General features: G+C 44.4%; 2 protein-coding genes and 1 pseudogene across 3 annotated transcripts in view; 1 reads left to right on the forward strand and 2 right to left on the reverse strand.

Annotated features, from left to right (window-relative positions):
- Positions 1 to 7,052: 7,052 nt before the first annotated feature.
- cfap46 (cilia and flagella associated protein 46) lies at positions 7,053 to 111,315 on the reverse strand (the record flags this gene model as incomplete). The annotated part of the gene is made up of 59 exons (XM_083658604.1): positions 7,053 to 7,084; positions 23,045 to 23,128; positions 23,555 to 23,656; positions 23,815 to 23,951; positions 24,081 to 24,162; positions 32,991 to 33,103; positions 33,587 to 33,692; positions 35,539 to 35,571; positions 36,574 to 36,634; positions 37,006 to 37,088; positions 41,004 to 41,177; positions 44,036 to 44,121; positions 45,085 to 45,191; positions 45,540 to 45,718; positions 48,694 to 48,770; positions 49,741 to 49,838; positions 53,162 to 53,335; positions 55,516 to 55,698; positions 57,230 to 57,418; positions 63,498 to 63,695; positions 66,632 to 66,770; positions 68,754 to 68,936; positions 69,291 to 69,397; positions 69,495 to 69,695; positions 70,339 to 70,476; positions 71,853 to 71,913; positions 72,010 to 72,108; positions 73,450 to 73,598; positions 75,630 to 75,791; positions 76,302 to 76,445; positions 76,701 to 76,924; positions 77,019 to 77,172; positions 77,497 to 77,680; positions 78,478 to 78,613; positions 78,977 to 79,049; positions 79,532 to 79,720; positions 79,853 to 79,964; positions 80,360 to 80,541; positions 80,864 to 80,974; positions 82,844 to 82,993; positions 85,324 to 85,588; positions 86,829 to 87,041; positions 87,247 to 87,359; positions 89,559 to 89,671; positions 90,896 to 91,020; positions 91,683 to 91,812; positions 93,614 to 93,731; positions 94,497 to 94,722; positions 96,731 to 96,921; positions 97,495 to 97,593; positions 99,027 to 99,126; positions 99,333 to 99,491; positions 101,264 to 101,355; positions 101,479 to 101,598; positions 102,873 to 103,041; positions 105,353 to 105,417; positions 106,203 to 106,334; positions 111,057 to 111,175; positions 111,267 to 111,315. The coding sequence occupies 59 exons, from the start codon at positions 111,313 to 111,315 to the stop codon at positions 7,053 to 7,055; spliced, it is 7,794 nt and encodes a 2,597-aa protein (XP_083514730.1).
- LOC310795882 (phosphatidylinositol-3-phosphatase SAC1-B pseudogene) lies at positions 30,863 to 32,626 on the reverse strand (annotated as a pseudogene). The gene has a single exon. The product of its transcript is annotated as a phosphatidylinositol-3-phosphatase SAC1-B pseudogene (transcript).
- Positions 111,316 to 144,149: 32,834 nt separating the features above from the next.
- The window catches only part of LOC310796418 (uncharacterized protein), a gene marked incomplete at its 5' end in the record, with an annotated part of 7,959 nt that continues 7,929 nt past the window's right edge, over positions 144,150 to 144,179 (forward strand). Inside the window, 1 exon segment of the mRNA XM_083658605.1 lies at positions 144,150 to 144,179. This exon segment is cut by the window's right edge and continues 1,616 nt beyond it. Coding sequence (XP_083514731.1) covers positions 144,150 to 144,179 — 30 coding nt within the window.

Raw genomic sequence — 144,179 nt, forward strand, 5'->3', positions numbered from 1 at the left:
TCCAACAACACACTCCATCCTGGAACCTGTCTGACCTCCTCCACCAACACACTCCATCCTGGAACCTGTCTGACCTCCTCCACCAACAGACTCCATCCTGGAACCTGTCTGACCTCCTCCAACAACACACTCCATCCTGGAACCTGTCTGACCTCCTCCACCAACAGACTCCATCCTGGAACCTGTCTGACCTCCTCCACCAACACACTCCATCCTGGAACCTGTCTGACCTCCTCCACCAACACACTCCATCCTGGAACCTGTGTGACCTCCTCCACCAACACACTCCATCCTGGAACCTGTCTGACCTCTTCCACCAACAGACTCCATCCTGGAACCTGTCTGACCTCCTCCACCAACACACTCCATCCTGGAACCTGTCTGACCTCCTCCACCAACAGACTCCATCCTGGAACCTGTCTGACCTCCTCCACCAACACACTCCATCCTGGAACCTGTCTGACCTCCTCCACCAACACACTCCATCCTGGAACCTGTGTGACCTCCTCCACCAACACACTCCATCCTGGAACCTGTCTGACCTCCTCCACCAACAGACTCCATCCTGGAACCTGTCTGACCTCCTCCACCAACACACTCCATCCCGGAACCTGCGGTCCTCAGACATGGGTCTGCTGTCCATCCCCCCGTAGCAGATTAAAAACTTTCGGGGACAGAGCCTTCAGTGAGCTAGCCCCCACCCTCTGGAACTCTCTCCCTCCCGAAATCCGTAACGCCGCGACCCTGGACACTTTCAAAACAACCCTCAAGACCCACCTCTTCACCTTGGCCTTTGCCCCATTAGTTAGTTTTAGCTTAGTTAGTTAGCCACTCCCTTTGTTTTGCCCCTCTCCATTAATCTGTCTCCCTTGGTGCCCCCCCCCCCCCTTGCCCCCTCTCCTGTAAAGCGACCTTGGGTTTTATGAAAGGCGCTATATAAATTCAAGTTATTATTATTTTATTATTATGTAATACCTCTCCCTCTCCAAACCCCCGTACCGAAAATGTTCTGGAGGAAGAAAATCACACATGAACATAATTCGATTGGTGCAGTGCGCTTCTCTGGATATTGGGCACGAGGAATCAATTAAATCATGACCTCGTTATTGTATGTGGTGTAAATAATTGCATGGTGAATGACATGCTTCTCCTTGCCAGAACCCCATAAATATCTGAGTACAAATTGAAATGTAAACATGTCATATTGGCACTTGCTGTCAGAGATGGGATGAGCGTATTTGCAGATCTGCTCATGGTCTATATTTAGATGAGGGTGCAGCCGGGCGCTGGAGGGTGGTGTGTAAGTAGGTTTCACTGTCTCCGTCTCTTGGCTTCACTCTCCATTTGGAGGTGTACATTTCTCAAGTGTCGGAGTACATATAATGGTATGGCTAAATGGGCCAACCTCTGTCCTAGAATTCACAATGCCTGGGGTTGTCGGAACATGTTAAGTGATCTGGCTTGTGTAGTTTCCGCGCGCGCGCGCACACACACACACACACACACATGCACACACACACGCACACACACACACACACACACACACACACACACACACACACACACACCTACACACGCACACACACACCTACACACACACACACACACATCATTTGAGAGGCAAGATTCACTAATTACATTGTTTTACATAAGAAGCAGTACCACAAAAATGTCCTCATTGTCTACTGACAGGAAACTCTCTTGTGTGTCTGCTGATATGTTGCAACGGGGACAGTCTGGGTCATACTGAACAAGGCTGCAATCTGCATACTCCCCTCTGGTGAGGATCAGGAGTCATATTATGGTAATATTAAAATCTGACTTTGAGATTACCTGAAGGTTAGTGAAGTGGGCTAATGAGCTGTCCTGTCCGTCGCCAGTTCGACGACCTGCGCTGACGAGCGAAAATGTGGGTGGAGGAAAGTGAGTAACGCTCTCCCTTTCAAAGTGTCCTTCAACGAGGGCAGCCGAAGAGACCCTTTTCACAGGGGCCATTTTGTGTTGTCGAAAAGGCAGGGTAAACACAGGTGCAAGCAAAACACTAATGAGGGTTTCCACCTTCCATGATTGGAAGTTGGAACCCCCTCATTACCGTTTCAAAGAAATCCGTTTTATTTATATATTTATTTATTTTGTTTATCCCTAAATCCACAGATGAACTATTATGATGCAGTGTCGACTAGTGGTTTTGATAGTCGAAAAAAACCCTAGTCTGGGCAAATATTTTCTCATGCATTGTGGCTTTGATATTTCATAGGAGCAAAGCAAGTGGACAGCTGAATATCATTGTGCTTATTATTCAAGAGCACAGTACGGCTTCATAAAACGCTGCAGATGAAAGCTCCCTTTATCACACTAGACACCACAGGGAATATCTTTCCGGCCTACATGCCATGCTTGCCTTTTGTTGTGTCTGAATAAACACACACAGGGTAATCCAGATAATACATATGTGCCTGTGTTGGGAGCCCAGAGAATAAAGCCTCAGTCTATATTGCAGAGCAGAGATAATGGATGGAACCAGCGTTGAGTAGGCATTTGGAGACAGTCGGCGCAGCTCTACATCTCCAGATCACCAGCCCTGGATCAAATCCGGATTTGGAATGCGTTTGATTTTTTTAGCCCTTATTTTAGCAGGCGAGTTGACTTAGGAACACATCATTATTTACAGCAGCAGCCTGGTGGAGTGGTTGCAGGTGGAGGGAGGGCTGGGGTTTGTTCGCTCACTGAAACAGCTTCTAGAATTTATCGTAGCTCAGCCCAGCTCATTCTAGGATTTCACCTCGGCAATCTTCCCATCACAAGCTGGCTTCTGTCTGATCTCCAGGCCTCTAACTCCTATTGTCAAGTCTTTTTGATTGTATTAGCACTTGCACCAACTTTGATTCAATATTTGAGCTGTGCTTGACAGAAAAAAATTCATTGCAAAGGATTCCAAATATCATCTGGTCCATGAAATACAATGACATCTGTAAGTATAAGTACCGTAATAAGAACTGTGAGTAAACCCATACGTGTATGTAATCCTTAATCTATGTTTATGCTTAAATTCTGTTCTCGGGTTCCCCTGCTGAATCGTGCCCTAAAGTTTCTTCTTATCTTTATATGGATGGTGGTGGATTTGTTTCACAACTCTCTTACTCTCCATACAGACTTTGTAGACGAACTCGGCATCAAAGCTGTCCGGCTGCTCCTCCGGTCTGCTCCGCTCCTCCAGCTACCCTGGTCAGGGGAGCTTCTCCGCCCCGCTGCTCCCCTTCAACCCCCCACCGCCTCCTGCTGCTGCGGCTGCTGCCCGGGGCGTGGGTACCATCAGAGAAGAGTTGAGCGCTGGAGAGAGAGGGAGCAGGGGAGAGACAGAGAGAGAGAGAGAGCATCACAACGTCAATGAAACAGAGACAAAAAAAATATGCTGTCTTTTGGAAAGTGGAATTCAAAGAAATATTCTCACATTTTCTCTCACAACTAAAGGCCACCAATAGTCGTGGGGGAGGATGAGAGGTGTCTATTTTTGGCAGCGAGATATGCACGCGCCTCCCACGGCCTCAGAAACAAAGGATAGATCAAACTGTTGGACTCGGCTGTTCAGATTATTAATATTTCATTGCATACATTTCAGTGTTATCGGAATGAATATGAACATTATGTGAAATGCTGTTGGGTGGTATCCAATGTCATATTTCCCCATGCATGATGATTATAGTTTGTTGGTTCTGGTGACACAAATTCCCTTATCCTCCCCATGAAGATGATTAGAGAGAGAGAGAGCGTGCGAGAGAGAGAGACATGAAAGCGAAAGAGTATTTTGTGTAGTGAAGTCCAGGGTGCGTGAGAGTTGGAGCTCATTCACCAAGACCCTTTAAGAATATTATTAACACCTCTCTTGGGGCGTCCGGGCGGGTAGCGTAGCGGTAGATTCCCTGCCTAGCATGGTGCTAGTCTCTGCTCTCCCCAGATCGGCAGAGGGTGGAGCAGCGGCCGGGGAAGCCAATAGCGTACATAAATTGGGGAGAAAATTGGGAAAAATCAGGGGGGGTAACTCTCTCGAATGATCCAGTTCAGTTGTTATGCAGGGCAAACACGAGGGGTGGGGGGATGACATGAAATCTAGTGTTGTTGACAGGGTGTACGTGGCAATTACAAGTTGCCAAGAAATTAATTAAATTTGCTCTGCGGCAGAAGTGCGAAGAACACAATAACAGGATGAGTCTGAGAAAACAAAATGACAACTCGCTGTATTTCTCCACTCACACTGTGCTGCTGGGAGCCATGCCTCCTCCTCAGAACCACTGAGGCTACAGCGCAAATGTGAAAGAATTGATTTAACCTGTGTGAAACATTCACCACACCCCTTATGGATAAGATGTTACTGTAACATTTCCTCCTAACACTGTTTTGATACATTTGTTTCTGACAGCACATTGTGTGATCGGACCAAAAGAAAATAACCTCAAACGTATATCCTTTTTAATGTTTGATGCTACTTTAACGAGAATCCATGCATTAATTACCAAACATTTCTATGTCAACATTAGGGCTGTGAATCTTCACTGTCCTCACGATTCGATTCGATTACGATTCAGAGGGCTACGATTCGATTCGATAACGATTATCGATGCATCTCGATGCATCTTAAATCGATGCATCACTTTTTTCCCCGAATACATGATTTTTTTTCTCACATTCTTTTTTCTCACTGTGTGGCTACTTTTAAAATAAAAGTGCATTTAGAATTGCATTGTATTATGATCCATAATTAAAATAAACAACTGCATGTACTTCCATTATATTTTATTTGATTATATAAAAAAAAAAAAAAATTAATAATCGATTTTTGACTGTGAATCGATGCAGAATCGTGCAGGTCCGCATCGCGATGCATCTTATAATCGATTATTTTTGACACCCCTAGTCAACATACTTGTCTTCAGATAACCCATGAGTGGTATTAATATGAACTCGGAGTCGTTTTAAGGATTTCAGGACTAAGGCGTTATAGCAGTAAAAGGAAAATCACTCCTCATTAATATGCAAATTTAGGCAGCAAGATGTTCGCTTGAACACATTGATTGTATTGAAAATGCATTTGTTTTTCTGTAAACAATGACACCCATTGGGTGTCTGTCTGAGCCCAGGGGGAAGCTCCTCCCTCTCGGGGAAGCTCCTCCCTCTCTGGCACACTCTTGTCTCCACTTCTTTTCTGCCACAGTTCTCTCTGTGGAAGCAGCCTTTATTAAAATGCACGGACAGCCTGGTTTCTCCTCCTGAGCCACTCGTGACCTCGCAGGTGAGGTGTGAGCAGAGAGATGGGGGGGTGTTGAAGAGGGTCACGAGGAGACAGGAGTAGGAGAGGAAGGAGGCTAAAGCTGGCTGGCCTGGCTTGCCAGCACCTGGAGTCTGAAGCCCCAGAGGCGAAGAACATGCTCCTCGCATTGAGGGCCCCCTCCTCCATCCACATTGTGTCAACCACAATTCGTCAGTGTCTGTGTCTCCGCGGTCGTGACTGACATGCTGGCAGTTGGTTAATCAGTGAGACTGACCCAGACAGTCAGTCAGCACTGCAGCCCGGGGGGCCCTTCTCACTACTGATGCAATGAGATGTTGGCCGTCTCTCGAGTCCCACACAATCTTTTTCTATTTGGGAGAAACTAGTCGAGCCGTGAGAAGATACAACAGAAAGTTTAAGTGACTGTTCCCTCCTTCTAGTTAGATGACTGCGCTCTCCTTCCCCCATCTGTCTCTCCAATTACACCTGCGCTCAGTTCCCCCACTCTCTTGGAGAGCAGTTTTTCTGTGCCTCTCTCAGGAAAAAAGGGGTTGGTGGGGGGGAGGTTGCTTTTCATCACATAGAAAAATAGGTCTTGTGTCAAAATCTAGTTTTAGAGTCCCAAAGCTTTTAGACTTTGTGCGTTTATCTCTCAGTGGATGTTTGGTGATTTCAAAATTTGATTGTGATTTCATGGGAAAACAAATTCTTGTGATTTCTTAGAGAAGGCGGCAAATGCTGTATTCACTGTGAGACCAATCTGGGGAACAGTTCCACTTATTTCACACTAAATAAAAAAGTATATATGATTGTATACTGGATACTGTTGGCTCGCTCGGAGCATTTAAATAAAGAAATAAATAGATAAATAAATAGATGCACCACAACAGAGTAGACAACTTCATGCTGTTTTGATCAAACTGTACGTTAAAGTACAATGGAATGTCAGTGTATAGACCCTTTTCACAGGGGCCATTTTGTGTCGAAAAGGCAGGGTAAACACAGGTGCAAGCAAAACACTAATGAGGGTTTCCAACTTCCATGATTGGAATTTGGAAATCCTCATTAGTGTGTTGCTTGCACCTGTGTTTACCCTGCCTTTTCGACACAAAATGGCCCCCGTGAAAAGGGTCTATTGTAACTGAAGCGTAACACTGAACAGGGCACACACCATGGTCACTGCACTGCATGTCACTTGTGCATATGGCCAACTTGATTCAGAAAACTGAAATGTCAGACCCTCCTCAGGTGATGGTGCAGAGCATCTTACCAGACCTCCACACCGTGGGGTGGGGGCGTGGCCTCTCCTCTGAGGGGGCAGACTCAAGAGGCCAGCCTCTTCTTGTCACTGTGTTGTACAGCCTGTCCGATCTTCTCCACTGCTGCTTCACGCTGGTTGAGCTGCACCTGCTGCTCTGCACTGTTCTCCCTCGCCTGTGAAGCTACGAGAGGACAACATACATGGGCTAGCTACAGTAGCCGGCTAATGCTAAAGTGTAGATAAATTGCTTGCGCGGCTATGCTAATTTGTCGGGCCGGGTCGGGCTTGGGCTTCAACCATTCTTCAACTTACTACGGTTGGGTCGGGTTTGAATTTTCAGGCCCTCCCGTCTCATGCATTGTTAAGCTGTGTTCTTCACTCCTGTGTGGTCCAGGCTTCTAGCCTGGTATCCAGTCCCATAATGAATCACAGGTGTCAGCACTCCATAATGAAGGATTCATATGGTGCTGGATACCAGGCTTCAGCATTACCACATAAGGTGCTGGTCAACTTTATCGTCAGCCTCTACAGCCACACTGGCTCCACACTCATTTTCTCTGAGAGAACAAACAGCAACAGTTATTGTGACACATAGTCTAACATCTGGTCTGGAGCAAGATGCCTGGAAGTTTAGAGAGGCAAAGTGGAACGTCACTTCCTGCTTCAGCACTGTACCAGAGATTTTCATCCGCCATTTATTTTCCCATAGATATTTGGTAAAATGCTTATAAAATAGTTTTACTTCGTCGAACGAAACGGTTCAGCCAACGCTATAATCGGGAGAGACCATAGAACATTTTACTCGGACCAAAACTTAAAAAACAACATCGAAAAAATATTTTCTTTAAACCCGCATTTTTTTTAACGTTTTGGTCCCAGTGAAATGTTATGCGATCTCTCCTGTTTCTAAATATATCTGTACCGTTTGGTTTGAAGCAGTAAAACTATTATTATACGCATTTTACAAAATGTGTATGGGAAAATAAATGGCGGATGAAAATCTCTGGTACAGTGCTGAAGCAGGAAGTAGCGGTCACTTTGCCTCTCTATTGGGATTCAAAGGCCTATGCCAGCAATCAACAGATACAATGAACTAAGGGAGGCCTCCCCACAGCCTATGGAGACTAGTTAACAAAATAAAAGAAGCAATCACAGCACTGGCTGGAGAACACTGAGAGGCAGTAGGAGCCTCTCTACAGATGAGATTAGACTTATTAGAATTAATTTCCAGAACACATCCTTATTTAATTATTTAGATTTTATTAGTTTATTTCTCGCAGTTAGTTGTATGACTGCGTCTGCTCATACGCCACTTGAACTGAGCTGGAGATTTAGATACCTTCGTGATGCGATTTGATGTTTTGACAACGCAGCATTGGCATGGGCATATGTGTTCAAGTAACCTGGAGAGCAAGAGGCCTAACAGCACCCAAACTGAATGGGAAGATCAAGATAATTGGAAAAATGTCAAAAGAAAGCTAGCACGAAGAAAGCTAGCCATTAGCTGTGCTTCAACATGCCCTTCAGCAGTCAAAAGGCAGCAGACGTGCATTGCCCATTAAATTGCCCTGCTCTCTTGACATGGTAATGTCCTTGTGCATTAGTTAGCCGCAGCCTTTATGGAATATGAACATATTTCCTGCCCGTGATATTCATGCGCTGACTACTTTGACAACAAAAGGGAAACATCCGAGGCTACTACTTATACAAGATGTTCGACCTTGGGTCACATCCACTGTGCGAGCATTGGGCCACGCAAGAACACATTTTGAAATATAAAACAGCGGTTAATTTAATGATACGTTTCTTCTTCTTTTTTTTATCCATTTAAGGGGATATTATGTGAAATGTTGACAAGTTATTATTACATTATCTGCCTGTTATTATTAGCCTACATTATCGCTCCCATGCTACTATAAGGAAACAAAACCGCTACGCATACAGTGTAGCAGCACAGCATAGTAAATAATACTTCAAACCCTTGTATTGCATGTTTGTATTCCTGGCATTGGAATAAATCTTTGTAGACATCTGCTACAGATAACTGTCCGCTGTTTGACTGCAGGGACACAAAATGACATTTAAACCGGTTTTCGTGGTGTTAAAGTTATTACCCTATTATAATAATTATTATTAGCGGTGAACGGGAGAGCTGTGCACAGAGAAAGCGGAATATCCCTGAGACTCTCCTCTTTTTGGAAATATTTGCTAAGGTAGGACGGTGAAACGGAGAAAAATCTTCTACAATATTGGTAACACTCTTATTTGGATACGCCGCCTATAGCGATACAAAGTAGGCTATTTGCAATATTGCAACATTGACATTCACCAATTCAACTGTTTCCCTTTTGTCTACTGTAGATGTTTCTGTTTGGTTCCTGTTCCACACACCTGATTCTCATCACCTGGAGCTAGAATCTGTTCTCATGAACTGTGATACTCTATAGATAATCTGTTATTTTATATTTTATTTTGTGAATTGTTGAATGTCAATTAAAGCTGTTGAAATGTTAATACTTTGTAGACTACCTGTAGGGGGCCTGTCCAAATAAAGTGTTACCCAATTATTTATTAATTTGTTTATAGCCTACTCATTAAATGGTAAATATACCGGTTTTATCCAAAGCGCTTTACAATCAGTAGGTACATTTACCCATTCATACACTGATGGCGGCAGGCTACCACGCAGGGTGCTGGCACACCATCAGGAGAAATTTGGGGTTCAGTATCTTGCCCAAGGACACTTCGACATGCGGACTGGGGGGAATCGAACCACCGACCTCTTTTATCCAGTGGTGGACGACCCGCTCTACCTCCTGAGCTACAGCCGCCCTCATTAAAGATTAGATCTAGCCTTAATGTCAGCAAAAATTTGTCCAAGATGCACACACACACACAAACACACACTTCATGTGGGAAAGAAAAGACGCATATCAAAATAACATAAGTATAAGTATAAAATGCCCTATCTTGGTGACAGGAAAAAAAGAATAATGTCCAAACAGGCAAAAACAAACAAAAACGGTGGGCTCGCCTTGGCTTTGACACTGTGCATCAAGAGTCAAATGTCAAACTTAATTTCGGGCAATTTAATTTCTTCAAAGCGAAACCCACCACTGGCAATCAGTAGCAGGTGAAGAAGGCTAAACATCTCAAATGATAGGCTAGTTTTGAATTGGGCACACATAGCAACAACAAAAAGAGTACAGGGAGCATTTCAATTAGAAGATGCAAACGGCAGTGGAGAGAAGTCCTTTAGCCAGATTTCAGACCCAGAGCCTTGCAGCACAAGTGGAATACTAATGCCTGGTAATCACAGTGGGGCAGACACATCCATTAGCCTATTTCAGATGTGTGTGTGTTTGTTATCTAAGCCTCTTTGGGCCATCCAATTATTGTTTACAAGTCTCTTACAGGGTGTGGAGACTGCATCATTTTCCAATTTGTCTTCAAATTCTAGAGGCTGTTGGCATATCACTGCAGCATTGCACGTTCTCGCTCTATTCTAGACGCATATTTATCCCTGGGGACTACATTGGAAACATATATTTTTAAGACTTCAATAGAGAGGCAAAGTGACCGCCTACTTCCTGCTTCAGCACTGTACCAGAGATTTTCATCCGCCATTTATTTCCCCATAGACATTTCATAAAATGCTTATAATAGTTTTACTTGTTCAAACCAAACGGTTCAGATATATATAGAAACAGGAGAAAGCACATAACATTTCACTCGGACCCCCCAAAAAATTGCGGATTTAAAGAAAATATTTTTTCAATGTAGTTTTTTATGTTTTGGTCTGAGTGAAATGTTCTATCTATGGTCTCTCCCGATTCTAAATATAGCTGAACCGTTTGGTTTGACGAAGTAAAACTGTTTTTATAAGCATTTTACGAAATGTCTATGGGAAAATAAATGGCGGATACAAATCTCTGGTACAGTGCTGAAGCAGGAAGTAGGCGGTCACTTTGCCTCTATATGATATCCCCTGTCTGCTACATCTGTATTTCAAGCTGCATGCTCCTTTTTGCTCAAAATAAAACCATTAAATCATGAATTTAGATTATACTGTATCAAACAGCACAATATCAAAAGCATGATGCATCGCTACAGAGTAACAGTTGTAGTAAATATTTGCATTGACACATCATTGAAACAGTGAAACAAGTACACGATGTCTAAAGAGGTCCTGTTGTCACCATATGATGGAATCAGAACGGTGAGAAGTGTCTGTCCTACAAATCTTATCTCAGGAAACAGAAGGCCTCCACAGAACAACAGGGTGGAGTATGGGAAGTGGTGGAACTCACGTGTGAAGCTCACTATATATATATAATGACTTTGTGTTTTTGCAATAAACCAGACCAATTATCTATCCAGCGAGAGTGGGTGTCTTTCTGAGAAGGTTGATTCAGGTTGTACCGTCACTTATAAATGTCACTTAGAAGAAGCTGTATAGTAGTGTTAGTGATGAAGGTCACAACATAATGGTACTGACGAGGTGCAACAATGCAATGCAGAAGTAATTTCCCCTGACGACAGTGCACCACACACATTCTAATGTGCAATTTGAGCAGAGTTCAGCTCGAGTTAGCTTCAAATTATCCTTTGAGCTTATTTAGCATTGTATTATTTTTGTGGTTTTATATCATTTCATTTTTCTATGTCTTTATATAGGCTATGTCTTCTTCTTTTTTAAATTCTGTTAATGCTTTCATTGTCGTAAGGCGTACTGAACTTGGTGTGATGTTGCACTTTAAATACATTTGTACTTGACTATATTCTAACGGTTAGAATATAGTCAAGTACAAATATGTCTTTTAGAATCTAACCTCTGACAGGATTTCATTGTAGAAGTGCTATTACATCACGTCTTTGAACCCAGCACTTGCAGTAGGCCTACGGTAACTGATAACACTAGTTTTAAAACTGTGTATATTTAGAGGACAGTGCACCGCGGCCGGCAGCAAGTGCCAAAAGCAATGAGAGGCACATACTGAACACAGAAGGGAAAGCGCTACCGTTTGTCAGGCCAGATCAAGGCAGCATCGCTGGCTGTTGCCGGTGGCTCAGGTTGAAGAGAAAAGACTCCAGCTGGGACCCAAAGCAGGCGGGCCGATCAATCACATCAATAGCCGTTGTACTAGATACAGTAGCTTGGGTGGTGGTATGACGGGGTTGTCATACTGCCTTTAGCTGCTGCTGATACAGCTGTTATCCCTGTAGCTATTGGATTTTTTTTGCTCTTTACAGGGACAATGAACAGAAACGGTCCCGCAATTAGCGAGGGAGCTTAAAACAGAGTTACAGTTACAGTGTAAATCCGGCACGTATACAACTCTAGTACATAAACAAAATACAACACACATCACATACCAAGTCAGATAAAAAGCTGCACTGCTTGGTATTGGGGGTTAATGATTACATGATTGTTGGGATTTCAGTTCTAGTTTAAAACTGGTCAAATTAGGGCTTTTATCTGATACTACACGTTGTAGAGTTCCAGATGTTTGTAGCTCAAGCTGGAAAAAGCTGATGGGCCAAATTCAGCGCACCGAAGGTGCACTACACAGTTGCCTCTGGTGGAGGCTCTTGTTTGTCTGATGTTGTCTGAACACAGTGAAGCAAATTCTTTCAGAGGAGGAGGAGCAAGATTATATTATAATTATATATATATTCTTTTATGTTAAACAGGTGTTTGCATGGTGCATCCCAGTGGCTCAGCGGGTAGCACGCGTAGTCGCGTACCACCTTCGCGCGGCCGACCAGGGTTCGAATCCAACCCAGGTGTTGCATAATTGACAAAATTATCAAAAGTCAGCAGGTTATACTTAGAAATGATATGATATGATATGATATATCCTCTCACTTAGTGGGCAACAAGCCAGTTAGTGAGCTTTGAAGACCTTCCTTCTCAGCACTCAGGGAGCAAATGAGTTGTCTACAGTAGGACAGTGTTTCTCCTTGAGGGGGTTCCAGAGGGTCTCCAGCAAAAAGGGGAATCATTTATTTTCACTATAACTCCATCCATAAGTAACACCATCACAGAATGTATGACTATTTTGGGGTTTCATACACTTTCTGTAATAAAACAGCTAAGAGCAAAAATCCTATCAGATGAGGGGGAGCCTGTGACAAAATCTGATCAAATGAGGGGTCCATGGTCTAACTTGTGTGTCAGTTTAGGGGTCCTTGATGTGGAAAAAGTTTGAGAACCACTGGCCTAGGAACCTACCACCTGTCTGGTGGTATGGAGATTGACGGAGGTTGTAATTTTGGCTAGGTACAAGGAGGATGAAGGATGAAGGTTGGCTTGGTAACTCCAAACACTAAGAACATCTGCCTGCAAAGCCAGTCAGACAAACAATGAAGGACCTTTATGATGTCTCCAGTAAACAAAACAACAAAACCGTGAGCTTCGCCAAGGAGGGATGGTCAGCATAAATCAGCACACTGTCTAGGGCGGCAGGGTTAGCATGCCGGCCGCTCGCGGCGTGGTTAGCATGCAGACCGCTCGCGGCGTGGTTAGCATGCCGAGCGCTCAGGCCTTGAATACAGAAGTAGAAGCTCCACGGATGCTCCAGATAGCTACAGTACATCAATCAACGCCACTTATCAGAGTGGCTTTGGGACACAGTCACAGCGCTCGTCATTGGGCTTCCACATGGGGCAGCAGACTCTCGCTTGCCGCATTAATTCCAAAGGCCGTCTCCGCCCGGCACTGACCTGACATGAACTTAGTGGCACTCTGGGGTGAGAAAATACCTCTTCCTTTTTTAAAGATCTTTTTTTTTATCTTGCCTTCATGTTATGTGTGAAACTACTGTCAAAGCATGGATAAAGCCAACCATGCAAACCATCTGTATTTCCCAACTCTCATGTAGAAACTGCTTGAGGTGTTGGTTAAAGGTATAGCCTCAGCAAGTGGGGCATCGGTAAGAATGAGGACGACCAGAGGAACATATTCCAAGGGTTTTATTTAGAAAGATTCCTTGGTGTGTGATGGAATATCCGACAGGTGTAGATTGATGTAAACAGATGATACAGATGATTTTACCTAAACACAAAAAGGTATTAACAAAGGTTTCAAACGAACAAGGGAAAACTTCAACTGTAAAGTAATAATACATCTAATTCAAATATACAAAAGGAAATAACTAACTATAACAAGACTTACTGGCAATGATGCATCTGCACATTGGTGAACATCAAGGGAAGGCCAAAGCAGCCTCCTCCACTGCTGTCTGGAGCCTACTGAGCCTCACCCAATCAGCGGTCCTTTATTGAGCCCAGGTGCGGCCCAATCAGGGCCCCAGGTGTGACTGATCAGGTGAGGCTGAGCTGGTGGGGGGATTTTGTACAGCCGCCCCTCAAATATAGCATTATATTTGATAAATAAACTCAGGTCAGGGTCCAGAAAATCCAGGGTTAGCTGTAGGAGGAAAGGCTGCCATACATCACCCAAGGGAGATGGGCGTCCCGCCGCCCCATGAAAAACAAGTTTTGGGTTCACAGGCTGGTCAGGCAGGATGGCTGAAGGGCACCACGGGTCCGGAGGGCGTCCAGGGGGCAGGCCAGTAGGGTGGAGCAACCCTGGACGATGGCCCAGACGCTGATGACACAGGTAGCAGCACCCTTCCGGAGGCCGACCTGGATGCTGGTGGTGGAATGGTGCCACGGTAGGTCGGCGCCGAGGGATGGGTGCCAAGGGAGCGGATGGAGGTGCGGGGGCCACCCGAGCAGGAGGTCTAGGTGGCACTGGGGCTAGAGCCGGGGGGGCCACCGGTGCAGGGGGCACCGGGACTGGTGCCAGGGGGGCCACCAGGGCTGGCGGTGCGGGGGGCACCAGGACTGGCGGTGCGGGGGGCACCGGAACTGACGGTGCGGGGGGCACCAGAGCTGACGGTGCGGGGGGCACCGGTACTGGCAGTGCGGGGGGCACCGGGACTGGTGGTGCGGGGGGCACCGGAACTGGCAGTGCGGGGGGCACTGGGACTGACGGTGCCCCCCGCACCACCAGTCCCAGTGCCCCCCGCACTGCTAGTTCCGGTGCCCCCCGCACCACCAGTCCGGTTGGCCCCCCTGGCTCCAGTCCCAGTGCCCCCCGCACTGCCAGTTCCGGTGCCCCCCGCACCGCCAGTCCCGGTGGCCCCCCTGGCTCCAGTCCCAGTGCCCCCCGCACTGCCAGTTCCGGTGCCCCCCGCACCGCCAGTCCCGGTGGCCCCCCTGGCTCCAGTCCCAGTGCCCCCCGCACTGCCAGTTCCGGTGCTCCTCGCACCGCCAGTCCCGGTGGCCCCCCTGGCTCCAGTCCCAGTGCCCCCCGCACTGCCAGTTCCGGTGCCCCCCGCACCGCCAGTCCCGGTGGCCCCCCTGGCTCCAGTCCCAGTGCCCCCTGCACTGCCAGTTCCGGTGCCCCCCGCACCGCCAGTCCCGGTGGCCCCCCTGGCTCCAGTCCCAGTGCCCCCCGCACTGCCAGTTCCGGTGCCCCCCGCACCGCCAGTCCCGGTGGCCCCCCTGGCTCCAGTCCCAGTGCCCCCCGCACTGCCAGTTCCGGTGCCCCCCGCACCACCAGTCCGGTTGGCCCCCCTGGCTCCAGTCCCAGTGCCCCCCGCACTGCCAGTTCCGGTGGCCCCCCTGGCTCCAGTCCCAGTGCCCCCCGCACTGCCAGTTCCGGTGCCCCCCGCACCGCCAGTCCCGGTGGCCCCCCTGGCTCTAGTCCCAGTGCCCCCTGCACTGCCAGTCCCGGTGCCCCCCGCACCGCCAGTCCCGGTGGCCCCCCTGGCTCCAGTCCCAGTGCCCCCCGCACTGCCAGTTCCGGTGCCCCCCGCACCGCCAGTCCCGGTGGCCCCCCTGGCTCTAGTCCTGGTGCCCCCTGCACTGCCAGTCCCGGTGCCCCCCACACCGCCAGTCCCGGTGGCCCCCCTGGCTCCAGTCCCAGTGCCCTCCGCACTGCCAGTTCCGGTGCCCCCCGCACCGCCAGTCCCGGTGGCCCCCCTGGCTCTAGTCCCAGTGCCCCCTGCACTGCCAGTCCCGGTGCCCCCCGCACCGCCAGTCCCGGTGGCCCCCCTGGCTCCAGTCCCAGTGCCCCCTGCACTGCCAGTACCGGTGCCCCCCGCACCGTCAGTTCCGGTGCCCCCCGCACCGCCAGTCCTGGTGCCCCCCGCACCGCCAGCCCTGGTGGCCCCCCTGGCACCAGTCCCGGTGCCCCCTGCACCGGTGGCCCCCCCGGCTCTAGCCCCAGTGCCACCTAGACCTCCTGCTCGGGTGGCCCCCGCACCTCCATCCGCTCCCTTGGCACCCATCCCTCGGCGCCGACCTACCGTGGCACCATTCCACCACCAGCATCCAGGTCGGCCTCCGGAAGGGTGCTGCTACCTGTGTCATCAGCGTCTGGGCCATCGTCCAGGGTTGCTCCACCCTACTGGCCTGCCCCCTGGACGCCCTCCGGACCCGTGGTGCCCTTCAGCCATCCTGCCTGACCAGCCTGTGAACCCAAAACTTGTTTTTCATGGGGCGGCGGGACGCCCATCTCCCTTGGGTGATGTATGGCAGCCTTTCCTCCTACAGCTAACCCTGGATTTTCTGGACCCTGACCTGAGTTTATTTATCCGCCCATCTCCCTTGGGTGATGTATGGCAGCCTTTCCTCCTACAGCTAACCCTGGATTTTCTGGACCCTGACCTGAGTTTATTTATCAAATATAATGCTATATTTGAGGGGCGGCTGTACAAAATCCCCCCACCAGCTCAGCCTCACCCAATCAGCCACACCTGGGCCCTGATTGGGCCGCACCTGGGCTCAATAAAGGACGGCTGATTGGGTCAGGCTCAGTAGGCTCCAGACAGCAGTGGAGGAGGCTGTGTTGTCCTTCCCTTGATGGTCACCAATGGGCAGATGCATCATTGCCAGTAAGTCTTGTTATAGTTAGTCATTTCCTTTGTATATTTGAATTAGATGTATTATTACTTTACAGTTGAAGTTTTCCCTTGTTCGTTTGAAACCTTTGTTAATACCTTTTTGTGTTTAGGTAAAATCATCTGTATCATCTGTTTACATCAATCTACACCTGTCGGATATTCCATCACACACCAAGGAATCTGTCTAAATAAAACCCTTGGCATATGTTCCTCTGGTCCTCCTCATTCTTACCGATGCCCCACTTGCTGAGGCTATACCTTTAACCAACACCTCAAGCAGTTTCTACACACACTACTTGTACTTTATGAACATATGAACATGTACCACCATGACACATGACAATTAGTAGTGATGGAGTAGTACCTCTGTCTGTGGATGGTCTACTGGGCCCCCCTCTCCTCAGCTCTCCTGGCTGCTCCAGCCTGAGGTAAATGTGCTGCAGAGTGAAGAGCTCACTCTCACCTACACACATGCAAAATGCAAAGGTCAGACTGTAGAAGAGCCTCCTCAGGCCAGGGTTCTCCCTCTCTTCTCAGAACAAACACAATGATACAGTAGCGTGCACCTATGGCTCTGTAATAAAGTGCTCTACATCTTCACAATCAGTATCCACCACTACACTGTGCTGAATGTAATTCTTCTGATGAAGCAGTGTGTTCGACAAGCTTTTAGACGAAGCAATGCTGGGATTCATATATCTAGATCAAAAACAGCTCCAGGCTGTTCTCCCTTTCACAAAATGTATACCGTGGCGAAGGGCACATTTCATTTGAAGACGAAGGAAAAGAGGCGATTTGATTGGTCATTATGACAATGCCAGCTCCTACCACACATAATGTATTCCTGCTAATCCCACCCCAATTCCAGCCAACATTACCAAACATCATTCGCTATATGGCCTGTGCACCATGTGCCATATGCTTCATGAAAATAGAGCCCACAATAATAAGTGTCTACAAATGGAAGTGTGTGTGTGTGTGTGTGTGTGTGTGTGTGTGTGTGTGTGTGTGTGTGTGTGTGTGTGTGTGTGTGTGTGTGTGTGTGTGTGAGCCCGTGTGTGTGTGTGTGTAAGTGTGCCCAAGTGTGCTTGAACTTTGGAAGCAGAACATCGAGTGAGACAGACATCTGTTGGCTGCCCAGAGGGGTGAAAGCCAAGTGCTCCCTTGGTGAACAGGCAGAAGAAGCCACACTGCTGAGGCAGACAGACAGACAGACAGGCAGGCAGACAGACAGGCAGGCAGACAGTCAGTCAAGTCAGTCAGTCCAGGGCAGAGGAGGCAGGAAAGCGGCAGCGACTTGCCCTGAAAGTCATCAGCCCAAGAACAAGCTGTTCCGACCTCAGCGAGGCACACATGATCTGACATCATAATTTCTTGAATGTTGTTTCATAATCAGTAATATTGTTCCCATGGCTGGAGCGCGGTGGCACTGCTGCAGCCACTGTGTGTCTGCCGTCTAATCTCATTATCGATGTCTGATCGGAGACACGGGGAAACGCCGGCCGTGCGCTCAACATAAACAAATCTATAGGACGCTGAATGTTGCTACGGAGCGGGCATACGTTTCTGTGACAAAATCAATAGAGATTTGTCCTCGTAAAAGCCAATGAGATGAGACTTGAGCCCTTCATATTGCTCTGAAATATCAAACATGTATTGCTCTTAAACAGAATACTAGTCTAAAAGGTCACTCCATAGGGTCATACATAAATTAGAAACAGAATAAGAATAAAATGTCATATTTGATCAAGGACAAAATGCTCATTCAGGAGAGTAAAATACCAATTTCTTTATCCTTCTGCTGGACCTGAGCATGACCAGTATCCTTCATTACCTCTGTCCGCTTCAGTACTCTGCAATGTGGCTCTGTGGTTCCCACGCGTCTTTGAGGAGGGTTCACCTCAACACACGCACACAAAGAGAAGGTTCAGCTCAACACACACACACACAAAGAGAAGGTTCAGCTCAACACACACACACACAAAGAGAAGGTTCAGCTCAACGCACGCACACAAAGAGAAGGTTCAGCTCAACACACACACAAAGAGAAGGTTCAGCTCAACACACGCACACACAAAGAGAAGGTTCAGCTCAACACACACACACACACACAAAGAGAAGGTTCAGCTCAACACATGCACACAAAGAGAAGGTTCAGCTCAACACACGCACACACAAAGAGAAGGTTCAGCTCAACACACACACACACACACAAAGAGAAGGTTCAGCTCAACACACACACACAAAGAGAAGGTTCAGCTCAACACACGCACACAAAGAGAAGGTTCAGCTCAACACACACACACAAAGAGAAGGTTCAGCTCAACACACACACACAAAGAGAAGGTTCAGCTCAACACACACACACAAAGAGAAGGTTCAGCTCAACACACACACACAAAGAGAAGGTTCAGCTTAACACACGCACACAAAGAGAAGGTTCAGCTCAACACACACACACAAAGAGAAGGTTCAGCTCAACACACACACACAAAGAGAAGGTTCAGCTCAACACACACACACAAAGAGAAGGTTCAGCTCAACACACACACACAAAGAGAAGGTTCAGCTCAACACACACACACAAAGAGAAGGTTCAGCTCAACACACACACACACACACAAAGAGAAGGTTCACCTCAACACACGCACACAAAGAGAAGGTTCAGCTCAACACACACACACACAAAGAGAAGGTTCAGCTCAACACATGCACACAAAGAGAAGGTTCAGCTCAACGCACACACACAAAGAGAAGGTTCAGCTCAACACACACACACACAAAGAGAAGGTTCAGCTTAACACACGCACAAAGAGAAGGTTCAGCTCAACACACACACACACAAAGAGAAGGTTCAGCTCAACACACACACACAAAGAGAAGGTTCAGCTCAACACACACACACACAAAGAGAAGGTTCAGCTCAACACACACACGCACAAAGAGAAGGTTCAGCTCAACACACACACACAAAGAGAAGGTTCAGCTCAACACACACACACAAAGAGAAGGTTCAGCTCAACACACACACACAAAGAGAAGGTTCAGCTCAACACACACACACACAAAGAGAAGGTTCAGCTCAACACAGACACACAAAGAGAAGGTTCAGCTCAACACACACACACAAAGAGAAGGTTCAGCTTAACACACGCACACAAAGAGAAGGTTCAGCTCAACACACACACACACACAAAGAGAAGGTTCACCTCAACACACACACACAAAGAGAAGGTTCAGCTCAACACACACACACAAAGAGAAGGTTCAGCTCAACACACACACACAAAGAGAAGGTTCAGCTCAACACACACACACAAAGAGAAGGTTCAGCTCAACACACACACACACACACAAAGAGAAGGTTCACCTCAACACACGCACACAAAGAGAAGGTTCAGCTCAACACACACACACACAAAGAGAAGGTTCAGCTCAACACATGCACACAAAGAGAAGGTTCAGCTCAACGCACACACACAAAGAGAAGGTTCAGCTCAACGCACACACACAAAGAGAAGGTTCAGCTCAACACACACACACACAAAGAGAAGGTTCAGCTCAACACACGCACACAAAGAGAAGGTTCAGCTCAACACACACACACAAAGAGAAGGTTCAGCTCAACACACACACAAAGAGAAGGTTCAGCTCAACACACGCACACACAAAGAGAAGGTTCAGCTCAACACACACACACAAAGAGAAGGTTCAGCTCAACACACACACACACAAAGAGAAGGTTCAGCTCAACACACACACACAAAGAGAAGGTTCAGCTCAACACACACACACAAAGAGAAGGTTCAGCTCAACACACACACACAAAGACAAGGTTCAGCTCAACACAGACACACAAACAAGGTTCAGCTCAACACACACACACAAAGAGAAGGTTCAGCTTAACACACACACACACAAAGAGAAGGTTCAGCTCAACACACACACACAAAGAGAAGGTTCAGCTCAACACACACACACAAAGAGAAGGTTCAGCTCAACACAGACACACAAACAAGGTTCAGCTCAACACACACACACAAAGAGAAGGTTCAGCTCAACACAGACACACAAACAAGGTTCAGCTCAACACACACACACAAAGAGAAGGTTCAGCTTAACACACGCAAACAAAGAGAAGGTTCAGCTCAACACACGCACACAAAGAGAAGGTTCAGCTCAACACACGCACACAAAGAGAAGGTTCAGCTTAACACACGCACAAAGAGAAAGAGAGAAAGTGAGAGATAGGGAGAGAGGGGGAGGGGATTACTAGATTACTAGAATTAAGCAACTAATTCAGGATTTCTCGTGTTATTCCCGTGTCTAAAAATGGCAGAACATTTATGAACACAAAAATCTTACTAGCAAAGCCAGAGAATTCAGTCTATAATAAGTAACATCGTTAATATGTATATCTTGGCACTGCTTAATTTACATCTGATTTTGTCAAATCAGATTTTTTTTTTTTTTTTTTTAAACACCTCAATAAGCTTAACTGTAGGCCTACTGTCAAAGTGACCTTGTGGCAAAAATAATCTTTGCCAAATGAAGCAGAACAAATTGTCTCCATTCTGAAATTGGATCAAAACTGATGGATTGGGATGGATTTTCAAACCCCATCTTCTAATTTCAAGTGTAACTGGTTTAAGTAGACTCTAATTACATTTTGTAGCACAAGAACAGGCAGGAATACAATTAATTGGTATCCACATTTACAACATAAATAGGGCAGCATTTTAAACCCGAGGTCACATCGTTCTTACAGTAAGAATATTTAGAACATATTTCACCCATCCACACGTCACAAAGGGTGTGTTTACCAGGAATCCTTTGATTAAAATTCAGTGGAATATACTGCAACAGCAAATATTGAAAAATGGAGGATTACAAGCTTATGGATGCATTGCATAATCTGATAACCACATCCCCTAAAGTCGAATTAGCAACCACAAATCCATTTAATTAAATTTGTTTGAGTCCCATTTAATTGAGAGTGTGAATCATGACTTCTCTTAACTGGAGTAAAGTGATGACGTCTGGTGGGTTTTATGTTGACACGGCATGTCAAAATGAGAGTTGAGTGCACCCTTACATAGTAGCAACTTTCAAAATGAACAAGTGAACAGCTCTACAAAAATACAATCTCTGGGTTTAAAAACATTTTTTTTCTTTTCTTTTTACTTCATTTGCTGCATTTTTCTCATCAGACACTATATATTCTTGACATCAACTTACCACAAAACACAACCTGCCTGTTTCAGTTGAGGTCTTTTGGTAAAACTCCTTGGACTTGTCCATGATGATACCTCAAAGCAATGATTTCAGAGAACTAATGTCTGGGATGACTCTTGATAGCAGCAGCCCTCTGAGTCCCAACACCACTGGTCTCCATGTAATCAGAAGAACTTGCATACAGCACAGTAGATGCCAGATAAGAGACTAAACATCTCAGCATTATTTATGCATGAAAACACCACTGACAAAGCTCGAGTAAACATTCATAAATAGGAAGCATAATCATAACGGGACTGGTGACTGATAGCAGGACGATTAAGTTGACTCAAAGTTTACCCCACTACCGGTCAAGGTCTCTTCTTGTGGAGCCCGCACAGCGGGCGAGACCTCGAGCGCAAGCCAACGAGGCACTAGTAGAGATGAGCGCTGCCAGTTGAGCAGGTGAGCACGCGCAGTGTGCGAGGCAGCGAGGGAAGCTAGGAGCGTGCAATATTTCTAGTCCTGGTGATTGACACTGAGTAGACTCACTATAACCTTCACATACTGACAGTGTCAACCGCTGGCACAGCTTCCCCACCAGAAAGAGCACAATACCAGTTTACTCGTGTTTTTACATGGTAGCCTACTCTGCGTTATTCCTGCCAGTAACATTGCTACTTTAATAACATACAGATCCTTTCCAAAAAATTTGAATATCATGGAATATTTCCTTTCAAAAAGTGAGTCATTACACACAAAGTGAAATATTTCTAGCCTTTATTTGTTTCATTTTTCATAATTTTGGCCTACAACCCCTAAAACAGTAATTCAAGAAATTAGTATAGTGTGAAGAAAATCAGCAGTTACTTCTCAGTTATGACTGACTCCAGCCTCAGTCCGCTCCCTCTGAATCTCCACCAAATTTTTGAATCGTCTTTGCTTCACAATCCGCTGAAGCCCACGGTCATCCATGGTATTTCCATGATATCATTTTTTGTTTGTAAAGTATCTGTACAAGATATCCATAGGGTGAATGTCTGAGCTATCCTCTCCCAGGGGTTACAGTGAATCAACATACCTTGGAGCTCCAGCCGTATTCGAACTCTGGAGCCATGCATGTTAACTCCCTTTTGCTCAGCACCGTAAAACACAGTAGGAAAAATGAAAAAAATATTCTCATAAAATTCTAAAGAATGTGGAAAATACATGTGAAGAATCAGGGCCAATCTTTAATGAAATGATAATAATGAAGCCCCCCATACATCTACTGAATATTGTTTGTATTACAAAACTGGGCCACATATGCCACACTAATGTTAGAAGAATGCAAAACGATTTCGCCAGGAGCTGGAGTAAATCATGTCATAATTAAGTTAGGGAGACCGTAAAGAATACAGTTGAAGGCTGATGGTGTAAGATCCACTTTGTGCTGGGCGCCATCTCCCTTGGAGTCTGAGTGGAACACATCTGCAGAAAGACAGAGAAAGGAGTCATTATGTTTCAAGTTGTTCCTCCTACATATCCAACTTGCCTTGAACTAAGCATTTCTTTCTTTCTTACTTGGATTCATTAGTAGAATCTTTGTTTGACATGTTTTGGTCTGTTTTCAAAGAGGCACAAGCCCCATACAGTACATACAGTACTGAAGAGATCCTTCAGTAAAGAGAGTTGTTGTTCATCAAGAGTTCATGGCATAATAGCGCGCACACTGAAGTGGACTGCATTGAGAGAGAGAGAGAGAGAGAGAGAGAGAGAGAGAGTCTATGTGTGTGTGTCTACGAACTACCTTTACCTTTACCTAACCTTTATGAAAATACACATGCTTGAATGTATGCGACTATACATACAAATATGAATTGTCACACTTGAGGGAAAATAAAAAGTAGGGTATACCATATGATCCTGTAACCTTCTGATTTCTCTCTGAACCCTGAACGTCTCCTTTCCTCAGGGCATGGATGGTCCGGCCAGAGGTCAGTCCGACCCTCAGGAGATCTGCAATACATGGTGTTGCATACGTTACTGTAGCTAGCTAATGATCCCCCCCCCCCTGTGTTAGCGTGTGTGTGGTTTTAATGAAATACTGATGACAGACGCATACAATTGAACCGTTATGTATTTGTGGGTGTGTGCACTGTATGTGTAAAACCCACTGTCCATAATAGTTTCCATATTGTGTGTGTTCCCTTCAGGGCTGCTGTGCCACTGGTTGAGGACGATACTGCCGACCCCGGCCAGACTCAAAAGCACAGCGGTCTCCAGGGGTTTCTCCAGGGCAAGTTGTTCAGCACTGGGGGGACCGACATAGATCGACATAGCAACCAAATATACAGACAAGGCTAGATAAATCACTTCAACAAAGCATCAACGTATAGTAAAAGTTCATCTAAGTTGTGATTCAGTAGAACCGTTCTGTTACCTCTTTTCCATGTCAAGGTTTGACTGGCGGAGAATGCTGGCACTGTTCTGAAGCAGGTCGAAGAGTAGCACCAGACGGCACTCTGGAGAGAACAAACATCATTGCCATTATCTGACAGTGGAGCATATAAGCCTATAAGTATATAGAAAATGGTATCTTCCCCGACACTAACCCATCCCACATCCCCCCAGCCACTCCCCTACAGTAGAAACCCCGCCTCTCTATGACCTACCTATAGACCTTATTCGATTGACGTCACTCACGTACGGGCACGCCCACTGCCGCCATGTTGTTGACATAGCGCAGCAGCTTTAAGTGACAACCTATGTAAGAGCAGCGTTTCTAGGAAGCTAGCCGCCGTTAGCGTTACCTGTATCGTTCCAATTGTGTTCGGATGGTGACCTGCGTTACACACGGCTGTAGTAATGACAGCAATAAAGTCCCCGTGGTTTGTTTCTATCTCTACCGTCTACAGAAGGGAGCGAGACTGAGGATACGTCAGCAGCACAGGAGAGGTGTGTGGATAGTTAGGAGAGACAGGTGAAACTTTCTGACAGCTCCTCACAGCAAAGTCTGTTCACCTCGTTTTTTCTTTTGTTTATTATTACAGGCATTAACGGCAGCATACAAACAACAACTCTGGGGTTTTTATTGCTGTCATCACTATCGCTATTTTGTAATGGAACAGAAACGACAATAAGGCCGTTACTATAGTTGTCAGCTGCAGGACGGTATGTCAACAATATGGCCATGTCCGGGGTTAGCGAATAAGGTCTATACCTAGCTATGGCCTTTTTTTCCCACCACCCACATCCCCCTACCCACCCCACAAACCCCGACTCTCTACGACATATTTCTATCCCTAACTAAGGTCCCTATTCCCTAGCCCCGCCCCCTTCCTTGATCGGATCAGCGCCAAAATTGAATTGCTTCTTCCTTAGCCCATGCTACAGCCTTCCAACAAGTGTCATGAAAATCGGCCAAGTAGTTTTTCCGTAATCGCGGTCTCAGTGAGACAAACTGCACCGAAAACATAACTATTAGGATATTACTGTAGGACATGTGGTGCAGCTGGTGCAGCATGTACGTATATCTTTTACCCCCAGGAACACAAATCTGCCAACGCCTTCCATAATTCAGACCGTGCTGTCAGACGCACTATAGTTAGCAGCGCTAACGCCAGGCTAGCGCGTGGCGCACATGTGTGGCCCAGGGCGATGTGTAAGGTCAGCTTGACTCTGTGTCAATCACATCAGATAAAGCCCATCCGTCCTCCTCGAATGCCTTTGTATCCTGGGGAGGGAGAGATGTTGTTTTTGCAATGTGCTTGAAGGTGCAGAGAGCTTCAAGGTGGTTTGGGGCAGGTTATCATTTATTTAGGGAACACTGGTGGCATCATTAAAACATTCAACAGTGACATCTATGTCAAGAAGAGTGACATCGTCAATGAAAGCATCAATGATGACATTATCATCAATGATGACATCATCATTGTTGACATCCTTGGTGACCTCATCATCCCCCTCTATGGGTGCTAGACTGGCGGACAAGGGATGCTGCGGACTCTTTTTTTTTAAATACATTTTTTATTGAATAAATTGTTTTTTTTTTACAAGAAAGACAAACCAAAACAAACATTTACATAAAACCTATACAACCACATGCACAACCAGATTCACTCAGAACCCCCCTCCACGCAGGAGCCCCCCCCCACAAAACCAACAGATATTATTATATATTCAATATAATATGTGCCCATCAGGACATATCGACCCAGGCAGGGTCAATAAGTGGACAGTCTCCACCACAAAAAATAAAATAAAAAGCCCCCAAGCACGTCTTCAACAAATGCATTCCACATGGTAATATTTTCTAATTTAGAGCCATGCACACGGTAAATGGTAAATGGTAAATGGTCTGCATTTATATAGCGCTTTTATCCAAAGCGCTTTACAATGAGTAGATAGTCTACATTCACCCATTCATACACCGATGGCGGCAGGCTGCCACGCAGGGTGCCTACACACCATCGGGAGCAAGGAGGGTTAAGTGTCTTGCCCAAGGACACAGCGACAGCAGCTGGGAGGGAGCGGGGATCGAACCGCCAACCCTTGCGTCATTGGCCGACCCGCTCTACCTCCTGAGCTAAAGCCGCCCACACGGGCCACCCATATCTCCATGACAACCAGGTACACAGCTGAATAAGCCCATTGTTCAACAGGCAGAGTGTGAGGAGGCTTCCATCTCTGAGCCACCATTTGTTTTGTGGCAGTAAGGCCCAGCAACAGCCAACGCCTCTGCCTCAAGGATCAATTCAACCCAGTAAAATCATTCAACAAAACAACAGGAGAACAACGAACAGTGACTCCAACACTACGGACATCTTCCTGGCAACTTCTCTCCAAAATAAATGAACGGCGGAACATTCCCAGAACATGTGTATAAAGGTTCCAGGGGTTGCCAGGGGGCATAACGTACAGTTAGGGCTTTGAGACGTTTTCATCTGCAGGGATGTTCCAGACTGAAAGCGGAGCCTCGGTGGAAGCTCCAGACTCTGAAGGTGGAGCCTCAGAAGATGCTGCAGACTCTGAAGGCGGAGCCTCAGTAGATGCTGCAGTCTCTGAAGGCGGAGCCAAAGGGGACTGCTGGTAGCTAAGCTGCTCAGAGCTAGGCTGCTGGTGGGACCTGGGCCTTTTCTCTTGATAGCTGGCAGTCTTGACAGAAGCTCTGGAACAGAGAGCCTGCGGCACCGACACTGATGGTGCCCGCAGCCCAGGAACAGAAATAGGGCTGCCACAAACGATTATTTTGATAGTCGACTAGTCACCGATTATTTTAACGATTAGTCGACTAATCGGATCATATCGCACAATTACTCAATCGCACTGATTTAGCTATCATCAGCTTCTAAATTTAGCTTCAAGTTGTTTTAAGCATGTGCCAAATAAAAATAAAGACAATTATTGATAATTCACTCAAAAATAATATTTTCATGAACTTTAAAGTTTAGAAGAGCATGTAGCTGCACATTTATTTCTGGCATCAATGTACTTGCATGTAATAGTGCAAATTGCAAAACTGCAAAATAGTACACATTGAAATTGCAAAGATACTGTATATGCAATGAAATATGTACTAACCCTTGAATGAATAATGCAAAATAAAATTAGGGCACGACTACGTGGCATGGAAATGGAACCAAAAACTATTCACTGCAACCAAAATATTGTAGCGTTCCTGATACTTCACGAGGCAGAGGCTTCTTGCTGGTACAGGTTCTTTATTCACAGTTATTCATATTCACAACTCTCCGCTGTTGTCATGCTCATAGATAGCAGCTTCCCCTTAGGCAGTGCGCGGAGACTGACTGCACATGCTCAGTCTCCGTCCGGAAGTGGTCCCACAGCATAGTGCTCCCCAACATAACACTCCCCCACACAGTTCCTATCTGTAGTGGAGACACTACCATTGCTCACCACTATGTGTGTACTGCTGATTCGCTACATACTCCCCGCCCAACAATAAGGTCAACGCCCACGTTGACACCACATCACACCTCCCCTGTACCAACACTCCCAGCATCTTTTTTTTCTTTTTAACAGTTCTTTGTTTTTTAACCACATCTTATATTTCCATCTCAGGCTTTTCCCACGTCTCCTCCCCACAATATCTCATGCCATACACATCATTCACTTTTCATTATAACACTTCCAACCACCATCTCCTCCTTATTTTTTTTTTTTTTTTTTTTTTTTTTAGTACAACTCGAAGTTGCTCAAATGTCCTGGAGCCCTTGGCTCTCTCCGTGGCCGTGTTAGTCTCTGTGAACCTGCCGGTGGGCCTGACCCCACCTGCAGTGTCTCTGGTGCTTCAAGTCTCTGAGTGGGGCCCGCCCGGTCATGGCCGGACGCCCCTCTCTGTGGAAACCGATTCCTTCTTTCACTCTGTCTAAGTGAAACCGCTGGGCGGCCGAGATCTGGGGGAAGGGTGCACCCCCCCCGGTATGGGGCCAACCTGTCTCTGTGGAGTACCTTCTTGCCACCAAGTGGCATCTGCACCCGGTACACCACCTCCCCCATTCTCTCCATCACCCTGCATGGGCCTGTCCAGTGACAGTCCAGTTTAGGGCTACGCCCTTTTTTTCTCCGGGGTGTGTACACCCATACCAACTCCCCCCCCTGGAAATGGTTTCCCTTTGCCCTCACATCATAGTTCCTTTTTTGTCTCATGCCCGCTTTCTCTAGCTGGGTCCGAGCGAAGTTGTGAGCGGACTCTAATCGATCTTGTAGCCTCCTGGCATACTCTCTCCCCGGGGGAGCGTCCAGTGCATCCGGTGGCTTGCCGAACGCCATTTCTGCTGGTGTCCGCAGTTCTCGACCTAACATGAGCAGGGCGGGTGTGCAGGAGGTGGACTCGTGTGCTGCGGATCTGTAGGCCATGAGGATGAGAGGCAGGTGCGTGTCCCAGTCCCTCTGGTGCTCCTCCGTGAGGATGGCCAACTGCTTTTTCAGTGTCCTATTGAATCTTTCTACTAGGCCATCGCTCTGGGGGTGCAATGCTGTGGTCCGTGTCTTTCTAATGTTCAGTTTCTCGCACATGGTGGCGAACACTCGTGACTCGAAGTTTCTTCCTTGGTCACTGTGTAGGGTCTCTGGTGCTCCGAACCTACTGAACATGCCTGTGACTAGTGCGTCGACCACCGTCCCCGCCTCCTGGTCGGGCAGCGCGTATGCCTCTGGCCATTTTGTAAAGTAGTCCATAGCTACTAGGACGTATCGATTTCCACTCTCTGAGCGTGGAAACGGCCCCATCACGTCTACCCCTACCCTCTCCATGGGGGCTCCTGCTGCTAGCTGTTGGAGCGGGGCGCGAGACTGGTCTAATGGCCCTTTGTACGCCGCGCAGAGGTCGCAGCGCCGACAGAAGTCCTGTACGTCTCTCCTCATCCTCCCCCAATAAAAGCCTTGTCTGATGCGACGGAGGGTTTTGCTCACCCCAAAGTGGCCCGCCCCTACTGTCCCATGGCAGCTCCTGCACACCTCATCTCTCAGTGTCGTTGGCACTACTTTTCGCCACTTGTTTTCTCCCGTTGCTGGCTCTTTCCAGCACTTCATCAGCACTCCACTGTTCAATCTCAGGGTGTCAAACCCTGCCCACAGCCCTTTGGTTGTGTCGGTGGCCCCCGCCACCTCCTCCCATTGCGGCTTCTGGCCCGCTTCTACCCACTGCAGCACTGGTGACAGCTCCCTGTCGTTTTCCTGGTGGCCCTTCCAATCTGCTGCTTCTGCCATCCGCAGTGTCTTGCACACTGGCCCATCTCCCGTGTGGTTAGGGCAGACTCTAGCGTCTTCTTGGAGCTCCCTCTCTCTCCCCTCTCTCTTCTCACAGTACACACACCCCCTTTCCGCGCAGGGTCGTCGTGACAGGGCATCTGCATTTACGTGGTGTCTCCCTGCTCTGTGCTCTATGGTGAAGTTATAGTCCGCCATTCTCTCTAACCAGCGGCACACCTGTCCCTCCGGCTCCCGGAAGGACCACAACCACTGCAGCGCTGAGTGGTCGGTCCGTATGGTGAACTGAGGCTGTCCCAGGAGGTAGTATCTAAAGTGTCTCAGTGCTTCTACGACTGCTAGGAGCTCCCGGCGTGTGACGCAGTAGTTTCTTTCTGTCTTATCAAACGTCTTACTGAAATATCCCACTTCTGACACCAATGTAGCGTTCCTGATACTTCACGAGGCAGAGGCTTCTTGCTGGTACAGGTTCTTTATTCACAGTTATTCATATTCACAACTCTCCGCTGTTGTCATGCTCATAGATAGCAGCTTCCCCTTAGGCAGTGCGCGGAGACTGACTGCACATGCTCAGTCTCCGTCCGGAAGTGGTCCCACAGCATAGTGCTCCCCAACATAACACTCCCCCACACAGTTCCTATCTGTAGTGGAGACACTACCATTGCTCACCACTATGTGTGTACTGCTGATTCGCTACAATATCAACAAAAATAAATAGTTTCAGTCTTCTCAGGCATCAAACATATTTTTAAATGTCGTAAGTAGAGTGCAAACTGCGGAGTAAAATGAGGTTTCCAGTATTCCCGTCAGCAACACATGAGCTTAACGTTGCTATGAGATGACAACGTCACAGCAGGCTTTTAACATTAATATCGTTAGCCAATAGCTAACGTTAGCAGCTAACGCTGCGGTTGCCAGTGAGCTAACAAGCTAATTAGCCTTCATCTGCATTCGCCACAACGTGCTTCCTTTTGAGATGCTCGCGCATCATACTCATGCTGCCATGATAAGCGAGTTCAGCTTATTTAGCAGATTTTGCACTTCACATTATTGTGGGTGAAATGCTCCCACACTTTGGAGGTAGTATGAGGACGGCTAGACATTTTTTCTGTGGAGAAGCACTGGGAGCTGCTTGTTTTTCCGGTCACGGTGATGTCACGTTTTCCCCGGATGATCAGTACTGCGCATGTGCATCAAAGACAGGACGGAGATCATCAAAGACGCCTGGATGCCAAGCCAGCCAGTGAGGCCATCGCAGGCAGCAGCTTCGCGGAAACAAAACAAACGTTTTTTTTTTTTTTTTTTCAGCTCCAAAAAAAACATGCGATTACGTCGACTACCAAATTCGTCGGCGACGATTTAAATCGCCGACGTAGTCGCGAGTAATCGTGGCAGCCTTAAACAGAAAGCCCGCGTCACCGTAACTGATGGTGATGGTAGAGTGATGAAGAGCGGTCGGGCAGGGCCCGGTTGCTTTCCACGTGCACACATTCAGTCCAGCTTCTCCTTCTGGACCAGCTTGGGAGGGTCGACGAAGTCCCGTCCATTGAAGAGGATTAAGCCGGCCATCACCACGCAGACCATTCCCCAGAGCCGCACATAGGCCAGCGTCTCTGTCCACGTGTCGCCAGCGATCAGCAGGCACATGATGCACATGGAGAATGCTACCACCATGATGATGGGCAATGTCAAGAACTTCCAGGTTTTGGGTTTCCGAGGAGGCATGCTCACATCGGCCTCGCCCACCACATAGTTTCCCAGGAACAGATCGATGGAGTCCTGTCTAAAGCCATCTGAAAAGTTGTTCTTGTAGTATCTGATCATGGAGTTGGAGCCGTCCATCAGCAGCCCCCAAAGTGTTCTTTTCCCTGTTCTTGTGAAGTCAGTCTTCAAGGCTCTAGTACCGGCATACTGCTTGGCACAGGCGTTTGCATTATCTGCCCAGGCATTCATGTAGATCTTCTCGAAGTGTGCCTGGTCTTCAATCTGCTGGCCCATCTGGAGGACTCCCATTCTCTGTAGCTGTGACTGCAGCGAACGTCTGGCCAGCAGGGTCTGGATGACATTGGTTCGGTCGAGACAATCCAGGCAGTTGCTACGAAACGTCCCCTCCTGCTGCAGTAGCACCTTCCCCTCTGCGTCCACCAGGAAGTACCCAAATCCATCCTGCGTCTCGGCGTCAACCATGTCGACCAAGATCTGCAGGCGGTGCCACCTGAAACAACTGCACTCCTTATGGAAGTCAAATGCTATGTACCTGACCATGCTGTTAGCCAACCTGGTCACCATCTTGTCAAATACAAGCTCCAATGGCTTCTCTGAGCCTTTCTGGTCAATCAAATTCAAAATCACTTGTTTTCCATAGAGAATAATCTGGGAGTCAAAATGTCTCCGGAATCCATCCAAATGACTGCCTGTTACGCTAATGTGTGGTTCTGGTTTGTACTTGAGATTGGGCCTCTGGGACCAGTAAAACGGAATTGAGCCTCGGGTCTGTACGAATGAAGCCTTGCCGCCATCGTACTGCACGATCTGCTCCGTTTCAACAAAGTTAGCCGCATGGCCCTCTGAATCGATGCCTCGGACATAGTAGCGCACACCGGCTCTGAAACAGCTCCTCCTAGAGATAATAATCCATTGAAAGACCTTTCCATTGACGCAGCATGGCTTCATGGTGATGTAGCCGTGTACAATGATACACACAAACTTGTGCAGCTCTGGCTGTGGAATGAATTCCCTCAGGAGGTGACCGTTCCAGAGAAACCGTTGATCTGCCCTCTCCAGCAGGCTCGACTCTTGGAACTCCGGGCGGGTGTTGGCCAGACGCTGCAGAGTGTTGGTCAGGTCGTAGTCTGTGGAAAAGTAGAAGTCGTCTGTATGAAGCACGTTGGTGATCATGGACAGGAAAGCTTTGTTGTCTTGCATCTGGTTGTGTGTCAGGTGTAACATTGTCTTCTGATAGGAGATCACATCAAAGTCCAGGGCCTTCCACACAGCGTGGCCTAGCAGGTCTCCTACCATCTGCGTCTTTGTGATAACAACCAGGTACATTCCTGCTACCAGGCGGATAGTCCCCATGACTCCACATATTGGCCGGGTCATAGCTGACAGAGGGATGTCCCACCTCTCGGTGAGGGTCATTTCAGTTGACACCCTGTCAATAGCCAGGACATCAGTGGCACCATGCTCACAAGCTTCGATGTAAAACCTCTCTGGTGTGGTGCGCAGGTTGAAGACCTCATAAGCGTTTGACATCTTCCCTGTAGCCTGACCTCAGTGACATGTGTGTCAGAGATTCCCGGCAGAGCAGATTATTATAGCCTTCGACAGTGACATCACATTCCAGTATGACGTCATAAGAGAAATCGCTAACCTTCAACAATGACATCATCAGATGTCGGGTGTAACATCATCAATGACATCATCATCAATTATGACATCACGGTGGCATCATTAAAACCTTCAACAGTGACAAATACTGAGTCGGGGGGTGAGGGGGGGGGAGTCAAGCCAGGAAGACCAAAGTTTTTTGATGTGCGAAATAAAATAAAATCAAAATCAAAATCAAAATGAGACCATGGAAAAGTGTGGAGTCAGTGTATCAAGTGCATTCATTTACCAGACAGGTTGAGGGCTGTGAGCTTAGCAGGCGGAACGTTTGCCACGAAGCGCTCCATCCCCAGGTAGATGAAGGCAGTGCATTTGCACAGCAGCTGCTCCACCTCAGGCAGACTGGACAGACAGACACGGATGGATGAGGGTTAGCGGGTTAGAAGTACAAGTCATGTGATGTGATGCAACATGACACATAGACGTTGAAGGTGCCCAATGCAAAAAACCCAACAAAGACAAAGTGAGAGGTACGGCTAAAACTGGAACATTGTGTTCAATGTGACTGTTGAATAAGGACACATCTCATTAATATAAGAGTGATGCCTATTAAACTGTACATGTGTTCTCTTTCACGTCTGCACTAAACAGTCAATCTCCCTACATTCATATGGCATGAATGATCACATTTCAACTTATCACAGCATTCTCATAATTTATCAGATTGCTACATCTGTAGTGTACAATGTGTTTTGCCATGCCCACAGAGGGGGTATCAAATTGGTCATGTATGGATTAGGTGACACATTGTAGCTAATTTGTCATGACTGACTTTGACTACTTGATGCATTATTGTGTGTGTAGCCTTCATGCCTGGCCTCTAACCTGGGTGTCTGTTTGCTGCCCATTAAGCCCTCCCACAGAGGAGTGAAATGCTGGCTGTGGGTCTCCAGAGTCTTCTTCATCCTCTCTGCCAGACTGCTGCTCCCTTCTATAGCACACGCACGCATGGACACACACACGCACACACACACACACACACACACACACACAAGCTGCAACGATTAATCGATTAATCGATTATTCGATTGACAGAAAATTCATCGTCATCAATTTTTATAAACGATTTTTGTTGAGGACCAATACAAAAAAAATACAAAAATTCAAATGTAAATGTGAGTATTTTCTGGCTTCTTTAGTTTTCTATGACAGTAAACTGATCAACTTTGGGTTGTGGACTGTAAGGTCAGGAGGACAAAGGAAGACATTTGACGATGTCATCTTGGGCTTTGAGGTAGCTACCGGATCCCAGCACAGAGTCTGGCTGCTATGTCGTCGTTATCTGTCGTTTCGTTTTATTCAATTTTTTTTACTCCGTCGTGTTTCCACCTCCGGAGTCTACCGCTTCTGCTAACCTTGGCTTAGATTGTGTTTTCAGCCTGAACCGCAACCGCGCAATCTTACCCGATTAATCGTAGGAATAATCGGTAGCTGCAGCACTAACACAAACACACAAACACACACACACACACGTGCCCAAGCACACGCACATACAGACGTGGATTCATGAATAAGGCCAGCAAAGTAGAGTTTTGATAAAGGAGCGGGGTGGAAAAGTACTGGAAGAACAGAGAAGAGGGGACGGCGCGAGCGGTCTCAGCGATGCTCGGCCGCGTTACAGCGAGGACAACATTCATCACTGTACGATCCTGCCTCCTCAAAAGGACTCTGGTATATCTGCTGGTGTAACACTCAGAACACACCACCCATACAGACACACCACAACAGAGCTATACAGCAGGGCTGTAAAGTGATCATCAGTGGCAACAAGCGTTTTTACTGGCCCTGATAAATAATACCAATGTTCTCGGCATTAGTTAATCCGTGTTAGAAAGCCGAGATAACGGGAATAAACTCGCGCTGAGAACATTGCTGTTATTTATCAGAAAGCTTATTAGTGTCATATTTTGCTCCAGATTGGGAGATTCTCTTTATAGCTCGTTACGGCTGGATGCTGTGGTCAGGATTGACGTGCCCGCAGGACAGCAGCTGGCGCACACGCACACACACACTAGGGGTGGTAATCACTGATCCCCCACGATACGATTTTATCACGATACTTAAGTCACGATCCGATAGCATATAACCGATATGCTAGTATTGCGATATATTGAGTATTGTGATATTGCGACATATTGTGATTTATTACATTTTTTCAACTGCAAATGATGTCCCCAAAGGAAAACACTTTGTCAACATCTGTTTTATCTGATCAGATAAAGTTTCCAGTCTGTTCATCTCACTTTAATCATTTTTATTGGAGCAAAATGGGATTGTCAAGCAGACAGACTGAGCAACAGTCATAAAAACCTGTCATAAATGTTGCATGCACTTGACATTTTGTATAATAAAATATCACGATACTTGGCATTCGATACTGTATCGATCCCCCCCCCCCACCTCTAACACACACACACTGATGATCTAAAGGCCAGATCTGGAACACCATTGTTTTAATCACATTTTAAAATAGAAGTGCACTCAGAGACCAGTCTGCTGTAATCTGCACATTTCGCGAATCGGATTGGATTTGCACCAAAATGTAACGGGTCCTTCCTTGGCCAATGCTACACCCTTCCACACAGTTTCATGAAAATCGGACCAGTAGTTTTTCTGTAATCCTGCTAACAAACAGACAGACAAACTGCACCAAAACATAACCTCCTTGGCGGAGGTATAGCTTGGCTGTATTAAAATGTAAAATGACAATAGGAAATGTTTGGAGGGGACTCATAGTTTATCACTGAGAAATAATTGCCTGGATTATATTCACTTACCAAAGTGGCCTTCATTGTAGGGGTCAACGATATCTTAGAAGGTATGTTAAGAATAATACTCTGAAAAAGAATGCCAACATATTCCAAGGGCATAAATGAAACAGGCAGTGTAACGCACAAACGTTAAAGCATTTATGGCACAGGCACATATACATCAATAAGAATGGAATATTTATGTAAAATGTCTGTAGTAAAGTGGACACAGACTTCTACGATTCCCCCCAAATAAATAAATAAATGAATAAATAAATTAGAATTGCACTTAGAGTGCAGACCTCCGCTCTGCTACGATATACACATTTTGTGAATCGGATCAGAACCCTGCATCCCCCCTAGCCACTCCCCCTACCCACCCCTCGAATCCTGACTCTCTACGATGTTCCTATCCCGAGCACCGCCCCCTCCTATCCCGAGCACCGCCCCCTCCTATCCCGAGCACCGCCCCCTCCCTTGACCCCAATCAGATTGGATCTGTGCCCAAATGTAATGGCTTCTTCATTGGCCCATGCTACACACCCTTCCACCAAGTTTCATCATGGAAATCAGACCAGTCGTTTTTTCCGTAATCCTGCTAACAGACAAACAAATAGGGATGCACGATATATCGGCAATCATATCGGTATCGGTCAGATGTTGCAATGTTAATATTGGTTATCATTCTCAGCCTAATTCTTCACATTGATATGAAATAATGCAGTAAATCTATGATTTATGGGCTTTTCCAAAGGCTTTGCAAATAAAGAAATGCATAACTTTTTCAAATTCAGTGTTAACATGTGTTTTTCAGTATGTACAAAATGTGATGATCATAAAAATGTGGTTTTATACAGATCACATCGACATCGGTAAATATCGGTTATCGGCCATAACAGCAATGTTAATATTATCGGTTATCGGCATCGCCAAAATTTTCATATCGGTGCATCCCTACAAACAAACAGACAGACAAACAGACAAACGGGACCGAAAATATACCATCCTTGGCGGCGGCAATAACATTGAAAAATGCATGGAGACCCAGACAAAAAAAGATACATTTGAAGTTGTGCATGTCTACTGGGAAGGTGTGAGGAGGCAACACACGATTCACAGGTGCCTGTGTAAGCAATAAGTTTAGCAAGTTAGCATAGCTTAGGCCAAGCACAGCAACAAAACCTATCCATCGAAATGCAAATGCCTCCAGTACTTCTTCCATCTGTAAATAGCAGCTGCGAGGGAGAATGTGAGAGAGGTTGTGAAGCCAGAGGAGAAAGAGGAAAAGGAGGAAAGATCAGCAGTGCATGACAGAGGATACATGCTCAGAAGCCAGAAATAGGATCTTTTAGAAAAACACATTATATAATTGATTGAAAAGCCGTACTTAAAAGAGAGGCGGGATGGACCTTAAATAATTGCCAGTTCTGACAGCAGGTAAAAGTAATATTGCCGCCTGTATCTGGCAGGCCCAGATTAATTGACTGAACTCACCACTTTGATGGCTCTGCTTTGATCGGCCTTCCCTTTGGCTGCCTTATTTCCACCTTTGGTCTCCTTTTTGGTGTCGCTTTCAACTGCTACAAACAGGAAGCAAAAGTGTCTGAGGGGGGAAATTACGCAGCATTTTGACTGGGGGGGGGGGCATGGGGGGGGGTAAACAAACAAACAAACAAACAAACATGAACTTCACCGGTAGTATTTGCATAGTCAATGACATTTAGCGGTGACTGGCGAAGTGTTATAAAAGTTTCTCCCTGGCTGCATCGTCTTTTGCCCTCTCAATAGAGACACTGCATGAAATAGGCCACGCCCATCATGGGGCAAAGCTCTCCGTTCACTCCCAAACACCAGCGTCATTTTCCTTGAATTAAACGTAGCTAAAAGCTGTTGTGTGGTGGGCTGCTCAGACAACAAATGTAAAAAAATCACAAATTTAAGTTTTTTTGTACCCCCCGAGCAAAACAAGGAAGCCATTGAGAATTGGTGAGAAGAAAAATATGGATCTAGCTGTCAAGGAAGTAAGTTGGAGTGTTCATCTTCCGTATATATGATCTTTGTGTGCAACACGCGACCATGCACGCAACATACTGTAGGAGAACAGCAGGATTGCGGGGGGAGTTTTTGTTTTCCCACGTTTTGGCCGTGGTTTCTGAATGATGATGCGCTCCGCAGTGTCTCTATACTGTACTACGCTATACTATACTGTACTATACTATACTATACTATTGAAGCAATAGCTCAGAACAGGCCGTGGTATATGCTCATTATATCACGGCTAGGGTTATGCTTCAAAAACACCCTAGCCAATCAGTCTCCTCGAGCACACCACTACACTCTGTTCACAAATTACTTGATATGGATTTGGACACAAACACAACTAAAGTTTCCAGTGTGCAGCTAGATTAACAATACACCATCTGAATTTGTTTCAAGGCTCTGATTTGAAAAACTGCTGCATCCATAAAGTTATTCTCTGGTCTGGACAACAGAAAACAAGAACAAAACCTAAACCTAAACAGGAAGTACAGTAAATATCAGTTCATATTTCATTTTTGACAAAATACATGTTTATGCTGCGCTGCTGCACTTCCCATAGATCTAAGCGCTCCTTGCTCTGGTGTTCCGACCTGAAGGCAGTCTTTTTATAGGAAGTGCTAATTTATCCTGTGTGCATGTTTTTGGTGCAGAGCACCGCATGGAATAACAGATGACCCTTTCAAAAGCAGCTTTGGGCACTACATCTTCTTGACACAATAGTAAAGTGTGTGTCAAAACTATGTAGTAGTATACTAGTAATACTGGTCAATACAGCGTCATCCTCATCCTTCGATTGTTGGCATTGATTGTCGTTTGATAAGATGCATGTTTCTGTGCCTCTGTGTCAGTGGCATAGTGTCAACACACACACACACACACACACACACACACACACACACACACACACACACAACACACACACACACGCACACAAAATAACTGTAAGCTTTGAATATCCCCCAAAGATATGCTTTAAGAAGGTAAAACTGTCTGCAACATCAAATTCAACAACCTCTTATTTCCTTTTTTTTTTTTTTCTGTTCCAAAATCTCAACTTGGACCAAGGGATGCAGTTTCACAAAGGAACAGAGCATCATTTTTCTTAGGATTTCAAAGCATAGCCAATAAATGACCTGATAATATAAATACAAGGAAATATTAATAGAACAATAAAACATACAATTTGAAGAGGACCTCAAAAGTAGATCGGAAAAAAATTAACAAAAATTGTTTGAGGTTTTGTACTGGACTTGAGTTTCGATTTGTCATATGAGTTGTTGATATTAGAACAATATCGTGGCTCCAAAATAACGTTATACGATCTTTTAAACGAACCGTTGTAACCCCAAAACGAAGGCAGAAGGAGACACAGCATGGCCTACTGTAGGCATCAAATGTGATCAGATTTTTTTCTTCCGCTGAGCCATTTTCATATAGGAAGAGAATATTTCAAATTTGCCATCATGTTTTTCCCCTGCGTTGAGGTGCTGTTCAGACGCTGTTCGTCCAATCAGGTGTAGCAGGGAACAAACATCGAAGCCCGCTTACAAGCATGCAATTCTATGGAGCGGGGCGGAACCTTGGAATGGACAGGTACCGTCCGTGAGTGACGGAGCAGGTGGAAAGGAGCGCTCCCGTGAGCGCTCATTATCGTGGCTCGACTCCGCTCGTGAGCTCTGCTAGGATAATGAAACCTGTCTGCCACTTTCAACAGTCCCAGTTCAAATGTGTCCTTGAAGGCACCGAGGAATGGCTACAGTTAATGGCCATTCCCTTTGACACAGAAGCAAATCATAGTGTTCACGGATGTCCGCATGAACCAGGATGTGAAATGACCTTCTCTCCTCCTGAACAAATTCCATTTCTATGGATGGATGCCTGCAGTGTACAAATACTGCTGTTAAGATGCTACAGCTAGTGTACTGCCTAGGCATGGGTCGGTTTGAAAAATTTGAAACCGGTTTGATATTCCCCAAAAAAACGTATCAAACCGGTATATTGAATTTTATTTTCTTTAAAAAAAATTGTGTACCCCATAAATGATTGTAATGCGACTGCAGTTGGTGGCGATAATGCACCTCTAAGCTGGTATGCCAACCAGCACTAACTCTGAATAAAAATAAGCAGAACCATTTAACTGTAACAACACACTGTTTTTATTTCTCATAACTATTCAGCTTAACTTTTCTTCAAACATCAACATAATAAACAAAATAAGACTTTTGCCTACTAGTGCAACTTGAGAAGAGGCTAATATGAAAAATAGTGCAATCAGAATGGATTGGCACTTTTTTTTTATATTAAAAAAAAAACGGAAATGGACCCATGCCTAGTACTGCCCACTGCTTTTAATCTTCAGTTCTACATGTGCACTGGATCAAAAAGGCGAGATCACTGTGCTGCATTCTGGCCCAGCGACATTGCAGTCATCAGGTGCCAGGCTTTGCCACTGGGCATCAGCTGTTGAGCTCGTGCTCCCCTTTGAAGTCGACTGACCCCTTACGGGTTCGGCGTGGGACCTAAAAGGATGTTATTCCCAATTCATTTTTCATAGACATTTCAAAAAATCCTTATAAAAAGAGTTTTACTTGGTCAAACCAGGCAATTCAGCTTATATTCAGAATCAGGAGAGACCATAGAACATTTCACTTGGACCAAAACACACAAAAAATAATCTGTTTCTGCAGCAATAAGTAAAGTTGGTAGAATGTGTCAGAGATGATTCTTGTTGATGATAAATGCCCCTGAGCCACACTGAACCTCTGTAATATGTATGATGTTATGTAAATTAGACTTTAGTCTGTAAAGTAACAAGACCATCAGCAAGAAGATTGGCAGCCTCTACTGACCTCTACACTGCATTTTACATTGTGTGTTACCGGATTGGATTTGGCAGGAAATCTGCAAGATTGCTTCAAGCACAAAAATAAATTGCCAGATGGCTGCTGAGGTGGGACAATTAGCAACATAGCTTTTTTTTAAATGAAAGAAAGCAGTGGGGTTTATCGGAGATGTAGTCTCAATTTTGAGAAACACAAGCAATAGCACTGGCATGAGATAGAGGCTATATGCAGCAAGGGAATAGCCCGCACAACTCCAGGTCTTAAGCAGCTCAATCGGTGCAGGTTGCAGGGAGATCGCAGAAACAGAGGTAGGCAACAGCACTCGAATTAGACAGATGCGTTTCAGCCTTAGGCCATCATCAGTGTACACTGATGATGGCCTAAGGCTGAAACGTGTCTGTTTTGCCCTTAATAAATAAATAAAAAATTATTATAAAAAAGATTTACTCTAATTCGAGTGCTGTTGCCTACCTCTGTTTCTATGAGATAGAGGCTACCTATCATCTTGATCATTTGTTTTTACGATAATTATACAAAGGTATTATAATTAACTAGACAATGATGTTTAAAATGCTGTGTGTGTACAGTCTATGTGTGTGTCTTTGGTACCTTTGTCTGGCTCCTCTCTGTGCAGGCGGCTGTGGAGCAGTTGGAGGGAGAAGTCTCGGGACACTGAACTCAGGCCCTTCTCCTGCAGGACGGACAAGGCCTCCAGGGGCAGCTCCAGGAGCCTCCTGTCTGCCAGCAACACCACATACTCCCCTGGGTCCACAGGAGAGCTGACTGTATATATATATATATATACACACACACACACACACACACACACACACACACACACTTCATGTCGGTACTGTAACCTTTCTTTTCCCCTGAGTTCATCAGACATTTACTGTACAATGACCTCCATAGAGAGGCAAAGTGACCGCCTACTTCCTGCTTCAGCACTGTACCAGGGATTTTTATCCGCCATTTATTTTCCCATAGACATTTCGTAAAATGCTTATAAAAATAGTTTTACTTTGTCAAACCAAACAGTTCAGCTATATTTGGAATGGGGATAGACCACATAACATTTCACTCGGACCAAAAAAAAAAAAAAATCCATTGAAAGAATATTTTCTTTAAATCCGCAATCTTTTTACGTTTTGGTCCGAGTGGAAGCCAGCCTGGCTCTCTGCTCTCTCGTGAGGCAGAAATCCACAAACGCTACGGATTAGCCTCCTGAAAATCTGTGCAAAGATCGGCGCAGCCTGGGGTCCTTCAGGCTAGAGGGAGGTGCTCGGCGCAGGCGAATGACGTGCAGCGCACAGGCCTTCTTGAGGCATCCTCTCTGCGCATGGTAGGATTGCCTTTTCCCCGGGAGGGTCTGGTGAGACGAAGGAGGAGCCCGGCCTGGAGTCATCCACAGGGCCTTAGACCTCCATGCACGGAAGGGTCTTTCAATACTGCGGTGTAGCACTAACTCTATTGCAGCGGATTGGGCGTGATCAACCCTTCCGCGGGCAACGTTGCAGACAGAGTAGGAAGGCTGATCCGTTTGCGGCTGCTTCCGGGATGCGGGTCGGGGTCTTAATCGGCCTCGACTGGGTCTACTGGGCGAGGGTGTATGATGTTTGACAGACCCTAAACACCTTACGACCCCAGTTAACATCACTGATGACGCGTCCCAGCGCATGCTGTAGTATGTATTTTAAACATGTGGTCTCTCCTGTTTCTTAATATATTTGAACCGTTTGGTTTGAACAAGTAAAACTATTTTTATAAGCATTTTACAAAATGTCTGTGGGAAAACAAATGGCGGATGAAAATCTCTGGTACAGTGCTGAAGCAGGAAGTAGGCGGTCACTTTGCCTCTCTATTGTAAGGAGCTTTTACTCCACTTTTGTAATCTAAGGTCCACAATTTGTAACTGACACAATGTGTTTGTTAGAGCAACACACATTTTTTAACTATTTACATATGTTTGATATGGTAGAGGCGTTACATTAACATTGCAGTGCATTGTAAAAACACAAAGTTATCATTTTGTGCCTGCAAACCAACTTGTAACATAAAGTTAAAATCATATGTTACAGCAACAGCACTGTTCAAACAAACTGGCAATCAGCCAGCAGCGAGCACACTCACCAGTGTTTAAGAGTTTAGGTGCACGGCACAGGAGAACAATTTAAGGAGGAGAGCCAGCACATACAGTATAATGTCCTTTCTTTGTGTTTATTCCAGTTTCACCAGGTACACAGACACAAACGTTTCAGCCTAACGGCCTTCTTCACTTCAGCGTGTTGCTGTCAGGCGGAAATTAAGCTTAAATACAATGAGACCGGAAGTCCATTCAATAAACGAAATATCATAATTCAGTTACAGTATATAAAGAATTAAAGAACCAAGCAATGCACAAGTTCCAATGTCAAAGAAAACAAAAATGTAAACATACAACAATGGGTGACCACAAAAATTCATTCATATTCCATGTATTTACAATACTAGTTTGGTCAGCCCCACTGTGTGGGAGAGCAGAACCAGGCCTAGGTAGAAGCCCTGCTGTGTTCAAAGTGACAGGTAGGGGGGAGTAAGCCGGTCTGGACTACAGATTGATACAAAACACAATACAATATATATATTTTTTAATAATTGCACATATTTCCACTGTAATGGCCTAGAAAGAGGTTCTGCTGTGTTGTAAGTAACAGACAGGAGAGATTAAGCTAGGGCTGGAGTGCATCTTACTAAGTACATTTAAAGTAGAAAATAGACAATAAAAATATATTCATAGAAAATTCAAAGAAAGCAGCCTAATAACAGCTTCTGACTCAATGAGGAGCTGTTATTAGGCTGCTTTCTTTGAATTTTCTATGAATATATTTTTATTGTCTATTTTCTACTTTAAATGTACTTAGTAAGATGCATTCCAGCCCTACCTTAATCTCTCCTGTCTGTTACTTACAACACAGCAGGACCTCTTTCTAGGCCATTACACTGGAAATATGTGCAAATATTTAAGCATAATTCTTTTAAAAAACATTTATTGTATTGTGTTTTGTATCAATCTGTAGTCCAGACCTGGCTTACTCCCCCCTACCTGTCACTTTGAACACAGCAGGGCTTCTACCTAGGCCTGGTTCTGCTCTCCCACACAGTGGGGCTGACCAAACTAGTATTGTAAATACATGCAATATGAATTAATTTTTGTGGTCACCCATTGTTGTACGTTTACATTTTTGTTTTCTTTGACATTGGAACTTGTGCATTGCTTGGTTCTTTAATTCTTTATATACTGTAACTGAATTATGACATTTCTTTTATTGAATGGACTTCCGGTCTCATTGTATTTAAGCGTCATTTCCGCCTGACACAGCAACACGCTGAAGAAGGCCGTTAGGCTGAAACGTTCATGTCTGTGTACCTGGTGAAACTGGAATAAACACAAAGAAAAGACATTGTGTGTGCTGGCTCTCCTTCTCCTTAAACAGCAGCAGCACTGCCTGGAGGGGGGAGACCTGCAGCCATGCCAGAGGCTGTGAATGAGCAGGTAGGAACACAATAGGACGCTGAACAAAGTGTCCTGATCCATACGGTGTAGATAACCACAAGGCCTCAGGGGGGGCGCCGACTATCAACTAGATGGAGCGAGAACGCACCCGATAGACCTTTATCAGAGCCTCCTTTCTCTTCCTTTTCTCGGGGTTTGGTGGTCTCGGGGGCTGATATTGATGCGGCCTGGTGCCTGAGAGAGGGAGATAAGGACAGGGGAGGATCGGTGAGGCTACAGTGGGAATCTCACAAAGTCGTAAGGAAGTGTAAGGGATGGGAGAACATGCAGCAGTTGCTTGGTGTAAGCATGTAAGCCGCGTTTTTGCCTAAAACAAGCACATACAGGGAAGACACTGACCAAACCAAGACTACAGTAATAGACAGACCATTCTCTCTCTCTCTCACACACACACACACACACACACACACACACACACACACATACATACACACAGACACACACACACACACAAACTCTCTTGAATATAACTACAGCATACACATGGGGACACGCACCAACATACTACAACTGTAGATAGGCTACATCAAAATCATACACCCAATCGCCATGCAAAAAAACGTTTTTGATAAATAATAGTAGAACTCTAAAGCTCATAAATCTTCACTTCAAAGTATCAAAGTTTACTGGGTCCTCCCTACGGCTAAGAGCAATAAATGAAACTCTCCAAGCCCTTGTTGTAGTTGACAAAATGGGAAATGTGATGACCTATATGGGTGCTTTCTCACTGGGAACGGTTGCTTTCGTTCCATTCCGTTGCACACCTGGGAACGATTGCCCCCCCTCCCCTCTCCCCCGCTGGTCAGCGTTCACATTACAACATTTCTTCCGCGCTCTGAAACGAAACAGAGTGCACTTGTGTCATCGACTATGCCTGCAGCAGTGTACCCTCGCCCGTGTGTTGTCTATGTGGTTCGGAACGGTTGGCTTTCACACTCGGAAGTGTTCGGTGCCCGGGCACGCCAAAGCGCTCCACAGACCACCTTTTTAAGTGGATCCTCTCACGGTTCCCTCGGCCGCGGAACGCAACGCAACGTTCACACTCGTCACATGTTCCGAAACTGGGGTCAATTTGGGGACCAGTGTGCTCGTGGAACGGTACCGGGGCGCCAGTGTGAAAGCAACCCTATAACTCACCTGAAGCAAGAGAAGTCAAACTGTGTGAGAATCGGATGCAGATAGTCTTCCATATCTCGCACAATTTCTCTGAAGCGAGATGCTACTTTTGCTTCTGCGCTGCTTTTCTGTGCAGGGGAAACATGAAGGTAAGCATTAGGGAGTAAGCAATACAAGTAAAGACAGTTGCTGCTGTCAGGCTACCGATTACTTTCATATACGCGTGCACGGACAAACGCACGCACGTGCATACACACACACACACACACGCGCGCGCACACGCACACACACACACACACGCAGCCCTGGCAGCTGATCAACGCGTGGTTGCTGAAGTCTCCACGGTGCGTGTGTGAGAGAGACGTGAGCTGATGATAATTGCAGAGTGGAGTGAGTTTATTTATGAGGTCTGCGATCATGGGTGATGTTAATGAAGAAGAGAAGAGGAGAGGAGCAGAGGTCTGGAGGAGACATACAGCGGGAAAAACTTGTCTCTCCTCGGGGGCGTTACGCCTGCCCTCGCTGCCATGCCGACAGGCTTCCTTGAGGAGGGCACGTCTGGTGTCCTGGCCAAAGGTCGCGGCGCGCCCCCCAAGTGCCAGCAGAGCCCTCGGGCTGACGGAGACCTTGGCCACCCTGCAGCACGTCAGTGTACCTGCACCAATAAGAGTTCACACACACACACACAGACAGACATGCTCACAGACAAATACAGGGCTGTAATTGGTCCCCATGAGCACCACCAACCGCTCTCCTGCTCGCTGCCCATCAAGATCTCTCTCTCTCTCTCTCTCTCTCTCTCATCTTGTTTTCACCTCCCTATCTTTTGACTTTTTTTTGTGTGTGATCAACTTTTTATTGAGATCATTCATTTAATACAGGTACATGACATTATTGATAAGACATTAGCCCTCTTCGCTCCCACCCACCCACTCATATCACCCACCCAATAACCATCAGAACATGTGATGAAAGACCCGCCCACTCATATCACCCACCCAATAACCATCAGAACATGTGATGAAAGACCCGCCCACTCATATCACCCACCCAATAACCATCAGAACATGTGATGAAAGACCCGCCCACTCATATCACCCACCCAATAACCATCAGAACATGTGATGAAAGACCCGCCCACTCATATCACCCACCCAATAGCCATCAGAACATGTGATGAAAGACCCGCCCACTCATATCACCCACCCAATAACCATCAGAACATGTGATGAAAGACCCGCCCACTCATATCACCCATCCAATAACCATCAGAACATGTGATGAAAGACCCGCCCACTCATATCACCCACCCAATAACCATCAGAACAGTCAGTTTTGAAAGACAGTCAGTTTTGTTTACCACAAAATAAAAAATAAATAAAAAGGAAATAAGGAAATAGAGAAGAAACCCCTCTCAACCCCCCCCCCCCCCCCCCCCCGCCCCCCCCCCCCCCCCCCCCCCCCCGTGGTCTCTGTTCAAAGTCAATATCTCACACTTTGCTACTGGAGCACTGGTTCCTGAGGAGCACTGGTTCCTGAGGCACGGAGGCCATTACCCATTAGGCCGGAGATCTGAGATGCTACACCTCTACAGAAGTTCAAGGAGTTGAGGACTTATTCGCTTTATTAATCCTAGCTGTGGAGAGTTCAAGCATTACTATATCATGAAAATATACTAGCCATTTGTGAATGCTAAGTGAGTGAGGGGGAAGCCACCTTTGGGGCTATATTTTGTCTTTTATGACTTGGCCTCATTCTCCGGCAATGAGTCCAGGTTCGAGCCAAATCTTTTTTTTCTTTTCCTACTTTCCGTGTTTTTCTGGTGAGACTGGTCCCAGCAGGGTCCAGGTGGTTTTTGCTATGTGCTGCAGTGCACCTCTTTTGCTCTACTCCTCAAGTTCTAGTTCAAGTTCAAGTAGTTTATTAATGTCCCAAAGGGCAAATTGGATTACAGCAAGGCGTAGAGGCTTGAAACGTAAAAACATAAAGTGCAAACCATACGTACAATGTCATAAATAATCAGGATGTAACAACATTTAGACATACGATGAGCCAGTATAAAAGAGCATACGTCTGGTGCGGCTGATAAATCAAATAAAACAACACTAATAACTTAAGAAGGGGATGAGCCAGCGGCTGATACGGCCGATAAGACAGTATAAAAACAAATTAAAAAACAAGTTAAAAACAAATTAAAAAACAAATTAAAAAACATAAGAAGAGCTAAGAACATAAAAGAGCCGACTGCTGGTATAGCAGATTGATGAAACGTTAATTCCTCAGTCATCTTTTCCTTCCTCCAGCGGCATTCACTGCACGGATGGAGGAAGGGACAAAGGAATACTTATACCTGTTTTTGGTGGTCCGTGGGACACACAAGCGAAGGCCGGATGGCAGTAGCCTATAATCTGAACTGAGCGGGTGGGCACTGTCTGAGCGGATGGACAGAGCTTTTTTGAGCATCTGTCTGTTATAGCTAAGGTCAAGGCTCTCCAGTTGGATGCCGGCTACTTTAGAAGCTGTTTTCACAATTCTCCAGAGGGAGTTTTTATCCTTGATACAGAGGTTACCGTACCAACAGATAAAGGAAAAGCAGATCACAGATTCAATATAAGCACTATAAAACAGTTTCATCAGGCTCTTGTCTACTTGGAACTTGGCTAGTTTCCTTAAGCAGTAAAGGCGTTGCTGGCCCTTCTTGCACAGCATGTCGGTGTTTAAGTCAAATTTCAGTTTGTCATCAATAATCGTGCCCAGGTATTTGTAGTTGGTTACAATGTCCACTGACTGACCATGGACGACACTATTCTGGGTAGTACGGGGGGGACGTCTGAAATCGATACAGATCTCTTTAGTTTTCGAGATGTTAAGTTCTAGGAAGGCGTCGTTGCACCAGGACAGAAAGTCATCCATAACCTGACCGTGGCCAACCTCATCATCGCCAAGCAGGCTGACGATGACAGAGTCGTCAGCATACTTGACGATGAATCTGTTGTCATGGCGGCTACGACAGTCATTGGTGTAAAGAATGTACAAGAAAGCAGATAGAACACAGCCCTGAGGCGAACCAGTGGAAGTTGACAGAAGGCTGGACAGTATCTCGTTAACCCTTACACGTTGAGATCTGTTCGTTAAGAAGTCGAGGATCCAGCCCACCAGACATGGATCTAGACCGAAGGCGCCAACTAATTTCTCTACCAGAACATGGGGCTGAATGGTATTGAACGCCGACGAGAAATCGACAAAAAGCAGCCTAGCATGATTTTTACTTCCTTCTAGATGCTTATAAAGCAGGTTGAGTAGAGTGGCAGTTGCGTCTTGAACGCTCCTACCAGCCCTGTACGCGAATCGTCTTCTTCATTAAAACGGAACTTTTCATCTGCCTGACAGGTAAATGATGCATGCATCCATTTGAATGCTGAGTGACAAGCATGCAGCACTGCATGTTCAATGAGGGCCAATTTTCCTGCGAGCGATGATTAGATGCAGTATGAGCACAACTCACATACACACCGTAAAAAAAAAAAAGTGCCCCATTTGAAATGGCATAAAGGTAGGAAGACTGATTGCAGCTCCAATTAAGAAGATTCATGTGGAAGAAATATACATGCACACGGCAACAAGCCTCACCTGTAGTTTGCACAGCCTTCCCTTTAGGGTTTTCTGTGGGTCTGGCTTTCTCATAGAAGGCGCCATACAGTTCTGACCTGGAAAAAGAAAAGAAAAAAGAACACACTTTTCCACAGGCCCTGCATGTAAAGTTTGAGATATGCTAATTCCAAACAGCATAGCTGCATTTCTCCTGCATACACAACTACAGATAGTTTGAACGATTAGCCCTCTAGAGGCCTGTCTGTGGCAGATTTGCTCCAGATACGGCCAAAGGTGTAGTGCTATCTGGAGAAGTGGGGGAACGCACCTACTGTATATGGGGAACACCCCCCTCCCCCGGCACACGTTTCTTTCCTCCAGATAGATAGATGTATTCTGGTTTAACACACTTTCTCTCACTTGGCCCAGTTGTCGTCGTGGCCGCTGGTAGATGCGATCCATAACACACAGTCAAAATGTAGGCTATTCTGTTGCCCACTGAATGTATTCTGTGACACACTGTTAATGAGTTAATTGTAGAAATATAAGTTAATATTCTCGGCTTGTAGCGTACGAATCGGGAGCTGTAACAGAGATCAAAGCGGCTGGATCAGGTGAGCTGGCGCTGCGCAATTACGCACAGGGGGGAGACCACGGCTTCAATGCGCAGATGAAATATCATCAAAGTTGACAATTAATTTGTAGCTACTGCAGCCACCCACGGCTCAACCAACAGGCGTTTCTGCACTCCTCCAGTTTGTCCATGACATTATTCAGGTGTTATAGGTGTTTTTCTTCCTTGGGGAAGAACCGTGGGTGGGCTCCATAATAACGCGTCGCAGTCGCACTCTTCTTCAGGCTGTCGTAAATAATAACGCACAAAACACCCCTTGGAGAAGTGTGGGAACGCCGTTCCCCCGCGTTACACCAGCGCTACACCTATGGATACGGCTGTAGTCTACCTACGGCCAGCAGTGACCTGCTGTCATATGCTCATACAGCAAACAGACAGCCAGCCAGTGGAAGATGGGGCCAGAGTTTACAGCATGACATAGGCCAGGGGGAGAGCAAACAGACAGACAGTACCCATCATCAGTATGCTGAAGCAGCAGGATCTTCAGGTTGGACGGCAGCTCTCCAAGGATGTTTAGGTGGTTGGGGTTGATTGTCAGGTGGCTGTAGACCTGCAGCACAGAAAGTCAATGCAGCATCATGAGTTTGACGGTATAATGCAGGGGTCACCAACCTTTTTGAGGCTGAGCGCGAGCTAGCTGAAGGCGGCTAGAGAGTCACGTGGAGGGCTACCTGTTTGATATCATCTTCCCGAATAATATAAAATTGCTCGGTTTACCTTTAAACAATGAATATTATGCATTTCAGTTAATGATTACTCACAATAATTTCTCTGTTAATCTGAACAATTAATCTGAACATTTGAAATAGAAACAAAATTAAAAATTCCCCTATTGCCCACAGCCCTTCAAACAGAAGCCTAAATAAAAGGATTCTCGGTTACATAACAGAGAGGGCCAGATGTTCGTCTTAACGGTCTGATTTCAGAAACATGAAAAAAGCGCCTAAGAATTTAACAAAACATGCACCACCGCATTCAAATTTGAACAAGATCGTTAATAGAGTGGAAGAGGCACAACTATTCAAATTACAAATATATCTTTAAATCTATAACATTCACACTTCTGGCTAGAAGACTTGTACTCCTTAAATGGAAAGACAAGTTTCCTCCAACTTTCAATCACTGGGTCAGAGATCTTATGTATCATCTAACCCTAGAAAAAATCTGATACGCTACAAGGGGTTGTGCTCTCGACTTTTATACCATCTGGCAGCCAGTCCTGGACCAGGTAGAGAAAATGGACGCTTCAAGCATTTCAAATGTATAGATTTACCCCCCCCCCCCTCTCTCATATATTTATTTTCATTAATCTGTTTTTGTTGTTGTTGTTGTGGGGTTTTTTCTTTTTTTTCTTCTGTGTGTCTTTGTGTATTGATATACTGTGATGTATGACATGATGTATGTGGTGTAATAGGCTAGGGCTTCTCGTGGGATGGGTTTTTGTTTAAAAGTGTCAAGTGTATTTAAATCTGTATTTTGTATTTTGTATGATATACAGAAAACGAATAAAAAAACTTTGAAAAAAAAAAAATCTATAACATTCAATTTTCATTTAGATGATATGCTAATCATTTATTACCATCTGATGCAGACTATTACTTCTTGCTCATCAAGTTCACAAGACCCAAATGCCATTAATTATTATTATAACCCAATTACGACCAAATAACACTGGAGCTGCCTAATGTCCCATCATAATCACTATGATATATTAAACATAACCAGCTATGCTAATGGAGTAATTGATTGTGCCAATTAATGCGTTCATTAATTAACATTCAACATACTTGTCCTCATATAACACATGGGCGGTATTAATAAGAAGATCTTAAATTTTAAACAGTTTTATGAAAATTCAGTTCTCCCACATTATATGCAAATTTATGCTGCAAGGTCAGATCATCTACTGCATAGGGGGAACCTGTGGTGTAAGAGTGTCTATAATGTATTACTCTTGAGTTGTTTTCACGCTGTGTCTTCTTCACTCAGTCAGACAAGTCTACGGCAAGTTGGAGCATCTTCTAAGCAAACGTGTGTTTTCGCCTCTTCAGGTCTGTGATTTTGGAATCTTTCATTCAGGGCAAGGGCCAAAATGGGACCAATAGAGATGGCACTTGGTGGAGTGCATACCTCCGCCACTTGATAAGCCACGCCCCCTGTCACACCCACTTTTGGAGAGGACCCAAGAGATGGAAAGTTAATCAGGTGTTCCTTGGCCCATGACCTACAAAGTTTTGTGGTGTCGGTGTTAGGTGAATCCGTTTGGGACTTAAAGTCCCTGGAAACCAGAAATATTTCTTTATTATTTAGCATTTTGAGTTCATCACATCACAGGACCCTATGTTAATAAGCTACCAGCCAAATTTGAACGATGATGAACGTTGCAAAGTATATAAATTTAGGTTTGACAGGTGTGGCAAAACGCATGAGATTTCATTATTTTTTAGAGTGTACTTTCTCCCGCGGAATGTGTGGGCGTGTCCGTCTGCAGCAGGGACATTTATCTCCTCCGAGAGAGAGAGCGCGAGAGAGAGGGGGGGGAGGGAAACGGAGAAAGAGATCAAGTTACACAGCACTTGCGAGTGTGTGTGTGTGTGTGTGTGTGTGTGTGTGTGTGTGTGTGTGTGTGTGAGAGAGCCACCAGCCTGTGTGTCTCTCGCTCTCTCTCACTAGTCGAGAGAGAGAGAGAGAGAGAGAGAGAGAGAGAAGCACATGGCCTGGCTGAAACCCGACACCTTGCTAATCTCACAAGCATAGCGCTTGGCAGACGCACACAGAGGGAGACGGACAGCAAGGGAGCGCTGTCACTGGGGGCAAAGAACGGACTTGCCATAGGTGGGTGCGGATTGCGCGCGTGTACAAAGGTTATATAGAGCTTATGACGTCATAAGCTCCTGCGTTTTAGCACCTCACGCACTGCTGTCTTCAATGAGGAAGTACTTTTTAGAATCTTGTAGAAAAGTGGCGATTTTAAGGCTTTGGGTTGAAAGTAATGTATAATAATTTCGGAGGCACAAAATTACTAACATAAGACCCTAAATAACATAGTTAGAACGTTTTTGTGGATTTTGGTTTCCAGGGACTTTAAGCGGAAAACATACTTGTCCGTCAGCCTCGACGTGGACCCTTCCGAACTCAGCTTGACGAGGGGTTGCAGGGGAGTCCCGAGCAAAATGAGTAAATTGTGTGATTTCACTAGGATTTCAATGACTAGAAGTTAGCCCAAGGAGAGAATGTGGTGCATATACTGTACCTGGTAATAGCTTTCACTCTGTCCTGTTATCTCCCCATCTACATTATTTTAAACTCGCACTGTTTGCGTCAGCTGCATCGAGTCACATTTCCGGCCAGCGGCGCCGACAGGCTCGCCAGCCCTCGGCGCATTCGGCGAGGGCTTTGACACAGAAGTATGTTTAGGCCTTAAGGCTTCTTTTCATTCGGCGAGGGCTTTGACACAGAAGTATGTTTAGGCCTTAAGGCTTCTTTTCATTCGGCGAGGGCTTTGACACAGAAGTATGTTTAGGCCTTAAGGCTTCTTTTTGTGATTGGCCACGCCCATTGCCACGCCCCCATTTTACAGGTGGGCGTGGAAAGGTAATCAGTTCTAAGTTGGCCCATGCATGACCTACTTTTATACAAAGTTTTGTGCAAATCCTTGCATAACTATATATCCGATAATATCCTATAATATATATATAGTAAATATATATATAAATATATCTATATGTAAATGTAAATATAAGATATCCTGCGGACAAACAGACAAACAGGGGCGAAAACATAAGCTCCCGGCCCACTCGGTTGGCGGAGGTAATTACATATCAACTGAACTGGGTATGACAGCATCCATAAATCATGTGTGGGGTACAGTACCTTGGAGAGGCTGTAGAGGGAGTCCTCCGCTGCCTTCAGCATGATGCCGGGCCTCACCTCCTGTGAGAGGAGCAGCTTCCTGCGGAGGCCGAGCAGAGCGGAGAGCTGGGACACACTGGTGTCGGCGCAGGCACGACTCAGGACCTCAGCCATCATCGCAGCACTGCTGCAGCTCTGCCAATGAAAGGGAAGATGAAGGATCTGTTTGAGGAAATGATCTGATTTTTAACTTGAAGAATGAGCTAAGATGATGCACCAAGCAGTGCTGTACTACACACAGCCACAAGGGGGCTGCCTAGAGCAGGTGGTTCTTCTCACACGCACTCACATTCATTTAGTCCCAGGGACCTACTGTATATGAGAAGATTTAGTTGATTATTGAAGTGTTGAATTGCAGAACTGTCTATACACTACGGCTGGGTATCGCCACTGACTTGCCGATACGATACCGATACACAAGGTCCCAAGTCGATACGATTTCTGATACGATACGATTCGATATCGATATTTTTGTTACAATACCAGTTTTGCTTTGATAATGGAAGAGATTCTCAAATAACTAATGCTGTAAATTGTACAAGGAACCCTCTAACCTGGTGCATTATTAAAAAATATTAATATTTACATTAACTCATTGAATGCCATGGACGTCCTTCGACGTCCAATTAAATAGTGACGTAGAATGCCACGGACGTCCTTCGACGTCCAATGCGTTTTTTGACGGTGGGACGTCGATCAAAGCCTTCCGCAGCTCCTGTACAACTATAGTAGCTATTGGAGGTGTATAACCTATTTTACGGACTCATTAGGTGGCGACAGTGCTTGCTCGGTGCAGTCCAGATTAGAGACAGGTCCGAGAAACAGCCTAAAAGCCGTGGATCAAAGACAACCCGATGCATGCTCCCAGAGCCATTTGCTCTGTCGCGGGAGCTGACATTGGCTCCGAACAGGAGTCAATCCGCGCTCACAACTGAGCCCCTCTGTCCCTGTCTGTCTGTCTGTCTGTCTGTATAGTTTCTCCACCCGATTAGCAGACAGGAAAGCAGCCCCTGACGCCAAACCATTCAGCAATCCGGGTTGGCTCTTCCCTGCTGTGGCGCTGAGAGCCGACAGCAGCACACAAACGCAGCACTCCGAAAATATAATGGTTGCGTGAGGCTGTGTGCAGTGTGGGGAGGAGTTTACGTGGGGAGGGGGGGAGGGGGGTGGTGCACGCAGGGCATCACACAACAACTACGTCACTACATCAGAAAATATTATCTTCAGACTCAGTGAATGTGCTTGAAATGCTGCATTTCACAAAAGGCGGATTATCTCAGCTAATAATTTGAAAAGCCTGAAAACGCTGAAAACAACCTATCTTCTCCGGCTCATAACTAAAGAACGGAAAATGGTATCAATAAACTTTTTTTTGCTGATGATACAATAGAGCCAGCTCGTTCTTGTGCGTGTTCGGTGTTTACATAGTAATATCACACAATATTCTGTGGGCCTCGAGAAATCACTGAAAACGCTCTGAAAACTCTGGCACTGGGAGCATCCGTTCTCCAAAAGTGGCTGGCACTGAATGAGTTAAGAATTGACCATAAAGCAAGCAGTTGTTTTTATGAAACAGTGTTTCATAAAGTATAAATGCTTTGTAAATCAAATTAAATACAGCTCATGAACATTTCCAGTTCACAAACATTATAGTGCAAACAGATTTGAGGTCTGTACATCTGGCTCATGGTGCATGCACAATGCACATGTAGCCTACAGTATTTATGTTTTTGTTTCAACTACAAACATAAATAAACGTCAACTTGAAACTATGTTTTAACAACCACACACAGCCTATAATATTATAGCCTATGTTTATTTAAAAAAAAAATATATATATATTTTTTTTTGTAAAATGCATTTTAAAAGATCGATACTGGGATTTATGTATCGATACTTGTTCCTTCACATGAATATCGATTCAATATCGATATATCAAAAAAAAAATTACCCAGCCCTACTATACACTATACATACAGTAGAATAATCATTCATATACATTGCCTATCAGATAACCTGCAGAAAACTGTTAAACTGCTCCTGATTTTGCTGTACAGTCTGGAGAAACCCCTCACGGAGCCCTCCACTATGAGAGCGACTGGCCTCGAGGTTACACAAGCACGCAGACTTGTGACTGGAAGGTTGCCAAGTCATGTCTCTGAAAGCTCCTAGATTTAATCTAAACTAAGCATAGATTAAAAAAGGCTGGGTTTTCATTAATAATAAAGGTAAAAGGAGATATATGCACTGCACTGCACAGTAAGACACTGTAATATTAATAGCATGCGTGCACATTGAATTCTGACGCACAGTACCTGAAACAGGGCTAGGTATTGACCGGCCGCCACGGGGTCAAACTGGCCGTGACACTCCAGCATGTTGAGGCAGGCAGGGGCCAAGATGGAGGAGGGCAGCTTGTGTTGGAGACACAGGCTGATGGCCTGGGCCAACGCTTCACTGGCCTGAGCCAACAGCTGCTGGGCTCCACGCCTCCTCCGCTGCACAATAAAGAGATAATAGAGAAGCAAAGTGACCGCCTACTTCCTGCTTCAGCACTGTACCAAAGATCTTCATCCGCCATTTATTTTCCCATGGACATTTCGTAAAATGCTTATAAAAATAGTTTTACTTGGTCAAACCAAACGGTTCTGCTATATTTAGAATCGGGAGAGACCATAGAACATTTCACTCTGACCAAAACCTATCTGCAACTTTTTTACATTTTGGTCCAAGTGAAATGTTATGTGGTCTCTCCTGTTTCTAAATATATCTGAACCGTTTGGTTTGAACAAGTAAAACTATTTTTACAAGCATTTTAAAAAATGTCTATGGGAAAATAAATGGCGAATGAAAATCTCTGGTACAGTGCTGAAGCAGGAAGTAGGTGGTCACTTTGCCTCTCTATACACACACACACGCACACATGCAGACAGGCACACATCCACACACATAACTGCAGGCGGTTATCAATGTGAATCCCAGGAAATCATCCATAACTGACACATGTTTTGTGTGGACAGTTGATCTCTCAGCGTTATCTTTTCAATATGAAAACTATGCAGAATGCGTAGGTGGGGGGGGGGGGGGATCACCTCTGGGGTTTATCTTGAGATGTGAGGTGAGCCTGAGTAGAACCACGTTGGATTGGAGGTGGGTCAGGAGTGATGGGGTCACTTGTCAGGAGGTACATACCAGCAGTTCAGCACTTTTGTCAGAGCGCGCTGTCCTGGCCTCTGTTCTGCTCGATTCTCCGCCAGTCTCACTCCCTAAATCCTCCTTTTCCACAGGAACGGCTTTGGGTTCAGTCCAGGCCTCCTCCTGCACATGGTTCAGTTCAGAATAATCACCATGATTAGTTGACAATCCCCCTCATGATCACAGACCACTGAACACCTGAAGAAGTAAGCCGACATCATCTCCCTAATCGCTATAAGCTTCTCAAACACTGTGTTGGGACTGTTTCCAGGTTCTTTGCCCATTGGTGTGTGCCTGCTTATGCACGTCTTGAGAGTGTGCGTGTGCCACAGTGTTCCCATGATGGCCCTGATGTAACATTTCTACAACGTTCCATGACAAGTGCTTGCGCAAACTAAAACATGTGTGTGTTAATGTTGTGTCTCAGCTCAGAAAACTTAGTTTAAAAACCCCCCATCTAATACAATGAATGTGTGGAGCAACATACATTCTGATATATTGCTGTAAGGTGAGCCACTGATTCTACAGATAATTCATCAAAATCAACTTTCTCTCTGGAATACACCTCTGAAAATGTCCTATTCCAGATATTCCATTACCAGTGGGAACGCGGTGTGTGCATGAGTGTAGACCCATTTCACGGGGGCCATGTTGTGCCAAAAAGGCAGGGTAAACACAGGTCCAAGAAACACACTAATGAGGGTTTCCAAATTCAAATCATGGAATCTGGAAACCCTCCTTAGTGTTTTGCTTGCACCTGTGTTTACCCTGCCTTTTCGGCACAAAATGGCCCCCGTGAAAAGGGTCTATTATAAACAAGCTTTATGTACATGCCTGCTTGTGTCTGTCCCAGAGTGTGGAGGGATAGAGGGGGTCCTTCTGGGCAGCCAGCAGCCTCAGACACTTTCCCATAAGGCCCAAGCAGCGAGCTCTGGCCTCCACGTTGTCCCGGGACTGAAGGCTCACCGCAGCCAGCTGGCCCAGGACCGCCTGCCCCAACGTCATGCCCACGCACGCCCATTCCTGGATCGGGACACGAGGGAGGAAGGTGAAAAACTCATGGACACTGTGGTGCAGGCACCGGATAAACAGTCACAGAGGGTGGCTGTGGGGTAGCGCAGTCACTGCCATTTCCAGCTTTACAAACTCACTGTCCAGCACATATTCCTTATTTTGGAACCACCCCCCACTGGAATTTCAAGTCAACTCCAAAAAAGCAATTGGCAAAACAGTATTAGTAGTACTGTATTATTACTACAGTATTTTGCTTGATGCTATCTATGTTACCTCTTCACTAGACATGCAGGATCTCTGCCCGAACAAGCTAGGTTACTCATCTCGGTTGTGCGATGCATCATGGGAGGGCTGAGAGAAGGCTAATCTTGCGAAGCAGCTGGATTCACGAGATCACAATCGTGTGAGAAATCAATCTTGATGCGTTCATAGATATTGGTTTAAACTCAGTCCCAAGCAGTGGGCCGGACCAATCAGCATCCAGAGGCAGCTACAGGGGTGGGATTTAGGTGTGATGAGAGCGAGAAGCGAGTCTGTGATAGACAGATGGCTCATCCAATCACCTGCCAGGGATTTTTGTTTTAGTTTTTTTACACCTGCCCTTTTCCAAACAGTTTCCAAAGACAAAGTCCCAGATGGTTCTGATGTGTAACAAACCCTCTGGCAGCATCAGGTTAAGTGGAGTGGGGGGCTGTGCCAGAGACTTGTGCGCGAGGAGATAAGTTATATTGATTTTGTTTTGCGGTTCCTACTAGTCGACAATAAAGGCTGATGAAGGTCAAAGATTGCTCAATGCTCCTTTAATTAATCGTTTGAATTGAAAAGTACAGTAGGGAATCGATCAATATGACTTGAGCGACAGTAGTCTTTGTTATGCGAGGTAATTCTCTTCCATCTCTTTAAATCGAGATTTACTGAAACAATCACACAAAGATAGGAGGAAATCCAAATCCCACCCACAGTGTTGTCAGGTTTACTTTCTCTTTCATTGTATTGGATCAGTAGCAGCATCGTTGGACAGAGGGGAGACGAGGTGACTGTGGAGATAACATGAAGTGAGTACTTTCGGATGAGACGTTAAACCGAGGTCCTGACTCTCTGTGGTCATTAAAGACATAGATATATATAAAGGCTAGATAGCTTACCCGCGCTGCCGGCCAATGGAGAGCGACGTCGTCGCATGGCGGCCATCTTGCTACAGGGAGCTACTAGGAGTTATGAGCATCTTTTGTTGGGTTAGTATGGCAACATCATATGATCATAACTCCTAGGGAAATGGATGAAACTGCATGAAACTTTGTGCCTGAATCCCTCTCATGGCATAGATGCTTCGGTTTAATTTTGGTGTAATTTGGAGCCCATCAAAAAAATAGTGTTTTTAGTGTTTTTTTTTTTTTTTTTTGGTCTATCTCGGGAACGGAATATGCTTGTAATAAACCAAACCGTTTGTAAATCCGTCAAGATTTCAGCGAGTTATGAGTATTTTTGTCTGTGCAGGTCACCAGCTACCATAGAACGTACCAGAAAGGCACTGTAGCAAGATGACGGCCGTTCAACGACGCTGCTGACTCCGCCTTAAGCCATCTAGCCTTTATATATATCTATGATTAAAGATCCCATCGGCACTCTTCACAAGAGTAGGGGTGTAACCCCGGTGCCCTGAGGGGTGTAACCCCGGTGCCCTGAGGGGTGTAACCCGGGTGTCCTGGCTAAACTCCCACACAGGCCTTCCTTCAATCATGGCCACCTAATCATCCCTCGTTACTTAATTGGCACTTTCAGTCCTCAACTCTCCACCGTGATAGCTGATGTGTTCTGAGCGTTCTGGCACAAACTGGCTGCCGTGCATCACCCGCTGCACATCGGTGGTGGATGAGTAGTTGAGTTCCCTCCCCCTCCCTCCCCTGATATGTGAAGCGCTTTGAGTATCTAGAAAGGCGCTATATAAATCCAATCAATTAATGAATTATTATTACTTTAGCTACAAGTTTCACCACAGCCAGGCAGCATTGATCCCTCTTCTCGATCCCTCCATTTAAGAGATTTGAAAAGTCATTTTGGCGAGTGAGGTGTGACCGGCACACAGAGAGAGAGAAAGAGAGAGAGAAAGAGAGATAGAGAGAGAGAGAGAGAGAGAGAGAGAGAAAGAGAGAGAGAAAGAGAGAAAGAGAGAGAGAGAGAGAGAGAGAGAGAGAGAGAGAGAAAGAGAGAAAGAGAGAGAGAGAGAGAGAGAGAGAGAGAGGAGGTGATTGTGAGAATGAGAAAGATGAGAAATGGGAATGAGAGATAGAGGAATGAAAAGAGATGGAAAAAGATATAGAAAGAATATTCTCGAGTCGTCCCATCAGTGACATACAGTATGATTATACTCTGCTATTATACTATCATCTATATACCATTAATATTAAATAAGCACTTTCCAAATCAAAGCTCTCTGCAATTGTCAGTATCCTGCACAGCATGTAGCTTTCCAAACGTGTTGGCTGGCTATGAGCTTATTAACACATTCACTGCCAGCCGTTTTTTTTTTTTACTGTAGGTAGCTTCTGCCAATGGGTTTTTTTGAGGATTCTGGCTCATCTTTCAACAGCCGAGGATTATTTTCTGCTAAGATTTTGTGAACACAAAATATCTCAAAAGAACTACCGTAAATTCCGGACTATAAGCCGCGGCTTTTTCCCCGTTTTTTGGCCCTGCGGCTTATATAACGGTGCGGCTTATCTATGGATTTTTTCAGAAAAAAAAAAAAAAATACAAATAAAATCTCTCTTTTTTAGCACTCTTTCTAACTATAAATCCACTTCTGTTTTAATTTCCTCTCTTGCCCTCTTTTCACCACACCGCGGACACTGTGTGCACTGTAAAAATAAACAAAGGTGGTGTTGTGTTATGTTGTTTTGTTGAAATGTTACGGTAATACGTAGGGGTGTCACGATACACTCAGTTCACGATACGATACGTATCACGATACTGGGTTCACGATAACGATACGATACGATTTTAACAATCTTTTTTTAAACTTGAATAATGACAATATATGACTGGAAAAGTAGTATTTTATTTGAAATGCACAAATACAAAACATGCTGTTGTGGGAAATTGTTATTACAATAACAACTAGAAAAAACATGAGATTGGAGATAAGGCTTATCTTGAAATAGAATGAGTTACACCGTCACTTAGATTTACTTTGAACTAAAAGGTTTCTCAGCAGTATAAATTCTCATTATGCATCTTCAGTTTTTCTTCAAACTCAAACAACAAGACTTTTCTTAGTCTATTTTTTATGCATCTTCAGTTTTTCCTGTCAAGTAAACAGTTTTGCCAGAAACTCAATTGAATGGTTTCTCTCCTGTATAACTTCTCATGTGTCTCTTCAGAGACTTGTTCAACTGAACTACTTTCCACACATTGAACTTCAACAAACAAAGACGTTTCTTTGTCTACTTTTGAAAAAAAAAAAAAAAAAAAAAAAAAAAATCACGATATGAGATTTCATCTCAACGATACATATCGTGACGTTTTACTATCGCGAAATTTCGTGGGACGATATATTGTGACACCCCTAGTAATACGGTAAATGGGAGCTTCCTCAAACAGCCATCTCTTTCCCGACAATCCCCTCTGTGCGTGACCCCTTACATATGGTAATTACGGTAAGCAAACGGCCACTCGGCCAACAACTCCCTCCCCCGACTACCAGGAGAAAATCACAAACTTCGGCGAATTCACACAAAGGAAGATCAAGGAATATTCCATCGAACCGGAGCAGATCATAAATATGGATGAAGTGCCTTTGACGTTCGACCTGCCACTCACTCGGACTGTTAACAAGAAAGGTGAATCGTCGATCACATTGAGAACCACTGGGCACGAGAGAACGAATTTCACTTGTGTTCTGGCCTGCTCTGCATCTGGAGTAAAGCTGCCGCCAATGGTGATTTTTAAGCGGATTACGATGCCGAAAGAGAAAATTCCCAGTGGGATATGCCTCAGAGTCAACAAGAAAGGGTGGATGATGGAAAGTGTCATGAAGGAGTGGCTGGCTGAGTGCTACGTCAAGCGCCCTGGAGGATTCTTTCACCAAAAAAAAGCTTTGCTCGTTCTCGACAGCATGAGGGCTCATATAACAGATTCCGTGAAAGCAGCCATCAAGACCACAAACTCCATTCGGGTTCCGAAAGGCTGGACTGCTGCGTGATGATGACGCCGGCACAGCTGGGCGCCTTCAGAGGCTGTTCGATTCCGACACCGACAGTGACGAAGAGGAGTTCCTTGGTTTTGAGAGTGACAACGAAGGAGAGAGGAGAGTGGTTGACGAAGCCACCCTGAACCTGTTCGTTTCCGACACTGAAGTTGAGGACTTTGCTGGTTTCAGTACGGAGGAAGAAGAGGAAGACGAGGATTAGTGACTTGACTTTGACTCTGACTCTGTTTTTGACGCTGCACCTTCACCTAAAAGATGAAGACAAGGATTACGGTACCTGGTTTGATTGTTGACAGCACCTTTTGTTGAAATGTTAATAAATGGGAGCTTCCCCAAACAGCCATCTCTTTCCCGACATTCCTCTCTGTGCACGAACCCTTATGGTAATTAAACATCAAAACACCCGCGGCTTATAGTCCGGTGCGGCTTATATATGTAAAAAACAGTCAATTTTGCTGCTGCGGCTTATATACCGGTGCGCCTTATAGTCCGGAATTTACGGTAATAGAATGTGTGCTTTCTCTGTCTAAAAGAGTTAGTTTGTAGAGTTAGTAGTTATGTAGGCATTAGCACTTGAATACAGCATGGTTTCAGCGTCTGAAAATTTAAGATGAGATAAATGCCTTTTTGTGAAATTCAATAGAACAGTCACTTTAACCATTCATTTTTGGCATCAGTAAGACGTCAGACATCTAAACAATAGTTTTGAACAGTAATTTCCTCCATAACAGCAGGAAACCCCCCTCTCCCTCAAACTCCTCCCTCCGTGTGTGTTCTCCTCCTGCCTCCCTGGCTCTGCAGCGGGCGTGTCACAAGCGAGTTGCTGCTGCTGCTGCTGCCTGTGTGCTGGTGGCCGCTCTTTGGGCGAGTCTGGATGGGCTCGCTCGTTTCTTGGGGTTTCGGTTGAGAGCTTTGATGAAGCTTTTGCGATTCTGGTCTTATTTATGCTGCGTGTTTCAAAGTGTGTTCCACCCGTAATCTATTATGCAAATTTGCAATCCCCCACCGCCAGCTCCCTGCGCGAAAGCGAAAGCGTTTTCGCCAATCCATTTTCATGAGAATGGCTTCCTCACGCGGCTGTTTTTGCTTGGCTTTCTCTCGTCTGGAGAGCACTGTCACCACTTAGTGGGTCGGTAAAATAGATTATACACATTCAATACCTCCCATATTTTAATATGAGATGTAAAAGGGGTTGATCGACGTCCCACCGTCAAAAAAAAAAAAAAAAAAATTAAGACGAGATATCTCGTCAACGGCAGTCAACCGGTTTTTTTTTTAAGACGAGATATCTCGTCAACATCAGTGAACGTGTTAAGAACGGAGGGAATTGTAATTACTGGAACTATCATGTGGCGAGATTGTGTCAGTTGCGACAGTAGCTGCTAGTTGTCGTGTTTCTGGAAGTCAAATATGTGTTGCAATGATTCCAGAATGGCATCTAGTTAAGTTATCCTTTATTTATCCCCATGGGGAAATTCATCCTCTGCATTTGACCCATCCGCTACTAGGAACCTTCCTAGAACTAGGAACAGTAGGCAGCCACAGTGCCGCGCCCGGGGACCAACTCCAGTTCTTTTGCCAGTGCCTTGGTCAGGGGCACTGACAGGAGTATTAACCCTAACATACATGTCTTTGATGGTGGGAGGAAACCAGATCACCCGGAGAAAACCCACACAAACACGGGGAGAACATGCAAACTCCACACAGAAAGGACCGGGGTTCGAACCCGGGACCTTCTTGCTGTTAGGCAACAGCGCTAACCACTGAGCTGCTGTAATGTAATGAATTGCAGATCATTTAAAGCTGCACTGCAACTTTGTACTTTGCTGGCCCCCTAGTGGCAACAGGAAACCGATTTAAACTGCTCGTCCACGGCCGAACCTGTTCTGTAGAGTTGGGGTCGGGCGTGCAGCGTGTGAATTCCTCCAGTGCTCTCTCCACAGAAGCCTTCCTGTCGCAGAGCACAGCCTGGCTCTTCTCCTCGGCACACAGCTGCTCCAGCATGACCAGGGAGCAGTCTGCCAGGGCCAGCCGCAGGCCAAGCAGCCTCCGCACGGCTGCCAGGGACGGCCCAGGACTCTGGCAGCAAGGGTAGAAAATACACAGAGATGAGGAAATACACACATACCCATAGGCACTCAGAACTAGCACACGTACACAAGCACATGCCGTGGATACTGTAGCAAACCAAAGTAACCATATACATATTAACATATTTTAGCATATTGAACACATAATATCAGAACAGAAAAATCGAGGAATAGTACAGTTGTAAATGATTGATGAGATTATTTGCAATAACTTGAGTCCACAGCAGCTCGTTTGCTTTAGGTGACCAACCTGCCGATCACATTTCTTATACGAAAAAATAATAATAATAAGACAAAAAATGATAATCTACTGTATGAATGGTATTTAGATGGTCAGTGAACCTGGTATTAACTGGTGAACCGGAATGCAGAAGTGGGTTGCACATGATAGGGTCATGGAAACATATCAACTTAGGTGAAACATCGACTTCGTGGCAAATGAGAAATTTGGGCTCTGAAGCGAAAGCAATTGACAATCACTCATTTAAACAAGATGGAATGCAATATAGAATGAAGATATGATGTACTGCGGGAATGAGTCCAGAAGACCTGGATGGAGCACGTCTGGTTCCTCCAATCTGCTGGAGCTGGTCTGCTTTTCTATGTCATATATCTATATGTCATATATCTATATGTCTATATTATAGAGTACCGCAGGGATGGCGTACTTTGGTAGACTTACCCAGAAGTCCCTGCACTTCCTGGTTCCTTTGTCGAAAAGTCAGTGGGATTTTTGTATGGGGATTTTTCGCTTTTAAATGCCTGAAATTAGGTCTGTGGTTAACACAAGTTTATGAAACGCCTAAATGAGGACCACTTTTATGACATTTACGCTTCAAAAATAATAAAAGTGGTCCTCATTTGTGTAGACCCTTCTCACGGGGGCCATTTTGTGTCGAAAAGGCAGGGTAAACACAGGTGCAAGCAAAACACTAATGAGGGTTTCCAACTTCCATGATTGAAATTTGGAAACCCTTATTAGTGTGTCGCTTGTACCCGTGTTTACCCTGCCTTGTCGACACAAAATGGCCCCTGTGAAAAGGGTCTATTATCCTGCTGAACACGAAGTTTGCCGTTTCATAAAGCCTTGTTAACCACAGACCTTATTTCAGACATTTAACTGAAATTCTCATACAAAAATCGCATTGACTTTTAGACGAAGGAACCAGGAAGTGCAGGGTAAGTAACTTCTGGGTAAGCCTACAAAAATATGTCATCCCTGCAGTACTCCTATATGACATAGAAAAGCAGAGCAGCTCCAGCAAATTGAAGAACTGTGCAGGACACTTCTGTGGTTGAACTGTGCAGGACACTTCTGTGGTTGAACTGTGCAGGACACTTCTGTGGTTGAACTGTGCAGGACACTTCTGTGGTTGAACTGTGCAGGACACTTCTGTGGTTGCAGACGTGAAGTCCCATTTCCAATGTGGAGATGGGTGTCATAACTTACTGGAGCAGCAGCACCATCTGCTGAGAACCTGCTGGTACAATACAACCTCCCCAAGGCTCCCCGAGGCAAACATCCACACAAGATGTCATCAAAAAACCCACTACTTCTACAAGGATTTACAACAGGTGTGGGAGTCCAATCAATTGTTCTTTCATGATTCCATCAACATGTCAATTCAAGAGGCAGCAGCCTATCTGTATGGTAGTTTGGATTCTGTGTGGAGGGAATCCTGCACTTTTGTCCCACCAATCTGTTGTTGACAAATTGATGGGAGGCTTTTATCTTTCTGTGTCAGAACATCGTTAAGCCATGGCTTCAGATCTGGAGTGGACCCAAATACACACACGGTCCAAACACCCCCCCCCCCTCCGCCACACACACACACACACACACACACACACACACACACACACACACACACACACACACACACACACACACACACAGAGTAATTTAGCTGAGATACCACGTACATTCAGGAGCAGGGCTTTTTAACAACATCATACTGGAAGCAACTTTATTGTCATCTCAGTCTGGATGTTGGCATCCTACTATGCGATCTTAGACTTTTGTAAGAAAACGTGCTTTGAAACAAATGGCTAGATGAACATAGTAAATCACTTAGGTGTTGGCAGCCAGGTGCTGGCAGCAGTGGATTTAGCGGGCCAGGCAGCAAATCAAGGCTCTCTCTCTCTCTCCGACAGTCGGTCATAAACAGGCCTTTTCACAAGCAAATCCCCTTTTATCAACATTCTAAACATGCTCAGATACTTCTCCTGCCTGGCGCCTGTCTCATGATTTTTAGCTATCTGTTCATAAGCATCTAAAAAGAGTTTGGTTGTGTTAAAAGCAGTAGTGTTGGGCAAGTTACTTTCAAAATATAATATACTACATATTACTAGTTACTTTCATTTGAAAGTAATACGTTACTTTACAATATTACTGTCTGTGTAGAGTAACTCGTTACTTATTACACTACTTTTTTGGACAGCAGCAGCAGAGTGACATGGCCGCCCCAGAACCATCCCGAAAAATAATTTCAACCGCCTTGAAGTCAGTGTAAACAATCCAAAATTCTAAATGTTATCCTTTTCCTTTGTTATTGTCGTCTATAGTGGTTATTTGCATAAAAACACACAGTTTGATTAGGAAATGATTGTATCTTTTTTAAATTACCGGTAGTGCTTTGATTAAAAAATGTTTTAACTCAATTTGTAACTTGAGTTACTTGACAAAGTAACTGGTATAATATTACTGAAATCCTATAAGTAGTAAGTTATATTACTGAGTTACTACTAAAAGTAATATATTACATGTAATATGTTACTTTTGTAATGAGTTACCCCAACACTGGTTAAAAGCGTGGCTGGTAGAAAACACAAGTATCTCCAAAGCTTTGGGAAATTAAATTGTGAAGTCATGATCACCATGGGAGATGGATGTTGTTGGGGCGACATGATGTGTGCTGTATTTACCTCTACCTGCGGGGGCAGCAGGCTCTGCGCGTTCAGCACCACGTGTTCCTGCACTGTGACAGCTAGCTGCATTTGGGAGTAGGCATCCAGCAGGTAGCGCTGTTTCCACTCTATATCAGTACTATGGCTGGCTAAGATTCTGCGGGGGAATATTGATGAGAGTTGACAAAGAAAGGGAAAACACTGTATGATTGAGTGGGTGACATGGAGAATGGGCAGACTATTACAACGTACACAAGCTTTGATTCAAATGAGACCAGTATTAGAGACACTGCATGAAATAGGCCACGCCCATCACGGGGGGGAAATCGCTCCGTTCACTCCCATAAATCAGCGTCATTTTCCTTGAATTAAACATAGCTAAAAGCTATGCTAAAAGCTACGCCGGTGAAAGCGCACATCAAGCTGCGCCAAATCCTGGCACACCCTAAGGACCAGATCCCCCCTGAGAAAAAGTGTGACGTGATATACGAGATCCCTTGCCTAACATGCAATAAAACATACATAGGAGAGACAGGTCGACAGTTCAGCACACGAAAGAAAGAACACCAAAAAGAATGTGAAAAGGAAACATCTGGGGCCGGTTGCACCAAGTGGTCTTAACTATGCTTGGTCGTAACTCCTACGTCGGTCTTAGTTAAGACCAGTCTTTAGAGTGGATTTATGCCTGTTGCACCAACAGGGCTTACGTCTGGTCTTAACTATGCTGGTCGTAGCAATGCGCGTCCATGTGAATTGCCAGGGAATGCACCCTGATTGGATGATGTTGCAAAAATGTGCCTCGCGACCTGCTTGGAGCGTCACTGTGCCACTACGCTCTATCAGCCACTACTGTATGTGCATCACTACACCTTCCCTCCTCCCACCCTCCCTCGCTCCGGGGGGAAAATGGCGGTGATTGAGCCAGACAGACAGTCTGAATGAAATTGAATGTAACGTTCCCAATTCTATGTATTAAATTCTAAAAAATTAACGGCAACATTTGGGAAGGCTAAGCCACACAACTAGTTAGTTATAATCTAACATCGTGCTTCAAAGACGGAGAACTGGCTGTGTTATGACGATGATGGTAAGGACTCCAAAAGGTCTCCGCGGAGATCTCTGTTACAGGCAGGCTCTACGCCTCCTCCTGACCAGGCGTAAGAGTTACGCCTGGTCGTAGTGAAAAGAAGGCTTAAGCCGTCTTGGTGCAACCGGCGTAGCTGTTAGGTCGTAAAGTTACGACCAACTTAGCTTAAGACCAGTGTAAGACCAGTTGGTGCAACTGGCCCCTGGAACGCACACGCGTGCAGAAAAACTGAAAGCAACACAGGAGAATCTGAAATCAGCCGTCTCAGACCACTGTGAGAGGGAGAACCACCTAATGGACTGTCTGGGACGCAGCCAAGGTCATTGGAAAGGAAAGCAACAAGTTCCATCGGTGGATCAGAGAGGCGGTTGAAATCAGGAAGCGCGCCCCAAAGACTGTCAACCCGGGATGAAGGAGCTTACCAGCTATCCCACAGTCCTGCAACGCCGCCCCCTGCTGTCGGATGGACCATCAGACGGCAGGGGGCGCCCCCGCCGTACCCCCCGTACGGGTACGGCCGAAATCGTGTTTTCGTGCCCTGGCACACGCCAGGGGGCACGGTCATCCCACCACTTCAGGTGGGATGAGAAAAAACTCCATATAACCACACCATAGATGACGTCACACCAACATCACGTGACACCTCTGGTGAAGACTGCAGAAACAGCAGCCGAAACATGTCAGGTACAAACATTGCCTAACTGGCCTTTATAGATGAACTATTCTAAATAATAGCTAAAAGCTGTTGTGTGGTGGGCTGCTCAGACAACAAATGTAAAAAAATCGCCAGTTAAAGTTTTTTTGTACTCCTGAGCAAAACAAGGAAGCCATTGAGAATTGGCGAGAAGAGAAATGTGGTTCTAGCTGTCAAGGAAGTAAGTTGGAGTGTTCAACGTCCGTATATATGATCTTTGTGTGCAACACGCGACCATGCACGTGACATAGGAGAACGCCAGGATTGGAGGGGGGGGGGGGGTTTCTGTTTTCCCCCGTTTTGGGCGTGGCTTCTGAATGATGACGCGCTCCACAGTGTCTCTATAGGAACTGACTAACCTCAGTCCCTGTGCATACTCCACATGGGCCTCTGCTGCTTGTTCTCTATAGTCCAGTTCACTGAATCCACTGGCACTCTCTCTGAGTGTATCACAGGCAGCCATCAGCCTCTGGACTTCCTGGGTGCAGAGTTTCTCTCCAGGGTCACGGGCAGCAACAGCATGTATACATTCCACTGCGCCTCTGGAAGGTACAGCAACACAACATAGCACATTACAGTAGATCTAGACACCTGCTCATCAGCGTATTCTTTCTAATATAGAAAGAATAAGCTGTTAGATTACAAAGAAGCATCTTCTAGGATTATTTCTGCTTTTGTTTATGCGATGAGATTTTAAACAAGCACCAAGTATTGATCAAATAGTTATGGTACGGTATGTGTCATTCTGTACATACAAGGTAGTACATCAGCTTTAAAGTAAAATAACAGAGAAGCAAAAGGCTTCAGCTCAACCCTAGTCAGTGCTCAAAGGCTCAGCTTCACATTGAAGCATCATGCACAGCTTTGTAAGTTTGACCACAGCAGGGCGGCTTTACCTCATCTCTAGTGACAGGATCAACAACCTGAGCTGTGGGACTCGGTTCAGCTGCTGCTCCTGAACCAGCTTCAGAGCCCCACAGCCGTGTTTTACAATCTGATCAATCTGTGAAATAAAGTCATGGGAAACATATTCACATATTCATATAAACTACAAAAACAAGATACATGTAGAAGGTGTTTGGAAGGAGGGGGTTCCAGACCTTGGTAAGTGCATCCTGGTCTCTCTGGCCTGCTGTAGCTCTGACCATGGTGAGGATGAGCTGGTACCAGAACTCCTCATCCCCACCCAGAGCCTGGGCCCTGTCCAGCAGAGCCAGGGCCTGGGTGTGCTGCTGCTCTTCACAGGCCAGAATGGCCAGACTGAGCAAACTCCTCGCCACGGCTATCTGGTCTCCCAGCTCCTGAATGGAGAGGATTAGAAAAACAGATACTGTACAAAAGTGGAATGTTAGCAGAACTAGGATAATTACTCCATAAGTTAAACAACTGATTATATAGCTGACAAAAAAGCATAATACGTTCCAATCTACCGCTTGCCTGAAGATACACTGAAGATACAAAGGCACTATTCTATCACAGAGACCGACATAAAGATGTGCAGAGTTGCTCTTTATCACAATTGCTATTAGACAGCCAAAAACTATGTTGAATATTTTTCAAGAAAACATTTTCCTTTAACAGAACTAGAGAAGAAAAAGCGGGTGTATGGCATGTTGTTTTGTACTCCTAAAATAACAACATTTGTATCACCCAATATTGGTCTGCTGACATGGGTCAAATAGCTACACATTTTAGCCATTCATTTTAGCCTAATTGGGTGCCAGGTGGTTGGGGTTACAGTACCACATACATAGGACAAGCCATTCAGTGCTAGAAAGTTTAGCGATGATCTCAAGCAAAGTATCTTTAAGTCAATTTATTATTATACTTTGTGACTGACAATTTACCGGACAACATCTCATGTTTCCTGGCGTGGCGTGGCACACCCCAACCACCTGGTACTGCTGTACATCCTGTGTACAGTCTTCCACTCTTTCAACTCACCGTCGCCACCAAGTGGGCCTCTGCCAGCAGCTGCCTGGCCGGCTGATAGAGAGCCATGCTGAGGCACACCTCTGCTTTGTCCAGCCAAATATCCTGAGCACACACATCCGCACTCCCTCGCCCAGACGCCTCAGATTTCTAGGAAAAAACACCAAGGTTACGGTCAATTCAATTCTTTTAATTGAATTAATTGAATTTAATTGAGTTCAATTCAAAATCTAAACAGAAAATAAAGTTAATTTGTTAATGATAAGTGCATTCATTCTCTTATTTGTTACCAAGTTGGATAGGACAGCCTTTTTCTTTTTCTATATTTGGAGAAAATACACTTCCAGAATCTGACCTTGTATCAGTATCATGTTTGCAACGTACACACACACACTATCAAAAAAATCGATACCACCAAAAACCTTTGATTATGTCCATTCTGTTCGGATCACACCGTGTTAAAGTTTAATGTATGTTAACACGAGCCCTGTAGATTTCAATGTCAAATCCCATTCATCCAGTAAAGCTATAGACCAGAACTGCACATCCAAAGCGTCAAGGCCGCGCCCCTTTTTGGGGGATAGAAAGAATGAATGGCGTTGTTGTGATGGTATTTTTGCCGTGTTTTTAGCTAGCATAGACAAAATACCAATTCATTAATTTCGGGGTTCAAGTGTTTTTTTGGTTTGATAAACATGTCTACTAATTATTTTGCGACCTTGCCCGAACCTGAACGGTCGAGATATATGAATAAATTAAGGTTGACTGGACTGTCGTCATGTCCGTTCAGCCTGAGTCAAAGAGGATTTCCGCATTCCCCCAAAAAGGGGCGCGGTGCAGTGCGATGACGCGGTGCAGTTCTGCTCTATATGGACAAGGACAAGACAAATGACAAGCTTTAAGAACTATCATTAAAAAAAAGAAAAGAAAATCATTGTGATCTCACAGGATTGCATTAAGTGATGACAGCCATCCCAAGTTTAATGGCACAAGTAATTGAACTCTCATGAACCTGGGATAATAATGAGATAGTGCTGTCAGATTATAAAAGTGCACTTAGGACATCAATTCCTCCCGTCGATCTAAGCCACCGCTGGGCGCTGCTTGCCAATCACGCTCTCAACTGTAATAAAACCAAGAGTGAGCCAGGAGAAGTCATTCATTTCAAGGGTCATTTCTTTCACTTCAATTCTAGCTTTAATAAACCTCGGCAATATTAATATTATATTTCATAGGGGTGTGTACATTTAAGTCACTCCAGTCCACAAAGTTATACAAAGTAACAGAGAGAGACAAGGCCAGTGAAAGGTTTAGCAGAGGGTTAGATGTGTTGGGGTAATCACATCCATTCCTTCACACCCAAACTGCACTAGTCTGCTGTAGGTCTCTCAATGCGCTCAGCACAAATCATACTTTGATTTATCATGTATTTACCATGTCTTGTAACCCTGCATGTAATGATTCATTCACACGTGCAGCATTTGAGTAAAAAATGGATACGTTTGTTCTGTGAGAACAAGGCTAACCTGATTGAAAGTCATGGGATGGCTCCGCCTCTCCCGTACGAGAGCAATGGCTTTGCGGCACCTGGAGTCATGAATATCATATCATATCATATCATATCATATCGTTCATAAAAGTAAAATGTACAAACATGAAATGTTTATAGTGGTGCTGACATACCCCATTTGTTCTTGTTCTTGGATGCTACTCAGATTAAGGAGCTTCTCACAATATGGTGAATATGTCTCCACACCCAACTGGCAACAGATCCTCACAATTCTAAAGAGATGAAGAGAATGAAGAGACATATGGACGGTTTTAACTTGACAACAAAAACATTCTAAACATTGAACCGCAGCTCACTTCCTGTTGCAGTGTTTGCTGTGGGACAGAAAAGGGGGAAAAAAAACATTAAAGTGGAGGAGTGACCATTCCGTGAAAACCGTCTATATATAGAAAGTAGAGCTGCCGAAAATAATCGATTCAGAGATGCATCGCGATGCTTAATAGGACGATTCTGAATCGATTAACAAATATCAAAAATCGATTATTTAAAAAAAAAAAAAAAAAATTTATAATCAAATAAAATAGAATGTAAGTACATGCAGTTGTTTATTTTAATTATGGATCATAATACAATGCAATTCCAAATGCACTTTTATTTTAAAAGTAGCCACACAGTGAGAAAAAAGAAAGTGAGAAAAAATAAATCATGTATTGCGGAAAAAGTGATGCATCGATTTAAGATGCATCGTATAATCGAATCGAATCGAATCGTAGACTTGTATAATCGAATCGTATCGAATCGTGAGATCAGTGAAGATGCACAGCTCTAATAGAAAGTACCTGACAGTCAATCGGTGAGCACTGATAACATTTCAGAAACACGTAGTGTGACTTAACAGATGTTTGACAGGGAGATGATAAAAAAAAAAAAGGAATTGTCCGCACACTGATTGGCAGCTCCCGCTTTTATTTGCGCTCAAGGTAGGCAAGCTTTCGACCCTATTGGGTCTTCATCAGGCAAATGAATGACAGCAGTTGTCATTGAATCATGGCTTCATCATTTGCCTGATGAAGACCCAATAGGGTCGAAAGCTTGCCTACCTTGAGCGCAAATAAAAGCGGGAGCTGCCAATCAGTGTGCGGACAATTCCTTTATTTTTTGATTTCACGTGTTTGTCCTGCACCTGATGCCCAGTGTGGTTTTGGATGTGCGCAGTTTTCCTACTTTAATTGACAGGGAGATGATGCCTTTTAACTGCTATGGAGCAAATGGACAATCGGCTTTGAATGGTTTCGACACCATCCCTTCCTCCAGTTGCCCCGTGCAACAGCAACAGTAACTAATGACGTCCCTCAGCCCCCTAGTTCTTTTTACTTGGGTTGAAGAAATGCTATTTCTCTCTGGCTTTATGGCCTTAATCTCACAAGTGACTTCAGCCAGAGCATTCTGTTACACTGGCACAACACTAAAACAAAGTGAAGTGCAGCACGTGGAGAAAGGTCTGAACAAAAGAGAAGGATCAAATCTGTAAAATATGAAAAATAACATCGTGTCTGAATGCCAGGAAGAGCTGTTGATGCGCGTGTGAAACATTAATGCAGACATGTTTTTACCTGAGACGGTAGAGGTCAGAGAGGCTCCTCCTGTCCAGAAGGTCATGTGCTATAGTCTCAGCAAGGTGCATTATGGGCAGGGTGAGGTGGGTGAGGGAGAGCGAGTGCAGCTCCTCTGCCAGTAGGTTGAGATAGAACAGACTCTGAGTCTATAGCCAAACAAACACAGGGGAGAAAACATACATTTTCTAACACTGTTTCAAAAGGTGCTTTACAAATAAATACTATTACAGTATAGAGTAAATAGTTTGAGACCAAAATGTGAACCTATGCTATTGTAATGGAATAATAGCTGAAATGCCTTGTTGATCCATCAATAATGAGATGCCCGTTTAAAATGTATAGGAGGATTTTATTCCACAAGTAAACATCTGTGCACAGAGTCTCCCTTTGTCAAAAGAGCCACGAGTTCTCTTCTTCACACTCTCATATAGTGATAGGAGGGCGCCCTCCCCACCCTGATCTCTGCTGTGAAATTCCATTAGATCATACAAGGTCTAGTATATTTCCACAGTTAGGTTGATCCTTCATAAGAGACAATACAACCTTGGTCTACTCCCACAAGACAAAATACATGTTATCTCCCTATACAGGAATGCTCTGCATGATGGAGAGCATAGTCCACAAAATACATCTTAGAAGAGCCATGGATCATTTATGGAACAGAGTCGATAATGATCAACAATCAATTAATAAGCGACCAATCAATAATTTACTATAACACTATCCACTGCTAGATCAGATTGGGCTAGAACTGGCCCATTGTCCCACTACGTTTGCTGCATTTCTACGCTTAACAAACCTCATTTCATCCTAATGTAATTCCATCCCGCTCGGGTGGTAGCTACGTAAATTAATCACAACACATAATTAATTTAGATTAACGTGATTTAAGCCTCTGCCAACGTTCTGCCTGGATCCACACAGATCAATAAGTGCACAACCTCTTTGGACCAACACACGTGGGCTCGTCAATGCCACGGTCAAGGCTTCCAGCCGCAGCGCAGCCTTGGACCCTGGAGAGCCGACTGATACAATACCCAAACCCAATACCCATTACCTGCTGTGCTGGAAACTAGACTCATGTCAAACACCATGCCACAGATGATGGGTCATGTGTGTGGCCTTGCCTGTGTGGTGATGTTGTGTGTATTGATAGTGTGTAGCCTTGCCTGTGTGGTGATGTTGTGTGTATTGATAGTGTGTGTATCCTTGCCTGTTTGGTGATGTTGTGTGTATTGATACAGAGTGTGTATCCTTGCCTGTTTGGTGATGTTGTGTGTATTGATACAGTGTGCAGCCTTGCCTGTTTGGTAGGGGTGTCACGATACACTCAGTTCACGATACGATACGATACGATACACGATATTGGGTTCACAATAACGATACGATACGATATTTTAACTTTTTTTTCCCCGATCGATTTGTAAGTTGACGGGGCATCCTCCACGCTAATTTGAGTAATTTCACCATTTTCATCCTCCGTGTCTGTAACGTCCCTCGTCTGTTCAAACAAAGCAATGAAAAGGAGAGCGAGCATGCAATCAGATGCAGATCAGTGCCACCATGTTCAGCTTCTTTTTCTCACGATATGAGATTTCATCTCAACGATACATATTGTCACGTTTTGATATCGCGATATATTGTGGGACGATATATTGTGACATCCCTACTGTGTGGTGATGTTGTGTGTATTGATACAGTGTGTGTATCCTTGCCTGTGTGGTGATGCTGTGTGTATTGGTACAGTGTGTATCCTTGTGCAAAAAGTAGGTAGGGACACGCACATCCAAAAATAGGCCACACTGGGCCTGGGTGCTGGATCAATAAAGTACTTACAGTGAAAAAGAAACAATCCGCACACCGAGGAGCTCCCGTTTAGGTTTTTTTTATTTTCAATACAGCGTGACGTTTCGGACACACACCGGCCCTTCCTCAGACGCTTTCTCCTTGCCTGTTTGGTGATGTTGTGTGTATTGATACAGAGTGTGTATCCTTGCCTGTTTGGTGATGTTGTGTGTATTGATACAGTGTGTGTATCCTTGCCTGTTTGGTGATGTTGTGTGTATTGATACAGAGTGTGTATCCTTGCCTGTTTGGTGATGTTGTGTGTATTGATACAGTGTGCAGCCTTACCTGTGTGGTGATGTTGTGTGTATTGATACAGTGTGCAGCCTTACCTGTTTGGTGATGCTGTGTGTATTGATACAGTAGGGGGTGCTGTTGGTTTTGAATGTCTGCCTGGCCTGGTCAGGACAGCTGAAGCGGGCCCAGTCTTCTGTGGTGCTAGGAAGCACCTCATCCTGGAACTGGAGTTTAGGTTTCTCCTCAGTGGGGGGAGGCTGGTCAATCAAATGGGGGAGGGAAGGGAATTGACATTTGGCATTATTTCTGGTGTGCAGTTTTTGAGTCATTTCTACCACCCTATAGTACCCATTTTCAGTGCTGTTTTGTCAGGCACTGTGTATTCATTTAAAACAGCCTCACTGTCTTATAAAATGGATCAAGTTTAGAATTGATCATTTCATATTACAACAGATTTTTAAACATTATTTTGCTTTGATGAACTCACGGTGAGAGACGGAGAAGTGTGACAACAGGCAAAAACCTAAAGACTGTAAATAACAAAGGCATTCAAATGTTATCGTCTCAAATGGCTACCAGCCAGTGTGAAAGACACATTGTATCTGCATTTTGGCAGGTGTTCATTTCAGACCCCCCCCCCGTGTGCAGTTATTGCCATGTACTGTAGCAAGAAACGTGACTGATTGGAATTTGGAAACCCTCATTAGTGTTTTGCTTGCACCTGTGTTTATTCTGCCTTTTCGACACAAAATGGCCCTAGGACATACCGGCTGCACGTCTTTGGTCTTTTTGCCTCTGCCCTTGTCTTTGTCTGTGTGCTTGTCTTTTCTGGATGCAGTAGAGGGAGGCGGCTGGCTTGGCTGACTCTTTGACATCTCATTGGAGACCTGGTGCACCGTTGCCATGGACACCTGCAGTAACACACAGTGCAGCACATTGATGCCTGCTCCATTACCGCCCCCCACACACAATTTGGATTTGAAGAACAGCCTCTTCCACAGTCTCAAACTCATGGTACTGCTGAGCTTACGTACTGCAAGCTGAAGAGCCCAGACACAGATAGTAATATATATTATTATATATTATTATTATATTATATATAATCCAATATTATATATTATTATTATATATAATAATTGGGAAATCTTTTTTTGGGGACCGTTTACCTGCCATATCTGCAGGACAAATGTGTAGGCTGTGAGTAGGTTGAGCTGGTGCTGGGGTGAAGTCCTGTCTGACATGAGGGCGAGCAGGGTGTGTGCTCTCACCAGGCCGTCCAGACGCCTCACCTCCCGCAGCTTCAACAGACTTGTCGTGAATAAAAACCCCTGGACTCCTATTAGGGACTCAGGTTTCACTGGGATCGTACCCGTCTCTTTGGAGCGGCCCTCTAGAGCATACAATAAGATTATTAGGAAAAAAAACTAACCAGATGTTGACACATATGCCTCATGAAACAATTAACATTTTGAACTGAGCTGTACCTGCTTCCTCTGCCTGTTCAGTGCCCATGTGTAGAAGGATGTCTATGGCCCATTGGACTTGGTGTTGAGCATCAGCTTTGGGGAAGTTCTGACAGTACAGCCACTCTCCAAACTCCAGCAGAAAGGCCACCTTCTGCCACTGAGTCTCTGAACTCTGATTACAGATGGCATACGAATTAGGGGAAAACAAGAGCTGCTAGCTGCAATGACATGTTGGCTCCACATGATGGTGCTGGAGACTGTTTAACATTTTAGACTGTTTCCTCTGCTCATATGAATGGCTCATATCAAACATGGGGGTGAGGGGGGGGTCAAGTAAACTTTATGATTAGGATTCTCTATCTAATTTTCTAGCACTTTACAAACTTCATGTATGACCTATATATTTGTGTAAAACCTAATAAAAATATTCTTGAGGAAAACAAAGAATTCTCTATCTAAACGCTAAGGACTGTTGGCAACAGAGCAGAGGTATTACCAACAGAGAGGTGATGGACTTCTGGTAGCAGGCCAATTGTTGAATTTTATCCCCAGCACATGGCGCCACCCGGTGCCACATAAGTGAACAGCAGAGCTCTCCTTCATCTTTGAACCTCTGCATGTCCATCGCCACACTCTGCCCCAGCCGAGCTCGTACCAACACGCGGTGTTTAAGCAGGGGCCTGGGGCAAAAGAGAGGATACTGGATGGGACCATGGCATGTTCAATTCAATGTCAATGTTATCTGAGTGAAGAAACTGTGATTCTGGAATTACAAACTAAATCACATTATACCTACAGTAGACATTACAACATTGTCACTGAGCAACAAAGAAAATACTGGTTCTTGTATTCTACCAAGGTTTACAGTGATATAATAAATAATGAAATATAATACATGCTAGGATATGAAATCACAAAGAACCTTTTAGGACTTGTTATATAGATATTTGATTTGCGAATGTTTTCCCCTGATAACAACCTACCATAATATTTTATAACCTCTAGGGTAGTATAGGTTTTACTGCTATGTTTATACTTTATGCAATAGCTATAGAAAAAATGCTTCCCTAAGAAGGTGAATCAATCAGTTGATCAATCTACTGTATCTCTCCTTTGCACACACCATCCATCCAACCAATCCATCTTTATTCCCCTTTATGTACTATGTATAGACTTTATACACTGACTGCAGAAAACAAAATCTTTCTTGAGGTCAATCTACTAACCAATCTATCTATCAATCTATCTATCTATCTTTCCAACCAACCAACCAACCAATCAATCAATCAATCAACCAATCAATCAATCAATCAATCAACCAATCAATCAATCAACCAATCAACCAATGAATGATCGATCCCCCTGCCTGCCTGTATGTCCAATCCCTCTCTTCCCTTTCCTCCACTCTTCACCATGTGTGTTTCTTTACTCACAGCCCGTGTCTGCTTTGGGGCATGTCTCTGATGGCTTTACTCACAGCCCGTGTCTGCTTTGGGGCATGTCTCTGATGGCTTTGTCCAGCAGCTGCAGAGCAGTCTTCCAGTCTGCTCTGTCAGTATGGATGTAGAACAGCAGACTGTAAATAGCTGCTATCAGGGTCAGGTCATCTTCATCTGCTCACACACACAAACAAACACAGAGAAACACAAGACTAGATTAAAAATTCATCTTTTCCACAAAGAAAGTGTGCATATATAGATCAGCTAGTGCTGCACTCTAAGAACAGATCAGTGGTCCAAATAGACTACTCAAAAAGCAAATGGCACCTCAAAACTGACTTCTCTGTCCTGGAGGGAATAAGATCTTCTGTGCACTCTACTAGTTACAGTATAGAGGTATTATTGGACAGTCCCCGGGGGTCCCGGACCAATCAAATGGATTCATAAAGAGGACGCAAACCTCTTCCATGAAGCCATTTGCAAAGACGTAACCTCTGGAAAGACATGGAGCCATGTGAGGTTGCTTTTAGCACTCACTTGATGCTTTGGGCTCAGAACTCCCAAGTGGCAGCGTAGCCAAGGCCGCCACGCCCTTCACTTTGCCCTGTTCCTATGAGAGAAATGGAAGGGGAAAGGCATTAACACTCCACTGCCTATAGAGAGCCAAAGTGGAACGTCACTTCCTGCTTCAGCACTGTACCAGAGATTTTCATCCGCCATTTATTTTCCCATAGACATTTCGTAAAATGCGTATACAAATAGTTTTACTTGTTCAAACCAAACGGTTCAGATATATTTAGAAACAGGAGAGACGGCATAACATTTCACTCGGGCCAAAACGTAAAAAAAAAAATGCGGGGTTAAAGAAAATATCTTTTCGATGTTGTCTTTTTAAGTTTTGGTCCGAGTGATATGTTCTATTGTCTCTCCCGATCCTAAATATAGCGGATCCGTTTGATTTGACCAAGTAAAACTGTTTTTATAAGCATTTTACGAAATGCCAATGGGAAAATAAATTGCAGAAGCAAACACATTGGGTAAATCCCTATAGGACCTTGCCCCCGTATCCCTAAGAGGGAGTCGTCATCATACATTTGTGTGTTTGGTGTTGGTGGTGTGGGCCAGGGCATTCAGGATCGTCTCTAGGGGCTCTTGGAGCTGCAGTCTCTCTACAGGCGTCTGTGTCAGAGGCAGGCAGGTGTTCCAGTAGTGCCTGGCAGCAGCCATACACAACACTGGGTCCCCAGCCTTCTCCGCATAGCTGGGGGACGAGAGGAGGAGGCAATGAGACAAAGGGCAAAGAATGAGTGAAGGAGGAGGTAATGACTTTCAGATTCAAACAAAAAGTAGAGAGGGGTGAGGGTGACATGTGTGAAATGACTGAGGACAGCACCTCACACCGGACAGGAGCACTTTCAGAGCTTCTCTGTAACTGAGTGGATTTCCGTTGGACTCATGGACCAAGCTCAACCCCCTCAAACAGGCTGCACTGCTCAGCATCTCATTCACCGCTGATGGGCCGTACCTGGAGATTATGAGGAAATTACTTGGTTATCAATCAAACTATGAATCAATCGACCAAAACTAAAAAAGTACAAATTTTGCAACAAATTTTGCAACTCCATTTGGACTGAAAAACACTGAAATCAGTGCTTGTTGCCAAGTCATATCAACTGCAATACTCTGTTATGGGCACAAGGTGTCACTTGCCCCTTATACAACTTTGCAAGCAAAAAAACTCAACCACCTCCCACTTCAGTCCTTTCAATAACAAACCCATACACATCAAGTGCAGTACCTCTAGCCTTTCTATTTTAAAAATCGGACAAAAAAATAGACTTTACAAAATGCTGGATCTACCCTGGCATTTCCCAGTCTCTCTTGGTATTAAATTAACTCTAACCAGCCAACTGCACTTACAAAACACATGGCATGGTGCTGAGGCTCTGAGCTGCTGCGCTCTCCAGCTGCAGAGCGCTCTGCGTGCAGGATAAGACCAGGCTGTGGTCCTTGGCATGGTGGCAAAAGGCAGCCAGCTGGGTCCAAAGCTGCAACTCCACCACCGCGTCAGTCCAGCTGCAGTCAGACACCATGTGCACCAGCTACAGGTGAGAAGACAGCAAGAGACATGGGGAGGGAGGGAAGAACAGTGGAGGAGAGGAGGAAAGGAGTGAGGGAAAAGAGGGGTCAAGAGAAGAAGGAGGGAGGATAGACGGAAGGAGAGAAGTCACAGAGAAACCCACGGGGCCTCAGTCTTCAGTGTCAGAAATGGCAATTCAAAGCAGAAGAAACATACAGAGATTTCAGCTAACCTCAAGCCGACCAAAGCATGATATTCAAGGATAGCTACAGTACTTTGAAGACATTCAGAGTTTGTGGATCATCTTGGCATCTGATGGAAGACACAAACATGGAGGCACATACCGTGGAGAGACTGGGGACAGTGAACTCCATCTGCATCGGGTTGCTGTTGCACTGGAGCATCTCCACTCCGACCAGCACGCGTGTCATCGCCGACACTAAATCATTCTTACACTGTGGGAGGGGTAGGGGGGTGTGGGGGCATAAAAAATGCATACCGAGCATTGGTACACCGAGTATTTCATTGCAGTCCTGCGCTGAATATACAATAGTCCCATAAGTTTAATTATAGCGAAGTTATATACTGAACATAGTATTAGTATTATTTGCTTCTTAAATTATACACAGTATGATAATTACCATGCAGTATGTGTCCCAAATACTGCAGAGAACGGGCTCGTTGATAATGCATGACTTCCTATCGCGTGGAAAATGAGTTGATGAATGATTTATTGATTGCAATTAAGAGATAAGCTTCATTTATATTAACAGTGCCTTAATTTGCATGGCAAGAAACACCCCCTGCTGTGACTCGCACAAAGCGCAGCACGGTGAAGGGACTAATTAGGGCAGGAAATTTGTAGCTGACAAATGTTCTCAGGATGGTGTTGTTGACTGAATGAAACAGTCCGTTTAACTGACAAATTGTGTTTGCTTCCCCCCCACAAATAGGCCACTTAACACCTAACCTGACATTGCCAGATGGGGGCGGTGTTGTTTTCTCGCGAGAGAATCCAGCTTGCTTGCAAGGTTACTTAACACCTGCATAATACGGTAGATCAAACGCCAAATGGATAAATGGCTCCAATGCCACATATGCAGGAAATAACTGCACGAAAAAGATGGTTAATTTTTGTGCGTGTAAATGACGTAATACATTAGTACAGAGTACATTATGAATGTGGCGTGAGTATGTTATGATGCCGAACCATTCAGTCGTCTCAAAGGGCATTCACGTGTCTTAACATTTGATATATTTTGCGGTGCAACAAACAAGATTTCCAAATAGGACGAATCAGCGTGACGTCACTGGCCACCCAGAAATGCGGAAACCCGCGGCAGTTATTAGTATGAGTTGCGCCAAACAAATGTTAATATCTCAAAAACTATACATCACATCGCTTATATTTTGACATTCTGAGTGAGAGCAGAAGTAGCTCAAGAGTTTGATGTATAATATATGCATGTCGTGTTAAAGTTGTGTGAACTGTCGCAGTTTTTTAAATGTAAACAGAGTCAGCCGGCTAGAGTCAGAGACTCCCCTCCCAAAGCTCACGCTCCATAGGGTTCCATTGCCGTTGCCACCCAGTGACGCGGTTTGTTTAGATCACCATATGATTCCCGAGCGCGGCGCTGCTGCCGCTCACCGCTCCCCCAGGGGATGGGTCAAATGCGGAGAACAAATTTCGCACACTTTACCTTTTTTACCAAAATGCTGCTCGGCTGATCCCTCGTATATCTGAGACACAGTGTACACAAAGGACACCATTTCAAGTGAATAAGACAGTGAAATGTATACAAATGTATAAACTTTTAATGACAGCTCTACTCTTTTGAGAAATTCTTACTCAACCTTGTTGTTGACATAACTGATTTTTTTTCCGAGCATTTTACAGCATGTTATTTTTATAGAATATTTCATCATTACTATGGCACCAATTCCACCTTTCTTGATATTGATTTGGCAGGTCCTTTCAATACACCTACTGTAGAAGCTGCTCCAGATTACTCCGAGCCAGTGTGAATAACTGTCCTGTCTGTGTTTCACTTACAGTGCAGTACTGTATGTATGGATTTGAGTCCACTGCCCAAGCTTTCAGAAGAGGAAAAAGCACCATAATCACATCTCACCACTAAATACTGAAGGATTAGGCAGAAGAGAAGAAAAGCCTATAAGAATAAATGTGTAGCTTGCTGCTGCTGCCTGGATAGGATTCATAATTAGAATATATTATCCCATGGTATGGTACAGTAACTGTCACTTGAATACACACTGTGCGCCTATACAGTGATTAATACTGGGACCAATGTAGAGGATGCTACCTCATCATCTGTCTCCATCTTTGGGCCAATCTGCTGCTGCAGGAGCCTCTTGGTCTGCACCCAGGTGGCCACCACCTGTTTCCTCGCTGCGATGGGGACGTTCTCCCCTGGGACGGTGCAGTTGGACAGGCGAAGGGCGTAGTCGCACAGCTAGGAAGAGACCGAGAAAACGACACTGAGCTCAAGCAAGCATTCTATCTAAGCATTCTATTCGGAGTATATATGATTGATTGATTGATTTTCTTTATTTAAGTGTCATGCTTGTGTGCCCAGCACACATAGGCTTACAGGACACTTTTACTGTTCATCATTTAAACAAACAATGATCAAAACATAAAACCAACAGAAACACCCAAAATACATACAGTAAAGTTCTACAGCATGAAAACCACCACCTGAACCTACTTAAATATAAGAGCTGTGCTTGCCTTCTATTCCAGGCCCTAGAGATAAAGTTAGCAGTCTTAAACAACCACTCCAACTTCTGGCCATCATCTGCCCAGAAGAGCTCAGGTCTTTGCTTTTGCATTTCGTCAAATAAGGAAATCCTCAAATCATCATATAAAGTACAATAAAACATGAAATGAAACTCGTTTTCAACATCCTTTAGATCACAGACGTTGCATATGCTGTTCTCTTCTGGTATAGCTGTGAACCGCCCTACTTCAATGGCAAGAGGCAGAATACCAATTCTCAGCTGAGCACATAAAGACCTCTGGTTTCTGGTTAGAAAGGAAGTGACATAGGGCTCAGGACCAAAACGCTGCTTCATCTGAACATATGATCTAAGCTTAGGTTTAGACCATATGTCGTTTGCCCATTCCTCTCTGTAATAATACAGTATATATGTGCATAGTATAGGCTTTTTCCATAAATCGCATGGCCAGCTTTTTGTATGGAAAAAGGCTTTATGGGGTCTTGAAAAGGTCAATGAGTAGAGCATGACATGAACATAGTCTGAGGTTTGCTTTCCACTGGGGATAACCCTGTAAAAAATGCATGCATTTGTGGTATTGTTATGCCGTTTGGTTCAAAGCATCCACCAAATGCGATATGTTTTGTTACGGTCTATATATGCAAGACTCCCTTTTCAAGTCTGTATACACTGGGCTTTTGACTTGCTGTAGCCCATGGCCCTCTGCCAGCTTGTCAGCTACAGACACACAACACAATAAGGCTTTGCTCCAGTGAGAGACTGCACAGAATATGACCCCTCTGTTATGTAGGCCATTTATATAAATAAAAAAAATAAAAAATTTGAATGGATGATTTATCATCTTGCAATAAGAAAGGAAACTGATATTCTGATAAGATGACAGTTGGTTTAATAATTCACTGATAAAGTGCCTTTCATCTAGAGTTAAAACATGTTCATGGTAGATCAGATGGAGGAAGGAACGAAATAGGATTTAATTGGTAACTGCAGCACGAAGAACAGAGAAATAAAAGTTCAACTGCACAAAGCAGCCCACTCATGACAGGGGCGTGTGCGTGTGCGTGTGCATTCATGTGCATGTGTGTCTTCATTTGCGTGTGTGTGTTCATGTGCATGTGCGTGTGTGTGTGTGTGTGTGTACGTACGCATGCATGCATGAGTGACATTCTGTCTGAGGATGGAAAAGATGTCAGCTGTGAATTTGGTAGGATTCACACAGAGAAGGAGATGTATCCTGAGAGATTAACAACTTTCAAAAGCTGCATTTGAGAAAAGTTCCCACTTACTCTCCCAGACTGTCGTATCTGCGGGGCTTAAAAGCCAAGCCATTAAAAAGCTCCAGATAGCATTTCAACAACATCAAGTCTCTCACTACATGGGCTCAAGTTACTTCTTAATACCTCATATCAACCAAATGCATAGGACTTCTTCTAGCACTCGTCCCCAATCCCAGGTAACACACATCTATACACTCTAAATGGGGACTAAATTGGAAAAGTGTCATCATAGGTTTTTAGGTATTGGATGACAAGCTTTCTGCAAAGCAGAAATCTTGTGAAGAAGCTGAAACTAAGGATAGGTTTTTAAAATAAGCCTTTTTTTTACTCCAAAATTGTACTGTGCAACTCGATTTCTACTGACATTCCTCACTAGTGTGCTCCTCCACCCATTCTGGCACAATGTCATGCTGAGCCACAAAATTACCAACAGGGCACATGCAGATTTTTTCCCCCATCATCGAAATTACCACTTGAGCTGTCTGCCTGAACTAGCTTCCAGGCTTCGCTTCATTTATTATTATTATGAAGAACATTATTCTTATTCTTCTTATTCTTATTCCTGGTTAGAACAAACTTCTAAAAAACAACAAAACAACAACAACAATGATGTATCTCTATAGAGATGGGCTGTGTGCTTGATGTTATGGGACCTTTACACACAGGTACACACACACACACAGGAACAAAATACCAAAAAATACACAAACTAGGAGCACACAAACTAGAGGTGTCACGATATACCGGTATAACACAACACAACACACCTCCAGTGCTTTGCGTGCATCCTGGAGCGCAGCTGGGTCTATGGGAACCCCGTGGACACTGCCGCTCCTCTCCATCCCTTTCCCGGCTCTGTTTTTGGCCTTGTCCGCTGGCAGGACTGCCTTGTCCCCTGGCAGGACTGCCTTGTCCCCTGGCAGGACTGCCTTGTCCCCTGGCAGGACTGCCTTGGCACCGTCTGGTCCACACAGAGGCTGGATAAACCCGCGGGCCACAGCGTCACACAGCAGCACGAGCAGAGTGCGATCCCTGAGAAACACAGGAGAGGAAATGTTCCAAACTGACATTAACTAGCGAAAACAAGTTATTTTAACTTTTTTTTTAATCTTTTAGGTCTTCCTGAAAATATACAGCCTTACCACAAAATTGGGGAAACAAAATGTATACTGAAGTTTCCTTGGCCACATTATTATGAGAGAATATCATATAGGACTGAATCCAAAAATCCACATACTTTTGCCTGAGGACAGTTTGCTCCACTTTCATGAACATTCACTGCTGTCTCCCATAGTCAGACCTTAACTCACCTCTTATTCCACGAGTGAGCTACACCTGGGGAATGAAAACTATTTAAAAAAAGGACTGGTTTTCTGAAGACAAGGATACATATCGTTGTTGTCAGCTGAAAACCTCATACAAATATTGGTCATTTCCATGTATTTACCAGAATAGAAGCATAATATAGTCCTCTATGGGTTTGGGAAATTGCATCTGGGCCAGTGAAACCCTTTCAAAATCCTTTGAGAAATTTGAAAACTGCACCACCATCAACAAGGCTGCATTTCTGCATTTCGTAAATATAAGGTTTTCAACACCAGAAATATTCTAGTTAAGCGTTGTCCATCTTCGGTATGCTGTATATGATATATGATTTAATCATATATGTATTGAAGAATTGATCAATACTATAATGGCTGTCTATGGTAAGCCTGAATTGACCTAATGTAATATTTTTTTTATCAGATTTTAGAGTATGTTTTATTATTATTCTGGCTTCAATTAGTGTCCTCTAGAGAGAGAGTGGCGTCAGCGGAGGACCAAAATGCGTGACTCATTAGCCAATGAACAGCCAGGAAGGGGTCTCGCGCATCTTTTGAATGCTAAAACAAAGCGGATAATGTACAATTTGAAAACACAAAACAAAAAACAACATCACAAACTGTCCATTTTGCTGCAACTCGACAGTGCTGCTTAATCCAGGACCTTACTTCCTGGAACCCTTGAGAGTAAAAAACTGGTCCATTGGAGTGAATGGAGATGTCACGACTCTTCTATATACATGGCTCTGGTTTTAATGTCCCATGATCTACACAGGCTTTTCCACTCCAAGAGCCATGAACATGAAGAAAAAGAAAAAAAATGACAGCCGCAAAGACAGTATCTGCCTTCAAGAAATCCATTTCGCTCAAGCATTCGCCCCTGGCCCTAACTACCCTATGTACAGCAGCGTTACACTGTACACATTAGTAAGATGATACCTGGGCCCTACCCAGTGTGCTGTGACTTTCTGAGCATCTCCAGCAGCTTGTGGAAGGTGGGCAGGAGGCGCTGGTGCTCCCCGGCTGCCAGCAGGTGGCTGTTGTAGTTCCACAGGTACACGGCTGTGTTGGCTACCACCCACGGCTCGCTGATCTCTGCTCCCAGCTCCGCCGCCCGCTGGAAGCTGGAGGTGGCGTAGGCAGACAGCTCCTGGATCCACTCTCTGCATGAGACAGGTAGAGAGAGGTAAAGAACGAGGGGGATGGGAGAGAGAGAGAGAATGAATAAGTATGCACCATGGTTGAATAAAATAGTTAAATACTGTATTTCAATTAAAAGGATAACAATTAGAACATTAAAACAATTAAGTGTGTGTGTGTGTGTGTGTGTGTGTGTGTGTGTGTCTGCGTGTGTGTGTGTGCCTCCACCTGTAGACCGCCCAGTGTGGATCGTCTTCAGAGACATGAACCCCGCTCTCCTCTGGCAGGACGGCAGGCTCATTGAGCTGTAACCCCTCCGTTCGCAGCTTATGGATGGTGGCCTGGACAAGACGGAAAAGACTCAGTTCTCAAGCTCAAAAGACAACACTCAAGGTGACTTGTCCCTTTTAACCACTCCATCATAATAAAAGGAGCAGTGGGGACGTCCCACAGTGGGGACGGACGGACGGGCGGTTGGCTAACAGCCATCATGGCTCAGCTGTGGCAGATCAAAGAGACTTGAAATGATTGGATGATGGTTTGGCTCCAGTGGCAGACAACTAGGCCGAGAGAGAAAATGTCACATTTGGGAGGACAGGCTGTCCCTCAATCCATTCCAAATCCATCACTATCACTTTTGACACATCCAGACATCGCTGGGCCATGTTTTAGGCTGAGTAAAGAAAGGATTTTAAGATAGACAGAGATGGCGTAAAACTGTCAGAGAACAAAGAGAGCGGCAGCTACAGAGGAGTGCCGTAAGAGTCTGCTTTTTGCAAGGTCATCCGTTTGCTGTGGACACTTCGTTGTCTGCCTGTTCTTCAAAGTGCTGTCAGGTTGAGATATCTCTGAGGACGTCATGAAGGCTCGGAGCTGGAGGCTTGATGGGGAGTGAGATTACACGACAAGACAGGCACATAAGAAAAGCACAACAATTTCTGACTCCAAACAATCAACATGGACCTCCTGGGCTTGTTCAAACCCCATAATGCACGGCTGCTGCTGCTGCTGCTGCTGCTGCTGCTGCTGCAAGCACTCTTTGTTCTTCATCTCATATCTCATATATAAAATGAGCAGTGTGGGGAGGATTACTTTTTACAACATACATCACTACAGATGACTGGATACATGACCGAAAATGTCATTTGTAAAATATTCCATTTCAATCATGAGAGACCAGTGGGTAAAATTTGACAAGCAAGCTTTATTCACAAATAGCATGGCAACTAGTTTTGGCGTAATGACTCCGTGGTAAGATGCCCCTCTTCTTGTGGTGAGAGAGGAGGGCATCTGCTCAGACTAGAATAGAGAATATCCCCCCGTAGGGAATTCTTCAGGAGACGTTGGCGGCGGACTGGGGAGTTTGAAACACAGCTTCACAGGATACGATCAGCCCAGGTACAACAACCACTGAGGTGAACGATCAGGGAGAGGATGATGACGCGCTGACCATGGCTAAAGATACTGCCACGTCATAGGCTCAGCAGCGGCGTCATAACAGACGTCATATTGATAGGGGCTGATTGGCTGTTGAGGATGGGGTGATGAGTCAGGAGACGCACGTCATAACAGACGTCACGCTTGACTTAGACTTGACTTATCCTGAGAGCTGATGGCTATTGTGATATGAGGTAACAAAACTGGTCTCCATCTTGAAACTAGGTCGAGACCACCATTAGATTGCTCAATTTAAGTAACCCATATGCTAAATACTTTGGATTACTTTTGGAATAGACTTCAACATCGTCTTGCTGAGCCCATTTGTCTGTCTGTGTGTGTGTGTGTGTGTGTGTGTGTGTGTGTGTGCGCATGCTGTAGCATGTATACTGAAACCTGAGGTATTCACACGACATACATGGACTATCATATCCCATATCCCCCACAAAGAACATCAAAACACAACCAAACAAAACAAGAAAACTGCATAAGATACACAATGCATTCAGCTCCTATCCTGATAAGAATGACACTGGGGTAAAAAGCTCTTAAAGTCAAACTCTGTATGTGGTTGCCATATTTTGGGGATGTCTAAGAATCTGCCTTTGCTCTTGTAGTAAATGTTATCCAACGTATGGTAGCTTGAGAGTTCATTCCACCAGTGAACTACAGCTGGGGGATTGGATGCTTTCCAATTTAAAGCTATGCATTTCCTAGCTGCCAACAGGGCAAGATCTATGTACCGTACTGTATTTACTTTGAATGCATTGTTTTTTTTTGGTTGTTTGTCCAATAGTCTTGTTTGTTCTTGGATGATTGTGTATCTTATGCAGTTTTCTTGTTTTGTTTTGTTGTGTTTTGATGTTCTTTGTGGGGGATATGGGATATGATAGTCCATGTATGTCGTGTAAATACCTCATGTTCTTTCTTAAAGATTATTATTTTATTTTTATTTCTTTTTTTTTTTATTTCTTTTTTTAAACGACTAGTCAACTACTAAGCACAGTGTCGACTAGTGGTTTTACTAGTCGACTAGTCTGTGAATGCCCTAGTGCGCGCGCGCGCGTGTGTGTTTAGGAGACATGAATTATGAGGACACGCACCTCAGCACTGATGAAGTAGATTTCAACTAAGAGGCGCAACAAGTCCTTCACAGCGCTTTGGCTTCCATCATGAAGCCCGTCTGCGTGGCTCTCTTCCTCCACACGTTCACCTTCTGGATTGAAATGACACAAAAAATGTGCAATGAGCATGAGCATTGTTGATTGAGGCATACAGAATGAGATACATTTTTGACTCGATATTTTAAATATTTTCAGAATGGAAAGCAGTGTCCAATATCAGTAAAAACACAACTTGAAATTTTCTCTATAACTTTCACACATTCAGAAATTGCTGTGCTATGAAAGGATTTTAAGACAGAAATGGCCTAAAACAATAATTACTCAGACCATAAACTCCTCACATAATCACCAAGATTGATTGGAAATCAGTCAGATGAACCTCCTAAAAGTCAATTTGAGAGGGCAAGAGCAATGAGACACACATTCTCTGGGGGGGACCCTCGCACTCTGTTTTGTTTCTCGCATTAAGCATAATAGCTTTTCAGACAACACATTCATTTCTTTTTTATTTGAGCATTAATACTGGCACTGGAATTCACTGTTAATGACTGAATTCCAATGACATCCCATAATGTTTGCACCGTGAGAGACATAGAATTGAAAGGCATTCCAGAGACGCACTCATTGAGTGAAACAAATGTTTACATTCATCGCACGATCGGTTATAAAAGTAACTCCGATAAATTCTTGCAAAATAGCAAGTCAACTGTTAAAGGAACACTCCGCCCATTTTCAACCAGCTTTGTATCATTAGAACATCAGAAAACTGTAAACGGTTTTGAAGTCTGTCATTTAATTTGACAGTTATTGAGTGTTAAAGTGTGGACCAGTGACATCACTGGTCCACACTAACTCAAATTAATAACTCATTCACTCAAATCAACTCTCAATAACTGTCAAACTATTCATCATTCATCTAGTTTGACAGTTATTGAGAGTTGATTTGAGTTAATGAGTTATTCATTTGAGTTAGTGTGGACCAGTCAGTCACTGGTCCACACTTTAACACTCAATAACTGTCAAATTAAATGACAGACTTCAAAACAGTTTACAGTTTTCTGATATGCTACTGATGTTCTAATGATACAAAGCTGGTTGAAAATGGGCGGAGTGTTCCTTTAAGTTTTTGCTGCATTGATTGAGATTGATTTAGACACTCATTTACATTCCACTAAATGAGGTAGGCTGGATGAATCAGTCAAGCAGTCACACATCAAAGCCTTCTTCACTTCTTTAAATTTGTACGTTCTCCATATCATTCTATTATCTGAAAACATTGTCTCACTCAGTCTTGGTAACATTCCTAATTATCTTACTGTCAGTCTTTGCAATCTTCCATCTCCCGTTGTCATAAAGCGAGCAGAATCGACATGCAGCTCGGCACACGTCCCAGACTTGCTGCTTGCGGGCCGTCTTCACCAGCGCTGCCCACAACTTCACCCTGGAAGGAGACGGCCGCAAACCAAAGAGAAAAGAAAAGTCAGACTCGTTTTACTTTTTCAAAGGAGGAGGCCGGGTCAGGGCGAGAGCACGAGAATACACTTCTAAGGCTGTTTGTTTGGGAGACCATGAATAATCCGCGATTCCTTCGAGGAATCATGCGCTGCTGATGACTAGGCTCTCTCCGCCCCGTGAAGACCTCCATTTTTGATGTGCGCACTTTTGAGCTGTAGCCTAATGATATCGGGAGACCGCGGGGAAGCTCCAGTATGCTAATCAGGTGCTAATAATACATGCAATACAGAAGGACGCAGACTCCCACAGTCGCTCCACACACCCTGGGCTTCAGAGGGGACCTTGTGGATCAAACATTCATTACTATAGCATGTTCAGTGAAAGTGCAGGGCTAATAAATTCAGCAGGGGGCTGATTATGTTGGCAATTTTCCAACTGGCGTTCCTGGGAAACCTGACAGCTAGGAAGGATTAGTTAAAAAACTTGACGTGGCACTTGCCTTCACACAATAGCGCTGCGCTGGTAAGGCAGGAAGACAGGAAGCAGGCCTGCACAGTGCAGTGCATGCAATCCCGTGTGTGTGTGTGTGTGTGTATATGCATGGACGGACACAAACACACACACAAATGCATACATACATACACACACCTCTCTGTGTTGTTGGCGTCATCTCCTTGTCTGGCCAAGTGTCCCTCTGCCCTCTGTACTGATGTAGAGTGGTGCTGAGCCTTAGCAGAGAGCCGAGCCACGGGTCCAGAGCCAAGACTGCCTCCAGCAACTAGACAAACATTGGAATAAAAAAATACACACACACACACACACACACACAAAATACTTTAATTAGTGTCGCAAAAGCTTCGGAGTTGTCTCATACAGTGTCAATAAAAAGTCAATGACATGCTCTGGCTAAACCTACAAAACAGTAGAGTAATTTTGTTACACAACTCCCTAAAGCCTGCATGTCCATAATTTATACGACATGGAATAAAATGTGCATAGTAACGAGGTTATCTATTTGAGGAAGTTATGCAATTACCCCGATTATGCCATTCCCCTGTATGAAGACGGAAACGAAAACCGACCACTGTGAAAGTGAGAGGGCTCATTTCCAACAGCCTCCAAACCTTTAAAAAAAGGTTGGGATAACATTTAAACTAAAAAAGCGAGAAGTGTATCCATGACTTTTCTGTCCGTCTGCAGCAGCAGCAGCAGCAGCAGCAGCAGCAGCAGCAGCAGCAGGGGCACTCAAGCATTTGTGTCCGGGACTGAATTATGAAGAGATGTCTGTGCCCTTTTGATTGCAGCGTTTTAGAGAAGCTAAATGCTCCAGTGCCTGTGTGTGCGCTCACCCTGAGAGTTCAAATAGACACACAGCAGCGCGCACACACACACACACACTCTCGCACACACACACACATGCGCACACACACACTGTCTCACGCGCACACCTCTCGTTGATGAACGTCTGAGGGACACTACAAGATGGAGGCAACATTACATGCTATAACTAATTCATTTTTCTAGCCTGATTGGCCGATTCTCGAGGGCTACTCGCTACGCTGGCTTTTGAATTTCACAGCACAGTGATGAAGTGTCTTTTGTCTGAGGAGGGAGTCCTTCTCGAGGTGTTACAGAGGGAAAACAAGGAGCACCTCTAGGGACCTGGGCTTTTAACCCATGCCTGAAGAAGCAGGAGCCCTTTGACTAGCTGCCAGATGCAAGTGCTTCCTTTAGCTATTAGCACTGCAGTGCTGACCGCAGCTTGAATCTGAGGATGGAGATGCCAAAAGAGCAGGCATCTTCAGCATCAGGGCTCTACGATCCACTGCACACAGTCGATGGGGCTTTGCTAACAGTGCAATGTGTTTAGAAACTATCCTCTGAATAGAGAGGCAAAGTGACCGTCTACTTCCTGCTTCAGCACTGTACCAGAGATTTTCATCCGCCATTTATTTTCCCATAGACATTTTGTAAAATGCTTATAAAAAGAGTTATAGGCTACTTGTTCAAACCAAACGGTTCAGATATATTTAGAAACAGGAGAGACCACATAACATTTCCCCCAGACCAAAATGCAAAAAAAATTGCGGATTTAAAGAAAACATTTGTAGTTTTTTTTTTCTTTTGGTCTGAGTGAAATGTTCTATGGTCTCTCCGGATTCTAAATATAGCTGAACCGTTTGGTTTGACAAAGTACAATTATTTTTAGAAGCATTTTACTAAATGTCTATGGGAAAATAAATGTCGGATGAAAATCTCTGGTACAGTGCTGAAGCAGGAAGTAGGCGGTCACTTTGCCTCTCTATTTGGTTTCCAGGGACTTTAACAACCTTTACTGAATGACACGTAGACACATATCATCCAGAGTAGAGACAGTTTGAAAGTCAAGTCTGTCAGTGTGAACAGAAAGTCTTTATTTTGGAGGCAGTGAGTCAGCTTGGGCAGGGGGTGAAAGCAGACATATCCTGAGCCCTCCTATGCCAAAATACTGGGAGATGTCACAGAGAAAGGGCTTCAGGATGTTCCTCAGTGTTGCTCATGCATTTATTCTAGCAAAGGAAGCAACATCAGTACGGTACTTTTGGAGGTGTCGTCTGCATCCAGCACCATCTGGAAAGCATCGGGAGCCAAGAGGAGCCCCACGTTGACCAGCATGGGGCGGCTGTCTGCCATATCTTGGGACCGTACATCCTTGGCCTGGCAGACAGAAAGAGAGAGATGGAGGGGATTCAGACTTGTCTTGTATGCTGTTCACCTACAGTTCCACTCTCAGCCTGCATTCTCTGTGCTGTCTACCGCATAAATCATAAATCGAATCATTCTGAATGTATATAGGTTTGTTTTTACAATGAATATGTTTCTCAAATTTTAGGTGAGTATCCAACATCAGGCCAAGATATTTTACCTCAGATACCTGGTCAATACATTGATCATTGATTTTTAGATCTAGCTTATTTACTTCATTCACTTGATCTGCTGATGATCGTCCCCTAGATGAGAAACCAAATTGACACGGTTTTCTTCATGTTCAGTGTTGGACAAGAACGTTTAAGCCAATCGTCAGCATCTCAATGTGGAGGGGATGAGATGCTCTTCTCCATTGTCGTCCCATATTCTGATTGAGGCTGATAAGATGGCTGAATGGTTACATAACACCATAGATATTATATTATTATAGATGGGTCACCGCAGGCTCCGCCAATTCTAACAAATGGTAGCAGTAAGTCTCCTAAATGGCCGTGGTCAACCACTTGACTCAGACCTGCCGCAAGTCTCCAAAGTGGGCGTGTCCGTGGAAAACCATGGGCAAAACCCACGTGACAAAATGACAGGAAGTGAGTTGAAGTTGGGCCGTCTTGCTTGAATCCCATCGTCTTTGATAACACTCTTGCCTAGTGCAGCTTTGAAGATCTCTTACATTCTGTCACGTTAAAACATTCTGACAAAAGTCGGGCAGACAACCTGTTGCAAAAGCATGGCGGCCTTGTCCTCGGTGGTGGCGGGGGTTTGGTAGACGGTCCCTCTGAGCCGCAGGAGGCGGAGAGCTGAGGCCAGGCGTTCTCTGTGCTCTCCCTGATCCAGCAGCATGGCTTTCTGAAGATGTGTCAGAGAAGCCTCCAGGCGCCCCTCCTCCTCTTCGATCACTGCCAGCTCTGAGTGGACCTGACAGCGCGTCTCCAGCAACATGCTGTGCAAACATCACAAAATCAATAGCTTATGGAAGCAGTGGAAACACAAGCGTTGGTCCAAAAAAAACGGTTGATGCCAAAGCTTATAATTGGGAGAGAAAATATATATCTATATATCGCCCTGAAGAATATCTCAAATTTGACTCAAAGGGGTTACCGGTACATTGAAAGTTCTTCGACCAATAAAGGTTGGATTATTGTATTTAAAAAAATCATTTTTTCTTTTTCGGCAGCTTAAATGGCACCATCTTAAAATTCTTATAGAACACACCAAAGCAAATATTTAGACGTGGAATAGATGTTGATATAATTTTTTACTGCCATAACATCATGTGAAACTTTAGTGCTCGTTTTGGTTGATGTTGAACTTGGCACCTCCTGCATGTTGCCATCATTTTAACTACCGTAAGTTGATTATATACAGTCCATAATCATACAATACAGATCCAACAATATCTAAAAGAACCTAACACACACTGTTGTAGAAAATGTATGTTCCATTGGCATTTCCTAATCAATAAGCTATAATTGCATACACATAATTAATGTGATGAGTTATTAGTCATAAGACATCTCACACATGCAGAAATGGAGACGCACATACTGTACATAGGAGGAGATTTCTTCACCCTCTGCTCCACAGCACATGGAGGTCAAAACAAACGTTCACCCACTGCATGAGGTTGACCTTGCTGATACAGACAGGCAGCCCTGTAGGCTCCAAGTCCCCTCCTCTCTCTCTGTTTCTCTCTGCCTTCCTTTGCCTATAAAGTACATGTTGAATTGTGACATCGCCACTGAATATTTCGGACTCTGTATGACATATCTCGGCATCTGGCTGGACAAGAACCTGGATTTTAAACACCATATCGATGTCTTAGTCAAGAAACTCAAATTCACAGTTGGTTTCTTTTACAGAGTAAAAGCATGTTTTTCTCCCTCCTCCCGCCAACAGCTGGTTACGGCCTTATTTCTGTCACAGCTGGACTATGGTGACATAGTTTATAGATTTGCTTGTCCCACTGCCCTGGCTAAGCTTGACCCTCTCTACCATGCTGCTCTGAGATTTATTACTAACTCAGCATATAGGACGCACCACTGCACGCTCTACTCTTTGGTTGCTTGGTCCTCACTTGCTACACGCAGGTTGCAACACTGGTACATCTTTATTTATAAGGCTATTCTTGGCAAGCTTCCACCCTACATCTGCTCTAAGTTCGAACTGATTCAGAGTTCTGTAAATCTCAGATCCAGCGCTTGGGTGCGCTTTAGAGTGCCACCCGCGCGGACTGAGGTAAGTAGGAGAAGTCTTTTTTACTTTGGCCCTTGGTCTTGGAATGACCTTCAAACCCGCCTTAAACTGGCCTCTCTGGTCTCTTTATATAGTTTTAAACAAAAACTAGCTGAGGTCCTTGCCACCTGCTGTTCCTGCTTTGAGGTGTAGCACTCCTCTTCTTGACTTTTTACTAGCTGTCTCTCATGTTGATGAGGCATGCTTTTGATTGTACAGTTTTATTGCATTGGTCTTTTAGATCATTTCTATTTGTCTTAAATGTTCTCCATTTTGAGTTGATGGTGGTCAAATGACAGAAATTTTTGTATATGTATTTTGTACGACGTGAAACGTGCTTTTGCCTTCTTTGCCAGATCACCCTTGAAAAAGAGACCTCGGTCTCAATGGGTTTTTATTTTCTGGTTAAATAAAGGTTTGATTGATATCAATTATGTGTACATTGAGGATTCAGTCCTCCTCGAATGCAGTTTAGAGAAGAATGTTATGGCTTTAATTATACTTTTATAAGACACTTCCTGGACTCTTGGTTTTCAATTCATTTGGTTTATATAAGCGGTTATAATTATCATTATAACGGATGAAGAGTGGTAAATTCCATTCTACCACACACACACACACACACACACACACACACACACACACACACACACACACACACACACACACACACACACACACACACACAAGTGTATCATAATCACTTTGAAGGAAACCTGTGTGTGTCTTCCAGGACTTGGGCCACCCTGAGCAGTGGTGCCTTGATGTGTCTCCGGAGGTTGTGCTGCAGGAGGGACAGGCAGAAGTTCCACTGGGTCGCGCACACCGCCTGCACGGCCCGCGGGTCCCCCTCTCTCACTGCACTCTGGAGCCACTGATCCAACTTGCCTATCTCCTTCAACCGGGCCTGTGGGATAACGACAGATTGGAAATCTCCCCTGAAGACAGTAATGATGAGAGTATTCAACATCTCTATCAGATGGCCTGTAGGGTTCGACTGATGATGGCTCTCTTCAAGGCTGGTACTGATATTTTTAACGTCTTCAAATTTGACCATTTTCACATCAGAAATGTATTTGGTATTAACTGATTCCGTGTTTTCCCCCAGGAAGTTTATTCTTGTTAGGTAGCAAAATCCCTGAAACTGTATTTGGACAATGATTAGACTAAAATTCTTCACTGAAACTCAAGACTAATGACCACCGCACTTATTCAATGGAAGGGGAAGCATTTGCTGCCTTTAAATGAAGAACTACCGGTAATTGACAAAAAAGGGGGGGAAACATTGTTAAACAATTGAATAAATTGTGCAAATGAAAAAAAAAAGAAAATGTCATTGCCATTTTTACATACTATTTTTTACATAGCTGTTGAGTGAGGAACTTCCATCCTATCAGAGGGGGGGATGGCACTCATTGTAATATAATATTAAACGGTGAGCTAGACACATTGAGGATAATTCATGCACATGATAAATCACCTCCATGCAGGCTTTGGAATAGTCGTCCATCTTCCCTTCTTTCTTCAGCAGAATGAGTTCACATCGGACACACTCCATTATTATGCATTGGCCAACAGTCTAAAAAGTCAAACACAGAAGTCAATTCAGCAAAAAGGCTTCAGCAGAGCCTGGAAGAGCAGATGACACATATGATCCATTTCATATTTTATGTCAATAAAGTCTTATATAAATGTTTTTTTTTTTTACTTATTTGTATTTCCTTTTCTCAATGTGCAATCATATTGTACAGTGTTCACAGATAACACATCTTACATGTGTCTGATTTTTATGTCCTTTCAATGTCCGTGGTTCTCAGATCACATAGTTAAAGAGTAACATTCTTTTATGAATACAGAAAAAAGGAAGCAGAGGTGACCATATTAAAAAGAAACTAGAACGACCGCAACGCGGACTTATGCCTCCGCATTAGTTCATTCTGGAGTCCAAATCGCCATTTGAGGCAAATTGGAAGAGATTCCGTCAAGGCGCTCCTGTGATGTTGCGTTACAGAGCTTGGAAATTGGGTGTGTGAGAGGTCACAGTGACCTTGAACTTTGACCACCAAAATGTAATCAGTTCATCCTTGAGTCCAAGTCGATGTTTGAGACAAGTTTGATTAAATTCCGTCAAGGCATTCCTGAGATATCGCGTTAACAAGCTTGAAAATGGCGTTCGAGAGGTCACAGTGACCTTGACCTTTGACCTTTGACCACCAAAATCTAATCAGATCATCCTTGAGTCTAAGTCGATGTTTGAGGCAAATTTGATGAAATTCCGTCCAGGCGTTCCTCAGATATCGCGTTAACGAACCTCGTACGGCCGTACGGACGGACAACCCGGATCCATAATGCCTCCGGCCTGGCTATCGCCGGCGGAGGCATAAAAAAAGAGGAAAGCCGAAAATGGAGACAGCAGCCCATAGGAACCGTCCATTGCCCCTAGATCCCATCAGTTAAAGAACAGAAAATAAGTGAAAACTGGCAACCATCTATCCATGAATACATCTGTCTTTAGTTGTAAACTTGCGGTTATTTCTTCCATTCGATAGACCTCCTTTACCTTCTCCCTCCACTGTGTTGTCGTGGGGGGCTGCGGCCTCAGCCATGAGGTGGTAATAATTTTCTTAGCAACTAGCAGAGGAACTCTCAGTATTCATGTCACATTATTGCCCTCTACACCTTCTGGCAATATTCCTAATAAGTATATTAATGTTTTTTATTATCTAATTATGCCACCCAATACATTATGTGAATGGGAGCATAGAGTAGAGCAAAAGGCTGTTTAAAAAATATGCACCTTTCCATAATACAGTATATTTAGCACTGCTGAGGGTAATAAAAAATGCATGGGTCGTGGGCACAAGCTCAGCTAATTATTCTCATCGCTTGTCAAGTGCCCCCCATTGAGAGTGTCAAATTCCATGCATATATTTGTATGTTTTCATAATATGTACAGTTTTAGAACATGGCTCCATAATAATGCATGCAGTGTTGTGAGGAAATATGACTCACGGCTTCCCCGGCCGACTTAAGCTCTTTCAAACAGTCAGCAGCCACTTCCTGATGCTTCATTTGCAAGGCCAGCAGAGCCAACTCCACGAGGAAGGCGACTCTGCAAAAGCAAGATAAAACATACTTTATTATACAATTCACAACACTCAGTAATCTGAGCCTGAGCCGTGTGCTAACCCCATGGGATATCCATATGTGCTGTTTCTGTAGTGGGCGGTGAACATGTATTTGCAGGGAGAGGACAGGGAGCAACAAGGTGGCGCTTGTTGGAGAGGAGATATGATCAGCACAGCTTGGGTCACAGACCTGTCAGCTGGAGGTATGGGTGTTGGGCTCTGATGAGGGCTGGAGGTCAGGGGTGCAGCGCCTCCTGTGGTGCAATCCACCAGGAGATGGAAAATCTCCTGAAGCTTGGCAGCATCCTCCTTCTTCAGCTCCCCCTGCTTCCCTGCTTCTATGCTGCTACTGACAACAACAATAAGTGTCGGCGTACACATGCATATGAACTAGGGATGCACATTTTAGTCACGTCAATGATCAACTCATTGATTAATCATTATGTAAAAGCAGATTTTGATATAGAAAATGTGTCTTTAGGCCTACTCAACAAGTTAATCAACCAAGCAAACTCATGCTGCATTTCATCTTTGTATTACAATGTGTACAATAAATACTGTTGTCTTTTTGCTGTTTTGGAAAAGTAGTATGGAATATAGTATCTTGGGGTGAAGGGCATGGTGCTAATGTAGATTTCATGTACTTGGTTGTGAATGGTCATGGAAATTATATTCTAGGAGGTCCTGGAAAAGTTTTGGAAAAGTTCTGGAATTTTGTCTGTGAAAAAGTGTGGGAACCCTGACACAATCTGCACATAACAGATGCATATTTACTGTACTTTCATGCCTCCTCTATACACACACACCAAAGAGCGCATATACCTCAGGCAAAATAACCTATGTGATGCTGAGGATGGTGGGGTCTGAGTCATGCTGTGTATGCATATAGCTGAGCTGGAGAACCATAAGGAAGTCTGACACGTTGAGTACAAGCCTGGGGAAAGGGGGTGGGGGGGGGGGGGGGCTGGCTTTGTGGGGGTTGTCCAACTCTCTACCACCACACCACCATCCATACTAACGTGCTAATGTGCCAGGGCAGCCTGATAAACTCGCCCCCTGCGGGATGCCATACGCTTAGCTGAGAGCCAGTGGATCACTGGTCCAGTGACTCAGGTTTAGTGGTTACACAGAGGGTCCAAGTCAGCTTTAGGGAATAAAACCTTTGGGATCAAGAAAGCAACAACAGCCCACAGTAAATCCTACACCCTAGTAGGGATGTAACGATAACCCGTTTTAATGATAACCGTGATAAAATTCCTTGCGATAAGGGTACCGTTTCAAATTTTCATTGTCATTAAAACTGTGGTACCATGATTACCGTGATTACAGTGCTTTGAAAAACATGGTAAATACTGTCCATCATCAACCAGAGTTGGCAACCGTCTCCCAGATGCAAACGCGCAGCCTTGGAGAAAAGATTTCAGCGAGTGTATCAATCCTTTTTGGGTCTGAGTTTGAGTTTTCAATATAAAACTTGGTGCAATTATTTCTGTGAGTGTACTGTATTAGTACTTTTTGAACATTTTCAGCACGTTTTAACAAACCGTGATAATACTGATAACCGTGATAATTTTGGTCACTATAATCGTGATATGAAATTTTCATATCGTTCCATCTCTACAGCCTACGACAATATGGCACATAGCAAAAAATACATAGAGTTACAATTAGTCTTCAAAAAGCATCATGCATGCCTGAACGCTCATTAGCGTAGCTAATAATGTAGCACAAATCATGACCTTGTTAACTCAATTTGGCCCCAATTTTGGCAGGAAGCATTCAGGCAAGTGGGAAACATGCAGTACATCAAAGCGTGTTCTTTCAAACAACATTTTAAATATGCCTCCAGTCTAACAAGTTCTTCAAATGCGTTTTCAAAGCAGACATTATCAAAGTGGATCTAGATCTTCTCCCATAGGACTGCTTGAAGAAACAGCTACAGTACAACTTGTTTATCAAAGCTTGCAGATGGGATGGGATGGGCCTTCATCACAACAGTAGAAAAAAAGCAACACTTTCAGTGCAAATCGAATCATGCAGCAATTTGAGAGCAAAAAAAACACGTCTGAGATGTATAATAAGTAAACCTTAATTTGAATATGACATGGAAAAATGCCTTACTTTTTAAGTTCCTGAAATTGGTGAATAACCGCTAAGACGGCACTCTGCTCAGTCATTTTAAGCAGATCACTCTCTGACAGCTTGTGTTGTACCTGTGGAGAGAAGAGTAATGCTAGTTTTATTAGGTCTTATGTAAATGTCCAAAAGAATCTTTACTCTCTGTGTATTTTCTGAACACGGCACATTTTAGTGTATAATAAAGGCAGAGTATTTACCAGTAGGGTAAAGATTTTTGGATAAAGATGAGGTGTGTGCGTCTCAATGAATTCTGCTGTCACTTTGGCAAAACTGCGAGCGTCTTCCATTTTCCCAGAGTCCACAAGGCATTCGACCAAGTGCCTGAACAGACAGAGAGCGGATGAGAAATGACATTTGACTGACAGAGGAATGGAGTCTCACAAACACAGAGATGCAACTTCCTGATCCTGAACCGTGCGCCGTGCGGTACAACAGCCAAGGGTTAGTCAGTCGGTCATGATGTGTCACTGTCTGAGTTTTACCACAGCAGTGCACCGTGGTCTCCAAAAGGCACTTGGAACTATTCTATGCCTGTGCAAAATGAATAGACCAAATCACCGTGACGTCACCATGTAAACAAATTTACTTCCGGGGCGGGTACCACTTGGGGAAGGCGGCAGGTTTAAATGTGCGTGTTGTCAAATAAATGCTGTCAAACCCTCTCGTTGTTTTCGGCCGACTACTTTCAATTTAAATGGTTAAACGGTTGGTAAACATGCTTGTCCGACGTATCTAGCCTTTCTTCTGTGTTTGTTTTATGTACTGTAGTGTTAGCTAGCCAATAACGTTTGTTTGTCTGTCAAACTCGCTGTTTTTTTGCAGACTCGTTAACGTTACAGACAGAGCTACTGACGCCACGTTAATTTAATTTAGCTTCAAGTCTACTCTGGTCTGGTCCAACAGGTAAATTAGCTAGTCTGGTCTCCACTAACGTTAGTGAAAGTGTTGTTATGAATGATATTAAACAACAACACAACACGAACAAACCATTTTTGTCTTCTTTGTCTGTTTTTGTCTTCAACACGTCAGTTTGTGCCGTCCACCGCCATTATAATGTGTGGACCTCAGGGGTAACCGGAAGTAAATGTAAACATCCCCGCTGATTTGGTCTATACAGCAGTAGCCTACTATACTACAGCAGTTGTTCGCATACTGTAGCAGTGGCCATAAGCCAATTTGAGGGATTTTATTTTTTAATTTACCCATTTTCCCCCGAACAATGAGGGGAATATGAGAAAATGCCAAAAAATAAATTAATAATTATTATTATTATAAGGCAATCCATAATCTGGCATTTTATAATAAAAGCACATTGTTGTATGAGCTGTATAATATGTCATACAGTAAGCTGCGTTTGCTAATGCTTCCATTGCCAATACTGATAAGCACACCAAGCAGCCATAGAACACATTCTCCATAGAGGAGATTATGACAGCCAATTAACTATAAGGGAGCTCAGATCACATCCAAAATAGCTACTAATTAATTGGGCCAGTACATCATCCCCGTGAATGCAGCGTGAGACTGTACATAATCTGTACTGGCTCGTGGATGAGGAGTTAGCGTCGCGGCGCTGCTGCAGTGGCACTACTTGCATCATGAGTTCAGCCCTCCAGCTGTGGTCCCGGTCCGCCACCTCCTCCAGACCTCGGACCACCTGCGTGAGGGAGGGGACCAGGTGGAGGCGTCGCCCCGGCCGCAGGAGAGGCCGCACCGTCTGGAGGTACAGCACCGAGGCGTTGAACACCAGAAAGTGGTATCTGTTAAAAAAACAAACCGGGATGAGGGGGAGAAGAAGCAAACAGAAAAACAATGAATTATTCACATGGTTCCACATGGGAAGCTATTTGATCTCTTTAGTTTCTACATCTCAATTCAGACCAAGTGGCAACTTTGTACGGAGGGGAAAAAAATGAATTGCAAATGAGTGTACATTAGCCACGGGAGGATAAGCTGTACAGCGCATTTCTATTTGAAATAAATTTAATATATGAATTCCAGGCACTGTTCTCGAGAAGATGGGAGTTAACGGTCTGTTTGAGTGTAGCTAATTTATTCACCAGAGAGTGTGTGTTATGCATTAGTCTGGGCTGGGCGTGTATTCCCTTTGCTGTTAATTGGCATGCTTCACCCCAGCCCATTTACTGACAGGTTATGAGTTCATTTAGCAATGGATTCAGCGCTGATTGGTTGCCTGGATCACCGAACATCCTACTGATTGTTTGCCTGTATCACTCACCAAACATCCTACTGTACACTGCACTGTAGGATTAGCACTGCAGGACCTAGATTGAAAGAAATGGTGTCGTCTATACAGTGTTTCCCACACATAGAAAACTTTATGGCAGGCCGCCACAACATCAGCACTGACCGCCACAAATTATTATTTATTTTCGCTATTTAATTGTAGAACTGTGTGTAGCGCATTGATTCGCTCTGGCCCTAATTGCTCCGTATGCGTTCTTGTGCTTTCTCTGTCGCTCCCTCTATCTCTCTGTTGCTCGTTTTTTTCTTCTCTCTGTCGTTTTGTTCTCCCGGGAGGATTCGAATGGGTGTGCTCGTTATTAACCCTGGAGCGGCGTGGTGCAGCCCGTTTTATATCAAGTCCCACTCCAGGCCTCTCCAGGCCAGTTTCGGTTTGCAGCGGTGAAAATCACACACGGACCCAATCATTGTGGGGGCAAAACAAACTTATTTTTCGGACACTTATGGAGTCATAAGAAAGAACAGTAAAGAGATAACCGATGCAGGTCCATATTTTAAATGAGAATTCAGTTTTTTTACAAGCTGGACCTTATTTTAAGCTTTAATTATGATTTTTAACTCACCCTGAAACTTTTTTGTTTATATCGATGCATCACAAAGTTATATACACCAAGCAGCGCCCATGTGTAATGCGTGTATTTACGTCCTGTAAATAGCTTATTTTCTGACACGCAGCGGCTCATACCCTTATTATATCATAGAGACAATGAGAAAATGAACACTCTATTTACCTTGGTGCAGCATGTTCACCCCTGGCTCTGTTTGCTGTCTGTCACATTAGAGATAGCAACTTGCGTTCCCCCGCTCCAAAGTTTGTAATCCATATGACGTGATTCCAACTCAAATAAATACGAATTCAAATGCATCATCCATATTCTCGAAATCTGATAAATATCAGTGGTGTTTACTGTTTACCATGCTGATCGACTACTCCGAGCGCTCAACTCGCCCAACTCGCCCTGCAAGTCCCCGGGTGTGCTTCTTTCAACTCGCCCTGATGTGAGAACTTAAAGGTACACTCCGCCCATTTTCAACCAGCTTTGTATCATTAGAACATCAGTAGTATATCAGAAAACTGTAAACGGTTTTGAAGTCTGTCATTTAATTTGACAGTTATTGAGTGTTAAAGTGTGGACCAGTGTCATCACTGGTCCACACTAACTCAAATTAATAACTCATTAACTCAAATCAACTCTCAATAACTGTCAAACTATTCATCATTCATCTAGTTTGACAGTTATTGAGAGTTGATTTGAGTTCATGAGTTATTAATTTGAGTTAGTGTGGACCAGTGATGTCACTGGTCCACACTTTAACACTCAATAACTGTCAAATTAAATGACAGACTTCAAAACAGTTTACAGTTTTCTGATATACTACTGATGTTCTAATGATACAAAGCTGGTTGAAAATAAGCAGAGTGTTCCTTTAAGTTTGACCTACTTACCACTGACCTTTCGCCGCTCTTCCTCGTGGTGAGAGAAGAGAAGATCACTTATGATGTGAAGGCAGCTGAAGTCATATTTCATGTTCTGAGCAGATCATACCTCTCAAATCCCAGAATATCTCTCTGTATGCACCAGATTGAACCCCGATAACCTACCATAGCTCTGAAAAAGACATCCCCTCCTCCTGGCTCCTGGCATTCAGAATATTACCCTTTTGGATTGCCTTTGTACAGGCACGCTATAGAACAACAGTGCTTTCTGCCAGACAATATGAGAGATGATATACACATCATAAATTATTCAACTTACCTGCCACTTAAAAAAAAAAGCCAAGCAAACTTCCTGACAGGTGGCATACCTTGGTTTGTCCTTAGACATGTCAATTGTTTTCAGGAAACACATCACAGCCTTTTCAAAGTCTTCCTGAAATTGAAATAATGCAAAAAGAGGAGGCAGAACATGGGTCACGTCATAACAAGAACATATTGTGCAATCTAGACCACCACTGTAGAGAGCCAAAGTGGAACGTCACTTCCTGCTTCAGCACTGTACCAGAGATTTTCATCCGCCATTTATTTCCCCATAGACATTTCGTAAAATGCTTATAAAAATAGTTTTACTTTGTCAAACCAAACGGTTCAGATATATTTAGAAACAGGAGAGATCGCATAACATTTCACTCGTACCAAAATGTTAAAAAAAAATGCAGGTTTAAAGAAAATATGTTTTCTATGTTGTTGTTGTTAGTTTTAAATGTTCTATGGTCTCTCCCGATTCTAAATATGGCTGAACCGTTTGGTTTGACCAAGTAAAACTATTTTTTATAAGCATTTTACGAAATGTCTATGGGAAAATAAATGGCGGAAGAAAATCTCTGGTACAGTGCTGAAGCAGGAAGTGACTGACGTTCACTTTGCCTCTCTATTTAATAAATAACCAAGAAAATCACTTCACTAAATGGTGGAACAACAAAGGGCTTTGTGCCTTGCAGACACAATCACATTTTGCTACCAAGAGTGAAACTAGTGGTGCGTGTGTGCAATCGCTCCATTTGAAGTACAAATAAGGGGGTGTCTACAGTAATTGTCTGTGTGTGTACAGCATTGACACACGCGCACACACACACACACACACACACACACACACCTGCACGCATACACACACACACCCATCCTTGAGGAGAGATGTGTCCAATTTGCTGTCCTCACCACACTCCCTGTGGCTGCCGGAGACTTCAGCTGGCCCAGACAGAGGTAGGCTCGACACAAGAATTGATTAACTGGCGGTTTCCCTTCAAAGTACATCTTTAGACACGCGTTGCTGATCTCCAAACAAGCCAGCTGAAACGGAGCAGCAAAACAGAAAACACACAAATGCCATGAACAAAATAAATATTTAAACCGTACTCTCAAACATATTGTATTGTAGCCTCACGTGTCACCACGGTTTTTCCTGTTTGATGCATTATTCAAAATGTTTGGAGATGGTGCTTCTGATGCGTTTACTTCCCTGTTTGGACACAATTCCCATCAATTAAACTTTGATCTTGGAATATTTGCATGTTCTAAAAAATGTTTTTAATTGTTTTCTTTATAATAGGCTGATCAGACCATAGACATACATAATATGGACATATCTATCCCATTACATTTCGTTTTCCTGGCAGAATTCAAACGGTGGGTGTCACCATCTTGATTTTTTGTCAGCAGAGTGGGAGGGTAGGATGGGTTGAGTCCTTCCGCATCTGACGTGAGATGGGAGTTTCCCAGAGTCACAGCTACGCCTGCTATTGGTCCATGATCGGCAAGCTGCGTGATCACACTGGACAGGCGATCTGTCAATCACCCCCTTTTCTATCATCTATTTTACTCCAAACAATTGACCCCCCCCCCCCCCCTACAGTTGTTATGAAAAGGTGAAATTAGCTATATAGACCAAAACCGTGTTTCGCCCCTGACTGGAAAGATGTTTAATCATGTTACAAAGGCATTTTAACATGGGGCCTTGGGGGGGAATTCCTACTGCCCCCCCCCCCCCCCCCGGCGCCTAGTGGCCATTCGAGGAACTACAGCTTTTCAATTCACTCCCGCATCCTCAGAGGGGGGAAGGGGGTGGGCTTGCCCACTGAGGTTTTATTTCGATGCTTTATTGATATCAAATCACTGTGGATATCGCCTTAGCCTTATCAGTCAAACAACACAAGGCTTTGGCTTTAAGTGGAACAACCCCTAGGCAAGGTTCTGCAGTATTCAGTACGATAACCTCTCTACATGCTAATGATATGGCACAGCTGAGCCCAGATCCACACTCAAACCAGCTATGATGGCTGCATACTGTGTAGCCATGCGGGACTCCTTTCAATCCCTGCAGCACTAATTCAGATGCCTCCATTCAATAAGATTGTATATTTCATGCCTTTACTGTTACACAGGCATTCACTTATAGGCTCGGGCTCTACGCTCTCCGCAATAGGATGGTGCTAATCTCTCATTCTCGGAGGCAGCTCAGAGCATCATGTCTTACATGCCGCCAGCTCCAGGAACCATTCATCACAAAATGAACATTTTCTTCGCTGCACTAAGAGAGAAAGGTTGCAGGCACGTTCAGTCAGTGCGTGTCTACTTTCATGCCAGCCTTTCATTGAGAGGATGAAAAGCAGCGGCTTTAGCTCAGGAGGTAGAGCGGGTCGGCCAATGACGCAAGGGTTGGCGGTTCGATCCCCGCTCCCTCCCAGCTGCTGTCGTTGTGTCCTTGGGCAAGACACTTAACCCTCCTTGCTCCCGATGGTGTGTATGGTGTGTAGGCACCCTGCGTGGCAGCCTGCCGCCATCGGTGTATGAATGGGTGAATGTAGACTACCTACTGATTGTAAAGCGCTTTGGATAAAAGCGCTATATAAATGCAGGCCATTTACCATTTACCAAAAGCATCAGATCCCCAGTGTGGGTGGGTGTGCCTCTGGGCCGGGGTATATATGCCTGTTTGTCAATCAAGGCTAATGCTGAAGTTTAACAATTAATGAATGGTCTATGGGGAACCCTCTCAAGGACCCCTGGTGGTCCCCAGACCCCAATTTGAGAACCACTTATCTAGTTTTTCAGTATCCATCTCAAATTGCTGGAAAATTGTCCAATTACCTGTTGGGAAAAAAAAACTAAAATCACATCCTGGTGTGGCTGTTTATTAGGGGTGGGAGAAAAAATCGATTCACCTAAGTATCGCGATTTTTAATGTCACGATTTTTTTAATCGATCTTTTATTCCAGAATCGATCATCGCAAAAGCAAAAAAAAAAAAAAAAAAAAAAAAAAAAAAATTGTGCCCGCAGTCAGGCCACTCACTGAACAGCCGGCCAGGCGCCGCCTACTGGTTTACTAGTGGTTTTATTACTTTATTAGTTAGTCTGAAGTAATAATTACACTTCAGGGTTAAAGTGGGTGCATCTTTGGGCTTCAAACGTCGGCCCATATCGGCCTGGCCTGCTTGGTATCTAATGCCCGGCCTGAATTATGATCCCAGTCCGCCCCTGTTTTTAACTATATCGCCCAGCCCTACTCATGATATATAATATACAGTCTCTAGTGTATGATTCAACTTTTCCCATGTTCTAATCTAGTGTAAAAAGCAAACAAACTGAAAAAAGAAAAGAAAAAAAGAAACAAAAATCGCAATAAATCGTAATATCGAATCGCAATAATCGTAGAATCGCAATACTTAAGAATCGCAATATATATCGAATCGGCACCCAAGTATCGTGATAGTATCGAATCGGGAGATAGGTGAATCGGCACAGCCCTACTGTTTATGCAATGTAGGCCTAATAGTGGTTATGTGATCAAGACTTTATATTTAGAATAGCTATTTATTGGATTTGTAGGATTTTCATTATCTCATCTCCATTGACCTACTGTAGGCTATAGGCTAAGGGTCAACTTTGCTATAAACACAGGGCCACCGCACCCTATACGCAGAGTACGCAGACTGCGTAGGGCATCATGTGACTGAGGGCACCAAAAAAAAAAAATATATATATATATATATATATATATATATATATATATATTTGGTGCCCTCAGTCAGGCCACTCACTGAACAGCAGGCCAGGCGCCGCATACTGGTTTACTAGTGGTTTTATTACTTTATTCAGGGTTAAAGTGGGTGCATCTCATTGTAAAATTGGACTCTGCCCAAATTGGGCTTCAAACGGCCCAAATTGGGCTTCAACCGGCCCAAATCTGTTATTTCTAATCTTTATAAATGATTTTGCATTAAAGTCCGAATCTGCTTTGTCCATCTTATTTGCAGATGATACCAACATTGCTGTCGCACATTCGGACTTTGATTCCTTGATCAGAGAGGCCAATACAATTTTAACATACACCTCAAGTTGGTTCCAGTTTTTTTTTTTTTGGTTCAAGCTTTCCTTGAATGCCAAGAAGTCAAATTTCATAATTTTCAGAAATAAAAACAAAAGTTATTCCAAGCAGAATTCAAAACTTCTCATTAATAATACTGAAATAAAACAGGTGTCTTCTTCAAAATTTCTTGGTGTTTTAGTTGATGAGAATGTATCATGGAAAAACCATATTGATTATGTGTGTAACAAAATTATGAAGTCTTATGGCATTATCAGAAGGATTTCATCACTGGTAAATCGCTCCTGTCTTCTGTCACTATATTATAGTCTGATATATCCTTATTTATCATATTGCAATATTGTTTGGGCCAGTACATATCCTTATTCTCTTCAGAAAATCCTGCTAATTCAAAAGAAATTTCTTAGACTGGCTACGTCATCAAATCGTTTTGAGCCATCTCTGTTCAGGCAACTAAACATATTGTCAATCTTCGATATAAACGTATATCAGACTACTGTTTTTATGTATAAATGTATGCACCAAGAATTATTTTTACCTACTGTCTTTTATAATTTCTTTGTACTGAACTCTAATGTTCACTCATATCCAACCAGACAATCACATAACATTCACCTTCCATTTTCCCGCACAAATTTAGGTCAATTTAACATTAGGTATAGAGGTCCATCCTTATGGAATTCCACCCCCCCTTCAATCAGAACCTGTCAATCATTGCCTATTCTTAAATCAAGAATGAAAAAAACCCTGTTAAATCAATAACATCTCTTATCTGCATACATGTTTTTATCTCTTCTTCTTTACTTTCTTTTCTTTTTTTTTGTTCGTTAAATTTTAATTTTATTTCATACTTACTGATTTTATTTCTACTTACGATGTTATACAAGTAGAGGCCTCGTATAGGCCCTTGCGGGTCTCCTGCCTCTACTTTGCACATTTATTGTCGTGTTGATAACTATCAGTATTTTTGTATGTTTGAATATGTGCTAAATAAACAAAAAAAAAAAAAAAAAAAAAAAAAAAAAATCTGGCTTCAACTGGCCCAAATCGGGCTTCAAACGACCCAAATCGGGCTTCAAACAGCCCAAATCTGGCTTCAAACAGCCCAAATTGGGCTTCAAACGGCCCAAATTGGGCTTCAAACGGCCCAAATTTTTGCTGCCCTTCGGACGCCTGCACGCACGTCGGCCTGTATCGGCCTGGCCTGCTTGGTATCTAATGCCCAGCCTGAATTATGATCCCAGTCCGCCCCTGCTTGCATGTACAGTTTAACAATCGCTTGTTTGCTGACATGTACAGCAATTCTAACAATTGTTTGTTTGCCACATGTAATGTAATGTGAGATACACTAGTATCGTTCATAATTAATGATTTTGCAGTCTTTCGTTTGACAGTTATTGAAAGTTTTGCGGGGGGGGGGGGGCACCACAAAACAATTACGCTTAGCTTAGGGCACCCAAATGGCCAGCAGCGGCCCTGTATAAACATCATTAATATAGCCTGGCATAGACACTGGAAACTCGACTCCACTTCACATAAACAGAAGATTATATCATTTTTAAACAGCTATGTTGCCATATATAATCATTGATGTGCTCCCGCGAGGATTGATGTGCTCCCGCGATGCTAGGGATGCAATTCTCGGCGGGGATGCCCAATTCGGCATGACACCTGTCGTCTTTCTCACCTGTAGCGCTTCCTCCGCACACAGCACGTAGAGCTCTTTGGCAAAGCGTGGTCTGCTTGTTCTTCCAGCTGCTGTCTCCTCTCTTATCAGGTTGTAGGCTGTCCACAGAGCCGCGGTGTCTACATACAAAAAGTAAGTCCAATTCTCGTGAGGAAGCTTCAAACTAGCTTAATTGCCCCCGAAATATCACGTTAAAGCATCATGACAAACCTTTTTGCTCCTTTGCCTTGGTTAGACACTGGCGAATATCAAGGTCCATCATGCCAGGTGACATTTGTTAGCTAGCTGGCGTGCGCGTGCGTTAAATTAAGCTAGCTGCCGCCGGCCGCTGCCTTTCTAACTTTACACGGCAATTGTTCAAGTGTGAAACCGTTTCGGGAAACATTGTACGTACGTCAGCTCGTTTAAGTCAGTAGCAAGAGAACACACATCATGCGAAAGTTACTTTATCGAACCACAAATGTTACCTATCCCAAATGTTAGAAACGTCAAATTCGCCTCAAGATAGCCTACCGCAGCAACAACAACCAGGTTGGGAGCTGTTTGTAGTGTAACCAAGCAACGGAGAGACTGGTATTGAACTACGGTAAGCGCAAAAGGACAAAAGGGCTTTTTCCTTTTGTTTTGAGCTTGTTCAGCCAATGGTTCAGCCTCATGGGGCATAGTCAAGTCTCATCAGAATGACTCAGTCCATCCTCTCATTATCTAGAAATACTCACATTTGGACGGCTTTCATTCTCATGGAATGTTTTTTTTAATCACCTGTAACCTCACTAAGTTTAGTGTTGAAGTTGAAGTTAATTCATAGTTTTTCCACTAGTTTGTAAAGTAAAAAAAAAAAAAAAAAAAAAGTGTTCTTCTGTTGTTTGAAAGCCAGTGCTGTACTGGGGTGGAATGGCTTGTGTGTTCGCTCACAGGTGTGGGTGATGCCGGCCGGTGTTGTACTGTTTTGTTGGTTGGTGGGTAACAGACCGAGAAATTAATTTTGTATTGACATTTTGTCTTTTGAGGTGCAGAGAGATATTGGGTAGAGCAAAATCCCAGACAGTACACGCTGGGACAGATTGGACCCATGGGCCTTGTGTTTGACATTTGTCTCATGGATTATGCTTATAATATATATATATATAAAAAGACTTTAGTTTGGTCATATAAATGTCAGCTCTCATATAGGCTACTCAAGGTTTTCAAATAATTTCTTGTGAGCGTGAAACAAGTAATCCCTCATAACTGGGACTTCAGCTATCTGTGCAGAATTGGTTTGTTGTTTTTGTTACCGCTGTCATATACTGTATAGGACAAATCAGCGTGATGTCACAACCACCCAGAAATGCGGAACCCCGCGGCAGTTAACTAGTGTGAGTTGTGCCAAACAAACGTGAATATCTCAAAAACTATACATCAAATCGCTTATATTTTGACATTCTGAGTGAGAGCAAAATTAGCTCAAGAGTTTGATGTATAATAATGCATGTTGTGTTAAAGTTGTGTGAACTGTCGCAGTTTTTAAAATGTCAACAGGGTCAACCGGCTAGAGTCAGACACTCAAGCTCATCATGCTCGATGCTCCATAAGGTCCCATTGCCGTTAGCATAATGCTGCTCGGCTGATCCCTCATATAGCAGTAGTCAACCTTCAGTGGCATATCATCTACACACTACAGGAATCCTTATTCTAGCCCTCTGGGCAAAATCCATACTAAATTAATATTACTAGTATATAAAGTTCAACATGAACAACTCTACAAAAAGTTAGAAACAAGATAAACACAGCTCAATCTGTGATGTCATTGAAAACCCAGAGCTGACAATGATAATGGTAACTTTATTGGAGTGTTTATACCCAAATGTAATTAAATGGATTAAATAGTGAGTTGAAATTCAATCCAATGAATGGACATTAGGCTCCAGTTAGGTCTCAATGCCAGATTTTAGTTCAATTCAGTTTCTGTTGACACCAAAAACAATATTCTGCTGTAGAGTGGCATGTTTGCTCAATGGTCTCCTGCTAAATGAAAGATCATAACAGCATTCATTTGTGATGCATGTACTGTGTTCAATGAGTAATGCTGTTCATAGACAGATCCTAGCCATATCTGATGAGATCATCTCTATACGACACAATCTATTCACCGCCACTGATGCGCTCAAAGGTGGAAAACAAAGATAAACATTATTGTAGCAGCAGCTAAATCACATTAATCACCCAAGCGATTTCAATAGATTTCCAAAAGGCTGAGGATGCGGGATATGACTGCATTCAGACTAGGGATGCACCGATATGAAAATTTTGGCCGATAACGAATATTAAGATTGCTGTTATGGCCGATAACCGATATTTACCGATGCCGATATGATCTGTATAAAAACACATTTCTATGATAATACAATTTTGTACATACTGAAAAACACATGTAAACACTGAATTTGAAAAAGTTATACATTTCTTTATTTCAAAAACATTTGTAAAAGCCCATAAATCATAGATTTACTGCATTATTTCATCTCAATGTGAAGAATTTGGCTGATACCAATAACCGATATTAACATTGCAACATCTGACCGATACCGATATGTTAAAAAATGACTAACATCGGCCGATACCGATATGATTGCCGATATATCGTGCATCCCTTCAGATGAGTAAAAAAAAAAAATCTCTTTATTTTTTATTCAAGAACATATAGAAGTTATAATGAAGAGAAGCCTCCTATATTGTTACAACATCATGCTTTGCAGTGGCTGGTTGGTATCTCACACAGTGCTGGATGGAGACGTCATATCCCACACAGTCAGTGACTGGGTAAAATAAGCTTTCTTGACAAGGCAAACTTTCACAATATATTGAAAGTTTTGAAGTTGCAATGATGATTGTTTGAGGCATTTCGACCATTATTCTCTAACTAGCCCTACAGAGAGCCGATGCAGTATTTGGGCATCTCGGGAATACATTCGATTTTTCTATCGAGTATTTGGTTCCATATTGCACGATATGATTTTTAAACAAACACTAAGCTCATATTTTATTCAGCCAGCTCGTATCTTGGCAAACAGACGAACTCGACTATCGGCCTGTGTTTTGTGTGGAGAATCGATTTACCAATAGATTGAATTTTCAGCTGAATTTGACTCGTGTTCTTTGCCTTTAATCCTCAAACGTCTTGTTGTTGTGTGCAGGCAGCAGCAGCGCTATAGGACACACTTCACCTCAGGTAGTAAATATGCCCAATGGGGAGCGGGGATTCCGAGTTGCTCTGTGGCCTTCCTCACTATCGCGTATGCAGTTCACCTCTCATCCATAATGGATCAAAGACATTGAGTGGAGTAGATTCTATTCCATTATCTGGCCCCCTGATGGGATCTCTTTCAGCGTCTCTGAAAATTCCCACAATGCCAGCACATTCTCTCAAGATGTTAAATCGGCAAAGTCAAATCAATTATTGATCGACTCACAAATTAATAATTGAACATTATGCGGTAGGCAACTTTTTGGTTGTGCATGTGTTGTGTTGCACCACATACACACGAATGGCAGCGGCCAAACGGTGATCATGTCGGCCCGCGCAGGACTAGCTAGCTGTGACTGTCCTCACATGCGAGTCCCATTAGAGTTTAATACACAGATACAGATACTTATGCTCATGCTATAGACTCGGATGCAATAGACTTGATCTATGGTTGAAAAGGCAAACAGCCGATTCCTATATATTTAGGAAACGCTTAAATCTCGGACAACTTTTTCACGTCAAGGACCCCTAAACTGACACAAATTAGACCATGGACCCCCCATTTGATAAGGTTTTGTCCCAGCGTCCCCCATCTGATGAGATTTTAGCTTTTGTGATGACCCTCCCACTCGCCAAGATATAGTAACTTGTGATTATATATGTAATGATAATCTTTATTTAAAGCATTTTTCAAAACAAAGTTACAAATGTACTGTAAGGCAAGCCTGTTGGTATCAACTCCGAATTATGTCAGTCGAATCAGATTTGGCTGTTCAATACTAATATTCGACTATCCTATTTTTCTTCCTCTTTTTAATAAGACTATCTGGCAATCAGAAAATCCATTGGCATGAGCTTGTTTGATTTGTTTGTTTAATTATTTGGGACTTGGTTTTACGGTATTAATACGCTGATATTTATACCAAGATAGGCTATATATCACAATCTATTGGAAGAAACCAAGCAACTCTATGTAAAATCAGACATTCAGCACCCCCATATAGCTGGAATGGAATGATCCTTTTTTCATAACCACATTTTGCGACTATTCGACTGTGAGATTTACAGTCGAAATCAGGCTCCTTTTGAACAAATCGTGGACTATTTGGGGTCACCCGGTATCATGGTATCAAAATCAGACGTATAATCAAACTTTTGATGGGTAAGCCTACATCTAGTGAAAAAGATTTACACTTACATTGAGGTAAATAGAAGATATTATCGCTATTAGTATGCATTAGCCTGCCTCACAGCAGGAAACACACGCACGCGCACACACACACACACACACACACACACACACACACACACACACACAGACAGGTGCACACACTCATGCACACAGTGGCGGTAACCAACAAAATTATAATCGGCGTAATCAGCAGGACCACATCTAACTCACTCAGCACGGGCTTTCACTGTTAATGCTGTAAACTTTGGATGCAGTCCATGTGAGATACGTGTAGATACACTCATGTGAGGCCACATGAGAACGATGTCTCTGACGGCTGCAGTGGAGCTGCTTCTCATTACAGTAGTTTCTCTACAGCCAAAGCCCCCCTCATCTACTGTACACTAACAACTCCACAGCCATTGATTGGCCCTGGAGCCTGGGTTTAAATTCCAGGCACTTAACGAGCGCCCATTTCAAATTCTTTCAGGCAGTAAATCATTTCCCACTTGCTTATTACCATGAAATCATTAGAGCCCTCAAGCAAGATTGGGGCAAACTGCGTCACTTTTTGTTTGCGCATCGTTATATATTCAAATTCGATCCCCCGTAAGAACCTGCTATTCTATTAAGGCCAATTAATGGTGTGGATCGTGGTGTTTGGCGCGTTTGCGGGCATCTGGCAGCCTCAGCGAAAAGCATCAGTTTGCTGACTCATTATGAGCAATATACTCTTTTCGGGTTCTTTGCTTGGACTTCTGGTTCTCTAGAGATGTTTGCAATCCCACGCTGCTGTTGAGTTTGTTACTGTGGCATCTGCTTAAAGTTGTTCGCACCCGGCAATTTCTCTGTACTGGAGACAATTATTTCGAGGCCCCAATACACACTTTCAGGATGACTTCCCAATCTGCCGGCTTAAAGAGTTCAGCTTTTGCACATGATCTGGGGCCGTATTATTCACAAACATTCTGAGAACTTTTATGGATTTTTTTGTTTAACTTGTGGTTTGCTTATACTATCAAAATAAAAAATAAAATATAGCTCATTGGACCAAATCTTTGAAAACCATACAAACAGTACTTTTTAATAGGGCTACTTACTTGTAGCATCCTCACAGGTTGCTGACACACTAAATTTGATGTTAAGATGGCTCAAGACTCGGTAGTATATTAGTATAATTTATTATAATTTATAGACTATATTGGCAAGCATGAATAGGATTTTTGAACATGAGTATTTGGAGATGATGCGGACATGTGTCCCATCAGTGACAATACAGAGAAACTCAGCTGCTGTTTAGTCAGTGCATGATGGTGCGCACATCCAGTGGGAATTAAACAGCTTGTGTCATAATATGAGGCTGTGAAGGAGCTGTCATTGTTGGTGTGATTGTGAAAAGGGCCTATTGATGTCAACCCCTCCCCCTTGTGGCTCCGTTTTGAAAGGCAAGGGGCAGCCGCATTGGTTACTTTGTATCTCTTTTTCTTGTTATTCTTGATTGTTCTATATTGATGTTTGTTGTTGCACGACCACAATGGAAATACGTTTAACGACTTTATTGTGATATCCTGATTAATTATTTTATACGGTATGCTTGTTGGTGTATTGCATTTTTGATTTGTCGAATAATTTCAATCAATCAATTGATCAATCAATCAAAGCAAGGGGCACGCGAAAACAAGGGGTAGGGGTAAAAATAAGAAATGGGATTGGGCCTATATCTTTAGTAGGATGTAGTCTTACTTTTAAGGGCAAATTCTTAGAAAACTTCATCACTCTTGAGTTTTCTCAGAACCACTAGGACCAACTCTTAGTACTAGCAGGAAGCTTTGTGGATACGGCCCCGTAAACCTGGACTGTCAGAGCCACACAGTCTCTTATCAACACAAGCATGTGTTCAAATGGCTGATGAGAGCGTTGACTCACTGCTGTACGGTCTTAATGGAGATGACGGATGTCACTGATTTGTTGAAACATCCTTCAGAGTGGGGATTTGGATTTGATGGCACCCTGGCTGCATGCTCATAGCTCTAACTGAAACCATGCCCAATCCCTCACAGCGTGTGCATTTGCTGATTTGGTTGCACCACATAGAGATTATTCATTTTGGCAAAGCTGAACGGAAGTATAGAGCCTTACACTAAAGCCTCCTGTCTTTCTTATGTTTCACATCATGCTGTAACCGCACGTCCCATTTTGAGGTAGGTTTAAGGTGTACATAAGCTGAATGCATCTACTGTATGTACTGTATACGCCTTTGTTCACACAGGACGCCTAACGTAAGCAGAACTGAAGCTTGAGGCAGGCTTTAGCTGAGCCGACGCTTAGCCGTTCACACAAGAAGCCTTCTCAGCAGCGCCTACCCGGTGCGCCTTGAACCCGCCCACCACAACTCCCATTGACATCATGCCTGGCAGCTGCACGCGGCGTCACGCTTGGAAAATAGAACTTAATCCTGAACGATCGCTTGAGCAGCAAGGCGTGAGCGTGGCTTCGGCGTTGCTTCAGCGTGACGCGCGCAGCTGGTGTGAACGGCATCACCTGTTAACAAGGACGCCTAAATGAAACTTGTGGGTTCAGCGTAGGTTGAACGTAGGTTGAGCATGCTTCGGTGTATAGTGGGAAGGGAACAGCCACTAAGGCTATATCCAGGGTAAAATGAACAATGAATCTCATAAACACACCACATTAAGAACATGGCAACATGTAGCTTAGTTCTACAAAATACTGTACTATAGCCTACATATTGAATAGCATAATGCTAATGCAATCTGATTATCCAACAACAATCATCACTGCAAGTGAAAGAATTAAATAAATAATAGGCCAAGAGCTTCGCTGACTTATTTAAATCACCATGAGACTGTTTTAAGAATCGGTGTACTTTTCACTTTAATTGCTCAACAGCCTTGTGATTAAAAAGCTTTAATGTATCTAATGGAGGTTGAGGATCCAATGAGAAGGTATTAATCAGCTGTGCAGACAAGTGCAGGGAAGATAAACGAGCCTTCCGTTCATGGGATGTATTTTATTCTACTTAGATTGCTGGGATTTAAGCCAGGTTGATTGATCTTCTCGTTAAGAGGTACAAAAAAAACCTCTCCAGTTCAAACCTCTCCAGTTGAATAGTACCATCTCAGCGTGGAGGCATACTGTATCAGTTGTGATCAGACACACTCTGGTCTCCCAGTGATAGGCATCAAAAAACCACTTAGACACAGAGATGTATCTATCCGCTGGTTGCACTTTTACGCCCCACTTTACCTCCTCTTGAACCTGACAGTTCGTTAGTAGATCTTGACCTGGAAAAGAAAGCATCTTATACTCACAGACCAAATAGCACTTTGAGCCACTTCACTCAGGCGACTAGCATGCATGCTCAATGACATCAATATAGCTCGTGCATTTATTGCTCATAGCTAGGAAAAATGCTAGGAAAAAAGTTGGCTTATGCTAACCTGATGCCAAGTCAATTGAATTGGCACTTGGAAACGAAACATCTCTTCCATATGGGAAGAGACTTGGCCTTCTTCAAAAGAGTGAGGGATCAAAACCGAGGCAGTAAGAGCGTATGATGGACTGTGTGAAAGTGTCTGATAAAGCGCTGGAGGTTGAGCCACGTATAAGCCGAGCATATTGCAAAAGCATCAGAAGCCCCACAAAGCAGCCGAGAGACATTCATCCTACCTGTGTGTCAGAAAATGATAGGTGCGATGCCTGGCGCCGAGGCTGCAAAGGAGATTTGGAAAGTTCCTCCCATCTGACAACGATACCATCAAGAGAAGAATGGATGACATGTCAGCAGAGAGAGGAAAGTGTGATGAGAAACTCCAAAGTAGGCAACATGTGCGGCTGGCAAATGTTGTTTTTATTTATACAGAGGGAGTCTCACTGAGAGCAATGCTCTCTTTTTCAGGAGCGCCCTGTTCACATTCACACCTGGAAGTCTGACCAGTACAACCACAGTCTGATCTGCTGGCTACTGACAGGGCTTTCACACCGGCAGGGCTCCGTGCCGGTTCCGGTTCCCGAACCCAAATTTGAACCGGCCGGCACGTTCAGACCGAAAAAATAATTGGTTTGGAACCTGAAAAGTTGGTTCTCAGCGGAATCAAAAAAATAGTTGTTTTTTCCTTGGGAACCGTGACATCATCAGTGGGCGTGTCTCATTCTAGGCTGTGAAAACGAGCAGGAAGGAGAAGAAGGCAGTGACAACATGGAGAAAAATAATTTGCAGTGGTCTCCTGAGGAAACCAAATGTTTAGTGGCGATTTGGGCATCTACCGAATCTCAAGAAAAGCTAGAAAGCAGTAGGCTACAAGAAGAAAGAGCAAGTCGTATGCCGAACTTGCGGAAGAGATGGCCAAGGCTGGGTTCACTCGAACGCCAGACCAAATAATTAATAAACTTAAAAAACTGAAGGACTACCGAATAATGTCCTCCCACTTTGGTTCCGCTTAAACTGGTGTAAACACGGGCTGGTTCACCAGAAAGCACCAAGGTTCTGAGACTCCAGAACGGAGCCAGAGCCAGAACCAGAACCAGAACCGTGTCTGTCTGAAAGCGGTATGAGCAGCTCCACTGGAGCGGTTGGGGTTAAGGGGCCTTGCTCAAGGGCACCCCAGCGGTGGTAATGAGGGAGGAGCAAGCGCTGCTTTTCGCTTTCCCCACCAAGATTGATCGTGCCAGTCCTGGGGATTGAACCGACCCCTTTTACCTAGAATTCTCGATTGGAACACGCTCGTGCTGCACACAGACACGCCTGCAGATGAGAGGCGGTGCACTAAGCTGGCTCACCTCGCAGATATAAAGGTTAAACACCAAGCTTCCAGGAAGCAATGAAAACCTCCTCACCTCCAAACACATGATTTGTGGGTTCATTGTCAAGCTTAGCCTCGATGCTTTGGAAGACTGCTCCATGGAAACGTTCCCACCGGCATCAGCAGCGCCCCAGACAGAATGGCTGCACACTGTAATTACCACACACCTACAGTCGTAAAGGAGAAGTCTGAGCACTATTTCCCATGTGTGGTTCATCTATCAAGAACTAGGACTGGATTCAAGATCTATTTAACTGAGGACCCTCAACAAAGAAGCCCTTTGAGAGGGAGAGAGATTTAGTGAGACACCACTGGATGAGTTTTGGTGCATCTGAGTACCCAACCATATCATGTTCCAATGCCAATTAAAATTTAGTTTAGATTAAAAAAAAAAAATTACTAAAAATTAAGAACATGTATTTTATTATACATTTGCAAAACAATTATATTATGTGGATAGCCGATGGTACAGTAGGTTATATGGACATTTGTATTTGCATGCCTCTCTGTCATCTCTTTCAAGAGGAACACAGTCAGTGAAGAGTGCACCCTACTAGTTTCACACACACACACACACACACACACACACACACACACACACACACACACACACACACACACTCCCCCATCACCCAACTGCCCCAGGGATGCTACATTCCTGCTGGAGACCCCTCATCTCTCTCTATACCTTGATTATGTCATTCATTTTCTTTTCATGTGAATTCTTTTTCAGGGTAATGCATACAATAGATCCCAGCATGCATTGGGTGGAAGGCAGGGAGGGAGACACTCTGAACAGGCCGTCACAAGGCTATGATAGACAGACAGACAATCAAGCAGTGAAAGCGATGCAAAAGCGGTATTTCAGGGGTCCCCTGATGAAGGCAGATCGCGCTGGGTTAAAGCCATTCTTGAAATAAAGGCGTTTTAATTTCAATGGAGACCTGAGTGCCTTGTTTTTTTTAGTAGGGCCCTCTGCCTACTTTCATATTTTTTATGTCATGTCATATAATTTCAATGTACAGCTGTGCAAAAATAATAAAGGAATTATAATCTAATTCTAATATATGCAGTTCCTAAGGGAATGGCATTTCCACCTCCCATAAATATCAGACTTGAGTTTATCAATGGACATACCATGTGCCGGGGTCCAAAATATTAAAATCAATTCCGAGTAAGATGACACAGAATATGGAAAAATATATGAATATCTATCTTATGATTAAGAACGGAGTGATATAGTATAGTGGCGGTAGCTGGATAGTGTTGATAGTGTACTTTGCACAACCAAATCTTTCTGGATGTATCTTACACCTGCATGCCAAGTCCTCGCTTCCAAAGTCCTCAGTGATAGTTGACAACATGACACGACACTCTGTAGTCTGGTTGGAGGAACCCAGGTCATGTTCTATGCAGTGGAAGCAAGGAGAACTCAAAGATAATGTCACATTATTCATTGTGACATGGAAGTGACATTTCCACCTGCCACAGATATCTGACTGGAGTTGATCAGTGGTGACAAAATCTGCTGCAAGGCAGAGATCATCAGGTGTGACAACAAAGCCATTTAACAGGATCAGGTTAAAAAAATCTGCCACCAAGTCGGGTAATGAAAAATATACATATTTACAATATGTCTATTTGAGGATCAACCTGTCAAGCATAGAAAGATCTACCTAACTAATGGGAAGCTATAATGTAACATAGACCAGGCTGTAGCCTAGCATGTATGTATACATTCATTGTATATGTATGTTTCAATCATGAGAGACCAGTGGGTAAAATTTGACAAGCAAGCTTTATTCACAAAATAGCATGGCAACTAATTTTTTTAATTACTCCGTGGTAAGATGACCCTCTTCTTGTGCTGAGAGAGGAGGGCATCTGCTCAGACTAGAATAGAGAATCCCCCTGTACTGTATGCATACATGTACTGTATGTATGCATGTACTGGTATGCAATGCATGTTTGTGAATGTGAATGTTTGTGAATGTGTGGTGTATCTCCCTTCTCTGGTGGCAGGTATCTTTCTGCAGCCAGGTGCCGGTGCTGCCAGGATGTGGAGGAGGAGCAGGCTACGTCTGGAAGATCTGGATCAAAAGCAGAAGGACCCATCACAGTGTCATCATGATATTTAATACTTCTGCAACATGGCCAAGCTCAGGTACCATGGCAACCAGCCAGAATCAACTCCCCTCCCTCTGTCCCTTTCCTATCTGCCTCTGCCTCCTACTCCTCTAACTATTCATCTCTTATTTTTTAAACAGGCTGCGTTCTGTTGGAACAAATAAACAATTAAGAATGAGCAACTGGTCATCAAGCTGTTTTGGTTTCAACAGTTTATCTTAAAAAAAGAAACAAAGTTACAGTCCCCTAACTGGTGATTATTAAGGGCTTTTCACACTACATGCTCTTAGCCCGGGGCTATCTAACCCTAACCCTGGCCTAAGAGTAGGGCTAAGATAGCCCAAGGCTAACTTAGCCCCTTTTCACAGACGCATTGTTAACCCAGGTTAACCTAAAACCAGGGCTATGCGATTCACATTGTTTCCTTGGCCCCGTTTCACACTGCAACTTTTAACCCTGTGTTTAGATGGAAAGTCGGGGATAACTCTGCTCCAGAGGAGGGCCAGCTAGGCGGGGCTGAAGTCGGGGTTAGCCCACTTTGGAGTGGGCCAGGATTGTGCAAGTGTGAAAGCTTTCTTAGCCCTGGGCTAACAGCCCTCTTAGCCCCGGGCTAAGAGACCGACTTAACCCCGGCTAAGTGTAGAGTGAAAAGCCCTTAAGAGACTGATTTAACCCCGGCTAAGTGTAGCGTGAAAAGCCCTTAAGAGACTGACTTAACCCCGGCTAAGTGTAGCATGAAAAGCCCTTAAGAGACTGATTTAACCCTGGCTAAGTGTAGCATGAAAAGCCCTTAAGAGACTGATTTAACCCCGGCTAAGTGTAGCATGAAAAGCCCTTAAGATACTGATTTAACCCCGGCTAAGTGTAGCATGAAAAGCCCTTAAGAGACTGACTTAACCCCGGCTAAGTGTAGCATGAAAAGCCCTTAAGAGACTGATTTAACCCCGGCTAAGTGTAGCATGAAAAGCCCTTAAGAGACTGACTTAACCCCGGCTAAGTGTAGCATGAAAAGCCCTTAAGAGACTGATTTAACCCCGGCTAAGTGTAGCATGAAAATCCCTTAAGAGACTGATTTAACCCCGGCTAAGTGTAGCATGAAAAGACCTTAAGAGACTGATTTAACCACGGCTAAGTGTAGCATGAAAAGCCCTTAAGAGACTGACTTAACCCCGGCTAAGTGTAGCATGAAAAGCCCTTAAGAGACTGATTTAACCCCGGCTAAGTGTAGCATGAAAAGCCCTTAAGAGACTGATTTAACCCCGGCTAAGTGTAGCATGAAAAGCCCTTAAGAGACTGACTTAACCCCGGCTAAGTGTAGCATGAAAAGCCCTTAAGAGACTGACTTAACCCTGGCTAAGTGTAGCATGAAAAGCCCTTAAGAGACTGATTTAACCCCGGCTAAGTGTAGCTTGAAAAGCCCTTAAGAGACTGATTTAACCCCGGCTAAATGTAGCATGAAAAGCCCTTAAGAGACTGACTTAACCCCGGCTAAGTGTAGCATAAAAAGCCCTTAAGAGACTGATTTAACCCCGGCTAAGTGTAGCATGAAAAGCCCTTAAGGGACTGACTTAACCCCGGCTAAGTGTAGCATGAAAAGCCCTTAAGAGACTGATTTAACCCCGGCTAAGTGTAGCATGAAAAGCCCTTAAGAGACTGATTTAACCCCGGCTAAGTGTAGCATGAAAAGCCCTTAAGAGACTGATTTAACCCCGGCTAAGTGTAGCATGAAAAGCGCTAATAGACTGACTTAACCCCGGCTAAGTGTAGAGTGAAAAGCCCTTAAGAGACTGATTTAACCCCGGCTAAGTGTAGCATGAAAAGCGCTAATAGACTGACTTAACCCCGGCTAAGTGTAGCATGAAAAGCGCTAATAGACTGACTTAACCCCGGCTAAGTGTAGCATGAAAAGCGCTAATAGACTGACTTAACCCCGGCTAAGTGTAGTGTGAAAAGCCCTTAAGAGTCTGATTTAACCCCGGCTAAGTGTAGTGTGAAAAGACCCAAAGTTCACATCACGGTCACATTATCAAAGCAGTTTCTGAGGGCGCAGCTTATTCTTTCTTTCTCTGCTCTTCCTTCATGATATGAATAATAACATGCTCTTGGGGGAAATTAGTCACGCTCTGTTGACACATTATCATGCTTGGAAGAAAATAGCATTTTTGAATGTGCAACAAGAACCAAATGTGTGGAAAACAAACTTGAGTCAGTGATGTTTTTGGGATGCATTTTGCTTGATAATACATACAGCCTCCGCCTCCGCCTTGGCTGTTCAGCCAAATTGGCAAGCCTCGGGAAATGTGCCAAAATAAAGCATCCAGGCCGCCACGACAGGGATTATTCAAATATAGAGATGACTCAAAATTCAGCAACACCCAGGAGAGTAGAGGAACGTCCTAATAGGCTCCAGGCTTCAGACTTCCCAGTGCGTTGTTGTTGTTATCTGTGTTTCATGGACGAGTGCACAGTGTCTTTTCGGGTCCAGGGTGTTTCAGGTCAGAAAAATACAAACGTCTGACCAAAGAGACTAAAAGACTAACAGAACACTGGGTGTAGAGAGATGTGTGTTAGTCTACCATCCATCCTCTGTCTTGCACTGTACATCATGTATGTACAGTATGTCTTCTTGTCCTTAAATGATGCATGTTAATATGTGCTGTGAATCTCGATAAGTTGTCAATATATCTCAGTGCGAGTGTACTTGGTGTTTACAGGCTATAGTGAAGGCTATAGCGCGGGAAGGGAGAAATTAATCAAAAGGAGAGCAGGAGAGGGGGCGAGGCTTTATAGTGAGCGAGCGAGGCAGAGATGTGATTGCTCTCTCTCTCTCTCTCTCTCTCTCTCTCTCTCTCTCTCTCTCTCTCTCTCTGTGTCATCGCATGCCCTTCAGGATGCTCCCATCTTTTTTACGGTTCACACGGCTTCTCCTTTCAGCAGACTGAGTGAGTGGCGCAGATGAGGGCTGCGTTCACAGTCCCACTAGAGGGAAACACTTTACGTAAGGGCACAGATGGGCCGCTCGCTATATGCTCCTGAACGCCCATCCTCCTCCGTGAGCCAAGATGTCAAGCTCGTCTTTACCCCCCCCCCCCCCTCTCTCACACACACACACACACACACACACACACCATTATCTCTCTCTCTCTCTCTCTGCATTTTGCTCTCTCTCTCTCCTCTCTCTTCTTCTGCACTCTGTAGCTCGATTGTTGTAGTTTGTCTGCAGGGCGCGATTGTTCTGAGCCGATGCGTGCCCCTATAAAAAGGACCCCCCCCCCCCCCCCCCCCCACCCCCCTTTCTCTCTCCGCATCCTCATCATCACCATCATCTTCCTCCGACACACTGACCTCAGTAGCCCGGCCCGGTCCAGTCCACCAGCTCCATCCCCTGACCCCTCGCCTTTGTATATAGAAGAGTCGCAACATCTCCATTCACTCCGATGGACCAGTTTTTTACTCTCAAGAGTTCCAGGAAGTAAGGTCCTGAATTAAGCAGCACTGTCGAGTTGCAGCAAAATGGACAGTTTGTGATGTACTTTGAAAGTTTTTTTTTTTTTTTTTCAAATTGTACATTATCAGCTTTATTTTAGCATTCAAAAGTAGCGCGAGCCTCCTTCCTGCCTGTTCATTGGCTAATGAGTCACGCATTTTGGTCCTCCGCTGACACCGCTCTCTCTCTAGAGGACACTACCCTCCTCGCCCAGTCATCACTGTCTCCTCCGATCAGGCTCACTCCGGCCGGTGCTGTCCTGCTTCTCATCATCAGATCAGATCAGTCCAGTCAAGAGGGCCGTGGCGTCTTATCAGTTTCATCACAGGCGTGAGTCAAAACCATGACAACAATAATGATGACCACAGTTGGAGGTTACATTAAAGAGATGGCAGAAGCTCAGCTGGTGGCCTGTCTTGTCTTAATTCAATATATTCCATGGATTCCGTGGCATTTCTGAAAGGTTTGCCGTCGACAGCGCCAGGCTATCAGGACTACGTCAGACCGTGCACACTATGGAACTTCAGCTGTCAAATAATCTGCGACAGTCAGAATTCCATCCTTCTCATTCAGTGCAGTGTGTATAAACTATTCACCTTATGTTCAGACCTTACAGTGGGCCAAATTCTTCCGGGTCCGTCTAACACTTCCGGCGGTCACGGCGCCAAATATGAAAGAACGTCAGAAGAAGAGAGTTGTTTTTGTAGCGGACAGCGCAGGGTGTAAACTAAAGAACGTAGCCTACTACTTTGAGCTCGGTACACAGCAAGCAAGCGAGTATCCACTGTTAGCCAGGTCAGATAACGTTATCGTCGACAATGACGAGCACTTTCTTGTAAAACATACCTGGACTCCAACAAAGAAAGCTTCAGAAGGTTTTCTGTCCTCCGCAGCGCGAGCCACTTACGTCAATAAGACCCGCAGACGTTAACGTAATTCCCTGGAATGCGACACTTAACGAGCCAGTTACATGGCGTTGCATTCTTAGACATTGCCGTTTGCTTTTATTTGGTATGTTACACACAATTGGCTAAATTATTAGTTAATTCAGAGTTAGATTATATTGGAGCAGCCAGCCATTTTTTTTTCTTTTTTTTTGGCCGGAAGTCGTAGGACGGCCACAGAACCGGGTCAAATGGGCGTGGCTACATAAGGTGAATACCGTCTCCGGGTGCACTGGAGAAATGCACAACTGCTCACTCGCCTATAGCTATCTCTTGAATCTGTGTAGATCTCACCCATAGTATGTCTTGCACTGCGGGAGTGTTGGGTCGCCCCTGTCTGCATCAAATTCTGTATAAAACGTCAATAATGTCTTTGCTTTTTTTTATGATCAATTATTTATTCACCTTTTCAAAAACAATACAGTCTATACGTACAACAATAATGTCTTGTTTTGCACCAATGTTAGTGTTACCTTTGCATCGATCGGGGGGTCAGCCGCCTTTGTGGTACGTGTTCTACCAGGTTGAGCCTCCGGGATGCCCCCCTAAATTCTTCTTTAAGAATTATTTCGGATCTTTTTCAGAAAGTGAAACTTGGGGGCCGCATCCATTATGTATGATGTTGTGGTAGGATGCTGCAGACGGCTCCTGTAAACAGACTGTTCTACTGCCTCGTTGCAGAGAAACCAACCTAGAGAGTCTGCTCACTGTACAGCTGATTAAAATTACATTCAATGCTTCTGTATGATGTTAGTGCTAGGTGGCATCACAGACTGATCTTCTTGATTTCAGCTATTGGGAAATGGATGTTTTCCTTCACAAATGCAGACATAAGTAAGATGATAGGAATCTAGCATAATTAAATTAATGTGAATTTTCCCTCCTGATTGTTTAAAATGGTAATCTGCAAGTTTCTAGTTGTGTTGTTTATTGCTGTGGTGTTTCTGCACTGCGCGTCCAGAGATCGCCAGTCAATCAAACAGTTTGTCCAGTACAGTGTTGTGTTTTTCCTTGAATTTTCCGTTGGTGAAGGTTACTGTAGGTGGCGCTCTTTTCTTTGTCTATCACTGCTCAATGCTAACTACCCACTTCTTCTCTATTCTCTATTTGCTGCTGCTGGAAACATAATACACATCACTTCCTGTGCCCCCCCCAGAGGATTTGTATGTGTGTTTAGAACAGCAAATGGAATAGCTTCCATGAACTAGGTTAATCACTGCTGCGTTACATCAATTGTTAATAGGAAGTCGCAATACGGACGTGTATCTCCAGTAGAACGGCACAGATTATTGCTTTAATCTACTGGAGGCACACAAAGTAGGTTGATGCCATCATGAAATTAGGAAAGGTTGCGTGCAGCACGATTTAAATACCTGCTGGGTCTCCATAGGAAAACCATATTAATATTGCTGGAAGTGGAGTGCATTGCTCGTTAAAGTGGCACTACTACTGTACATGGCACAACCACTCTTTTCAGCTGAAATATGGAAAATGTACCCATGCTGTTACAGTCCTGACATGGATATGATTGTGTGTGTAGAGATTCACAGATTGTTGTTCCCCTCAGTAGTGCAGTGGTTCTCAAATGGGGGTGCGGGGACCCCCAGGGGTCCTTGGGGGGAGGGGGTTCCAGGGGGTCCACAGCCAAAAGTGGGGTAATTTATTTTTGCTATAATTCCATTCATAAGTAACACGATAACTATTTTGGTCACGGGTTTTATACACTTTCTGCAATAAAACATCTAAAGCATCAATCTTATTATCGGGGACCGTGGGACAAAATCCTATCAAATGGGGGTCCGTGGTCTAATTTTTGTCAGTTTAGGGGTCCTTCATGGGAAAAAATGTGAGAACCACTGCCTGAGTGGTTCCATTCTCCCTTGTAATGGAGTTTCTGTGCTTTTCATATACAGGATCATGTCTGTACCAACATGCCCATCCCCCACCCACCTCCTCTCTCTTTTTGTGCCAGCCAGCTCCCAGTAAACCGATGGCGGTGTTGTTCTGTACGTTCTTTGAGTCAGGCGTGATGCAGTACAGTAGGAGCTGATGTGTGACATGGACTCACTAGGTGGGCCATAATGGCCGGCACGCTAAAGTTAGCTCTCATGAAACTGAGTGAGACAAGAAAGAGCAAGTACTTCTTCACACCCATCTTCATTACCAGCAATCAGCAGGCGGTCATCACTTCAGATTGGTTGTGTGTGTGATGTTGTGCGTGTGTGTGTAGGCGTTTGTTGTGTGTCACTTCAGATTGGCTGTGTGTGTGATGTTGTGCATGTGTGTGTGTGTGTGTGTGTAGGTGTGTGTTGTGTGTCACTTCAGATTGGCTGTGTGTGTGATGTTGTGCCTGTGTGTGTAGGCGTGTGTTGTCTGTCACTTCAGATTGGTTGTGTATGTGATGTTGTTGTGCGTGTGTGTAGGCGTTTGTTGTGTGTCACTTCAGTTTGTTTGTGTGTGTGATGTTGTGCGTGCGTGTGTGTAGGCATGTGTTGTGTGTTGTCTGTGAGGAAAATCCCCAGAGCCATAAGAGAAAAGGCAGCACACTGTGTGACTGTTTTCTGCCACGTTCTTCTGCTCTATTTGGAGTATTCCCCAGCCTACATTTTGGTTAATATTTCAGCGGAAAATATTTTCCGAGCAAATTTGAATTTTTTGCTCTAATTTTCTCCTCTTACCATCCACCCTCTGTGCTGTGTCCTCCTACGATATGCATCCCAAAATGATCAGTGAAGTCACTCTCACACACACACGTCACACACACACACACACACACACACACAGTGTCCTCCTTTATGAGCCAGGACGCTTTAGGCTAGAATAGATGATAATATATGCTGATATTCTACAGTCGAAAAGCCAGAGTCTTTTCAGGACCTGTCTTTTCTGGACATGCGATATAGATATTTCTACTCCTGAAGTTTAGCCCATCAGCCAGTGAAGTTGCACTACCCTAGGGAAGAAGTTATCAGCCTAAACCACAAAGTGAGGCTGCAACAGAGAAGACCATCACATTCTGCGTAATTCAGACCCTAACCCTAGTGATGAATGAAAATGTTGTTATGCAAAAACCTTTAAGTTTGTATCAATCATTTACAGTAGGTTTCCCCTCTTATGTCCGTTATTCACGATGGTGTCTCCACACAATCAGCATAGTTAGAGATCAGAAATAGGAGTCAGAATAACTTTATTGATCCCCGAGGGGGAAATTGGTACATGGTACAGTCGCTTGTACTCAGGCATGGAAAGATATCAACATAAGCATCAAACATGATAAGAGACATAGGACTGTTCCATACAATGAAATAGAATAAAATAAAATAGAATACAATAGAAGTTACGTAGCCTAGGTACAGTAAGTGTCACAACAATATGTGCCTTCTCCATCAGTTATTCTCAAGTACCCTTTAGTAAAGTGAAATATCTGAGGTACCTACTATTTCCTTATATACCGCAGAGGGAGTATAGTAATAATAGTAGCAGTAATAATCATCATCATAATCACAATCATAATCATAATAATACAATAATGGTACTACTACTAATAATAATAATAGTAACAATGATACAACAGTAATACTAATAAAAGAATAACCCTAACCCTAACAATGATAACGAGTAAGGTGCATCCAGTCAGTAAAGCGAACAGTATCAGTGTGGACTTTTGATTATTGATATCAGGGCTGGTCTTCTTTCCTTATAGTATGGCACACACATTCCACAGACTTGAAATAGCCTGAGCTATAATCCATCTTGGTGAACATGAAACTTTAATTTGGTTTTGTCAAAGTGAGCTGCGCACACGTCACGTTACGCTTTGCTTCCTGTCAATCACCTGACACCCACAGGAAGAAAAGGAAGGAAGACGTCTCTGCCAGGAAATAAACCCTCAGAAAAAAATATGTAGGCTATACAGCATGCATAAAGTGATTGGGGGGAATGTAAATGTTAGGGGGAAATGGAAAGATGGTAGGGGTGTGGGGGCGGATATTTTATTTTTATTCAATCTTTATCCCCGAATCGATATACTACTGTATATCATAAATAAATAAATGAAAAATGATGTTTCCCTCCCCAAATTATGCAAGGTTAGATGTTAAAGAATCCACTCAATATAACAAAAAACTGTTTTAGGATCACTAAAGAGTTTTATTTTGAGAGCAAACGAGGCTTGTTTGTGTCGGTATTCGAGTGTGTTTGGGGGATGATTAGCATACGGTATTTGGTTTCATTGGCTATCGTTTCACAGTTTTGACCAATCCACTGTCTTTGTTGTTGTTGATGGGGTTGATTGGCTGACAGCTATCGGTGGGTCATTACCTGGGCCATTACCTGCCAGAGCTGCTGCTGAAATAAATCTCTGAAAGACTGACTGACATGTGATGTGCATCATTTTTGGAAATATGACTAATATACAGTCTCTAGAAGAGTATGATTCAACTTTTCCTCATGCTCTTATTGTTAAAAATTCTAAAGAAAACCGCAATAAATTGTAAAAATCGAATCGCAATACTTGTAGAATCACAATACTTATGAATCGCAATACATATCGAATCTGCACCCGAGTATCGTGATAGTATCGAATCGGGAGATAAGCATAATATCGTCCCAAATGGGCTGTAAAATGACACTGCGTTCTCCTCCTAATATTGAAATCCAAACTATCGGCAGTGATCAGTGCTCCGTCCAGAGAAATTTGGACTCTCCAGCGTGAAGTCTTTTACCCCTCTCTTGTCTCTTTGGTATCCTGATCAACATGAGCGTGCTGTGCTGTGTGCCATTTACTGATGTCACGTTACCGATCCTGGTATTGATGTTCAAAACGTTGAGCCACCGTTGTCTCATATCTTAAATCAATATCAGTAAGTGGATTCACAGCAGCTATCGCCTCGCCCCAATGTCTCCTCGTAGTTGTACATTTGAGAGAAACGGTTGTTTACTTGGCACTTGCAGACTGTGGGAGCTGTTTAGACGGCACTGTGGACCCTGTCACATTGTCATGGATCTCATTCTCATTAATAGGCACATGCTATTTTCCATAAACACCCTGAGGAGCACCTGCTTGAGAAAAACAACGTTCACCGGACCTTGGACAGAGCGAGTGGGTGGCTGTACGCGCGCTGACAGAACTGGGCGCGTGGGTGACAGGGGGACAGGGGGACAGGGTGATTATTTCTGAGTGTCTCCTCTGGCATTTTGCTTCCTCCTCTTTCCCCTCCTCCGGCCGGCAGTGTTCAGATAACCCTCGCGGTGACAGTGACAGTCCATGCTGCCAAATGGCCTCGAGACTGGCGCCTGTGTTATATGCTGGCAATCTGCGCTCATGGGCATACTTTCTATTGTAGAGTCACACACACACACACACACACACACACACACACACACACAGCTATTCCCACTAATCTTGACAAAACAAACATAAAATAAACATAATAATCATTAAGACTCAGGTTAGGCTGAAATATTGTTTTACTTTTTTATTAAAAATCATATCAGCCAGTCAGTGTTGCCCACTTCTGACATGCTGGATTTGATGGAAATTGTTTGATTACATATTTACTGTTTAATTGATCAATAGAAAATTGGCTTTACTGTCTATGGGACATGTCTGCTTTTATTTTGGTAAGATCACGTTATTATTATTATTATTATGAGTTTCAATGATGAGTTTTAGTTACCCCTGATCTAAAAGCTGTTTCATAGGCTTTTCCCGCTCTGCCAAGAATAACATTCTGTGAGAAACATTGATAATAATATTGACTATTGGCACAAAATAGTGAGTGGCGTCGGTCCAAAAATATCAGTATCAGCCTTCTTGCAGGGCGAGTTGAGCGCTCCGAGCAGTCGATCAGCATGGTAAACAGTAAACACCACTGATATTTATCTGATTTCCAGAATATGGATGATGCATTTGAATTTGATGGCCGCCCGTATTTATTTGAGCTGGATTAAAGTCATATGGATTACAAACTTTCGAACTTTGGGGAACGGGAGCTGCTATATAACAGATCCAGGGGTGAACATGCGGCACCAAGGTAAATAGAGAGTTCATTTTCTCATTGTCTCTATGATATAATAAGGATATGAGCCTCTGCGTGTCAGAAAATAAGCTATTTACAGTAAATACACACATTATACACATGCCCCGTATTCCTTGTTTCCAGGCTGCTGCTCAGCGCATATAACTCTGTGGTGCATCGATATAAAAAAATAAAAAAAAACATATAGGGTGAGTTAAAGATCATAATTAACCCTGAAAATAAGGTCCAGGTTGTAAAAAAAAAAACAGAATTCTCCTTTAAAGGATGGCTTTACCGGTAATCAACCCACTTTGTATCATACATATTCTCGGTAATAATATTACCACGGGCAGTGTTTTGCCTTCTCTCTCAGTTTACCTCATGGAGAAAATCCTCACTGCTGCTGTCTGCAGAAACTCCGCCCCCCACCAGCTGCACGTCATTAAGGCTCGTTAAGGCTCTCCATGCCATTCTCTGCAGATGCGTGCATACTTAAAAAATAAAAATAAAACAATAACAGCCGCCCTCGGAGCAGATTCTGCCTCTCCAGCACAACTTCTGCAGCTCCGTTACTTTTTGCAGAGGAGGAAATGGGAGATCTCTGTGAGGAAAACGCAGAGAGAAGGTAAACACTGTGTGTGCATGTGCTTATATTACCGACATTATTAATGATACAAAGTGGGCTGATTACCGGTAAAGCCGTCCTGTCCCCTACTTCATGGCTCACCCAGTCACCCCAGCATTTAAATTGCACTCTATTTACATGGAGACGGGGGGCTCTGCATGCTAATAGTATTTTAAAAGGACTTGCCTGCTTGAGCTTTGCCTTGACACACTCCCCCCCCCCCCCCTCTCAATTGATTGGTATTCAGAACTGTAATGTGAACTTAATGCTTTCGCTCCACGAGGGAAACAGAGAGAATTATTTAAATGTGTGTGGGTTAGAGAGATACTTAGCACATGCTAGCAGCATACCCGCACGCACGCACGCACGCACGCACGCACACACACACACACACACACACACACACACACACACACACACACACACACACACACACACAGACAGACTTTGCCATTGGTGCTGTATTGGGGAATAAGGAAGTGAAATGAACTGAAGCAGGCTCGTGGAGTGTGAAGGACAGTGTAGGGAGCCACTAGTCCAGGTGTGTTGGGGTGGGGTGGGGGCAGGTGTGTTGGGGTGGGGTGGGGGCAGGTGTGTTGGGGTGGGGTGGGGGCAGGTGTGTTGGGGTGGGGTGGGGGCAGGTGTGTTGGGGTGGGGTGGGGGCAGGTGTGTTGGGGTGGGGTGGGGGCAGGTGTGTTGGGGTGGGGGCAGGTGGGGTGGGGGCAGGTGTGTTGGGGTGGGGTGGGGCCAGGTGTGTTGGGGTGGGGGCAGGTGGGGTGGGGGCAGGTGTGTTGGGGTGGGGTGGGGCCAGGTGTGTTGGGGTGGGGGCAGGTGGGGTGGGGGCAGGTGTGTTTGGGGTGGGGTGGGGCCAGGTGTGTTGGGGTGGGGTGGGGGCAGGTGTGTTGGGGTGGGGTGGGGGCAGGTGTGTTGGGGTGGAGTGGGGGCAGGTGTGTTGGGGTGGGGTGGGGGCAGGTGTATTGGGGTGGGGTGGGGGCAGGTGTGTTGGGGTGGGGTGGGGGCAGGTGTGTGGGCCAAGCCATGATGAGGGTGCATGCATGGCAGGTGGAAGGTTACAGACAGTAGCACAGTTGTCCTTGGGGCCTAATAAGGACCTCTGATTTCGCCCAATAGATTATCAATGCGAAGAAAAAGTATTTGATGCCATTATGTGTCATCATAGGGTGAGTATTTATGGAGGGTGTCACTCTTACCTAATTAGCGGCCATCTTGAAGCAAAGTCAGCTTTGCATCTAGATTGAAAAGCAGAAATAAAAATGTAACTGTGTGCTTGCGTGTATGATTCCTCGGCTTGCGGGCAGTTCACTGAGTGGTCGGTCACAATACTTTCCCACCTTTTTAATAAACTGACACTGGAACTGCCTATAGCTAGCAGCTAATAGCTGACTAACAGTTGGCTGTGATGCTTTGCTCAATGCTGAGTGGTAGCTAGTTAGTGTTCTGGCTAGCTAGTACCACTAGGGTAACATAAAGGACTTTTCACACTCCTATATAATCTTAGCCCAGGGCTATCTAAGCACTGGGCTAAGAGTAGGGCTAAGATAGCCCCAGGCTAACTTAGCCCCTTTTCACACACGCATTGTTAACAATGCGTGGCAGAGATGGAAAGTCAGGGTTATCCCTGAAAAGTCGGGGATTTGCATCTAGCTCTGCTAGCCGGGGCTGAAGTCAGGGTTAGCCCACTTTGGAGTGGGCCAGGACTGTGCAAGTGTGAAAGCTTTCTTAGCCCCGGGCTAAGAGACTGACTTAACACATTCACTGCCAGCCATTTTTTTTTTACTGTAGGTAGCTTCTGCCAAGCCGTTTTTTGAGGATTCTGGCTCATTTTACAAGAGCCGAGGATAATTTTCTGCTTGGACTTTGTGAACACGAAGTTCACAAAAGTACTAATAGAATGTGTGCTTTCTCTGTCTAAAAGAGTTAGTTTGTAGAGTTAGTAGTTATGTAGATATTAGCCGTTGAGTACAGCATGGTTTCAGCGTGTGAGACAGGAAGCTGAGATAATCGCAGTTTTGTGAAATTCAATCAAACAGGCAGAACAGTCACTTTAACCATTTATTTTTGGCATCAGTGAGAGATCAGACATCTGAACAATATAGTTCTGAACACCCTCTCCTTTAAACTCCTCCCTCCGTGGGCGTGTCTGGTGGCGTTTGTCACAAGCCAGTTTCTCCTGCCTGTCTGAGCAGTGAGCAGCCTCCCTCTCTGGCGGCCCCTCGTCGGCGAGTGTGGACTGTGGATGGGACTCAATCGTTTCTTGGATTTTCGGTTGAGAGCTTTGATGAAGCTTTGTGCGATTCTAGGCTTTATGCTGCTCACCCAGTCTATTTTTGGAACCCCCCACCTTTGTGCGCCGGTGTGCAGCAGCGTGAAAGCGTTTTCGCCTACAGTATGAGAATGAGGCTCGTTCGTTTCTGGGTTTTCGGAATGCGTGCGATTCTGGCCTTTCTGCGGGTGTTTCAAAGTGTGTTTCACCCATAATCTATTATGCAAATTTGCAATCCCCCACGCCAGCACCGCTCTCCGCTCTCTGTGTGCTGCTGCTGGCGCGGCCGCTCTCGGGCGAGTCTGGTGACTGATGACTGTAAAATCGCCAAGCCATTTCCTTGAGAATGGCTTGCTCCCGCGGCTGTTTTTGGTTGGCTTTCTCTCTGTCGGGAGAGCACTGTCGCCACTCAGTGGGTCGGTAAAATAGATTATACACATTCAATACCTCAAATTCTGGTGTAGGAGACGTAAAAGGGTTAGATCAACGTCCCACCGTCAATTTTTTTTTTTTTTTTTTTAAGCCGAGATAACTCGTCTTTGGCAGTGAACGGTTGGATTCTGTAAGCCGAGATAACTCGTCATTGGCAGTGAACGTGTTAACCCTGGCTTAAGTGTCATGTGAAAAGCCCTTTAAACATCGATTAAATCATTATGCACGTCTTCTCCTGACTCCATGCCATGACCACGATCTCTTCTTTGCTTATTTTTGTACTCTAGCTGCTATACTGTAGCAGCGCTGGATTTTCTTTCACAGGCCCACATGCCAAAAGCACTATATCTATTGCTGGCTGTGCAAATGTGCAGGTCATAGTTCATAGTTTGCAGGTCATAGTTCATAGTTTGCAGGTCAGAGTTCCTAGTTTGCAGGTCATAGTTCATAGTTTGCAGGTCAGAGTTCTGCACATGTGAACTCTGTGTGAAAGTGAAAAGGTGAAAATGCTTCACAACCACAAATTGCTTTTTATTCACTCTTCGGTTTTCGATGGAGGGGAATGAGACGTGAAGCGAATATTCCATGCACTTTGGTCAGCGCCCTACATAGTGTGACCTTTAAGCGTCACAAGAGATTTAGGGCCCTAATATATCGTATGCCTGTCCAGAACAGCGTCTGTGACTGCCTGGGCTGTCATCTGCTCTTTTGCAACCTGCGCACCTTGAGGCGGTACGCGCTCGTGCGGGAAGATATCAATTAGGTTTGCTGCGCTCGTGGTGCAGATTGGGGTGTGGCCGGCTAAAATCAGGCGTGGCCATCTTAAATATTGGCGTACTGCCGTCTCATGGCGGAGTGCAAACAACTGCGTGTTGACGAGCTCAGACCCACTTCTCATCGCAGCGCAGGGTCAGTTTGCACATACATCTGGATCAATCATGTGCAGCCTACATCAGAAAAAAAATCAAAAACCATAAATATATAAATAAATAAATAAATAAATACATACATATTTATTGTCTGCAAAACAGTCCTCGCACCTGCCCATGGATTGAGCCAATTACACATGGGGTAATCTCTTGAGACAGACTTTCGACTTGCATCGAAAGCTGTCGGCAAGCTCTGTGAAAAGCTGAATAACAGAACAGCGCTCCCAGGGGGCAGACTCGCATGCTGCGCTTTACCCGATCAGAATGGAGCGAACGTGACCGAGAGTCAACCGGTGTGTAGTCAAACTTACCATTTTCAGCGTGTAGCAACTTGCTACTTGCTACTAGCAACGAGCTAGCATTGTTCATAGTGATGGAGGGATTTGAGAGTGACACGCAGGGAGCGGAAAGGAAATCCATAAATGGTCAGAGCCGGTCGGTCAGAGCCAATGGCAGAGCTTGCAGGGAGCGGTCTTCCGTTGCCGACCGGAGGCCCCTGAGTTCCGGTTATTCATGCATTCAAAAGAGCTGCCTGCCCCCCAGAGGTTAGAGAGAGAGAGAACAAATATTTTTTTCTGCTCTTTTGTTACCGTTGGGTTTCCAGATTGCACATGGGGATACTTCAGTTCCAAGACTCCCCCATACACACACACACGCACCAGGGGCGTTTCTAGGTCCTGAAGACATTGGGGGCTTTAGCCAGGTAACCCGACGGGGAGGGGGGTTAAGGGGGAGGGCGCTCCCCACCCCCCCATTTAAAAAATTTAGGTTTTTCCAATCCATAAATACCCATGTTGTGAGTCATTTTAGATGAATACAGAAGAACAAGATTAGTGGGTCTCAAAGTGAGGTCCAGGGACCACCAGAGGTCCTTGATAGGGTTCTGGCGGGAGTCCACTTAGCAAATTCATGAATTGATAAATGTCAGCATTAGCCTCTTTCACTTACAAGAAGTTCTCACCACCTCCCCTCCTCATCCTCTGGTCTGGTCTCCTCAACTCTGCTCTCCTCTCCTCTCCTCTGCTGTGGTCTGGTGTCCTCTGTTTTGCTCTGCTCCACTCCCCTCAGGCTGAGATGAGAAAAAATCAAACATAAAATATCAGTAGGCTATGCAGGACCAAATTATCAGTTACTATTGTCATAGTGTGTCATTACATAATGTTTCTGCTTCACTCCTCACCACCTCCTCTCCACACGAGCTCATCATCTCACTATGAAATTATTCAAACAAATGACATGCGCCAACATGCACAGCATCACAGTAGCTACAACTATGAAATTATCTTATGTTATTTAGTTGTTTAGTTGTGAAGATATTTTCTGAGATAAATGGGCCTTGATGCTCAAGGCCCATTTATCTCAGAAAATATCTTCACACAGAATATTATTAACCATACAAGCTACAACGCTAGCATCAGCATGAAGCCACAGCCATCCACTCCAATGTCTATAGAAGCTAACGTTAGCATGACTGTCACAATAACAATGCCTTCACTTCACAGTTACATTAAACAAAACCACACATCACTGCTTCATTAAACCATTACAACAAACAATACCTTGTTCCCAATTCCAGCTAGGCGCTTTTGATTAGATAAAGAACCGTAGGTTGAAGAGCGACATGTGTTTTGCGACTGTCTGTTTAACTTTTTCATGTCAATTCACTTCCGGCCGGTGAGCACACCTTACGTCAAGTAGCGTAGATACAACATCACTACGTCCGCTCTAAGTTTCAAAATAAAAGTACCATATGATACAAAAACGGCGCCATCAGAATTTAGGTTTACAGGAAGCGTGTACCTTAATAAAATACCTTCACAGGAGTTACTGGGGGGGTTCGTACACTCTGACTGAGTTGGTTTCTTCCATGATGCGTCATCATGGGAAAAACCAACTCGACGGGGGAAAGAGGGGGGTTTCGCTGCAAGCACTGACTTGAGAGGCTGTTCATAACCTCCGGGGCTAGGAAAGAAACATCCGGGGCTCTAGACCCGGAAGCCCAGGGCTGACGACGCCACTGACACGCACGCACAAACACACACACACACACACACACACACACAAACCTGCACGCGCGCACACGCACACACACACACACACACACACACACACACACACTGCCCCTCTTTCCCCTTCTCTCTCTCCCCCTCTCTCTCGATTTATCCCTCTCTCTCGGCCCAGCAGAAATAAAAAATAGATACTGAACTAACTCTTACGAATTATTCAGGGATTTATTGTGGGGGGGAAATCAGCAGAACCGAGAAAAGCTGAGAACGGAAATGTGCATTTACCGTGAATCACTCGGCACAAGGCACAGAGGCGAGCCAACCCTGCCCCTCTCTCGGCAAAGCGGTGCATTCTGTCGGCTTATCCGAACAAACAAACAAACAAATAAATAAATAAATAAATAATGATTTGCAAAAAACAGGTAAATACCATTCTTAAAATTAATAAAGAACACCTGTTTGATACTCCCTGGAGTGCATAAAAAACATTATTTGCGTGGTTTATGTAAAAATGATCAGGTGAAAATGTTTTAATTATGATTTATAATAAAATATTCTGTCAGTGTTTCCACTTTAAAGCCGTGGGCACTGAAATCCGTGGTCCCCTCCAATATACTCAGGTGCAAGCAAAACACTAATGAGGGTTTCAAACTTCCATGAGTGGAATTTGGAAACCCTCATTAGTGTTTTGCTTTCACCTGTGTTTACCCTGCCTTTTCGATACAAAATGGCCCCCGTGAGAAGGGTCTATGGCAGTGATACTCGCGGGCCGCATGTGTCCCGCAGGCGCCCCGCCCCCTGTGTGGCCCACGATGGAATTGCAAAAAATAATAATAATAATAATATTATTACAATACTCCACTTCTGTTATAGCATTTCAGTCTGGAATATGGAATATCTTTCAATAATCTATGATTTAGCTGCTAAATTGTCAAATACCGCAGTCTGCTTGCTACCCAGGCACTTATGTATGTACTTAGCCTAACTAACTTAACCTAACTAACTATCCGGTGTGCACAACATTGTCAGACTAAACTCTGGCTGACACGTACCCCAAAAACCTACAATCCGCTACAGAAAAATGTATATTGTTTGTTTATTAACTGGCCCCTGGCCTTCTATCATTTCACGAAAGTGGCCCCCGGGCAAAGCAAGTTGAGTATCCCTGGTCTATGGGCTACAGCTGTGTCCCAGGGCTGAAACGTGTCTGCGACTGGGCTCGGCCTCAGCCCTCTTCTCCTGGATGGACAGACAGACCCTTGAGTGGTGGTCGCTGGCCAAGCTGCTGAACCTCTGCTGGTGCAGAACCCTGTGGAGCAGTGTGGTCCCTATGTCCTGAGGGCGAGGGGCTTTGTCCCCACTGCCAAAGTTGGAAGTAAAATTTTCCATGGGCCTCTCACTCATCTTTTCATAACATCCACTATTGTGAGAAACTCTGAAGGTTTGAGCTCCTCCATATAGGCTACTGTAGCACCTTGACGAGCAGCACAGTATGGGACAGAAAGCTGAATCAGTGATTTTGACCCATACTGAAAGGTTGGGTCTCCTCAGAGGTTCTGCATCCATTATTCATGTCCAGGTAACTGTGAACCAGCAGGTTCTTCTGGGAGTCACCACCAGTTTCCCTGCAATCATGGAAACCCATGAACTGAGTCAGTCATTAGACTTCTCTATCTGATGGGCTCCCCAAGCCAAAGGTACTGCCTTTACTACGACACGTGTACATTTATCTTTGACAGAAATAGAACTGAAGAGGTGGAAATCTGCATCTTTTGTCTCCTACAATCATCAAGTATTCAACAATTCAAAAATGGCAAAACAAACACAGTTCAGTTGATGGAAATGCTGGCGAAACACGAGTCACGTTTATACTGTACCGTATGGAGCTAGTAGCTAAAGACAATTTTGTAAGGCGCCATGTTGTTGCTCAAGTCAACGTTCAGCTGTTACACCAATAAGCACTTACACTGAAGCACCTCTTTGATCTGATGTCTCTGTCTAGTTCTGATGCAGCTCTCCATTTATGTTGACAGGCCTTTGTCTATCCAAGGGTTTGATGTCTAATTTCCCCCCTGGCATCTAAGAGACATCCATTCATCTTCAGTCAGAGGAGAACAAAAGCCACGATACCTTCTGCACACACGTGCGCCCCGGCCCGCGCAAACATTTTCTTATTTTCTCCGATTTTAGCGCATTTCTCGACCCACATTTAAAAAAGACGCAAGTGGAGAGACACAATCTAATTGGCTGCGCAAAAGTAGGTCATCCCGTTCAGCTTTGAAGAGTTGTGGAGAAACAGCTTCTCTCTCATCATGAACATTCCAGATGTTCCAAGGCTATCTTCTCTCTCCCACTCTTTTCCCTGGCTTTGATTAGGCCGTGTTTTGAAGCAGAGTCAATCTGTTCACTGATGTTTAATGGCATCAGAGCAACATCAAGTGTGCGGGAAGCTCTCTGCAAACAGAGACTCCCCGGAAGAAGACGGATGCGCGCTGCTGGGAAATGTTATGAGGAAATAGCTCGCCCATCCTCTATACGGGATAACCCATTAGCGTCAATGATTAGGAGAGAGAGGCATTGGCCTGGGGGGGGGGGGAGATTATGCAGTAGTCTGAACTAGATCTGTCCTCCCTCCCCTCCCTCCCACAGGAAGGATTTGCCTGGTAATAGCTGCACCAGCTAGTGGAGACTGAGAGACATCTGATCCACCATCCATCCATCACCTCCTCATGGCATTCCTTTCCCCTTTTTAATCACTGATTCTGTGTATCTTTAATCACTCTGCTGTGGTCTAGAGCTGCAACGACTGATCGATTAGTCGATGGATGGAAAATTAATCGACAACTATTTTGATTATCGATTAATCGTTTTGAGTACAATCTTAAGAGAAAAGGTCTAAAATCTCTGATTCCAGCTTCTTAAATGTGAATGTTTTCTGGTTTCTTTACTCCTGTATGACAGTAAACTGATATTATCTTTGAGTTGTGGACAAAGCAAGACATTTGAGGGCGTCGTCTTGGGCTTTGGGAAACGACGATCGTCATTTGCTAGCATTTTCTGACATTTTATAGACCAAACAACGAATCGATTCATCGAGAAAACAATCGACAGATTAATCGATTATGAAAATAATCATTAGTTGCAGCCCTAGTGTGGTCAGTGTCTGCACATGTTGTCCATATTGAAATAAAGGCAGAGCAGATCAACTTGATTCGGGTGGGGGTGGAGGGTAATGAAGGGTCTTCTCCTCTACCTCTCTCTCTCTCTCTCTCTCTCTGTCTCTCTCTCTCTCTCTCTCTGTCTCTCTCTCTGTCTCTCTCTCTCTCTCTGTCTCTCTCTCTCTGTCTCTCTGTGTCTCTCTCTCTCTCATCCTCTGTTTTTTGTGGCGCAGCAGAAAAAGCGGCTGCTCTGTGCTGTGGCAGAGTTGGTACTGAGAGAGATTATACAGTGTGCCTCTCTCGCACTTGACACGCCTTTGTAGTCTCCCACACATTTCTGGATAATATGGCAGAGCTGCTAATCTGACATCATGTACGCAGTCACGTCACCTGATCACTGGCAGCATGCTGACATCCAACAGACGGCGTCCCGACGACAGAGACGGACGGAGGAGAGAGACGATATGAGATCTGAGAAATAAGAGAACTGAAGCCCCAGTCTGATGGTGCTTGATAGATGAGAAATGCTAGGCGAGACATTTTACACTAAGTGCAGACATGGACAGACTTATGCTCATCTAGTCATTGAGGCAATATGCCACAAATATTCCCGGAGGAGTTTCTAGGTTTGAAAATGATGGATACGTACAGCACATGCTGGTGTGTAAGTGCAGGAAAAGACGTTCAGATCATTCTTGGAATTTCACTATTATTTTTCTTTTATTGCCAATTATTATTTACAACCTACTGTAAGACTTTGGGAAAGGGGAGGTGGAACAAAGGATTGCATTTCAAAGAGTGTGTGCAATATACCTGGGGATCAGCCCCTGCTAGCGTCAATTAAGTCCCATGTAATTATGGTCATGGTTTGGGTCATGACGCATGCAGGTGTAAATCTTCTCCCTGGCCGGCCCAGCCCAGCCCGCACAGACAGATTCAACATGGTGGTCAATTTGACTCTGTTTACTTGTTCCTAGAAACACTGCTTGGAAACTGTCTTAATTGGCGCTAACAGCACACAGCACAACACATCTGATGTGATGACAACCTAACATGACGCTGCCAGATGGTTTGCTTTCACATACAGTAACCATCTGGGACCGCGTCGCTCGAGAAACCGTTTCAAAGGCACTTTCAAAAAAGTACCTTGCAGGTGATTGGATGAAGCAGCCACTCCCCCTCTCTGTTTTTAATGTCAGGACATGATGCAATCTGGCCCATTTGGCCACCTGTCTATTATGTCTAATCAGTGGTGGAAATGTCCAGGTTTTACTCTGGGAACCCTACTTAGGCAGGATGGGGGTCCCTGGATGCAGCGCGGCCTGGGCGGGGGGCATAGGATATTATTTCTGAATGCTTGACTGTTTGTTTTACTCATTATACCATTACAGCTACGTGAAAATATCTTACAAAAGTTGGAGAGAGAGAGAGAACCATTCTAAATAGTTAATTTCCACAAGCCACTTACAAGGTTTTGGAACTATATTTTACAATGTTGCACTTAAAGTGAGGGGAATAAGGGAGGGAGAGAGATTGATTTATGGTTTGTATTTAAACACGCACTGTCTCTTTAACACTAGGCTACTCTTCCTGGAATGAAGCAAACCCTGACCCTCTTCTCCCCGGTCTCAAACACAGCCAGTTGCATTCTCGCCACATATTTCCTGTTCCTCCCCTTTCACAGATCTGCCAGTTTAAAGATGGATGTAAACATGTTGTGAAGTGCAAGAGCTGACCAGCCCATTCGCTGCAGATCAGCACATATACATGAAGACAACAACAGGGGTTTGGTTTGAACCAGAGCCCAGCTTGTTTCAGTTCAGAGGAAGTGAAACTATCTGACTCACTGTCACTGAGAAGTGAAATGGCGCAGCAAGGAATTCAGCTGGACGGG

The sequence above is a fragment of the Poromitra crassiceps genome (assembly GCF_964638095.1).
Source record: "Poromitra crassiceps genome assembly, chromosome: 22".
NCBI lineage: Eukaryota > Metazoa > Chordata > Actinopteri > Beryciformes > Melamphaidae > Poromitra > Poromitra crassiceps.